This window comes from Mchenga conophoros, linkage group LG7 (assembly GCF_057382185.1).
Source record: "Mchenga conophoros isolate Kocher_MC1m ecotype Shallow Benthic linkage group LG7, M_conophoros_male_GT1.1, whole genome shotgun sequence".
In the NCBI taxonomy this organism is placed as follows: Eukaryota; Metazoa; Chordata; class Actinopteri; order Cichliformes; family Cichlidae; genus Mchenga; species Mchenga conophoros.
The window spans coordinates 37,584,533-37,706,428 of record NC_140532.1 but is presented as its reverse complement, the minus strand read 5'-3'; the positions used below and the strand labels follow the sequence as shown (position 1 = coordinate 37,706,428).

Genomic DNA, 121,896 nt, shown 5'->3' with positions numbered 1-121,896 from the left:
TCTAGCTAAAATTCAGTTCTGTTCATTTATTCATCCCTGCTTATAGACTGTGTAAGCGTGATTGGCATCCTGAGGGAAACTTTTATCTAATTATGTCTTAGCTTTGATCTGCAACCTTAATGCTACAAAAATAGATAAAGCACAACTCATTTCACTATCAAATGGTACTACTTAGCAGTTCTCATAATGCAAAACAAGACATGAATGATTATTAGACCTCTGATGCATTTTTCGTCTGTCTGCTTCAGTTGTTTAAAGGAAGCTAATACTTGCTCTGCCCTTGAATCTAATTGCTGTTTTTGGAAAATGAAGTTAATTTCATTGCAAATGCTCAGACAAAATTCTGTCTACAGTTTATTTCTGCCTGAGCAACTTAGTTTTGGCTTAGTTGGATTTGGATTCTGATTGTTTTAAAACACAAATATTAGATTTATGTATTTGCTAAACAATATTTTTAACATTTAGACATTTGAAGATTAGTGTGTTGTTACTTGGATTTCAAAATTCAATTCAATTTCAATTCAATTCAATTCAATTTTATTTATATAGCGCCAAATCACAACAAAAGTCGCCTCAAGGCGTTTCATAGATACAGAGAAAAACCCAACAATCATATGACCCCCTATGAACAAGCACTTTGGCGACAGTGGGAAGGAAAAACTCCCTTTTAACAGGAAGAAACCTCCAGCAGAACCAGGCTCAGGGAGGGGCGGCCATCTGCTGCGACCGGTTGGGGTGAGAGAAAGAAGACAGGATAAAGACATGCTGTGGAAGAGAGACAGAGGTTTAATAACAGATATGATTCAATGCAGAGAGGTCTGTTAATACATAGTGAGTGAGAAAGGTGACTGGAAAGGAAAAACTCAATGCATCATGGGAATCCCCCGGCAGCCTACGTCTATTGCAGCATAACTAAGGGAGGATTCAGGGTCACCTGGTCCAGCCCTAACTATATGATTTAGCAATTCAAAAGCCAGCAGTCATCCCACATCTTCTTCATCTTCTCACCAATCATCTACTTTGCAAGTCTAGAATCTTGGTAAAGCTAAATCTTCAAATGCTTGCACAAAAATATGCAGCTCTCTCATCACAGTTTGAGACAAATGAGGTAAATTCTCTTGCTGTGTTTGCAGGAGTTTCATACTGTCCTGTTTCTCCATTCAGGCCATAAATAGGCAGAAACCTGTGACACATTTAATTAAATTCAAAAGCTCAAGCTGTCAGATGTTGTGTTAGGCTCTTCCTTATTTCAGTCTTAATGGATCTTTGAGGTCCATAATGCTTCTGTGCCAAATCCACTATGTCAGCTCTGGGGAGTGATGCTAAATAATGGGGCAATGTCAAATCTGCAATAAATCTACATTGCCAGATGAAGACGTCGAATTGTCTGAGGAAAAAGAATGCATGTCCAAGTCATTAGTCAACCTCAAAAATTGAGGAAATGGCCATGTGCATCCACATTTTAAATTCAATTTAGAAAAAGCTGAGATTGTGTAACACATGATGGGTAATTTGCTAAACCACAAAGTAAACAATGCTCCGTCTGTCAGAGCAAATCTTCTGATGCAGTTTGACGGGGAGGAGAAAGCACAGTGGTTTTGTTAAATCCTTCATTTACTGGGAAGGTTAGAGGAGCATCAGTTGGCAGGTAGCATCTGTATAAAATAATACCAACTGTGCTCAGTCAGAATGCAAGCTGTGCACAAGTACAAGAGCTCCACGATGTGACAAAAAGCAGATGTGCTCCAGAAGTAGCGCAGCTACCAGATTAGTCTGCATTCTTCATCTTTGCTTTATCATACTGTTCTGCAATGATGGACAGGTAGATAAGAGATTAGCATTTGACAACACTATCGGATTTCAGTGTGAGGACGGAAATCCAATTACCACTTCTATCATATCACGCAGGGGTGTGTGAGTGCAGGAAAAGCTACTCCAGAAAAGAGCAGTCCTGAAGGGAACAAACACTCAATTTACAGCAATGATATGCATTCATTATTCACAGTTAAATATCAATAAAAAACATTATAGAGGATCTTCAGCTTTGAGTGAAACAAGTGCACTAGCAGGAAGCTCAGGAAAGCCTTGATCCAATTGTTTGGACATTTAATTTGATCACTCAAATGTGGATCATGTAGCAAGGAAGGAATCCGTGGATGTGCACAGTGATTCTTAGTTGCATACCTCAGTTTCCTCCACTGAACAATCCCAAACACTGTTGCCTTGTTTGTTGCCATTATTTTAGTCATTATGTTTGAGCCCACTGGACAAACATTAGATTTTTACTTTTCTATATGATTCAGCCACTTAATGACATTACAAAAATAATTTACTAGTTTGTATCATATATAGTGGTAAGATTGTACTTTACATACAGCTGGTTTAACAAAATGACTAACAGTGATTGATTGTTACAAAAAAACATTAATTACCTCCTTTGGAACTAGACGCCACTTGTAGGAAGACATGGAAACTAAACTAATAATGTCACCACTGCTTCAATTAATTCCTTCTGTGCTAGGGCTCCAAATTTCAAATGTACATTATTTGCCATCATTTGAGGCCCGTTTAATATCCAAAGATCCCAGCTGGAGAACGTTAATCACATCCTCAGTGCAAACACAGGAATGCCCAGCAGAAATGGATATATGTGTAGCTGTTACCCCATTCTTCTTCGAAATATACATGCAAGCCTTAGGGAATGCATAAACAACTGAAATAAAACATCTGTGCTCATGTACAGATGTACGGTGGCACGGTGGTTAGCACTGTTGCCGCACAGCAAGAAGGTCCTGAGTTCAATTCCACCATCAGGCCGGGGTCTTTCTGTGTGGAGTTTGCATGTTCTCCCCGTGTTTGCGTGGGTTCTCTCCGGGTACTTCGGCTTCCTCCCACCGTCCAAAGACATGCAGCTTGTGGGGATAGGTTAATTGGATAATCCAAATTGTCACTAGGTATGAATGTGAGTGCAAATGGTTGTTTGGCCCTGCGACAGACTGGCCACCTGTCCAGGGTGTACCCTGCCTCTCGCCCCATGACAGCTGGGATAGGCTCCAGCGACCCTGAAAAGGATAAGCGAATGGATGGATGGATGCTCATGTACAGTGAATGGTAGGCACATGTTTGTTTTTGTTATCTGAAAGTGATCTATTTTTTTTTCTGAACTACAAAAACATGCATCTTACTGATCTAATATCTGGATCTGGAGCTGGCTATGTTTTCTTTAACTAAATGTCAGACTGTTCCAGACGATTCCTGAAAAGAAATCTATTCAAGTACTACATAACACCAAAGCTGACATTTGCTCCAAAACAGTCAAACAGCCAAACCCAAAAACTGTGTCCTTGATCTTTTAACTGTACGGTAGCAGGAAAATCCAATCATTGTGTCTGCTTACTGGACCTCTGTATCCACAGCATGAATTAGCACTGTATCTTTTGAACCCTTCGGAAAATATCGTTATGCCAGTTTATGAAAAGTTGAGCGCAAATCATTTAGACAGCGTCTTGGTCTAATCTGAAATTTCCACCCTAAAAGATGTTAAAAATATGCCATTGTTTCTGCTTGCAAATGATCAGTGAAATTTTTGCTAAGCGAGAAACTCATAAATAGTTAAATGGGAACAAGTGGATGTTTTTACCCTCTTAAAATAAATTTTCTGGGACATTTTGAAAGCAGAGTCATGAACTACTGCTCAGAGTAACTATTGAGACAAAAATCACATCAGACACGATTGTGTTATGTAAAATCTTAACTCAACAATAAACACTGGAAAAAATTAAATGGTCTGAAATGGATTGATGAGTTGTCACACTGATCAGTTACCTAGCAACAGTGTTGGTACTGGCATTAACAGGTTTTACCAAACTACATCTCGTTTCAGCTAAACGTGACAGCGGTAGGTATACAACACTGGTTTCTGACTGGAAAAGAAAGTTATCATATATAACTTATAAACTTAAAAAAGCCAATAAAACTGGCTAAACATTGTAATGCACGAAAAGGAAACAAAACAATGGATTCTATAAAGAAATAAATATATTTTTAAGGCCGTTTTATAACATTTTTCCATCTCTCTTCTAATCCACTTTGTGTTCAGATGTGAGGCTGAGTTATCTCCCAGTTAATCTGATCAGGCATCAAAATGATGCATGATCATGCATACATCGAGGAAAGCTAAATCTCATCCAAAACCTTCCCTCGAACTGATCCCAAACCCCTTCAGTCATAATCTGTCTATAAATGTTTAGACAATGTGACTCAGAGATTTTCTTAAACATTTCCCAAAATAATGCAGATTCACTATTTAACATTATGAGCTTTTAAGTGTTTTCAGGCAATGAGCAAGACTGACCTTCGTATCTCTTGTGCTCTGTGTTCTGCTTTTTATTCAGAGATGTGGTTGCATTAAAAAAGGACAAGGAGATCAAGACTCAGGCATGAATAAACATCATGGTCTGAAAGTATATAATGGTCAAAACAACAGAGGAGAAGACAGCGGTAAAGCAAAGTGATTAATGATTTCACTAACCATTTGCTCAACCTGTCTAGATTTCCAATTTCCTTCAGTAGCCTAGATACAGTAGAGAGCAAGTTCCACTGAAGGCAGCTGTTACGTGCCAAGAGATGTGGCTTTGCTTTTGTGTTCTATTTATCTTTCTTCCCCACAACACTAAAAAGGGTTGTGATCTGTGAATACTTGAACTGAACTCTGACCTGACTCTATATAGACTTCAAAATGTTGCAAGGCCCACAACAAAGCAAGGGTCTCCTTTTCAATGGTAGAATACCTGAAAAGGTATTCTACCATTCTCTCTGTATTCTACCATTCTCTCCTGCAGGCAAGCTTCCCAGGGAGCTCACTTGTCTTTGCCTTGGTGGCATCAGGCATTTTGGCCTGTTTCAAACCATTCATTCTAGAGGGAGTGGTTTCACTGACTGGGAATCCACAAGATCATCAACCAGTAAAAATACTGAGAGATACAGGGGCCTCATAGTCCATCATTAGAGAAAATGTCTTACCCTTTTCAGAGGAGTCATTTTGCCAGTCTAGTGTCATTGTCCAGGGAGTAGAACTCGGATTTGTGTCTGCCCCTTTGCACACTATTCACATTCAGTCTTCCTTAGTCAGTGGGATTGTTAAAGTGGCCATTCGTTCTGCATTGCCTATCCCAGGTATTGACCTCATCCTAGGTAATGAGCTTGCTGGAGGCAAGGTCATGCCCGTTCCTGAAGTGTTAGACCGACCCAAGCTGAGCCTGGACTCTGACTCAGCTCAAGACCAGCCTGCCATTTTTCCAGCTTGTGTAGTTACGAGGGCCCAGACAAAAAAGTATGGTCCTGACTTGGCCGATTCCTTTATGAGGTCAGATCCCTTTGGTGACAATGAGCTCGTGATCACATTTACCTCTGGATCTAAGGTTCAGGCCAAAGTTCCACCTGCTAACAAAACACAACCAATCCTGGATTTTGCCAGTCTCCCGAGAGGAGTTCATTACTGCACAGAAAAATGATGTAACCCTATCCAAGTGTCATTCTTCTGTCTTCAGTCAACAGGATGCCAAGAAGAAAAAGCTGGCTTACTTCTCAGATGAAGGTCTTCTGATGCGCAGATGGACAAGTGAGGTCTCAGAAGACACAGACTGGTCTGCAGTTTATCAGGTGGTTGTACCTACTGCCTAACGTACCCAGGTATTGTCCTTAGCACATGACCATCCATGGTCAGGACATTTGGGGGTTAACAAGACATACAGCAGAATTCTGAAACATTTCTTCTGGCCAAGACTGAAATCTGATGTTGTTCAATACTGCCGTACTTGCCACGTATGCCAAATGACTGGCAAGCCAAACCAAATAATCCCACCAGCTCCTCTCTGTCCTATCCCAGTAGTAGAGGAGCCATTTCAGAAAGTGATTGTTGACTGTGTGGGGCCTTTACCTAAATCTAAAACTGGAAACCAGTTTCTGTTGACGGTCATGTATGTTTCAACTAGGTTTCCTGAGGCAATCCCACTACAGAGGATTACAGCTCAGATTGTTGTCAAAGCACAGAGGCTTCTGATTTCCATATCATTCAGTTATCTTTATTTGGTTCATTTAAATAACAAACCAAAAAGGTGTAGGTTGAAGCTAAAGCTTACATAAACATCTACCCCTGATACAACAATCAACATATAAGGGATATTAAATCAAGTACATCTTTAAACCTCGGAAATTATGACAAGAAAGAAATAATACACCATCCATGTTAAATCTCACTACAGACAAAACATCTTCACGCTAATCATTAGTGACAATACTGAATAGTTTTGTTGTGTTTCAGTGCGCTATACATTTTAATTATGTCACAACAATAGTTTTAAAGTTTAACCTGCATAACAGATACCATAAAATAATAATACAGACATTTTCTTCCACTTGTACAATTCCGGGTCAAAGAGAGTTGGATCCTACCCCAACTGCCAAGGGGTGAGAGTTTTTTTGCTGGGTTATCACAGAGAGACACATCCATAGCCAATTTAGAATGACCGATTAACTAAACCCCACCAGCTTTAGGCTGTGGGAGGAAGCCAGAGTACTTGGACAAAACCCATGCAGACACAAGGAGAGCGTGCAAACAGAAAGGCTCCAACTGGTGGAATAGAACCCGGGACCTTGTTGCTGTGAGACAACAGTGCTAACCACTGCACTACTGTGTCGTCACCAGGAAACACCCCCACAAAAAAACAAAAAAATAAACATACAGAATTTTAAAATATTTTTGTGGATATTTGAGCAATATTTAATTGTTCAAATATTACATTCTGACAATATAATTAGGTTGGTGAAAAAACTCTGGGCCTATGAGCCTACAGTGTTACCTTGCAAGACTCTAATTGAATCGGTTTCTATGCTTAACAATCTTGGGATGTTAATATAAATGCACTGTAATCAGTGGCATTGTGTCAAGAACTAAATGAAAGGATTGCAGCAGCCCACTTAGCCTTATTCCCTTTCATTGTCTGACCTGTCCTTCAGTGTTCAGTAATACTGTATATTCAGCCTCTTTCATGTCAATGCATATTGTCAAAGAGGACATGTAAGGGCTGAACAGCATGCTTTGCATTAAATATCATACAGTGCAGTTTTTAAGGGATAAGTACCATCCTGAAATAAGGGCTTTCCATGAAATACAAAGACGCTGCATGGCTACCTGATGCAGTCAGTTCCTGCAGTGGAAGAATACATGCTCTAGGCTATGTAGCCATATTAATTCATGATTAATTTATGAGAAAGCAGAAATGAAATGAGGGTGTTTGGAATGAAATATGACAACAACGTAAGATTACCAGACCTGAACTGAATGGAGACCCTAGCGTCCAGAAACAAGTAAGGACAGTTATAACTAGGTCAGTGGTTGAGACAAAAAACATGTTAAACGAGTGGTAAAGCAGAGGGGAAAATGCTATTGCATAAACCTGACAGCATCACCTGCAGTTTAAGTGTCACAATATTTATATATACACACTAATATCCACTAGGTTGCAAAGCTTTGATATTATATGTATCTTATTTAATCAACAGAAATTTTGAGTTTTGCATTTGATTACTTTTTGGCTGGGAAGTGCGACTTTCTGAAGTCTCAACTGGAAGAGATTTGATATGATTTGTGAACTTTAAAGGAGGTGATAGGTGAGTACCGCCTTTAGCTATTGTCATCTTAGTATCCTCACATATTTCTGAAAAAGGCCAAACAGGAAACACCAGTTTGCTGCAGAGCCGCAGCCTCAAAAATATCCCATGGTGTTAGCAGTCTTTCAGTACTCCTTAAGCCAGAACATATGAACTGAATATTTTCAGTGAGCTCCAATGCACAAAACTACTGATTCTGAAAGTGACACTGATACTCTGAAATACTCACTTGGCTTGCAGCTTTGTTGCTTAATAGTCTTTATTTTTTTTGCATGCTTAAAAATAAGGAAAGCATCTCTTGAGGCCTTGAGAATAAGTCTATAATATTTTCTAAACCAATGACAACAGTTAACCTATCAAACCCCTGACTTTTACTGCTAAAACATAGCATGCAGTATTATTTTCAGAAACAAGTGATGATTTCTGTGTTTTTGTCCACATTCTGTGGACATTCAAGATCAAAGGTTTAATTAGTGGGATGATTTGTGGCACAATGTAACTGGTACATTTAATTCTGTTCAAATCAAAAACAGAGCAAGTGAAAGTATAAGAAGAGGAAGTAGGGATCACTGCACACTTAAACGGACCAATCAGGTGCCATCGGGCCAATTGTTCTCATTCGGAGGAGAAAGTAATTCAGTGCTGAAAAGACACTGATTGCAGTGCTCCAAAAGTCCAACTCTAAATCCATGGGAATGCTGTTAAGAATGCACTGTGTATATAAGAATATAAGAATGGACTGTGAATGGACTGCTAATACTGGCAGATTGCTCCACAGAGACCATTATCTATTCTGAAAAAGGAACAGAGGCCATTACTATTTGTTTTCCCAGCCTAATTCTTCTTTTTAAAAGGCCCCAGGCTTGGCATTGCCTCTGCAGTTTGTCTTCATTTAGAGGGGCACTTATGGAAAAGTATAAGTTAACTAAAAGTTTTAACAATGAGCTCTAAATGTCAAGCTTGAAATGCACAAGGTGTTCGATTTTTACATAAATGCATACAAAATTTTAGACAACAGGATTGGCTGCTTGTGTAAAAATCCATAAAACACTCCTTCTGGATGTAAGATAATGCAAACTGAAAATAATTTTTTTAAAGTTATTTTAAAAAAAAAAATTATGCTGAAGCAACCACAGTGAAATGGTTCTCTGAGAGGTAGGTGAGGGGTCAGATTACCTCGGTAAAATGCTACCATTTTCTTCTCCTCCCTCCCACTGAGAAAAGACGCTAAGACACGTGAGTCACTGTGCACTCACATATTCATTAATATTGCATACCCTTCCATTTGAACCAGCAGGCTGTAGAACAACACAGTCAGGCATGGCATATATAGTTGTTCATACATAAACCATATATACTGCGGTGGAAAAGCATTGGAGAACCTCCCTTTGAAAACCGCTGTAATGATACTGACTCAGCTTTTACATTTGTTTGCTGTCACTCGACACATGCATGTGTTTTATCAGTGTGTGCGCTTGGCTATTCCATGGTTTGCTGTGGGGCAAGGAAAAGCACATTCATGCGGTATTCTGCATCGATTGATTTTTTCTTATTGCAATGGATTTCCAAATTAAGTACTTGCCTTGTAAATACGTAATGATTTGGGAAGTACTGGTATTGTATTATTTGAGTTTGAAAAGCATTACAGTCCATACATTTATTCTATATAATGGCAATAAATTCAGGCATAATGTGTATCTGAAACAGTCTCCTAAAGTTTTAATCAATATAAAAATATACACTGGAAAATGCCAAGCAATTCAGTACCAGTATCCCAATATTATAAACATAAATTCAGAGAAATTCTGATATCCAGCTATTACACCGAATGGATTAGTAAGTGTCAAACTAACAATACATTATTGCCTTTATTATGTGTGGACATTCTGGCAAATTCAAAGCTATGGGCTTTTAAGAATAAAATAGTGGCCATTGTCATCCATATTGATTGCAGATCCTGAACTAGAATTACTGATACTTTTCTTATTTATATAACAAAGAAACTGAGAAACTGATGCTAAATATCTTCTAATGGATCTTTCCTGCTAGTGAAGAAGAGGTTATAAGCTCTGTTGCCGTTTCCAAATAAAAGAATGGCGAGGAAAACATAAAAACAAAAACATTTCCTGGACATGATCATTATAACAGTGAGGATTGCTAACCAGATTTTTTTTAAAAGTGGTAAAATCTCACAGTCTATGGTTTTAATCTACATTATGCATTTTACAAACCTGCTTGCATCAGCTGTCTTCATGTCACGCATCATGCTAAATGTGTCTCAGATGGGACTGACACCTCCAAGCTGCACTCTGATTCTTAAAATAAGCATCCATTACGTTTTAAATTTCTGTTGGAAATAATTGGCTGCTGAGGAAGCCTCTTTCCCAACGTCATTTTTTGGAGGGGGGAACTGCAGTGTCCTGACGGTTCTGGCCAATCAACACTATCCAGGTTCAAGACTGGGTATCCTACAAGTTATTAATCTGAATGATCAGGACTAAGTCGTCGGGGCACCCGGGAAGGGGAGGGGGGCTTCGAGATGGTCATAAATTTCTGATTTAACTCCACTGGCCGTCTGTGAGTCTGCACCGACGTCTCATCCTGCCTAAACTGAACTGCCAGCAGGCTGTGTGTCTCCTCAGATGCCGAGGGAGTAGCTCAGGAAGGAGGGTGGGTGAAAAAAAGAAAAGACAAAAAAAAGGAAACAAGATTTCAGCACCGGAGCTGTCCGCGGCTGTCTTGGGGAAGACTCTATTCCTGCTAAAAGGGGGAAGAAGCTGTAAATTTTCTCTGTGTGACTGTGAGGGCAAGGGATAATAAACTGCTGTGCCATTCGTCTCCCTGCGGGGGTACCGACGAACGAGTAAAGGCTCACATACTTCATTCGGGCCAAGTCTTGCCATGCCCGACGGCCACGCTTGAGTCAGGAAGGATAAAGTCGCCAGAAAGTCGCGGTGAACAGCAGCCTTTACCCTTTACGGTGAGTCAACGTATATAAGAGCCGTTGCTTTTCTGTACCACTTTGTAAAATGTTGCATGGGGGGAAAAAATGCCAGTCTTGATTCAGATTTAGCCGTGACTGAACTCGCTTAAGGTGGATTTGCGGGGAACCCTGAACACAGATGCGTGCATGGGAAGCATATTTAGGTCAGCATTCATATGGGTGTGGATGCGCGCCGCGGTTGGCATCAAACTAGAGAGTTCTCATTGCAAAGCCTGGTAGCTCCGTCTGCTCATTTCATAACAGTGCACCAAAATCAGCAGGAAACGAGGGTGAAAGCAGGGAAGTTCTTGGACTACAGCTGGTGCACGTAAAATATGTTTTTTTTTATGATGGGAGATCTGCAACTAATGGCACAATTAAGTCATCTGGAACTCATGCCCCTCTCTGTAGCAGACACTCTTTAACTGTAGTTTGCCGTCTTCAATTGTTTTTCCCAGCACTGCCCCACTCAGGGGAGCATTGCTGTCCATCAGTCCGAAAACAAACAAGCCAGTTTCGGTGTTAACCCAGGAGGCAGTGCTGCACCTCGTTCTGTGGCAGATCTCTGCAGCCTGACCTGCTTCACTGCCGCCTGTTCTGTGCTTATTCAGAGCCTTTGAGAGCATCGCTGGCTCAGGCTCTCTGGCTGGCAGAGCCTGAATGCCAACATGATGTCTCCCGTGTAAGGATGCATTGAGATTTAAATTCCACCTCCATTCAGACACCTCTCTGTTTCCTTTTTTTTTTTTTTTTTTTTTTGGCCGTTCACAAACTGAATTTCAAACCCCTATATGCATTTGCAGAGCCATAAGATGGAGAATGTTTTAGATGGAAGAGAGAACAGACAATGAAAAGCCAGAGGGAGAACTGTTTGGGGTTTTTTTTTTGGGGGGGGGGGGGTAAACACAGAGGGGCAGATTTCTGGTTGAAGAACTGGATCAGGATAGGCCAAGAAAAAGCAACAGAAACAACTTTAAGCTCTTTGACTTGATTTAGGTTCCTTTCTATGTCCTGGTGCACGTACATCTGCGTATTTTAGATGAGTGTTAATGATTTCACTCACTAGCTCTTACAGGGATCTGGGTGAACTCGTTAGTGTAATTAGTTCCAGATCTTTGCTTCCCTGGTCTGTGGGTGAGGTCTTCAGCTAAAAGCGGATTCATTCCCACGAAAAGGCATGCTTTGTGGTGCCTCCATTGAAAAACTCTAAGCCCCCCCCTCAACTGAAACAAGGAATGAAAAGGAGGGCTGGTTGGGATTCTAATCAGCACATACCAGTGACATCCAACAGCTTTGGGAAGAGAATCCTAGCACAAGAGAAATGGCACATACAGTGTAGCATCCTTGTAATGCTTTTATGATGGAGAATGCACACACACGTAATAAGGAGACATACAAATGTGGCTTGAAATTGTGTCTATTTGTATGATTTTGAGCTTTTAGAAGATGGTTAAATGCATAATGGAGAAAGAACATCAACATTTTTCTTTCTCTTCAGTTTTGCTATTTTCTTTAAAAGAACTGGATACACTAAATGTTCTAAGTTTGCACCATGCCTCAAATGAAACAGTCAAGAAAAAACAACAACTCTTTGGTTGCTCACAAGCTAACAAGATATGTTCACATTGGAGCCGTAATCTCTCTCTGCTTCCAAAGGATCCATCCAAAACAGCTGAAAGCTTTGATATAAATTATCGGATGTGATATTGTCTTAAAAAAAATGCTTTTATATATTAAACTGGGCAAATATAATTTGGTGAGTGCACCCATTATTATGAGTGGATTATATCCTAGCAAGTACCGCCCACCCCCCGTCTATAAAAATCATCCTGTATTTGTAGCCTTCTTAAGCGATTAGATGTCCTGCCAATGCGAATCAGTGCCCGTAAAAGATTACTCTTTAAAGATGAAGTTGCTTCAACTAAATTGCTGAACATCCCATACTGCCACATAGTACACCGATCTAACCTGAGCTTTCAGCATCTTCTTGGGATTCTTAGAAAATAAAATTAATCAAACCTCCTTGGAAGATATGAATATAACGGTCCAGCTTACTTCACCAGTATTAACTTAATGAATAATGAATAAAAAAAGACCAGTTGTGCTTTATCACAACTATTTTTCATCTTTATCTGTAGACTGTTTTTCCTCAGTCTAATAAATGGCTGCTCAGTGAGCTCAATAACCTACACATGGTGTCACTTGTATAGCAGAAGACTTAATTCCATTACAGACTTTAATGTTGGCCTGTGCCTACAACAGAAAATTGATTCTGCTTTAAATAAACATTTCACAAATTCTATAAACACAGTACCATCACGGATAAATGGTGTGGTGTTACTGCTGTCAGTGGATACTCTAGAAGAAGTTAGGATGTTTTGCCTGATGTGGCGTGGGAGTGTTAAATAAATGAATGAAGTGTGGACACTTACAAAAAAAAAAAAACCACTCAGAGGAGTAGAATAAAATCACAAGGATTTCAAGAGCACTTTGGCGCCACCTCCCACTGAAATTATCAATTTTTAATTAAATCAAGATGCTCCTGAGAGAATCATCATTTCAGGACTAGTCATAGTCATTTGCCAACATGAATCGGGAGCTGAAATGCACAGTTGATTTTTCTAGGACTCAAATATACATAAAATAAACAAAACAGGGAAATAAAATTAACATATAGGTAAACTCCCCTAAACCTGGCTTTTGTATGGACAAAGGCAGGATATATCACATAAGACCTAAAAAAGACCAAACTGCTGATGTACTTCACTATCTTCAGAATATTCTCACACAGTACAAGATTTCCTCAGACATATATGTCAAGTTCTGCTCTAAGGAATGGCCCTGTTTTACGTCCCTTTGGTCCAGATCTTTTTTTATTCAGGGGCATTTAAATCATTCAGAAAGGTCCAGGAAGGAGAGCAGAGTAGCCGAGGCAGTGGCTCCTGCAGGAGTCTAGTGATCGTCAAGCCTGAGGGAGTTTTATCCTGCTCGCTTCTGCTTGTATTGGCCATCAGATGTAATATAGAGGGTGAATGTGGGTGACTGCTGAGCCTTAGTGGAATCACTTTTTAATACAGTTGGCACCTGAAGGGGGGTTAAAAAAAGTCAATAGGTAAAGTAATATAAGCAGTTGAGTGAGTAAAAAGGTTGTAAACAAGTTGGTGGAGCTCATCAACATTTTCTAAGCAGTTTTCTGTTTTCGGGTAACGACAAATGACAGCAAAGCAAATGTGTAGTCAAGTCAATTTGTGGTTAATTTACCTTCATTTTGTCTATTTTCAGCAGTGTCACTACAAAATTATAACTTTCCTTGTAGCCTGAAAAAAACCCCAGTCTGACTCGCATGGATCCTTTCAAAGATGATTTGATGTAGATATTTATAGGCAAGGTGTCAAAGATGAACCCCCCCCCCCCCCCCCCCCCCCCCCCCCCACACACACACACACCAAAAAAAAGAGATCATCTCTCTCGTGAGTATGACGCAGATGCAGGTGTTGAGCTTCACAAATGTAACCGACAGCCGGGCAGGAAGAGGGCTGATTGGTTTGACAGGCTTGTGGTCCAACGCTTTGTTTTTTTTTTAGACTTGCAAGGTGAGCGAGTGACAGGTTAGTCAGCTCTATCTAATGCACTATGGTATCAAAGCCAAGCGCTGACCCATTTCTGTCAGAATCAACTTGCACATGGAGAAAAAAAAAGTATTTTTAAAATTCATAAGCTAACCTGAAAATGACAAGGTCTTCTGTCTGCACATGCGTTTGCTCATCAGGAGTGGCGTCAGCTCCAGCATTGTTTGGAGAATACAAATGCTGAAAACAAAGAACCTGACCTCTTCTTTCCTTCGGCAATATATAATTTGCATACAAGTGTAGAAAGCTATCATTACTTTCCTAAACCCTGGACTGGGTTGTGGAGTTTATTGATGAAGCTGGTAATGTTGTGATCCCTGTGTTTCTTTCTCTTTTGTTTCAAAGTACAGGTAGACCGTCACTTTGGCCGTTGTAGCATATTGAAATTATGCACGCTTTTCATAGATGGCATTGATTCGATAGAGTGCACAAAAACCTTGGGTCTCATATAAGCATTTAGCTTATTGTTATTATTACATCCCCCCCCCCCTTCCCCCCCGCGCCACTTCTGTTTATGAAGCTTATTCACTTTGCTGGCCATTACACAACAATTTGTTTTCTGTTGATTATGCCATTAAAAGTGGCATGGCCTGTTATCTGCACTGCACAGTAGTTGAGGATCCAGCTGAGGATCCAGCTGTGCTAGCAGCATTTAACCAATGTATCAGTCATGGTATGGTTATTTTAAGCCTTGTCCTCAAGCATGCAAAAGCTATTAAACTTTTTTTTTCTTCCAGCAGCATAAGCATGGTCTTTGCAGGCATCTCTAGCATCTAAAAGCTGTCACTGCCTTATGCTGATGCCAGAACCGCTCTGAGCCTGAGTGGAAAGGTCACTTCAGTGGATAATTAAGTCCTCATAATAGTCACGGTGCCTTCCTCTGTTATGATCACCACTTCTCCTCTAATTATATGTGTTCTTTATGAGCAAGTGTCTTCTTCAAAGGCTTTGATGCAGCCAGGCTGTTCATATATCTAAGCTATTGTATTATAGCGTTCTTGTTTGAATATTTCTCTGATATTTCTTTTTTCAATTTTGAGGTAAACTGTAACAATTTAAGGACTGTGAGGGTTATGGTTAGGGTTAACAAAAAACAAAAAAAAAAACCCACAACTATGATAGAAATATTAAAAGGGTTTTCTAAGGTGGAAAAGTAGGTGTATTCAAAAAAGCAAAACTGAAACAGACGTTATGAATAAATCATGACATGCATTATAAATCAAACAGGGCATATTTTCTTCCCACTATCTTAATTATTTTCTGACTTTTGAAGTTTGACTGATACTGCACTGTTCAAGTGCATCATGCTGTTGCATCCGCTCAGTCATGCCAAATGGAGAATGAATATTCAACATCTGCACAGTGCTAGCACACGGACTAAATATAACGGACTAATATATGCTCATATGTATTTTGTTCAAATAACAGATATAAATGTAAGATCGAACTGGTGTTTGATGTGATTGTTAAAATAGTAAGTTTTAAATCCTTTACCACACCCACCATACATCCTGTACCAATCAATCAGTTGGACACACCCAGGAGTCTATATAACTCCACCCTTTGGGCCTGCTAGGCCTTTTACTGCATGTCTACCAGAATGCGAACATAGGACCTCGTAAGTTAAGTAGACTCTGCTTAAACCTTTAATTGCCTGATTGCCATGCAATGTAAATGGATAGTTCATCAGTTGAATGTTTATTTATTATATTATACTAAGTCCTTGTATTGTTGCCTTCCATAATGGAAAGACAAACTCCAAAATGGTGGATGCATTAGTCATGTGGTATTGTAATTTGGTTTGATCTTTATTTGTAATTGTCATTATTTTTATGTATAGAAAAAACTCCCAAATCATCCATCCATCCACCTAATCATCCCTTCATTGAGTCTTCCAATTCATCATCAATTGTTTAAATGTGCCACCACATCAGATGTTCTGTCAGCAACAACCACCACCTTTATTCTTGTTTCTTCAGTGATATTTTTCAGTATGTTGACAACTGTATTTATTATAAGTTATTTCACTTTGATGTAATTGTTTCCCTAATCCTTGACAGCAAGCATGGAGTCTAGCACAAGTGCCATATTGGAGAGATAAGCAGTTAAGAAAAATGTCAACTACAACCATTTAAAAAAGAAACTGAACGCAGAACCTTTTTAGTCTAACCCCATCTGTAGTAAAAGACAACCCACTGAGCTTATTGTTATCCCTGCAGTTATGGTGCTGGCTATTCAGTATTCTGTATGCCAGCAGAGTATTTTAATGATTGTGTATTCTCAGCATGCTTCGGTCATTTATTGGGCTTGAGGAGGGCACTGTACCTAGAAAGACGGCTCTTCTAAATGAAGTGCTTGTCCTTGAGGAAGACAATGTGTCCCAAAATCTCCCACTGAACTTGGGAGTCAGTAGACATAAAACTCACATGTCTAATAAAATGAGGTTTTCCAAGCAGCAGAGAACAGTCTCCTGATTGCCTGCAATTTTTTTTACTTTTAGTACTCCTGAGCACCAACTCCATTTATTTTAGATTTTCATAAGCATGCTGAGATTCAAAATTATACATGATTTTTGGCATTATCCCAGTGGGAAATATTTCAGGTTATGCATGATTTTTGGCATTTTCCCAGTAAGCTTATATAGCATATGCTAAATAAACACTACTGTTCTGATGGGCTGCAGTTAATTAATCTCTGCAGGGATGCTATGCCTCAGATGAATTGACCTTTCACCACTACTTGGTGCATGCCATCCAAAACAAAATGGTGTGCTTCTGTTTGTTTGTTTTTCTTTGTGCATTTGAAAACTTGATTTAAATGTATTCTAAATTGGTTTTCTATTTTGCTAAATGCATGGAACCATAAAGAGTGAAGCTATGCTGAAATGGGCACAAGCAAAATGAGTGTAGTTTCTGGAGTCTATGAAGCATGGGTCCCATAGCAGTCTGACGACATAAGGCCTGACAGGCTATTAGTTGTAAGCTAGGAAGGGAGAGAGGGGAATGACTCCTATTTCACTTTCGATAAATGTGATTAAATTTCACACAAGCACTTAGTGTATGTGGAGCATGGTTGGATGGGATTGTATTTCAGAGCAAAAAACACATGTCCCAGAAGTACCTTGTAATCAACTTGAATCCACAATGCCGCCCCCCACCCCCCTCCCACAATAATGCAATTCAAGGTTGCTTCTCTTAAGTGTAAATGAGATCTCGGTCTGATTTTGCTGAACACTCTACCACATCTTACGGTTCATGATTTCACTAAATGTGTTTAGGGATTGAAAGTATTCAGTATTAAGTTTCCTGGAAATGGTGGAGTTGTAACTTGGTTCAGACTTGATCAAACTTCAGGATGTTGAGGTCAGTCCGAATGGAAATTGAGCTTTGAAGCCTTATTGCTACTACTGAAAAAGCTGAGAACAAAAGCTACTGCAGAGAACTAGAAGGGATGCTCACTTAAAAATGCAACAAAAAAGAAAGTAAAACTGGAGAAGAAATGACAAAGTCTGAAGACAGGCTGAAGAACAGGTTGGTAACAGGTGGTGGATTAACCAAGATTGTGAGAGAGGCACCAAAGCAAAGAAAAATCAACAGACTCCAAATTAATGAACACGAATAACAGAACAGACAAAAACAAACTATACATGGGCAAAGACAGAAATGCAAACCCTCACAAACACGAGTCAAGTGAAGTCTGTTAAAAAAAAAGCTGTCTTTCTCATTCTACTGCAGGAAAAAAAACACTGCTCTCTTGCAGTTTTCAGAAAAGTCAAAGCTGTTGCACTTTATTTAGGGTTGATCATAGCCTCTGTGTCATGAACTGGGAGACCTTTTTTGTATATTGGGTTTCAGGAAAAAAACTATAGTCTGAATGGGCAAAATCTCATTTAAAACCTGCCAAAGGGGTGAAGTAATTCCCCCCCCCCCCCCCCCCCCCCCGCTTTAGGAGCAATAAAGTTGATCTTATCTTATTTTGAGTAATTTTATTTGGTGAAGAGGAGTGCTGTGCGATATCTACAGCTGGCTGAAGGCAGCAAGTTTTGGTTATTTCCTTATATATAAGAAAATTACAAATGAGTGAAGCAATTTATTGATTTATGTGCAAACAAACATGGAAATGAAGTATATGAGGTAAAATTATATGCAATTCTAATAAGCTTGAAAGTCAAAATATGGTTGGAGCAGCTTTATTCTTCAACACAGCCTGAACTCGCAACCTTAATGTTCAGGAATAGTTTTTCAAGCTTCTTAAAAGGCATTCAAAGCATTGAATGTTGGTTGGCCCAACATGTTTACAGATGCTTGTAGATATGTTTTTTTTTTTTCTTTCGACCTCTTCTATACATGTTGATGATGATTTGACAAACTTTTAGATTCCTCAATCCATAATACCCATTACCACTGATTATCCACTTGTGTAATTCGGTATACCTCTGCCTTTTAACAGCCACCTTTCCTATGATACCAACCTGCCTGTGCCCAAATGATACTCTGTTTTGTCTCCACTCGTCTGATTTTCTCAAATTTAGGATCAACGCCATATCATGCTGAGGTGCCAAGTTTTTAGCTAATAGCTCTCAGAATTTACCTTTTAGCAAAAACATTATTTTTATATCTGTACATTACAGTTCCTTAATATCAAAGATATGTTCATTTCAAAAGTGTCAACTTGTATCATTTTTGACTCTTTTTTTTTTTTTTTAATGAACATAGCTTGGATATGAGGAACTGTAATGTATAGATCTCTTCAGTGATATGAACTAGGTGGCTTGTGAGTAAAAGCAGTGTAGATACATTTCGTTATGCATTGTCAAACATGTACCATCATTTCAAGGTGCAGAAGGACCGATTTGGATCCTTAAACTTTATGAAATATGAGGTTAAGGCTTTTATTTTTTATTTTCCAGTGAATTGTGGGATCTGCTTTCTTCAGCTTTCTGTTTATCTGAATCATGTAAATAACACTGCACAAGGACTGAACTTTTTCTTACCGAATGATATAGAAATGTGGGAGCCGGAGCAGATGGTCAGGGTTTATTAGTAATAAGGAGAGGAGTTCAGGGAAATTGCTGCTGATTGAATTAGATTGGCACTAACAGGAAAAACTAAAGACATTCAGTAACGGCAAGATCTGATGTGCAGAGATATTTCCATGGGTTGATTTTTAACAAAATATGAAGTGAAATTTGGTGCCATCTGTGGGCTTGTAGCTGGTGCTATCAATCACTTGTCACTTACAAGTCAGTTTTGGGGGGGGAATAATTATTTTGTAACAGTTCCTCATTTTATTCCTTCTACTTTCATCTTTCTACAGCAATGGGAGTGCTCATGTCAAAGAAGCAGCAGGTGGAGAAGGTGCAGAAATGCACCGCTGTGGTCTCTGCCTTCCAGGCGGGCCTTAAAGATCGTGCTGTCACAGTGAAACAGGCAGAAGGGCAAGTGGAGGAAGGTGAAGGGCATGCCAAGACCAATCCTGATGAGAAAAATACAGAGGACGCAGTGCAAGAGGAGAATGACAATAGCGCAAGTCCATCAACTTCCCAGCAGGCCTCAGCGCCAACGAGAGACGAGTGTAACGTCAACCAGGAGGCTTGGTCGAGGTTACGGGATGGGAAGGGAGTAGAGCCGGAAGATCTTGACAAGACTCATCAGCTCACACCGCCTGCTTTTGTGCGACCCAAAAGGGAACCTGATGATGACCAGCCTATAGAAGTGGACCTGTATAAGAAAGAGGAGGTATTAAATAACAAAAGTCAGTAGTAGTAGTAGCAGCTAGTCTTTGTCATATATTAAAAAGTAAATAAATAAATGCATAAAAAATCAAATAAGATGGTTCACAGTTGTGGGATTAAACGGATGACTACAAGATGTTAAATAATCTCTATGGCAACAGCAGGTTATTATATCTGGTGACCTGTTTTCTTCCCTCACATTAGGCATCATGATTGAACAGCACAGGCAATCCATAAAGAGATTCCTTAGCTTTATCTAAACATCCTTGTTGAAGGTGAGAAAGTATGAGTTTGAAGTTGTTTGCTGTTGGGCCTTTAATAGCTACTCAGGCTGTGATGTATTGTGTGTGAGGGCTCTTCACAGTGAGCATCCTGTAGGCGGGCTGCTTTGGCTGGCTCTGAGAGGTGGCCATATTCAGGGTGACGCTGACTAACAGAGCATGTAGTTCACAAGAGCAATGGTCCCATCAGGTTTTCTGTTTAGAATAAATAAACATGGCTTCAACTTACTGTACTTACAATCCCGCACTAAACATTTATCTTGCAATAGTAATAGATGTGTCTATTGGAATGTTAGAAGACTGATACATGAGGGTCATAAATACTCGGACACTGACTCATTATGTAACACTCTTTTTAACTTTATTTTAAGAGTAGAACATCTATTTAGTAAGGAAAACTTTGCATATACATATACTGAAATCTAAAGGGACAATTCAGTGTCAAGCAGCCGCATGGCCAGGTGAGGCCAGTTCTTGTTGTTCCATGGAAAATTAAGCAGATGAAAATTTAGGAATTTATTCCAAGTGTTGAACTTGCATTTGGTTTTTATTTTTTTTCAGTATACCAGTAAAAATAAAAACCTTACCTAATTCAGCTGGCACGCTCTTAAATAGGAGTGCACTGACAAGCTCTGCAATATCAAAAGGCTTAGAGAACCATAGATGTTGACTCGAGTGGGGAAAATCTCAAATTCTTTCTCAGGTTAAGAGAGACTTCACAACATTTAGCAGTTTCAAGCACTTAGTCAGTCTACTCTTTCATGAATGTAGGTACAGGGCTTACAAGATTAGACAAATAAAACGAAGGTTAATTTGTACAAGAATGACGGGTAGAGAAGTATGGAAAAGAAAAGGAAAAGCTCCAAACATGGCTTAGGCAAAGCCATGGCAGAGAGCAGGGGTGCCCAACTCCAGGGTCTGTGTCCTACAGGTTTTAGATGTGTCCTTGATCCAACACAGCTGATTTAAGTTTTTAAGGTCTTTTTAGGTCTATAAATACTTGAAGAATTACATTTTGTAATGTTGCCATTTTATACTACTACAGTGGATTTTAAAATCGGACAGTCAAATTTTTATGGTGGCCCTGAGAGGCCAAACGGACTGCAACTTAAAAAAACACCAGAAATAAGAAAAATGCTGCAAAAGCACACAAAACACAACGAAAATAGGAAAAACGACAATGGAAAAAAGAAAACAGAAAAAGGAAAAAACAGATTTCCAAAAGCAAAAGTGAAGTGTTTCTGGGGAGACAATAACCCGACGGACCAGTTGCAGGAACCCAAAACACGGTAGGTGTGTTTTATCATGATTCATACTGATGACGGATTTTAGGCTAATAGTTAGGCTAACACACTTCTTATCTTTCCTCACAAAACCGATAAATCCTCCACTTCTTTTAAGTGTCTCCCAGCGCAATTCTTATATTTTGGGTCCTGCAACTGGTCCGTCGGGTTATTGTCTCCCAAGAAACACTTCACTTGTGCTTTTGGAAATCTTTTTTTTTTTTTTTTTTTTCCTATTTCTGTTGTTTTGTGTGCTTTTGCAGCCTTTTTCTTATTGCTGGTGTTTTCTTACGTGACAGTCCGTTTGGCCTCTCAGGGCCACCATAAAAATTTGATTCTCTGATTTTAAAATCCACTGTAGTAGTATAAAATGGCAACATTACAAAATGTAATTCTTCAAGTATTTATAGACCTAAAAAGACCTTAAAAACTCATGTTAGACAAAGTCAGTTGTGTGCCAATTTTTGCCAGGCTACTGCTTCTACTAGATGAGGGTCTTTTTAATTGGTGCCAACTGCAAATGTGTTTATCTCCCAGACAAGTGGTAAGTTTTCTTTTTGGTTGAAGTACCATATTGTGCATGTTTGCAGTGTTACTTCATTCTTAGAAGTTATTATTTTATAGAGAGGCTTGCTGAACAGTCATCAGGTCAGATAAGGTTCACCATATAAGAGGGAAACTCTTACTGAGGAATATGACAAGAGGGATTTGTCTATGGCCCTGGCAGCATTTTTATAGATGTGTAAAAGTACCAAGAAAACTTGCAATGTCTTTGTGTTTAAAGCAGCCAAGCATTCAGCAGTCATTTTCCCTGGCTTGACAGCAGAGTGCAGCCTGGCTGACTTTACAAGGAGGTTGGCTAAAAACCGACACTGAACACATTAGACAGCATCATAGGTAGTGATGTCCTTATTTGAGCCTGAGATGGACAGTTAAGTGCTGTACGTGACACAAACTACATTATATAATACCACTTCCACCACACTCCTACCACTGATGGACTGATGCTTAATTTCTTCTCGGTAACCTGTTACATAGAGGTTTGGTTAATGGGAGATGAAGAAAGGACGTCAGGAAGTTTAGAAACTACATGTTAACACAATTGCAGTTATCAGTTTTTTTTTTTCTAAATGAGGGGGGACACTACATTTCTGTGAAGCATGCAGAACTAGAAAAAAAAAAAAGCTCTGTCACTGATGCAATCTTTCTCCTGCAGCCACGAAGCGATGAGATGTGTGACGTGTGCGAGGTGTGGACTGCTGACGACCTGTACCCTTGCAGGATCTGCACTCGGGTATTTCACGATGGCTGCCTGAGAGAGCTGGGCTACCTGCGTGCTGAAGCTTTGCAGGAGATGAGAGATACAGCCCACACGGTTACTGGCTGGAGCTGCTACTATTGTGTAAGTCGGGGCTCGTTGCTAAAAACAGTCAGTGCTTACAAATGCAGCTATTTTTGTCATGTTTGCAACATAATCACAAACTTAACTAGTTTAGTATTAAATATATATATTTATATATATATATGTAATAAACACTAAAGGCCAACCAGTTCTTATTTGCCAGTCATTCAGAAAAATCTGAACTGCTATCCATTCATCTACTTAGCTGCTTGTCTAGTTTGGGATTGAGGAGGACCTGAAGCCTATCGCAGTTGTCATGGGATGAGAAGGTAGAGCCTGAACAAGCTGCCTATTGGAGAGTCATTCATGCTCACATTCACACTTGAAACCAATTTAGAATCACCAAGTAACCCAACATCTCTGATGCCCTTGCACAGTCCAAGCTCCAAAACGGAGATTGGACATATATTGGTAAAGTAGAACATTAATTTGTTAAATTTGATAATGGCATAATTTAGTAACATAATGAGCAAGTTATAGAAATATTTGCAAACTCAATCATTGAAATGTCACACTACTGGTGTGAGAACACATCGACTGGTTTTCACTGTAGCTGCTTGAGGTATCATTCTGACAGCAAATATGACTTGTCACGTCTGGAAAAGCTCAGGTGGAACTAATACAGTTAATGATGCCTCTGTTTCCTTTTAGTGTCACAGACTGTGACTTAGTGTATTAATTAAGTACAGCTGAGTAAATTTGCCAGTTGTCATTAAAGCTGTTGACAACAACTGTTGCTGCCTTCAGCTTTCAATTCCTGCTTGTTAATTCATGTCAGATATAGAAGTTATGGTTGAAATGGTGGCTTTTGCCATGTTAAAATCAGTCTTGTGGTAGGTTGTGGTTTTCTACATGTGGTTAGATTGCATATGGAATAGTCCACAATACGCCTTTTGTGTAAAGGCATGTGGAGAGCATAGGCTAAAATCGGCAATATCATTTAGATCATTACACAGAAGATGATGGAGATGGATTTGATCCCACTTTGTGGCGGGCAATAGTTAGAAGCACTTATCATATTCACAAATTGCAAGTCTCCATAATTTTATGTCTAGATTATTACAGTTAGATTTCATATAGACTGAGGCAATGTTTTGGCAGATTTTTCTGTAATTCAAACAATAAAACAAACGGCAGTTTCTCATCAGAAATTCAGTGCCAGTGCCAAAACCCACGACTCCCCGATGACCCCGTGAGAGGCATAATGCAATCTGTTTTAATTCAAGCGTAAACAACTAAAGAGCGCTTTTGCCAGGGGACCTTTCATAGCAGAGTAAGGGCGCCATAGCCCCGAGAAGCAAAATCACATGCCAAAGTTGTGCAAGAGGGATGTTTTCACACAATCTGCGAGAGGACGCTGAAAGGTTCGTTCTTTGGCTAGCTTCTTCAGTGTGTGAGGAATGAGGGCGGAAGGAGACAATTCAGTGAGGGGGCGGGAGCAATGTTTTATTTAAATTGTAAATTCTAGTCCTCCTAGCCAAAGAAACCAGTTATTTTGTTAGTGTATCAGTCAGATGTTTCAAATCCCCCTCCCCACACAGACCCTTCTATCATATCTGACATTTAATTTCACACAGGCACTACAGGCTGCTGCTGGCAGATGGACTGAGTTCCCTTGAAAGTGGATTTACAGTCTTCAAAGTAGGCGATTGCAATAGTGGCTTAGTTTCAGTCGCGCAGAAGGATTGGTCTGTGGATATAACTGACCCGTCTTTATAGCACTTTGATGCTTGCAACTAGGCCTGTATGGTCCATAACTTCCACATGGGGTCACCTACAGGAGTTGTGTTCATTTATGCATGTGGAACAAAAGCAGTAACTTTATTCATAATTTATTATGAATTCACCCTTTTGCAAGTTACATGTAATAGGGAAAGGCTCTATAGAGCAATTCTGATTCTAGAGCAATGTCTTTTGACTCCTGTTCTTGATGAGATGCCAGTATAAGGGATCATTTATCCAAGACATGGCAAACTGCAGTTTGTTTATTGTATTTGCCGTATTGTATTTTCCCACCTCTTCTCTCCTGGCACCTCTTGATTTCTTCAAGTAGCTAGGTATGTGGTAATGATTCTCGTACTCTTACTACCTCATAAAGTGACTGCATTACAAGTAAACCTTTCAGATCACACGGTGATCGGAGTCATTAGTAACAGGAATACTGTTTATGAACAGTATTCCTGTTCATATTTATAACTTCTTGGGTAAAGGGCTTGCTGATTATTTAAAGTTGTCTGAATAACACATCACCAGCGCATCATTGTATTTTTTGAACAGGACAGTCTCAGATAGCTATTTATGCAATCTGCCAGCATAAGATTAGAAAGTGTTATTTTTATACCTTGTTCCCTGCAGGCCTTTTGTCTCCTAGAGAGCTTTTTTTTTTTTTTTTTTCTCAGATGCTGCCAGTAGATGTTGCATGAACCCTTAAATCTATTTTAAATTTCCTCTGCACATTATATTGGATGACAAATAAGACATCTGTAGCTGATGGGCAGTTTTATTGCTCAGCGGACAGCTGGTGTTACTAAAGGTAATGCTTGATGCACATAATGGCTTACAGATGCACAAAAATGTCTTGAAGACAAAGGACACAGTTTTAATGATTAAAGCACAATTTGTTTTGCCTCCCACGTTGATTTTTAATTGACTCCTTGAATGACAGACACATGCAAATAAATAGATATGAACATGTATGAAGTTAATTGCAAGCTTATTAAGGTGCAGCAACCCCAGAGCACATATATCAATAAGCTATATCAATACAATAAGTGAAGCATCTCTTTGGCTTTTTCTTATATGCAGAAGTTGGTGAATGAAATTAAATTTGGAGAAACTGACACCAACCTCAAAATTATGATTGTTTCTGATACCTAACATCAGGCAAAATCTTACAGCAGGAGCTTGCCTAGAACAGTACACACATTAATATCTTCCTTTCCCCACAAAGTTTAATAAAATTTGGATTAGCAGTTTTTGCTAAACTCCAAAAACAAACATGGCATTTAACTTCACACAGTCTTTGTGCTGGATTGAAGTGGAGGCATTTGGTGGAGACGATTTGCACAGAGTGCAATTTGCATTTCAGACCCAATATCTGATTTTCTGTGCTTTAGAGGAGACGGATGACTAATGAAACTGATTTTTATACAATATTGATTCAGAATTGGCTGTCATTTGTTGAAATATATCTGCACAGACAACTGAATAGCACATACCATAGGACACAAATCCACACTGGAAGAAAAGTACAAAGCATTGTGAAGGAACACAAAGGTTTTTTACAATGTGACACCAGCGGAGCTTTACTGCACTGTCTGGCTGTAGCTCACTCAGGTTAGACACTTTGTAGTAATAAGCCTGTTAAAATTGTATAGCCAGTGCCACAAGTTTAAGCAGGACGGAGTGTCCCAGACTGGAATGACCAACAAGACCAGATGTGCATAGTTTGAATGAATCGGTCCAATGAATGGAGGATCTTTTTTAAATTAGTGACTCATTTTGTCAGTGGGATTAACTGTTTAAGTGGAACCGCCCACTTTCAGCTCTTAGATATTTATAGAGCCACAATTTCTATAGTAAATATGAAATTACATTTATTACAGTCCATACTTCCCTTCATCCCTGTGCTTAACTGCTTATCCATTTCAAGCTCATGAGGGTGTTTGAGCCTGCTCAAGCACCCCAGTGAGTGGAAAGTATGATACATACATTTGATCTTGAAATACAGACAGTAAGGTGATAAGATGATAGTTACTTTGATCTTGATTATAAATTGAAAAGGAAGAGAAAAATTAAGATGTTGTGCCCATGTTGACCAACCACTAGTGTCCTTTGCCCTTTATTTTTATATTAGAATGCATTGTTCTTACACTAACCATCCAATCTGTTTATATTTGGGGAAATGCAGATACTGGCAGGAGTGTTAGTCAGACTGATACTGAAACACTCAACAGACTTGCTATACAGTAACTCATACTTTAATCACACTTGGCTGACATATGTGCTTTATTCATTTGGCCTTATTACATATACCATTTGCTTCAATTTGCCAAGCTTAAGGGTATTTTTTTCATCTGTTTTTCTAAGTGTGGGCGGTTGTGAATTTCATTTGGATTTCATAATGTGCCTTCTATGAAGCCCTGACAGATTGTAAGGGTGATGAAGGACCATGTAAACACACTAGAATTGGCTTATGTCAATAATCCCAAGGAGACTAAAGTTTGATCACATCACTTATGTGATAAATAATGTAGAAATTTAGATAGCAGCATCTTTTTTGCTGATATTCGAACAAATTGGGGAATAAAATGACTATCTCACATCTTTGGTTACATTTGTCTTTCCAGCTCTGGTTTTCTCTGGCCTGTGTGTATCTGGAAATCTCTTAATTTAAACAAAAAGTGCATAACTGTCTTTTCTCCTATTAAAGCCAAATTGCTTTTTGTTGACACATGGATTTAAGTGCTAACAACGTTATATGTAAATTTATGAAATAAGTCATTGTGAACCTAACATCTGGAAAACCTCCTTTTATTTCTTTTAATTATGATGCCATTATGGAGAGTGACATAAAAGGCACATTACATGAATTACCCAGGAAACACTGAAATGGGTTCATTAGTCAAAGCTACATGCATGTAGCTAATTGCAAGGACTAGTTTAAGCATACTATGTTCATCCATCAAGCAATGTGCCACTTGCGATAAAAGAAATGGTCTGAGCATCATGTTACAAAGCGTAATACTCTGGCCTCATCTCACCTCCTGTAAAGACTTTCCCAGGACCAGTTTAAGTATATTCTCTTATCAAGAGTGCCAGCATGCCAATTGACTGTAAAAGAGACTGCATTAAGAGTAATACTCTGCTCTTCCCACACATCTCTTCCTGCAGGACAATCTCAATCTACTTCTCACAGAAGAAGAGATGTACAGCCTCATGGAGACCTTCAAGCAGTGCAAGATCATCCCTGGTGAGCTACTGAATACAGGTTAAAGATATTTGGTTTTGGTAGATGGTAGTAACGCTGGCCATGCAAGAACTTTAATACTTAACCTTTTATTGATATACTGTACGGGACAGCACTGTTGGTTGGTGCAAAGTTTGCAGATCTGATTATATAAAAAAAAAAAAATTAACGAAACCTATTATATTCTCAAGATGATATGACACAAATCACCATAAGACCCAAATTGGTACTGCCATTGCAGTATTGCTTTGCCACTGGTTGTACATGTCCGGAATGCTTGGTGATTAAAAGCAAAGAGATCCCAGATGAAATCTTGAGCACCTGTCTGGTCTGTGGTCACCTCAGACGTTTACTGCCCACAACATTGTTTCCTTGAGAAAGTGCATTTGCCCTCCACCCAGTCTACTTTGAAATGTGTAGTAGGCTGTGACTTTGCTGGATGGCAGTCAGTGGGAGGATGCTTTTCATTTTGTTGAAAATCACTCACCATAAGATGATGTATCTTGAAGACTGCCAGGTGACTAATTAGGACCTGTGTGATGAATTGTTCCCTGCTGCTATAGAGTCGTGCCTGGTGTCAGACGAGCTGCTTCAGTACCGCCACTTTGTATCCAAGCAGCAGTTTGAAAAGGACCTGACTGATGAGCAGGAAGAGGAAGTCTTGGCCCAGTTTGCTGCGCTGGATCCTGAGAAGAAGGGACACATCGAGTGGTCGGACTTTCTCTATTTTGAGTCTCTGGCAGTGTTAAGGAAGTTTCGCACAGAGGTATAGTTGTGGATTAAGGAAACAAGATAATTGGGATAAATCAGCACCGCATTTTTAAACTCTACCTGAACTGTCTTCTTCCACTACCATGACTCTTGTTTGGGTTTACACTCAGCCATGGCCTGCATAGCCCTGATGAGTTTTGTTGTAGAACACTTTAATTATACCTCCAAAAACCTTCAAAATACTCTATTCCTTGTGATATAGAAAAAATGCATATATAAATGTAATTAAATTTTACAGACTAAGGGAGTGTTTAAACAATAATCGTTGTAGCTGTTGATGAAATGATCTCATTTTTCAGTCTGAATCTAAAAACTAACTGAAAGGCAAAAAATGCCCAAAAATCTGGCTTGCATCCAACAGCTGAACTATTCATTTTGTCCCTTGACAATAAGTTATCTTTTTTTGTTTGTTTTTGGCTTGACTAATTTCTATAAACAGGTATTTGCACGTGAAGTCTGTATGCAATGAACCTTCCTTTTTTTTTTTTTTTTTTTTTTTTTTTAAATCACAACCCTGTTTGTGCTGCAATACTGTGTGGAAAGTGGGTATTTTTCCTAAATGCAATCCTGAAGCTAACAGTTATTGTAACTATTTTGCAAGTTTTTAGCTTTTTGTTTTAATTTATTTTTCATGCATAAACAATGTCTGAGGATGGAGCCATGCATGATGAATAGAAATCTATTATCCCATCTGGATATCCCCCCCAGAGGCTAAGGCTGCAGACTAGCTGATGGTTCCCAGATTGTGGTTTGAGAGGTTAAATTTGAAGTTTGTCTGAGACTTTGGGGTAGTACGGGATGAAGCAATGTTGGCAGAATATGTCAGACAGTCAAAGTGTCACAGGAAATGACCAAGAATGGCTAAGATCAGCCCTAAAGTGTAAATTTTACTGAATTATAGCTGTTTAAATCACTAAAAGGTAAATGCTATTCTTACACTTCTTGGATTTTATTTTTTATAGAACTCACTGGTGCGTCTGTTAACTGCCAAGGAGAGAGACACTGCAAGGTCAGTGTTTCAGGGTCTGGATCTGGATAAAGATGGTGTAATCACACGAGCTGAATGCCGCCAAGCTCAGCAGTCTTGGTTCGAGAAGCTCAAGAAAGACTCGCAGTCCTGCAATGTGAGGTGAGTAGACCACATGCCACTTACAGGGATAATTGGAAGGAATTTAGGGAGTCATTTGTATGCAAACTGCAGATGGCATAAAAGGTCTGGGCACTTAGGGAATAGAAACAAGATAACATGAATGTGACACCCACCTCTAGTAATGCCATAAAGTCAGTCTTAAGAAAAAAAAAAGTCTGTCTTAAGAATGCTGCTGCAATAATCTTTTATCCAAACACACAATATGACAGCATTTTGAATTAAACTACACCCACTGATTAGTTCTCTTTAAATGCCATACTCTTTCCCATCTTATAATATATTTCATTATTTATGTTAATGCATGAGATTAACCTTGAGATGTCTAGCTTCAATTTAAATTGTCCTAATTAGTTTTATGATGTAGAATTTTAAATGCAAAGATCAATCTTACAAAATGGCTTTGAAAAATAATTGAATTATGGATATTTAGTTAAAGCAATGTGCTGGGAGAAGAGCACAATGCTGGCGCTATGCCTTGGATCATGTGAAAATGCAGGGTTAATGGTGGGAGGTTTTAATCAAGCAGGAAGTGAAAGTTTAAGTTATAAAAAGAGCTTGAAATAAAACTAGCCCACAACTGAATACAAAGTCGGTACAATGAAGTATGGAATACAAAGGACTTGCACAGGACACAAGCTTCCCAGCCTGTGACTTATACCACTGTCATTGCCACCCTTCCTACCTCTTCATGTAGACTGTTAGGTCTTGGCATACTGTATTGCCACAGCTGATCCACCAAGGCACAGATGCCAAAGCACAGCTTGTGCGTATCTCTGTGATCCCAGTTGCGTCAGACGGAATGGCAATATTTGACACCCTGGGATGAAAACGTGTTGGTGTAAGGAGTACCTTGTGACGTTGGGCTCACAAAGACTTTAGCTGTCAGCCAACTTAATTTTCTTTTTCCTCACTCTGACAGAACTGCTATAGCCAATAGCATTAAATGCTGTTCCTCAATATAAATGGTTATGTCATGGTTACAACTTTGAATAAATCATCAATATAATATAATCAGGAGCTTCGGAGAAAACTGATAAATCTTTGGGATGCTGAAATTAATATTGGATACCATTGATTAAGCCTCAGATGGCACTACATTAATAAACAGCCTTGATTCTGTCATGGAAATCACTGGGCTCAGGAATGATGTGACTGATTCAGTGTGCCACAAATGCAGGTTAAAGCTCTGTGATGCAACATTTAAACATGATCCAGAGCAGTCGCATCTTCTCTGGGATAAAACTCATTTAAAGTTAAAGTGTTTATTGGTTAGGTGAATTGAAATACGAAATTATTTTTGGAAAAAATGGACGCCACGTCCTCTCAACAAGAGATAAGGGGCCATCTGGCTTGCTGTCAGCACTCAGTTCAAAAGCCTGCATCTCTGATGCATCAGTGCCTCTTAAGATTGACATCTTGCACATCAGAAAAGGACCATCAATCCAGAAAGGTATATACGGTACACGTTTAAGAGCAACATGCTCCCATCTAGATAACAACTTTTGCAGAGAAGGCCTTGGCATATTTCAGTAAGACAAAGTGCACCTCTTAAGAGTGTGGCTAGTAGTCACTTTTAAGATGTCTGTGAGATCGAATTCAAAATGATCTTTTCCTAAAATCCAAAGGTTTCTCAGTTTAAACATTGTAATCTGTTTTTCTATTTTACAGAACATTCCAGCATTTTGGAACTGGGGTTGTATTTACCTGACTGGATATTTATTCATTTATTTATTTATTTTAAATACAAAACTCTGAAGGAGCTAATCCAAACTGCCAAGACATCTACACTATAGGAAAGCTTTTCTCGTTACACAGTAGTGTTCATCATGTACATTTGCATAAAGATAATTAGTTATAACAATGGAACTTCTCCATAATTGACTTGCTGTCAATATTTTTTTATTATATGCAAATCAGCAAAGATTATGATAACATCCGAAATGAAGGAGAAATGTCAGTTAATGCAGACATCCAGTACTCTTCCTACTGCAACATTTGCTGATTACATAATTTGCATCTCATCATTCTTTGTTTCCAAGATAATGAGGAGAATATTGATTATCAAATAAGTCACCAAAATGTACAAATATTATTCTTACAGTAAAAACTGACTCGGGTTTGAACAACTATCCCCGTTAAGCGTTTGGGTTAAGATGAGCACTTCTTTGGCCACTGTAGAAAATCTGCATGGAGTGAAACCCCCAAATTTGTGCAGTGTCAAAATATCCAACTGTGGTTTCTTCTGATAACCATTTCCACAATGAGTTAAGCAAACTAAATGTCATTGTTGCCACTGACAATGCATGACAGCACGTGTGGACTGTAACAGGACTGGGGTGTAATATTTCTTTGTCCTGGTGCAGAGAAGCTCTTCAGTTCAATTTCCCTTTAGCTCAGTGAAGACATAACAGAGGACTTCAAAGAAATTATTTTGGCGCTGCTTGCACCACTGCAACACTGAAAAAATGGCAAGAGTCCTTAGAATTAAAATATTTTTCTACATCTTTTTTTATTAAACATAGTACATTTCAATAATATCAAAAAAATATTTAAACTGAAAAATAACCCCATGTACATCAAAGGCGAGGTAATGTTTCCTTTATGTATACTGTTAAATAGAGTATTTTACTGTCAGTATGAGTCCTAAGTTTCTAACGCTGACATGGGCACATGGATAAACATGGATAAATTGCCTTTTGCAAGGCTTTATGTGAGACTGCATCAAAATTGAGTCACAATATTAGATATGTCTCACAACATAATGCAATCTAGTGTAACACTACAAAGTGCAAACTGACAAAGCTCTCTGACAAACAGTCATAACCTCAAGACAAGCAGTTTGTTGCTTGACTGAACTACACAGCTGATGTTTGTGTCCCCTTAATGCAGCGAGTAGCTTTATTTATGGTTAAAGTTGTGAGGAACCCCAACTAGTTTCCCCAGTAGATGGAATAATGAAAGGAAAATTGACAGTGTAACCACTGACTGACCCATCAGAGTAATAATGGAAAAAAAAAACCAAACTCTGGTGGGGTTACTTCTGTTTGTTTTACAGTGTATGTGCATCAGTCGAATACGTGTTCAGATGATTTTCGCATGTTAAAGATGTAACTGCCACATGCAAAAGTGCTTGACTGCAGGTCAGAAATGTACTGAAATGTCCTCAGATTTGTACTGTAATAAATGCACTTTCCATCACTGTCACTGTGTGCCTGCATGTGCTCGTTTACCACTTGATATCTTGTGCTGTCAAATCTAAGCTGTACCATTCCATCCCTCTCACCTATTCGGCATCCCCCCACAGACTCATGGGATTCTGCTCTCCTATGAATTGTGGGTGAGTGTGACTCAGCACTGCATGGCTTGTCTTTTTTCCCCTCACTTCAACATCCTTGAGCACTACTCAGTCAAGTATTCTCGGAGAATCCCTCAGTTTAGATTTAATGTGCAATTTAACCCTTGCTTCATAAGGAGCCTAAGGGAAGGAGAAACTCCAAAGTGTCTCTTTCTGGATGTAAATCTACCATAGACACGTGAATCTCTCAAGTTTAATGAGACTGAGATGATCAGGTCTCGTTATACAGAGACATGGGTAATATTCAATCTGGCCTTTAATTATAGGGATTAAAAGAAATCCTTTTCTTCTCCTTAGGAGTGCTTCTCCTTAAAATTCTTACTTTTCAGAGCACATGCATGGAAGTTGGGTGAGCACAGTGTCCTTTAGGGCAACCCTATGTAGTACAACCATATGCATTTGTGCTGATTAAAAAGCAAATATACTAAATGAAACAGAAAACTCTGCTCCCTTGGATTGCACAAATTCACATGCAATGGTGTAAAAGGTAAAATGAATTTTAGCTTCTGATGATTAAGCGTCAGAATTTATTAAGAGCTTCTAAAAAAATGACTAATACTTGTGGGAGACAGCCTCATGAAATAGGCAGTTGCAATGTTTTAAGAACCATATTTTATATGGCTTGTATAAAATCTTAGATCATTTTTATTTAGTTTTTTTTTAAATCGCATGCGAACATCCTGATTTTGGATGGAAAAGCTGATGCCGTCAAACAAATCTCACTGCCTGGAAAGGACCGCATTAAATGATTTGCTGACTGGAGGAAAAACATCTCTAAAAAAAAGCTAGTTAAGAAAACATATGGTTTGCATTTCTTCATCATATAAACACATTTCTTACATTTTGGAGACAAAATAAATGGGTAATCATTCATCATCAGCTTGTCAAATTAAGGGATACTGTGTAACCAAGCTCCATACATTCAGACTGCATTATACCTGGTACAGGTCACAAGTCTAACACAGATTGATAATTGGTTAATCATGGAATAAGATCTATATTAATTGTCAATGGAAATTCAGCTTAAAGCCTTAAGACTTAAAGTAGGACGTTCCAATTTCCCAGTAAGACCAACATAAGTGCCGCCACGTTCATCATAACATGATGATTTAACTTCTATTTCCTTTTTTTCCTCATAGGCAATGGCAGCTGTCTTATTGTTCATTGACTGCCACTTCATTTTTGACATTTTTTCTTTGGTACAGTATAAGTCATGTTGGCCCCATATGTGAGAGCAGTCCAGCCAGCTCTGGCAGTGAAAGGAGCAAGAATGACGACAGCAGGTTTGTTGCTTTTTTTTTTTTTTTTTTAAATATTTGTCAGTCTGTGGGTCAAAGTGATCAGTTATTGGAAAGTATATAAACGATTTTAGTAGATGCCAATTTCTGAAGTTCTTACAGGAAACCTTAAAAGCCTGCAGTAATTTTTACCCTAACTCATGCTTCTCACCAGTCTACACATGTCCATTGTGACCTTGGTGTGGTAAAAATCTTTCTTGGGCAGAAACGTAGGAGTAATTTTGAGTGAAACAAGTCAGCCCAGAAGGCTGCATCATGGACAGTGACGTGACCTGCCTACTTCCTGCTGCAAGCTCTGTTTCCAATGCAAATGACTTCAAATTCACTTTCTAAGCTGTCGCCAAGAGGTTAGGGTGAATCCTCTTTGCCATATCATGACTTTTGAGACTTTGAGATTTTTATTTGCAATAATTGCAGCCAATTAGCAAGCTGTTCAGGCAGGCAGTGTTTTAGGATGAATACAAACTAGTGGAAGTTTCTTAGGTAGAGGTCTAACTGGGTTTTATATTAAATACAGCAGTAACTTCATTTGTAAGTTTTTTTTGTTTTGTTTTTTTTTTCCAAAAACCATGATGTGTAAGAATCAGTGTTGGGTAACTTACTTTAAATTAGTAATTTAGTTACATTACTAGTTCTATCAAAAGTAACTCAGTTACTTCAAGTTACTCGTTACTTTCAAAGTAACTAGTAACTAACTAGTAACTAGCTTTTTACATCCAACACGAAAACTGCAGTCGTGGTGCTTTTGATTGTACTCAGAACTTGGAAATTCTGCCTTCTGAATAGGATGATGTAGGTAACACCAGACCGCAGATGAGCTGCATACAGGGCTGGACTGGGACAGAAAAATCGGCCCGGGCATTTTGACCGCCCCTCCCCCCTTCTTCCCAGTGCAAAGCACGAGGTTTGCATGCGGAGTGAAGCGGAAAAAAGTGCGAGAGACAGGGTGAGAGAAAGAGGGGGGGAAAAAACAACAAAAAAAACCCACGGCTCGCGATAAGGAGCCGACTCGCGTCGCGCCGTTTTGTTCACGACAGACACATCACTGCCAGATAGACTGCAGGTCATAACTTCTTACCTGAAGTTCAGTTCACCTGACGCTCGGACCGGCGGCCACCTCGGGTCTCTGCTCCTCCTGCCTCCCCTTTCCTTCATCCACCTGCTGGCCTCCACTACTTGCTAATGTTACTGAATCTGTGGAAGCTCCGTGATAGCCACCACACGAAGTAGGGAATAACGACCCTATCTAAATCCCAGAAACGAGTAACGCGTTCCTGATTTTGGCATAATAACTAGTTACCGTGCTCGTTACCACAATAATAACGTAGTTACTGTAACACGTTACTTAATAACGCGTTAGTCCCAACACTGGTAAGAATGCATTAAATTAAGATTCCCAGACTAACCTGTGATTATTATTTTTTTCCATCATTACATGTATCAAATTGCAATTATTTAAGGACACCTGAGCGTGTGACCATATGCCACAAGGCCCTGAACTGAGGCGGGGGCCTCAGTTCAGTTCCAACCCCGGACCCCTTGGTGTCCCCATGTACTCTTCCAACCTTCCCGTCTGAAAAATCTCCACTGTTCTATCAAATAAAGACAAAAATGTCCCAGGAAAAAATGTCTTAAAAGGACCATTATCAGCTGGGCATATCAGTATTGTGAAAATACTGCTATGCAGTTCATGGTCATACAAAGTAAAGTACATGCAGTAGGACTGATCAAGAACTATAGCTCTTATGGTCACTATAGTGAGGTGCCAGGATGACTCCTATTGTGGTGTGGTGTATTATTTCATGGCATTCATTTGCAGTTACAAAGATGTACAACTGCTGGCTCTTGTATAGAAATAAAAAAAATGCAACACTATCAGCAAACACAATTAATTTTGTTCAACAATCAAATTTTTTTTAACTAAACTTTCTTTCTTTTACACAGGCCAGTGACCTGGGCAGACTTCCTGAGGGAGAGTGGCATCTATATTTTGGCTGCACGGCCTAATAGTTCTGCCATGCACATCAGACTGCCTCTATAGTCCAGGATCCGCTACTGCATTCAGCAGAGGGAGTGAGAGATGGAGGATGTACCCCCTATAGTCTACAGTTGAGTGAGGGAGGATAGACATGCTTATACAGTGACATGAGGATGGAAAGTGAGAGAACTGGATGAAGCAATGAGGTAGCAGATCAAGCCAGTGACAGAATCTCTCCTCCTCTGCATCACCTCAACACCACAACACTGACAATGCACGCTGACTGACACACCACAGACGCAAGTGACAGCAGCTGTCACAGGTCCCCACTCCAAAACCTGACAGCTTCCAACAAATGTGAAAGCTAGAACAAGTAAGACAACCCACTCACAACCTATTCAGCTGGTGATATTTCTTAAACTTTAAATGATCACGCACAGTCAGATGAGCACCTAGGATGATCACATGAGCCAACCTAGACTCTACAGCTCCATAAGACCCCTGGGTGGGCACATTTGGGTGTTGGGCTTCTACTCTTTCACATGTTCTTTCCTTTGGGCCCCAAAATGTCCTAATTATAACACCATGCAACTGAAATGGGATTGTGTTATGCACCATTAAAACTGTTAATCACGCCACACAGAAGCACATGCAAATTAATTTCTGGTAGTGTTTGATTTGTGGGAGGAGATTAACCACGCAGCTACATTAACGGAATATATATATAAACAACATTGAAAGCTATCTGCATACATTATAAGAGAACTGCTATATATACCAGTATAAATTATCATGCATTTAAAAAGATGTATTTATTCCTGTATCCTCTGATGTATCCTGTTTTCTCCATTTCACCCATGAATCTGTGTTCACGAAAATGCTAACTGTGAAAGGGAAAGAAAGCTAACCCTGTAAGTGACATGTATATACTGCCATATAGTGCATTTTGGTATTATTCTCTGAGCTGCACTATAACAAGGTGTAAATGCCACTCCTCGTATTCTAATGTCATTATTTGCACTGTAAGAATGAGATGTAGTTGGAATATTGTGACATAATCACTGTACTGAAAGACTGAGATCTGCTGGAAAAGTTTGTCCTTTGCTAATATGCAGAAGCACTCTTTAAAAACTGCTATGGAAAACGAGATGAAATTATATAATGTAACAGATTACACGATAATTTTAAGGCACGCGATCCTGCCCCTGAATCACTAGAAACCTACTGTAATGAATAGGACATTATGTAGTGTTTATGCCATGTAATGGAGGTTTTATGCTGGGTTCTTTTGAAGTAAATAAAGTATGGTAATTAAATCAAATTGTGGTTTGAGGGATAATGTCCAGTGCTGAAATGCTTGCATAGTATTTGCAATATTGAGACTCTTTGTTTTCAAAGTATCAGCAAATATAATTAAAACTTTACAGATTTAGGGGTTTTTTTTTTCATTTTAAAACTAAATTAAATGGAATGGGCATGAGGCTCAAATCAAAGATCAAATATTAATTGGAAAAATTAATAAAAATAAACCTAAAATAAAACTGTATGACCATGTCTGACAGGAAGGTTACCGTAACCAGTGGTATACCGATGAGCATCAATGAATGCACAACATATCAAACCTTGACACAGACTGGCTACAGCGACAGAAGACCACACTGGTGCCACTCCTGTCAGCTAACAACTGGAAACTGGCTACAATTTGCAGTTTTGCTTAAATTGGACAATAGAAAATTGGAAAAGATGGCACTTTTGAGTCTTGATTTCTGCTGCCACATTTGGATGGTAGAATTTTTGGCATAAAAACGTAAAACCAGGGATTTGTTCTGCCTTTTATCAATTGTTCAGGATGCATCTGGTAGTGTAATGGGGTGGGGTATTCTTTAAGCACAAATTGTGCCCCTTAATACCAACTGAGTATTGTTTAAAGCAGGGGTAGGCAACTCCAGGCCTCAAGTGCCGGTTTTAGATATCACCCTTTGTCAACACACCTGAATCAAATGATTAGTTCATTAACAGGCCTCTGGAGAACTTCAAGACATGTTGGAGGTAATTTAGCCATTTAAATCAGCCGTGTTGGATCAAGGACGCATCTAAAACCTGCAGGACACCGCCACTCGAGACCTGGAGTTGCCTACCCCTGGTTTAAAGAATACTGCCTGCCTGCCTGTCCCTTTATAACAGTCTACCCTTCTTCTGATGGCCATTTCTAGCAGGATAACAAGCCAAGTCTATTCATCTCAGACTTGGTTTCTTGAAGATGACTGAGTTTATTGTACTCAAATGGCCTCCAGTTACCAGATCTCAATCCAATCCTTACCCGGAAGGAACACAGACCTCAACCACACAATGTACAAACTGTTTTGGCTAACCACTACAAAAATGTGAACTTTCTGACCAGAGGCAAAAAATAAAAATCTGGTCCAAATTTACACAAACATTAAAGAAGCATACAAGGCGTTGCCCTCTGTCTGTTGGATCACATTTCACTGGCAGTGACTCCATAATATAGAACTCTAATCTGTAAAATCGGTTCAGCTGTTAACTCTTCAGCTCTGGAGTGAGGAGATCACTTCACTACTACAGAACTGTTTTGAAAGTGCAGCTTGAAACGGCATCAGGAAATGAGTATAAACTCCATGACAAGCCTATTTCTCATTTTGAAATAGCCCTTTACTGGCACAGTTAAACACACTACATGCAAATCAAACTCAAAATTCTGTATTGTTCATAAGCTTCCAAATCATCCAAGGATTATCTAAAAAGGGGAAAAACTACTACCACTACTACTTTACCAATGTTGTATTAATGTTTGATTTGGAACTGGTAGCTTTCTCATTCTTTTAGTATAATGTAATGTGCGATGTGACATCTGGGATTTATCTGAAACCAGACCTATAATGACACAATATTTGATCAACTCTTAGGGCCAGTGTAACTTATGCTAACTAGTTGCATTTGCTGAAAAAACCCCCCAACAATTTGCATGCTTCAGACACGTTTGCATCTGACAGCATCCATTGCTGTTGGTGAGAAATGAGACTGCTTTTGTTTGCTTCTGTGTGAAATTGAATGGCCATTGTTGTGCAATGGTAGAATGAAAAGCTTGACAAGCGTAACATAGCAATAGAGTAGCACTGAATTTACACTTGTTTAAAATTCACTTATCAGACTCTGTTTGATTGCCTCATGCACTCTTTTTCCAAGCAGCTGAAGCAGACAGCATGACGGGATAGAATTGCTGCAACATCAACAAAGCTATGACTGCGAAGATTACACATTTCATGGAGTATAAAGAGGCTTTCCCTGAAAACCTCAACCATAAAATCTCAATATACAGCATGGAGGTCAAGAAGGTAGAACATTCAGAAGTGGCCCTTCATGGAGCAGTTTGAAACTAAGTGTTGCTTTTAAGTGTGTGACCACTGGAACTTTCACCTACACACAATTAAAATTAAAACAACACTCTCTCATACCTACAAGAGGTTATACCATCTTTGTGCTAAGCGACTTTCCATATATTGATTGAAAAGAGTATAATTTGCCTCAGAAAGTAAAGGTGGTAAAAATAGAGAAGGGAAAATATACAGTGAAATAGTTGTCGGACCCTATAGCTCCCCAGTTGCTCTCAGGCTTTTTACTTTTATCTGTTAGTAATAGAACAGAGTTCAGCAGTTACATCTACCAGATGTTAAACTGAAGGTCAGACTGTTCAAACTAACTGTAGGTGACAAACACACAAGCAGTAGAAAGAGAGAAAAGGCAAAACGGAGAGCGAGCGAGCGTGGGAGTGAAATCATTTAGATGAGGATGTTATGTAATTGTTTCATAACAGATTCAATAATGATCTTCTTGACCAGGCTAATTGCTGCATTAAATGCTGAGTCAAATGTGAAACTTGAGCTCTGAATTAATTCAAGGTTATCCCGCCTAAATAGCCTCATAAATTAATGTGCTAATGAGAAAGACTGTTTGAAGCCCCCTTGTGTGGACTTTGCATCATTTGGGATATTCAGCTTATGACTGAGTACTTTTTTTTTCTGCTGAAACAAAGGCTCCGAAAAATTAAGATTGTTGAAAAGTTGTTTGAAAAGAGCTGAAAGCAAAGCAGAAATTCTGACTTCACTAAGCTCTTTTCAAACAACTTTTCAACAATCTTAATTTTTCGGAGCCTTAAGCATGAAACAGCAACTCGAAGCAGTGAGTGGTATAAAAATATCTATTTCTCCTTTAATCAGTGTCATATTGAGTAGAAGCAGAAGAAGTATAAATAAATAAAAGTGCATTGTAGTGGTCTGCCCTGCTGCCTGTTCAGGGACTATCTTGCTTTTCACCCATTGTCAGTCAAGTTAAACTTTTCTTAGACCAAAACAAATGATGACAGGATGCATGGCCAATTTACCAATCAATTAATCCAAGAATGTAAAACATGCAAACTAAGCTATTACATCTTAGAAATCCAAACTGTTCTGTTTTATAGGGAGATGACTGTTTTTTGGGTTTTTTTTTTTTTTCTTTTTTTTTTTTTGTATTTTCCATTTTTGTTATAGTTTCAATCAATAAAAATAACCAGTAATCCAATTCTGTCTACAGTAGATAAACCATGGCCTTTTCCTAAGTGCATTATGAAAAAAGTCAGTGAATTACATGTGAAGGGCTCTGTTGTCATAAGCATGGGAACTATCGTCACTTCCAAATTTTGCTTCCATAAATAAATAAATACATTTTGATGGTGCATTAATTTGTTCCTAACTGTCTCCAGCAACTGCACAGTTGACTTTTGTTTGATTTCAGTGTCCCCAGTAACCTCTATACTATATTTATGATCTTTTTTTTTAAAGTACATCTTCAACAGAAAACAAATAATGTTGTTGGAACAGAGCTTTACCTTTCAGTTAATGATAGTGAGATGATTCTATGCCATCATGTTTGAATGTTAGCGCTTTAATAAAAGTAGTCTTTGCTTACTAGTCTACAAGTGTGCCAAATGTGTTATGCACAGATGTGAGCCTGTAAGAGTATCAAAGAAACAACCGTTTTTGGGGTTTTTTTTTCTTTTGAGTCATCTCTCCCCATGTGTGATCCAGAGGAGCTCTGTACAAAGGTTATCTGGCCTGTCCTACAAGGAGTGTAACAGGGCCAGCTGCTGGCAGAGGTGCTGTGATGCGGACGGCTGCTGTTGTGTGATGGCTTCACTCAGCAGGGATGAGTAATGGTAAACAAGTGTGGCAGTGCGGTCATAGCTCTGGGGAGGCAGAGCCAGAGGAGAGCTGCAGTAAAATGTCAGCGCACAGTTTCTTCATGGAGTTCACAGACTGGTTTGAGTGCCAATGCAGGATTTCTAAATAGGCAGTGAGTTCCAGATTGGCAACTATTAGGTTAAATTTTTCTGGTGATAATGAGTGTCAGTGGCAATGCCTTATCGTAGAGTTTGATTTGAAGGTCATCTGCATACATGGGAATACAGACACAAGCCACTCCAGTCTCACTAAAAAACAAGACAAGACCTCAGTGGGGATACTTGCCATCCAACTCTATTTCTCCAATGCCATTTTTAGATCATCCTCCGCGTGTAAGCAAATAATTCACATCCTACTTCCACCAGCACAGCCAACTTTTTCCTTGGAGCCAACTCGGTCTCTGCAACTGACATGAGCCAATTACAGTCGTCTGGTTCCAGGAAGTACAGCCATTGCTCTTTTTTAATTTTTCTTTTCTTTTTTTTTTCTCTTGAGCTAATTTGATTCAATGTACTCAGTGAAAGTGTTGCATTTGTCCACTGCACAAAAATATGCATTTAAAATTTTGGCTCATGCTTTTTTTTGTTTTGGCATCTCTAAAAAAATAAAGTTGAAGAAAAAACAACAAAAGCTGGCTATAACAAGGCATAAGCTGTGAAGGGAAAAATTAAATCTCTGTAACTGAACACCCCATGTGGATCGACATCTGTGTGATGCAGTCAAGTGTGGCTGGCCATGGATGTAATTTGGGGCTGTGCCTGCTGTAACATGCGCAGATAAGAGGGCCTTGTGAAAATGTAAATTCTTCTCTTTTAAAACGGTCCAGCGAAATCCCACCTCCCCTCAGCTCAAACATCTCTACTGGACATTAAAAAAAAACAGAGCCTTAGCTGCTCATTATGTGCCAAAAGGCTGCACAGCTTTCTCTGCCTCCTGTGTCTCGAGGATGCTGTTGTGCCATTGGGGGTAGACATCGTTAACTCTTTTAAATCTCTGTCAAACTTTGAGAAAAACGAGTTGATAAAGTCAGGGAATGTTGGTGAGGGGACAAACAAACATCAAATGATTTTTTTTAAGCTTTTGCTGCAGTTTTGTGTGACTGCTAACAGGAGATACTGTAACAGAAATGTACCCCATGAGGTGCAATAACAACAGACAGGGAGCGAACACTAATAGCAAAAAGTATTGCATTTGCTGTTAAATGTTCCACTTGTATTGCCGAAGTAACAGAACATAAAAATGTGTAGTTAATAAAAATAATGACAATCTATTTGCTGTGTTACAAGTAGCAACACAGTGTGCTGTTACTGTATGACTTATAATAAATGCACTTTACTAAAGCTAAATCTGAATACTTTTTGATCTTATTAATTGCACCTTCTCTTTCCCTGCTTTTTCTTTTATTACCAGGCACACAGACACCACAGTACTGCTCAGGGTGCTTGCCACCACAGCAACCTAATGAGTTTTCACACTGTCCAACAGTTAGATCGGGCTGCCTTACAAGGACTGGTGATTTGCTGCTTCGTCTCTATCTCTTTATCTCTACAGGGCATTGATACTTTAATCATCACAGAAGCATGGCTTTGAATTCAAACAATTATTTAGGTGACCGTATTAGGCATTCTCACAGCTGGATCTGATTCCTCATATTACATTTGTGAAATGTGTTAAAGGCAATTATACCAAGGAACACATTCATATTAGATATCAGGGATAGGATAAAGCTGCTGTGTTTTTGTTATACCAGCAGTCTAAATTTTCCCAAAGCACTGTCACTGGCTGCAAGACATCATTAGCCTAACTGGTGGTATGAAACACAATGTATAAGCATATCATATTTAGACCTATTAACATATTCTATCAGTATCTGCATCTATATTTATGTTTATGTATGGATTGGAGATTATGACACTGACAAAAAGACAGGAGGCAAAGCTGGACTTGGCAGAGTTGAAGATGATAAGATTTCCATTTGGAGTGACCAGAATGGAAAGGATTAGAAATGAGTACAGTTCAGGCTTAGTCTGTGTTTGGATATGTGCACAGGAGGGATATGAGAATATAATAGGCAAATGATGTTAAATATGTAGCTGCCAAGCCAGAGGAAAAGAGGAAGACCACAGAGAAGATTCATGGATGTAGTGAAGGTGACTATGCAGAGGGTTGTCATATCAAAGGATGCCAGGGATAGGTCAAGTTGGAGGCAGGTAGTCTGCGGATCATCAAAGCTGAAAGAAGTGTTTTTCTATGGATTTGAAGGATTGCTATATGCATTTTAAATATAGCAAATGTTGCACATTTTCATTAAACTGTATTAAAGAAAAAAAGTCTCATGCTTCTATTGGCTCATTAAACACAACTCTATATCCATTGTACTGACCCACATTGCAGGCTACTTGACCCACTCTTCCATCTAGTGTTGAGTACGTGACATTACGTCTGTCATTATAGAGAATTAAATTGTAAAAGGTTATAATAGTCGAACATTAAACCAAAAGATTTATTATGGATAAGAGTAGTTTATGAGACAATAAACGACGGTAGTAGTGACGGATAATATTTTGCTTTTCACGAGGTCAGGGTGCATTAATATTTTGCATTTGGATAAAGTGCGCATGCGCAACAGGGGCCGGATTCTGCTAGAAGGATCAAATGTTTTTGTTTTCGTGCGGGATGGAAGGTAGTTGACAGGTCGACATCGATATCTACGACGGCAAACGTTTCTCAGGTAAACAAAACAACCCTACGTTTCTTGTCGGTGTTTGTATTTATTAGTTGGTGTCACCTTTTAAGTCGAAGCAGATAGCATGTTTGGGCTACATATGCTAGTAGGTTACCCAATGTTAGCTTTAGTAACGCTGTATTTCATAGCTTCTATTTCATGTGTCTTACAACAGCCTCGTGTTTATTTGGTATAATTTAGAGTATGAGGCCACAGGAAGTTGGAATGGAGCTTAGACGTTAAGATGAGCTAACATAACCGCAGGCATGTCACAACCTTTGATGCTAGTATGTAAACAGTGCTGATAAGATCTAAACACGCTGCGCATACATGTACACACCTGTTTGACATCGTCTTCCATAAATATCATCATATAACCAAAAATAGCCAAGTTATTCTAAGGAAACTGAAATGGGAATGTTTTCATGTTGCAGGGTACTAGAATATTCCAGTAACACTCCCATTCAGTGGTATTTCCAAATACAGTTTCATACTTTTTCTAAAGTAAAATAAACTGGCAGATATCATAACAGTAAAACATCATTTGACTTTAAAACCTCCAGTGTCACTTGTGGGAGTGTTTCAGGTAGAGTTTTATTTCATTGTATAACATTATGAGGTCAATAATAAGTAATCCATTACTGTAACTATGGTTTCTGCTGTTCTTTTAAAAAGGTTGTCTTACCTTTACTTGTGTGTACTGACAGAGCAGGCAGTGCAGATTCCGTGATATTGTTCTATAAGTAAAAGAACAACAAAGTGTGGTCAGAGTGTTGGCTAGAAAATTGTTTTTGTTCTGTAATTGTATTTTTATATTGCAGATAACTGAGTGTAAGCTAAAAGTGTAAGGAACAGCGTTATATTTATAGGCCTATAAATGACCTGCAGTAATGTAAATTTATTCCAGAGAGAATGGTATACTCAAACAAATACACCCATCCTTTAGAGGAAATAGGTATCATGCTGAAAGACGTGTTTTATTTGGATCACATTTAAACTAACATAACAAGACAGTTGACACTGAAACATATACAAGATATCTGGTATTAACGTCCCAGGGATTGTTTTGGAGTCAATAAAGGAACTCATAGTTGTTCAGTATGATACTCTTAGAAATGGAAAAGTTGTAGTCTGCCCACATGATTCAGCTTGTTCTACTGCAGAAGTCACTATAAATAGCATTGGTACCTAAAATGTCTCTTTTGAGAGTTGCAGGCCTAAAAAGCAACATTTTAACCAGTAAGCCTTTAGCAGTTATAAATAAATCTGTAAGGTGTTATGTAGTCTCTTCTGACTTTACGGCTTTCTTTACACAGCTGAATCAACTCTACTTGCAGTGACCTTGTAACAGCCTGCAAGAAGACAAAGCCATGGGGAATACAAGCAGTGAGAGGGCTGCAATGGGCCACGGTGAGAAGGCGCAGCGGAGGGACAGCCGAGGTATCAAAGAGGGCGAGAGGCCAAAAATCCTCATGGATAGCCCAGAGGATGCTGATATTTTTCATGGAGAGGACATAAAGGTAAATTGGGCTGCTCTCTTAGAGGTGCATATCAGGTAGAATTTATAGCCTTCTTGGCCCTGTAGATCTCTTCAAACTCTAATCGTTGTTGATAAATAATATTCTTGTGTATGATGTGCATTTAAGGCACCCTTAGAGAAAGAGGAGTTCCTTGCTTGGCAGCAAGACTTAGAATCAGATGACAAAGCACCAACTCTGGAACGGCCGACAGTCTTTCGCTGGAAAGGAGATGGAAAGGAGGTCTACCTCTCTGGATCCTTCAACAACTGGACCAACAAAATTCCCCTTATTAGAAGGTGAGAGCATGTTATAAATCTGAACATGTTTTTCAGGTTGAATTTCTGGCTGTTTATCTTTTGAGATTTAAACTCGAGTTTTAACAGATTTCTTTTATTCCTATTTGCATATGAGAAAGGTTTACTAGAACAAGCCAAGAATGTGAGTTCTTCTTCTTTGTTAATCGCTGGTTTAACTTACCTGTGTGCCAAATGTTTTCTTTTCTTTTGTTTGTGATCTATCAAAGTCAGAACACCTTTGTGGCAATTGTCGATCTACCTGAGGGGGAGCATCAGTACAAATTTTACGTGGATGGTCAGTGGACCCACGACCCAGCTGAGGTAAGCCGTTACTCTCACAGTCATTTATGACCTGTTGTCAAACAAGCATATTTTACTTTACTTACCTAGACCTCAACACAAAATCTGCAGCAGTTTCAGTTTTTAAAGGCACTGCAGCTCTGCCATTCCTGTAAAGTCTGGGTAGACAAAAGCATATATTCACTAATGCATTAATATTATCATTACATTATGAGTAATAACTTGTGAGTGTATTAAGGCCACTAGTGTAGGTTATGATGAGCTGGCTTCATGACTGACTGCAGGCATGTATCTGAGTCACCTTATCTGATGTCATGCTTTAACAATAAACATCTTTTTTTCTCTCTTCAGAAATATAGTAACAAGTGTATAAAATATTAGCACACACATATGGTAATCAGGACAAATGGTGCAGTGGAGGGCCATGACTAGAGGTAGAGTAGTCATGAGTGGACATTAGTTTAAGAGGCTTAAGTGGTTTGCTTCACATCATGATGCTTGTTAAAGCAAACACTGGCCTGCTATTATATAAAGTATGTCTTTTTGGTCTATACTTTTGAGCTTTATTTGTGAGTTTTATTGTCTCCTGTTTCCTAACAGCCTGTTGTAACCAGTCAGCTAGGCACAGTCAACAATATCATTCAGGTAAAGAAGACTGACTTTGAGGTTTTTGATGCGCTAATGGTGGATTCGCAGAAATGCTCTGACATGTCAGGTGAGTGCTGACAGCCACTGTTTATCTGTGCTTTTTTTTAAACATTTACTGATCCAGACTACATGTCTGGAAAGCAGGGGTATAAAAGTGTTCAAAAAGAATCTTCATTCATTTTAAAGACCAACATTTTTTGTTCCTGCCTTTTTTAATGGATTTCAACATTGCTGTTAAAATCTATAGGTTTGAAAATAATTTAATGTTCTTGTCATACTGTTTCCCCCCCCCCCCCCAGACCTTTCTAGCTCTCCTCCTGGGCCATATCATCAGGATGCTTATGTCCCTAAACAGGAAGAGAAGTTAAAATCTCCACCCATTCTTCCACCTCACCTTCTACAGGTCATCCTTAACAAAGACACTGGGATTTCTGTAAGTAGCTGTAATCTGAGATGAATTTGGCTTATTCCCACTTTCCCCTGCCTGCATTTCATAAAAATAGAATAGCCCTTTATTGTCATTGTACACGTACAACAAAATTGTGAAAAAAAAAAAAAGCATCCACAAGAATAAATAATACAGATCATTTATTTTAAATGTTGTTGTTTTGTTTGTCATTGTTTCAGTGTGACCCTGCACTGCTCCCAGAACCCAACCATGTCATGCTCAACCACCTCTATGCACTTTCCATTAAGGTAAGGTTTCAGGGTGACTTTTAAGATTTTTGTGTTTGATGTTTTTCGGTAGCGTGTGAGAAAACTTGATCGGCTTTGTAAGCATTTTAACAGAAAGTGTGCGCTGCTGATGCTTTTGCTTTTAGCAAGCTTGCACGTTGTTGGCACAGCAGATTGAATCTATGCATTGCCAAAAAGGCTGATAAATGGGACAGAAGAACAGATGAAGGACAGATAATTCTCCTTCTTTCAACTCTCTGACAGGAAAAACAAACTTTACTTGCATTTCAAGATAGCCACAGCAAATGTCTGCATGTCAACAAAAAAAAGGAGTGGAAAACAACTATGTGTATTTTCCATTTCAGGTAGTGGGTGGTCAGATATTCACTTTTTTCCATTTGGTTTCTCTTGTAATGTAGTTAAGTAGTTGTACATGAAGCAGATAAAATGTTGCTGTATTTAGCTTAAACACATTTTTTAATGACTTTATGTTCACTAGTGTGACCTGTGAGAAAAACTTGCATTTTGGGGACAATCTAAGTGGCTCTGTTGAAACTTTACTAATTGTAATTTCTCATCTTCTTAATGACTGTTGATATATTAGTAATGCTGCAAAGTTACAATCTTGAATATGCATCACATTATTTCATTATGTCTTATGTTTGGTTGAGTAATCTGATTTAAAAAATACTTCTGTCCTTTAATAGGTTCTTTAAAACAAACTGTTCAGACAGTTCAATTCTAGAAATTGCAGTGCTTTTAATAGCTTAAAACTTAACTAACAAATAAACCCTTTCATTGTATTCATGAGATGTTGAAATCAAATGCAACAATAAATAGTACAGCAATGTCAAACAAAAATCAGGCATAATATAAAATAGCCTTTACTTGGTCTTCTTGGAAGTCTTTGTTACGTTAGGAGGCAAAAAAAAAAAGTTCTGACAGTATTGCTTCTCCTGGATGAGGTAGTGTGTTTATGTGTGTGTTTTGTGCACCTCCATGTGTGTCTGTGTGTTTAAATGTGCTAGTGAATGAGTTATCGTGTGTGTCCGTAACCTTTAAAGGAGCATGTGGTGGCTGCAATGAAGAAAAGTGAGCATATCACCATTCTCAGAACTGAGGTTTGAGGCCACGTTTCCTGCTGCACAAACAGACACTCTGATAGTGTAGATGTTAGTAATTAATGTTAATAGTTAATGTTTAGGATAATTCAGTCTGCAGCCTAACAATCCCAGGTCAGTGACTCAGTGTTACTGGCCTGTGGAAAGAAAAAAGGAAAAAAAGCAAGCTTTTATTTTTATACATTTCTTTTAAATATATAAAAAAATATATATATTTACTATATATATCTGACACATTTCAATAGTAATACAATTTAATTGATATATTTTATTTATAATGTATATTATTAATCTAATGCTTCAAAATAATGTCACTTTATGTCAGAGCTTATTGAAGAGGTGATTTGATGAAGGACTCCCTTTCATTCATGTGACGCATCACCTTCAAATTGATGCCAAAAGTGTATTTACTAAAAGTTTTCTGAACAGGACTTTCAGAAAACATGACCTCAACTTAAAGGTCAGAGGTCATGTTTTCTGAAAGTCCTGTTTGTAAGGGTGATATTTTCTATATTGTCATTTCTGCTTAGAAACATATAATCATTTATGCTTAGAAATATATAATCATCTGTGTGCTGATAAAAATCATATCCTTATTAGTAGAGCAGGGTGATATGACCGAAAATATTTATCACGATATACATTTGAAAATTTGCGATAACGATATAACTGACGATATAATTGACACTAGACAAAATACTTTACAACTCCACAACTTTATTAGTGCAAAGAACCCCATCAATGTATTTTCACTTAAACAAGCAGCTGTTTTTTATGTGCATTAAAGTTATATAAAAATGTAACAGTGTAAATTCCCTGCTAAGAGTTTAACCAAAAGGCATTTCCAGTGGAAATTGGCCGACATATCCTCAGCATAACCATGTATGATATCCACAAAACTTAAAAAGAGGTTATACACATAATACGGTAATATTATGTTGAAGCGCAGTACGTATCACTCCGTGAGGCTCCTGCCTACGATAGCCGTAATGCTCCGACAATCCATCAAGCGGTGCGGGTTCGTAGCTTAGCAAAGTCGTACTGAAACATTTGACAGATTTTTGAGCGCCGTGTACCACATAAAATCGTTTCAAGGTCAGTAAACACAACCAGAATTCATACATAAGGCACACGGGATTATAAGGGGCTCTGTTGATTTTCAGAAAAATCAAAGGATTGATTTTAACCCTTAAGGACCCACAGTGACACTGGTGTCACTGCTCCTTTACACTTAAAGAAAAACTATTTATAATGGTTTAACTTTGACTTTTAACTAATAAAGTCCCTAAGTGACGTCTAAGGCACAAACTAATTCAGTCATGTGACAAGTGAGGCACTCTGGGTGTTCAAGACACCATTTTCAAAGTCTTGGTCCACCTGGTTAGCTAATGAGACCGCTGTGCTAATTTTAAAAACTTTCTTTTCTTTTTGCAAAGGTAAGCTTTTACTCATTCAGCAATTCTAAACTTTAGATAAGATGTCATAGGTCCCTTGTAACCTAGTTTGGTAATATTTCTGAACCAATTTGATCTAGAATCAGTTTGTTAAACATCGCTGTGACAAATATGTCACATCGGGCATTAAACTCCAAATTTTCTTAAAAAAACTGATGTGACATATTTGTCACAAAAAGACAAAAACTGATCATTTGCTTAGTCAGTTTACTTAAAATAACTGAATGAGCTAAATTTATTCTTTGTTGTTAATTCTCAGTCATATTTAACTAAATTCAAGCATAACTAATTTTTTAAATTACCTAAATTTGTGATGGAACTTTACTTTAGCTTTGTCGAGGCGTTTTTCAGTTACCCCCCATTTTTTATCATTTTCACTCTTTTGTAGAATGGATAAAAAGAAAAAATATAGTGTTCAAGATGCGCTGGAGTTTATCACTGCAGAGGACAGTGAGTATGAGGGAAAGTAGCTCAGATGAAGATTCTGAAGACCCTAATTACATCCCCCACAAAGACGTGGAGAGTGATGAATCAAGTGAATCCAGTGATTCAGACAGTTGTGATTCAAGTGATTTAGAGACAGAGCCACATTCAAGCCATATGGACACTGGGCAGCCCAAGGCAGCTATCAAAGGACAAAAATTCTCCTGGAGAAAGAAATGTTCGAAACCCATGAGACCACATTCAAGGGACCCTGTGCCAAACCTCCAGATGAGATCCACACTCCACTAGAGTACTTCAAAAACTTCATCACAGATGATATGCTGCTGTTGTTAATGGAACAAACAAATTTATACAGTGTACAAAACTCCAACCATCTGAGAAATGTAAATACCACTGTTAAAGAACTAGAAATACTCATTGGTCTCTATCTGAGGATGGGTCTATGCCAAATGCCTGGAAATCGAGCATACTGGGAAAATGACACCAGGTGTCCTATGGTAGCAGATAACATGTCCCGCAACCGATTTCAAACCCTGTTGGGATCTCTACATTTCACTGACAATACAGATTTATTACACAGAGATGCAGAAGACAAGTGCTGGAAGATCCGTCCATGGCTTGAAATGTTTCGCAAACAATGCCTGGATATCGTCCCAGAGGAGTACAACTCTGTTGATGAGCAAATGGTACCCTTCAAGGGGACACACAGCCCAATAAGGCAGTATGTGAAGGGAAAGCCCCACCCCTGGGGATTGAAAATCTGGGCCCGGTGCTCATCCTCTGGTATGCTCCATGATTTTGTTGTTTATCAAGGTGGTACTGGGAAGAAGACTTTACTTGGGATTGGAGGAGATGTTGTGGTGAAGTTGTGTGAAACTCTGCCAGCTGAGCAAAACTACAAAGTTTTTGCTGATAACTTCTTCTCCTCAGCCCCACTTGTGCTCACACTTCTTCAGCGACAGATCTACTTTGTAGGAACACTTCGTGGAAATCGCTTAGCAAGTTGTCAGCTTGAAGATGAAAAAAAGTCTTGCCCAGAGAGGCAGGGGATCTGTTGATGCCAGGGTGAATAAGGAGGAGAGCATGGTTATTGTGAAGTGGTATGACAACAAATCTGTTACCCTCATCTCATCCTATTGTGCAACTGAGCCTCAAGATACAATCCATCGCTGGAGCAAATCGGGCAAGGCATTTGTTGAGGTCAAAAGGCCACACATTGTGAAGGAGTACAACACATTCATGGGGGGTATTGACCTGCTTGACGCCTGCATTGCAAGGTACAAGTACCACATGAAGTCACGGAGGTGGTATCTCTACCTGTTCTGGCAAACCATCATGCTCGGTGTTGTCAACGCATGGTTGATTTACCGTTGTGACTGCAAGCTACTTGGTGTCCAAAAGCCACTGAAACAAAGAAGCTTCCAGGCAGAAGTTGCCACAAGCCTGATCCTTTGGAAATCACACAGGGGGCGCCCATCACAGAACATCTCATCACCACCTCCACCACCCAAGAGAGTTCGTGTTGGAGTTCCAGAGGATGTCCGGACTGATGAGGTTGCACATTGGCCTGTAAAATGTGAAAAGTGAGGTCGGTGCAAAAATTGCAAGGTGAATGCAACTACCACCCTCTGTGAAAAATGTGATGCACGTCTTTGTTTCACAGAGGAAAGAAATTGCTTCAAAAGTTATCATTACCAAAGGTAAACTTCTAACAACTGGAAAGAAAAAAGCCATTTGAGCAAGTTATTGACTTTATGTAACATTCTTTTCTATTTTGGCACAATGTTTTTATATGCTCATGTTTTTAGTTCATTACACCTCTCTAACGTTAATGTTTTTTCAGTGACATTTTCAATTGTACCTCCAACATTGGGCTGATTTATATGATTTTTTTTCCAAGAAGCTTGTTGAAGTAAACCAAGAAATGTTACCATCATTATCCATGTTAAGAATTTGAAAATAAAAAGGAAATTCTGTTTTTAAAAGCAAGAAAGTGTTTACAGAATTACTTTCTAAATATGGAACAAATGTACAATGTAAAATGTAAAAGACAGAGAAAGAGCCAGGGACAACAACCTCACATTAGAAAGGTATAGTAATCATCCTATTTTCAGTTGCAGATGATAAAGGATTCAGAAAGTTTATTCATGCAGGTAATTAGTAATTCCTTTTGTGCATAATTTTATATTATTGTTAATAATAAATTAATTAAAGCAACAAATCAACCTGAAGAGCCAGTTCGGAGCCAAAAGAGCCGGCTCTTTTCAGTGAGCCGAACGGAAAGAGCTGGTTCTCTAAAAAGAGCCGGAAATCCCATCACTAGTTGTTCAGATATGCCTGCTTAAGAATGTCACGTGTATTTGTAATTGCATATTCATGAATGATTGCTTGCTGACAATAAAAAGGGCTCTAGCGAAGGAATCAGTTGAAGTTGGTTGAGTTCAGGTGAAGGAATCTTTTCCTCAACTTTGGCTGGCATCCCTTGCAAGCCACAAACACGGACAGTACCTTCTTGCCTTGTTTGTCGTGCAGTTGTTGGTCTCGCGTTCCAGCGGGGTTTGTGCCAAGATAAACCCAACACTGTTAATACGAGAAACTTCAGAACAAGGTGACGTAGGATTTTGAAATCAATACCATAGATGTGTCTACCAGGAGGCTGGCGGTTGCCAGTATTTTCTTCTTTCATTTTTTTTTCTTTATCTACATTTATATGCGAGTCTGAACAGACTTGGGTGTGAACTGCTACTTGACTGGTAGGAGGAGGCCTGCAACCATGATGCTGCAATTCTGGTTTCATGTGTGTCTTAAAAAAGCCATAGCCCTACCAATTACAGTTTAACCATACTGGCTTATAGCATGGTGGAACTGTACATGGTAAGACTGATGCTACTGTTTCCATCCTAGTTGAAAGCATGCATTGCGTGAGGTTTTAAATTGACTTTTCCTGTGTGTTGTGTCTTTCTGTCACAGGACGGAGTGATGGTACTCAGTGCAACACATCGCTATAAGAAGAAATATGTCACCACCTTGCTTTATAAGCCCATCTGATGAAGCATTCTTTTCTATATTTGGAGCTGTTGTTAACTGTACACCGAGTGTACAAAATGCTAGCCACACTTTTTTCAAAAAAAAAAATCTAGTGTATATTCCTTCCAGGTTTCACCAGTTAGATCCATTCTGACCAAAAGAAGCAGCCTTGAATAAGCACGAGGGAACAAATTAAGTTTGTAAAATGTTGACTTGATTCCCAGAAAAAAATTTGGACTGAGGGTTATAGTAATTGCTTTACAGTAATACACTAAAAGCCATACATACAAATAACAAATGATTCAGTTAGACAGCCACTTACTGAAAAACAGACAGAAAAGAGTTATTTTAAAGGAAGCCTGCTGTAAAAGGCAGTTTAAGTGATGATCCTGCTTTTCCCATGCAGTACATCACATCTGATTTTTGTGTCATATATCAGCGCAACTAACTAATAGCTGGATTGGATTGGTGGGTAAATGGGGTCACTGTGTTCACTTCAGTTCTGTGTTACTCTGTTTACTATAGGAATATTTAATACGTAACATAGACTATAGTAAAATGGCCTGCCTGCATTTGTATAGCGCTTTTCTAGTCCTTAAGGACCCCAAAGCGCTTTACACTACATTCAGTCATTCACACATTCACACAATTATATAGAACATCGTGGTTTTTGGGCACCTGTTTTGAAGCCTGATGTTGGGTACTTCAAGTATTATTTCTTTCTTTTCTTTTTTTTAAACTGGCAAACGAGTGGTGGTTGTGACACTTAGTCATTACATACACAACAGTGCTCTTACAGTAACCTGCTTTTTCCCTAGTTTTACCCTGAATGCGACTGCAGTTTCCAAAGTGAACATAATTTAGTATTACATAAGATGACTGAAAGCATAAACTCATTAGTAAAGTGTTTACGGTGGTCATAAGTCAGTAGAAAAGTAGGGTTATTTTACTTCCATAAAATCTGATTTCTCTGGCCCTCTGACCACCACCAGTAGGCAACGGGTGAAGTGTCTTGCCCAAGGACACAATGACCGAGACTGTCCGAGCCGGGGCTCGAACCTTCCGATTACAAGGCGAGCTCCCAACTCTTGAGCCACGATCGCCCTTTTAATATACAATCTTTGGCCACCAACACCCACTATAGCTTCATTTTAATAGCAAGAACTAACAAAGCATGCAGGGAGCCAACAGTAAAGGGTAAGTGGAGGCATTTCATGATTCCTACACCAGTAGGTTTGCTTGGTTGGTTTGTTTGCAGTGCTCTGTGTATTAGTTTTGATTTGGCAGTCAGCTGATGACAGAAAAGTGCAGTTGACGGTGCTGTCTGTGCCAGCTTGTCTTTTGGCATTTTGTTTGTTAACGTCACATGCTGCAAAGCTTTTAGTGCATTTTAATAAAATGAAAAGTTGTGCTCTAATTAATTAAAAACAATTTCACAGTAAAGCAGCAAAGAGAAAAGCACAGCTTCTCTCACACTTTGCTAAAATGAAGGAAATGTGGTAAATTATTTTTCATTAATTTCTTAATGTTGTATTTATTAGTTTATTAAATATTGTTAAGTACCAAAATGACTACTAATTTATATATACTATATCCGGTTGTTCAGTGATGACGCGACGAATCCTACTTCCGGGTCTAAAGTAGTCTGCGTTTAATATGGCTTTTGTGTTGTTAACATGTTTAATGTTACGTATTTTCTTCTATTTGATCTCAAAAAGCTCCTAAAACAGTCAGTGATCACTGTTGACCTCCCTCGGCTTTTATTACCGCTAATCATTTATTTAAGCTCAGTTTTTAAAACCTTAGGATGTAACTACAGCCCAGCCCATGCAGCAGTATATGAATGACTAACCTCGTATTGTGGATGGATTATCTCAGTTGTTCTCCTGGCTGAAGTTTGGTCCTTTTACAGCATCCTGCCATGCGATTACATTTGTTCCTGACCACCGACAACACTCACGTTAACTTTTATCGAGTGGGAAAAAAGATAGCTTGTTTATATTATGCTAACATAGCTGTGTCGCTAGCTGTCACGTAGCACATCATTATATACCAGCTAGCCCAACTTCAGTAACCCTACAAACGTCACTGCTGTTTAGTTTTCTGTCTTCATTTATGCTGGAAGTGATAGCAGAGCTGTACGTTTTAATTTGTTTCCAAAACCCCGCAGTCAGGACATGCTATATTGTATTTAGATAGAAGCTAGCGAGCTAACTCCCTGCTAACTTCTAACTCCGCTAAATGTCATAAATTCCGTTTTCATGGATGCCTGGATGTTAAACTTAATTGTTACACCTGGTAGAGCAGAACGCCGATCATTTTATTAAAGATGAAAGACTTTAGACAGTTTTTCAACTCTCAGTAATGCCATAGTGATCGTTTGATATATGGACCTGCAGCGGAGTTTAGACCCAGACACGGCTAGTGACGTCAGACTGAACAACCGGATAGTGCTAAGACAATTAAGGGAACACTTGAATGATTGTAACTATGATCTTTGCTGTGATTTTTGAATCCAGCCCCCAGAGGGTTAATGAGTTTGGTTTTTACTGATTGTTGTTAGGTTGTTTTGTTCTGAAAAAACTACACAATGTATGTCAGTAAAGATTGTTTTACTTGAATACTTAATTCGTCAAGATCTAATGTGTAATGTAATTTCCCCCTTTTTATTTGGTACATTTTGGTTTTTCAAAGGTTGTAAGGGAATGATTAAGGCAAGTGCATATACAGTGGCATTGAGTGATGCCCAAAGTGATGGCACCCATGTCTATATTGTGACTGAAAATACTGGCTCAGTAAATTCTTGTAACCTGCATGACAGTTATAGATTAACCTAAACATTATAAGAGGTTAGCAACTCTGAGATTATGCACACAATTTGTATTACCAGTTACAGTGCATCTCTTTAGTATGGTAATGTCACTCCATTCCCACTTAATCTGCCTCTATTTGTTCCAGTGACTGCCCTTTGCAGTGCTCAACTTTATCTTTTCTTAGCAGAATGTGGTAGAACATGAACACGTTTGTAATTAAAACAGACAAAAATGTAAGGACTCAAAATGATTACTAATGCTGAGAAAACCTCATTGAAAGACCTCAGATAAGTACGCGCTGCTTTTGTCTTTCTCGTGGCTGAGAAAACCACAGCGGCACAATCAAGAATGTAAATGTTGAGGTCAAAGAAAGACAAAATGCACTGTGGTAGCTTAACTGTTTTTGTGTTATGTTGTTGTCTATTTATTTAGCGATGATCATACTGAGCACATTAAATAAGTTTTGTCAACTATTCACCAATATATCTTTTTTTTTCCTACATTGTTTTGTTGTGAAAACTAGTCTTAGCTGTGGTTATGACCATTCCAGTCAAAAGTTAGACAAGAGTTAAAAAAAAAAAGAGAGCGAATAAGCCTTTAATTTAGGGCATGTACTCCAAATAAACTAATGTATGCATCTGTGTAGATTTATATAGGTGCCATCACACACATCCTTCCTTCTTTTACTGATGTACTTTATCAAGAGTGACACCAGGTAGTTGCTCCCTACTGGTTTAGCTGATGTGGCATAGATCATTGTGAGCACCAGTTTCCTTCAAATAATGTTTCAGATCCATTATTTTGTTGATTTTAAACAACTGCTCCTGAAATTTGTGGTTATAATGTGTGAGCTTTTCTGCTCTGTGTGTTGTGTTGATTTGATAGGGCATCAAGGACTGAATTTTTTTTTTTAAAGCTGTGTGAATTGAACCAACATCATTTTATTTTATAATTTTTGTGTCTGTGCATGATATCACCATAAAAATATGACTCTGATTATTTTGATTTTGACGAAGTCACATTTGTTCATGTTAATTTTGCTGTCAGGACTGACATAAAGGTGATTGTGGGATGTTACCATGCTAGACATATAAATCCATTTCACGTAGTCATTTTAATCATTGCAATTTGCAAACCTTTTAAGCACTTTTTTTCATTCTAAGAAAGGTATTTATTAAAGAATATGTTTTTAAAATTTATATATTGCGTCATGTTTTAATTTATAACATGACTGCAGCCATTTTGATCATTAGAGCTGAACCTTCAGTAACTGACTGACCTTTGTGCAGTCATTACACAGTCATTATTTATAAAGTGCATATTGCATTCCAGTCTTATTAGGGCCCCTGCAGAATTGGGAAAGTATTTTATTTGTCATTTTCAGAGGACACCTTAAAGTCATACACCTGCATGGAGAATGATACTGAAAGCTGTTTTATACCTGTGTAAAATATTGGCAAAAACCTGTGTTCCAACCATATGGTACATTTTTAAAGTTTTAACATGAAATATTATATTCATCAACAGCTACCCTTTAAATATATCCTAAAAATCCTATATGGCCCCTCTTCAAAAAATAAATACTGCTGTTATGAATTCTGAAACATGCTGTTTCCTGCTTTCTCCACTACAGATTGTTCTGTTAATGCACTTTGCATTGAAACTCAGTGGTCTGTACATCATTTGTTATCTACTGTATGTCATGTTTTATTTTTTTTTGTTTTTTATTTTTTACTTTATAATTGTTATGTAATTATTTTTAAAAAGTGTCTAATAAATAAGTATTTTACATTGGCTAGCTGTGACATTATCTTTCATACTATATGGGTAATAACTAGGGCTGGATATCGTCACTGATTTCTAGAATCTTTTCGATTCAGATTCACAAGGTCCCGAATCGATTCGATCCATGATTCGATCGATTCGATTTGAATCGGGGAAATTTTTGACTCAGACAGTCAGAAATATTATAATTCTGATCACTTATCAGTACATATCTATATTTTTGTATCTATTAAAAGAAAGCTGACACTTGCGAGGCTTTATCAAAGGTGTAAGCATCACAGCAGATTCCTTTGTGTCGAAGTAACTGAGGGTAAAACACAGAAAAACATGAAGGAGGTTTTCCTGGTCTGGGTTTTTATAGTAGATGACCTTAAAAATATTGTGGCGAGCTCAGACAAGGAGGAGACAGAGGTAACGTCTAGTCTTGCTTCCTGCAGTGTTAGCCATCGAGCACAGCCGTTTATTATCATTTAACAGATGAACACACAACGCTAACACAACTGCTCGGCGCAGCTCTAGCGTAACAACCAAAAAAGGCGCTCTCTCCATCCAGAAACACACAGTTGCAGAGAGAAAGCATCACCTGTAACCATGGCAACATAACGCTGCCGCCTGGAACAACAGAACATAGCTGTCAAAACAAAACCCCAAACAGCCCTGACCCGCTACAATAACAAAGTGAAGCAGAGCAAAGTTACAGAGGTTTGATTAGAGACACACGTAAGCATTTTGCATAAAAAGTTTAAATTTGTTCAGTATTGAACAGCAGAAATGAGGCTTTCTTGTTGGAAGTAAGTAAAAAAACAAAAAAAAACAAAAAAAAAAAACAGCGGCCGACACCGTAGACTGATGGGTAAGAAGTAGGGGTGGGTTTTGATTATCGATTTAGAGAGAGCTCTACATGAAGTGTGATTTTATCGTGGTGGAAGCAAAACAGCAAAAGTAAGAGGAAATACGTGACAATGTTTATGTAAAGCAAAACGTGCAGCGTAATTTGGATGGTCTTTGGCTGCTGGTTCAGTCAATATTGTTTGGAGAGAGAGAAAACCTGCAGCTTCAGAATCTAGCGCAAAAAAGACGAAAACACAAAGCACCTGCCGACGCTTCAAAAGCTGTCGGCTTTCAGCCCTGACGGCGTTTCCGTGTCCGTGCCGTCAGGTGAGAAAGGCGACATCTCACTGATTCGGATGCGTTGGGTCCGCGTTTTGTGTTTACGTCTTTGTGCAGAATCTGTGTTCCTGCTCGCCAAATCGACTGCAACTTCAGAAAACACCAGCAATAAGAAAAACGCTGCAAACGACACAAAACACAACGGAAATAAGGAAAACGACAATGGAAATAGGAAAAAATACAACGGATATAGCAAAAAAGAACAACAAATAGGAAAAAACACAACGGAAGTGTTTCTGGGGAGACAAAAACCCGATGGACCAGTTTCAGGAACCCAAAACATGGTAGGCGTGTTTTATCATGATTCGTATAATACTGATGATGGCTTTTAGGCTAATAGTTAGGGCTAACACACTTACCCCTCACAAAACCGATAGATCCTCCACTTCTTTTAAGTGTCTCCCAGAGCTCCGGGGGATGACGTCACACAGGTCCTCCCCCATTTCGGAAGCAATCGGCTGACTGCCACGGTGAAGGAGGCTAACCATGGTCAATAACTGTTGCGCTCCATGTTGTACAAATAGATGAAGAAAAAAGAAAGGTCCGTCGTTTTAGCGCATTCCCAAAGATGCGGAAAGGCGAGCTAAATTGATTAGCGCTATTAAAAGAGCCAGGAGTAAGCAAAACAAGACTGAAAGATGGGACTCCAGCCGTCGGATTCCGCTTGTGCAGCAATCATTTCATATCGGGTAAGTTACCAAATACAAGCTTTCTAACATAAGAATTTTCATTTTTTACTAGACTATCATTGTGGTTTCTGATGAGTGCAAAACCACATAGTTGCATGCATCGTGGCCTTTCTGTCGTGCTTTCTAAGTTAGCAAGCTCTAAAGTAGAAATACTGAAATGTTTATGTTTATTTTTTAGGCAGAAAGAGCGATAATCCATTGAGTCCGGACTTTATTCCAGCTTTTTTCAACTACGTTCTATCTCCAGAGAAGAGGAGAAGAAAAATAAGACTGGATGTGTTCAACAGAAGACAGAAAGCAAAGCTACAATGGATAGAGCAAACAGAGATTGACAGACCACATGACTTTCGCGCATTGCATTGTGGGCATGAGTGGCAGCAAAATCAAAACACTGCATCAAGCGCTAGCATTTCCAGCACCGGTAATCATTAATTCTGCAGTTTTAATCCCTACTTGCATTTTATTTGCCCCAAAAACAGTTTTGTACAAAATGACGGAGAACACGGCAGGTCTGTACAAAGACAGACTAGACAAAAAGAAAAAAAAAAAAAGTACGAGGAAAAAAATCAAAGGAGTGAAACGGTTAGACCTATACTAGCATACAGAGTGGACTAAGGACGTTAGCGTGCTGAACAACTTTCATCACGGACATATTTATTATTATTATATGGTCCTAAGTGTGAGTGCATACACTCACAAGATGTTTATTAAGTTCAGCTCCCTGCAACAAGCCCAGGTCCAGTTTACTTTGGTGATTTGGACTATTCCATTTCACAGCTGTTGTTAAATTTTTTTTCTTTATCTCCTGTACAGGCCAACGCAATCTATTTGTCATTTCAGGTTGTAGTATTACACAATATTTTCAGCTGTAATAGAAATAAGTGTTTCGTAATTCATTCAATTTATTGTCTTTATTTATAACTGGCATTACTGTTTCATTCTATTATAGAATCTCACAAGAAAGAGGCAAAATTGTATTTCATTATGCTTTATTAGCTGCTTTGGTGAATCTGTGGTGCCCTTCCAGTGATGTAAATGAAAATGATGTGACTGATGTGCTCAACCAACAAATACACATTATAGCTCTCACTTTGTTTCCTTATTGTGACTTGACTTTTGAAGGGAAAGCTTTCTTACTTACAGATATCAGAATAAGAGAATAGCAGACGTCACCTGGGCTCACTATTTTTTGTTCTTCACATCCATCTAAATGATTTCTACTAACCACGTTTCATATTCTTGATTAACAGATACAGATCAGAACCAAAATCAGAAAAAAGTTTTATTGCCTGTGTCAGTGAACAAAAATCTACAAACTAGCCACTTGCTTCAGTGGTAAGGTGCAATATAAAATGCTGAATTATATAAATAACAAAAATAGCATTAATTTAGAATTTTAATTTAGGGTTTGATGATCTTCCCCTCTTGTGTGCGACATTGGGAGAGGTTGTGATACAGTTGGTCTTGCTCAGCAGCAGTCAGAGGTAGGAGAGGTGGGAAAGCTCAGAGGCCAGGATGATCTTTTGCAGATTTCTCTTTTTTATTTTGTTTAGAGTTGTTAAAAATTATGTAATTGCATTGCTGATACTCCACTTTCTTTAAAGACTCCTCACTTAGGATGACCCACTTGCACTTCTTAGATGTAACAGCTATCTCTTCTTTTTTTTCCACTGGTATGCTGCCATGTGCTGAACAACACAGCTGACACATGTGAGCAGCTCTCACCAAGGCCAGCTGTGCAGTTACAGTGTGCTCCCAAGACAACCCCGTCTTTTCTCACTACTACCCATGGCTTCAACTGTGGGTCATTTAGCCTTTGGGAATGTTGAACCTATAAATACAATTACAAATGTTAAAAATCTTGGTTAAGTACACCAAAAACACAAAATGGCTACTGACAACCAGAGGCGTTTGAGCAAAGCTAATGTAAACAAAGGACAACGCTAACAATGCTAACGTTACACTGCCTGGGATAATATGACACTTACCTTTCCAGTGATGATGAAGAATTTTTTTTGCTTGAAGATTCCACAGCCGAATGTTTGTCACAAAGCCAGATTGGGTCCATTTGTAACCCTCCAGGCTTTTGTAGGCTTTTAAAGAGTCCCCCGAGTAGTGCGATGGGAAGTTTATAAGGTATGTATGTCCGGATGGCATAGATCTGGGATGCTGAAATACTTTTGAAAAGCATGCCAGGAGCATTATACGGGTCGGTAATATTTAACCTATTTATTTTTTTTGATATACAACTTGATGTCATGTGAATTAAAGTGGGATGAATACTCCGATGGCTGAAAAGTTTCTGCAGTGCCGCTTACAGTGGCGCTGTTCATGTTGCTGCCAAAATGGTCACAGAGGGAGTACCGGCAATGTAGCATCATGATGCTAACGGAGTCGTGGCTAACATCGCTAACTCCGGACACAAGCGTGACACTACCGGGATTCCAGCTGCTGCGAGCGGACAGGACCAGAGACAGCGGTAAGAGGAAAGGAGGGGGACTGGCAGTTTTTGTGAACGACAGATGGTGTAACCCTGGGCACATCACTGTAAAAGAGCAACTCTGCAGCAGAGACATTGAGCTGTTAGCCGTTAGCATGCGTCCGTACTACCTGCCCCGGGAGTTCTCGCATGTTATCGCGATAACAGCGTATGTCCCCCCCTCGGCCAACGCGGATGCAGCCTGTGACTCTCTCCACTCTGTGGTCAGCAGACTGCAAACACAATCACCGAGAGCCCTTCTCATAATATCAGGGGACTTCAATCATGCCTCACTGGACTCCACACTGCCCACCTTCACCCAGTATGTGACCTGCCCAACCAGAGTCAATAAAACACTGGACTTACTGTATGCCAATGCAGAAGAGGCATACAGTTCATCACCTCTCCCTCCCCTGGGCAGATCTGATCACAACCTGGTGCACCTTGTCCCTGTGTATGAGCCCTTAGTGCGCAGGGAGCCACCAGCCACCCGCACAGTACAGAGATGGTCAGAGGAGAGCGAGGAGGCTCTTAAGGATTGTTTTGAGTCGACTGTGTGGGAGGTGATTTGTGATGACCACGGAGAGGACATCGACAGCCTTACTACATGCATTACTGACTATATAAACTTCTGTGTGGATAACACTGTACCTACCAGGACTGTACGGTGTTTCTCCAACAACAAACCTTGGATTACCCCAGAAATTAAAACCGTCCTCAAGCAGAAGAGGAGGGCCTTCAAATCCAGAGACAAAGAGGAGTTGAAAAGGGTGCAGAGAGAGCTGAGGGGACTGATAAGGAATGGGAAGGAGAGCTACAGGCAGAAGATGGAGAACCAGCTTCAACCGGGCAGGGATAGCTCAGTAGGTAGAGTGGTGGCCCCATGATCGGAAGGTGAGGTGGGCAAATGAACTGAATCATTTCTTCAACAGATTTGATTCAGCCATGAGGCAGTCTGCAACATCGGCTGCAGACTCACCCACCCCCACTGCTGCTGTTCCACCTCAGACACTTCACACCTCCTCTATTCACCCTGCTCACTCCCCCCCACCCCCAACTGCAGCATCCAATACACACTCAACACAAGGCTCCAGCCTGTCTCTCTCAACCACCCAGGTTAGGAGGGAACTGAGGAGGATTAATGGCAAGAAGGCAGCGGGTCCAGATGGCATCAGCTCGAGGGTCGTCAGGTCCTGCGCGGACCAACTGTGTGGGGTGATGGAGCACCTCTTCAACCTGAGCCTGAGGTTGGGAAGAGTCCCACAGCTCTGGAAAACCTCCTGTGTTGTACCAGTGCCAAAGACTTCACGCCCCAAGGACCTCAACAGCTACAGGCCGGTGGCTCTGACATCCCACCTGATGAAGACCCTGGAGCGGTTGGTCCTGGCTCAGCTTCGGCGCCTAATAAGCTCATCACTGGACCCACTTCAGTTTGCCTACCAGCCTGGCATTGGAGTGGATGATGCTGTCATTCACCTCCTACATCGTTCCCTCGCTCACCTGGAGACCGCTGGAAGCACTGTGAGAATCATGTTCTTTGATTTCTCCAGTGCCTTCAACACTATTCTTCCCTCGGTTCTAAAGGACAAGCTGGTGAACTCTGGAGTGGACCATCACCTCACTACCTGGATCCTGGACTACCTCACCGACCGACCACAGTATGTGAGGACTCAGGGCTGTGTGTCGGACAGGGTCGTCTGCAGTATGGGGGCCCCACAGGGAACGGTTCTGGCTCCGTTCCTCTTCACCATCTACACTGCAGACTTCTCCCACAATTCCACCCAGTGCTTCCTGCAGAAGTTCTCTGATGACTCTGCAATAGTCGGCCTCATCACTGATGGGGACGGCAAGGAGTACAGAGGTCTGACCCAAGACTTTGTGGACTGGTGCCAGCTGAACTACCTCCAGATCAACGCCAGTAAAACCAAGGAACTGGTGGTAGACTTCCGCAGGCACAAGCATTCTCCACTGCAACCACTGAACATCCAAGGTATGGACATTGAGGCTGTGGACAGCTACAGGTACCTTGGTGTTCATCTGAACAATAGACTGGACTGGACTCATAACTCAGACGCCCTCTACAGGAAAGGGCAGAGCAGGCTGTACCTGCTGCGGAGACTCAGGTCGTTTGGGGTGGAGGGCCCACTCCTGAAGACCTTCTATGACTCTGTTGTGGCTTCTGCTATCTTTTATGGTGTGGTCTGCTGGGGCGGCAGCATCTCTGCTGGGGACAGGAAGAGACTGAACAGGGTGATCCGAAGGGCCAGCTCTGTTCTAGGATGCCCTCTGGACCCAGTGGAGGTGGTGAGTGACAGGAGAACGGCGGCTAAGCTGTCATCCCTGATGGACAACATCTCCCACCCCATGCAGCAGACTGTGACAGCACTGAGCAGCTCCTTCAGTGGGAGACTGCGGCACCCACGGTGTGGGACGGAGAGATTTCGCAGGTCTTTCCTCCCCACTGCTGTCAGACTCCATAATAAAGACTTTAACTGATCAAGCACACACATCCATACATATGCAATAATACTAAGTGCAATAATCCTTTCTGTCATCGTTGTATTTTTACTCAGTTGTATATAGTATTTGTATTTGTATTCTATTTTTATCTTATTGTATATTTATTTTATTTTATTCTACTGTATATAGTATTTTATTTTATTCTATTCTGTACAGTTGTGTACTGTATTTATTCTTATTGTATTCTAATTTTTGCCTCATAACTTTTGCACTGTCCACTCCTGCTGTGACAAAACAAATTTCCCACGTGTGGGACTAATAAAGGTTATCTTATCTTATCTTATCTTATCTTAAAATGGTCACCTGACAGCTGGTAGTCACGTGGGGTCCGGAGCTTATTTTGCTTCCTGCAACTGGTCTGTCGGATCTTTTTTCCTATATCCGTTGTGTTTTTTCCTATTTCTGTTGTTGTTTTTCTTATTTCCGTTGTGTTTTGTGTGCTTTTGCAGCGTTTTTCTTATTGCTGGTGTTTTCTGAAGTTGCAGTCCATTTGGCCTCTCAGGGCCACCATAGTTTTAGCTGTTTTGTGGTTGTAGAGATTTTGTGAGGTTTAACCTGAGATTCTGGCGTTTCGGGCAAAATAAATGTATATTTAAAAATCGATTCTGGATTTTAATGAATCGATATCACGTTATCCAAGCCAGAATCTATTTTACTCAATACATTGATAATCAAAACCCACCCCTAGTACCGGTAATACCTATCTGAAAGATGGGTGGAAACAAGCTTTGCTGATTATGAAATTATGCATTTTCTAAACTGCAATCTTGTGTGCATCAAATGAACCTTGGTTATACAGTACTGTGCAAGTCTTGAGGCTTTATAGTTTTCTTAGAAAAAGGGAAATAGGTGGAATAGATTATTAAAATCTGCAAACACAAATGCAAATATAATAGATATAGCAAAAGCAGAGTTTGTACTGTTCTAGCAAGCTTGAAAGTCAGTCTTTGATCTGACCACTTTTATTCTTCAATACACCGCCTGAACTCTCTTCGGGAAACTTTCTCTTAATTACCTTTTGTTTTGTTTTCTGTCAAGATGAACCCACACTGCTCGAAGAATTTTCCTGAAGGAAAATGCAGCGTTTTCAAGACGCTCTGGAAAATGCATACATTCGAAGACGGTGCTTATGCGTCACAGTGTGGACAGCGAAAACAGAGACTTTTGAAAACAATGATGCATGTTAGTCATGATGCAGTCATGTGACCAATTTAACAAAGATAGCAGAGGGCATTATACAGCAGTTGTTTTGTTTGCTCTCAATTTTGACAGCCCTATTAAAGATCAGTATCAGTTTGTACATGCTTCAGATAGCTTTTCTTCAAATTCTTTAATTCTCACTCACTTTTGCAACTTTGTACTTTTGTGTTACTCGCAGCAACAACTCCACCTCATTGTTAGCCCATTTAAAAAACTTGGTGCATTTACCAGAAAGTAAATAAACGGCAGACAGAAATGAGGCAGGCCGAATCTTCTTGCGTTTCACTCATGCGCAGTACTGGAACGTAAGCGTTTTCGGCCGTTTCAATGTGGATGCACAACTCTGCGAAAATGACTGAAAACGCTAGTGTGGACGCAGAGCGTTTTCAGACAAAAATGCCGTTTTCACATCTATCAGGGCTAGTGTGGACGTAGCCTTAAGGGATGATTTTGACTGAGTCATAGGTCAGTGTTAAGTAGCTTAACAACCAATAAAAACATTCCTCTCAAAATGATCAGGTACAAGGACTAGACTGAAAATGAGTGACAATGCAACCATTCTCCAAAGAAAATCTTGGAAAGACCTTCAGAAAGTCAAGAGAGTGCTCAAGACCACTTTAAAAAATCTCCTTGGAAAAAAATATGAAAATTTGGGGCATGGCTCAAGACTTTTTTCACAGTACTGTATTTCATTTCCTTCTTTGGTAATAGTAATATGAACAATTAACTGGCTCATAGAGTCATAGTTATGTACATCAATGTACTTCTTTCGTTAAAAATGTCCCTTTAATTTGGCATACCCAAGCCTTTTGACCCATGAGCCCTGCAAACGTTTATCTGCGTGAAAAAAGCTCAAAAAGCTTATTTTCAATAACAAAAAATCATATTTTGGAAAACATTTATCCTGCACAAATAGTACAACATACCAATCCAGGGGTAAATATACCAGATGTTATCAATTATCAGTACTTGTAGAAGAATGTTATGGTAAAAGTATGACAACCTACATACAACCCACAAGTATTTGCTGATATTATAGTGCCTGAGCATTATAACAGACTGGGTCGTTTCTGCTGACTAATATTTTAAACAATCAATGGACTTGAACAAAGATCCAGTAATTACCCAGTAAACAAAACCAAACGTTTCACTAATATTCTAATCCTAACTCAGATATTTACAAAAAAACAAAAACATGATTACTTAACAGAAGCAACCATTAACACATCTACAGAAATCTGAACACAAGGTCCCCGAGTGTGAGAACAATTATCCTTTTTTGCATATGTTGGTTCTTTGTTCTAAGAGTCTACGTGACCCTGTGTAGTATGAACAGCTGACAGACAAGGTTCCATACCTGATATATAAACAGGCCTGAACATAAGTGGGAGCTACTCTGGGATTAAACTTCAAGATGAATGCCCTCCAGACTGCATTTTTCTTTGCTCTAGGCCTCTGTATTGGTGAGTACAGCATGTCTGTTGCTGTTAAACTATACATATCATGAATAGAAACACATCCTATTAGGGTATAAATCATAGTTCTATCCTGTGCTTGTGCTTCAGCCCAGTCCTTAGACTACAAGGCACTCAACCAGTTCAGAAATATGATCCTGTGTGTAATGCCTGATAGCTGGCCTGCTCTTGGCTATGCTGATTATGGCTGTTATTGTGGAATGGGGGGGCTCTGGCACACCTGTGGATGATCTGGATAGGTAATGGGTTAGCCATTCTACTTAACACATACCCCAAAAGAGTTTTTTTTTTTCTCAGTAATCACCATTATTCATGTTTTGACTTGTACAGTGGGGCAAAAAAGTATTTAGTCAGCTAGTTCCCCACTTAAAATGATGACAGAGGTCAGTAATTTGCACCAGAGGTACACTTCAACTGTGAGAGACAGAATGTGAAAAAAAAATCCATGAATTCACATGGTAGGATTTGTAAAGAATTTATTCGTAAATTAGGGTGGAAAATAAGTATTTGGTCACCTCAAACAAGGAAAATCTCTGGCTCTCACAGACCTGTAACGTCGTCTGTAAAAAGCTTTTCTGTCCCCCACTCGTTACCTGTATGAATGGCACCTGTTTGAACTCATCATCTGTATAAAAGACACCTGTCCACAGCCTCAAACAGTCAGACTCCAAACTCCGCCATGGCCAAGACCAAAGAGCTTTCGAAGGACACCAGGAAAAGTATTGTAGACCTGCACCAGACTGGGAAGAGTGAATCTACAATAGGCAAGCAGCTTGGTGTGAACAAATCAACTGTGGGAGCAATCATCAGAAAATGGAAGACATACAAGACCACTGATAATCTCCCTCGATCTGGGGCTCCACGCAAGATCTCATCCCGTGGGGTCAAAATGATCATGAGAACGGTGAGCAAAGATCCCAGAACCACACGGGGGGACCTGGTGAATGACCTGCAGAGAGCTGGGACCAAAGTAACAAAGGTCACCATCAGTAACACACTACAACGGCAGGGAATCAAATCCCGCAGTGCCAGACGTGTTCCGCTGCTGAAGCCAGTGCATGTCCAGGCCCGTCTGAAGTTTGCCAGAGAGCACATGGATGATACAGCAGAGGATTGGGAGAATGTCATGTGGTCAGATGAGACCAAAGTAGAACTTTTTGGTATAAACTCAACTTGTCGTGTTTGGAGGAAGAAGAATACTGAGTTGCATCCCAAGAACACCATACCTACTGTGAAGCATGGGGGTGGAAACATCATGCTATGGGGCTGTTTTTCTGCCAGGGGGACAGGACGACTGATCCGTGTTAAGGACAGAATGAATGGGGCCATGTATCGTGAGATTTTGAGCCAAAACCTCCTTCCATCAGTGAGAACTTTGAAGATGAAACGAGGCTGGGTCTTCCAACATGACAATGATCCAAAACACACCGCCCGGGCAACAAAGGAGTGGCTCCGTAAGAAGCATTTGAAAGTCCTGGAGTGGCCTAGCCAGTCTCCAGACCTCAACCCCATAGAAAATCTGTGGCGGGAGTTGAAAGTCCGTGTTGCTCGGCGACAGCCCCAAAACATCACTGCTCTCGAGAAGATCTGCATGGAGGAATGGGCCAAAATACCAGCTACTGTGTGTGCAAACCTGGTAAAGACCTATAGTAAACGTTTGACCTCTGTTATTGCCAACAAAGGTTATGTTACAAAGTATTGAGTTGTATTTTTGTTATTGACCAAATACTTATTTTCCACCCTAATTTACGAATAAATTCTTTACAAATCCTACCATGTGGATTCATGGATTTTTTTTTCACATTCTGTCTCTCACAGTTGAAGTGTACCTCTGGTGCAAATTACTGACCTCTGTCATCATTTTAAGTGGGGGAACTTGCACAATCGGTGGCTGACTAAATACTTTTTTGCCCCACTGTAGGTGCTGCCAGGTGCATGACCAGTGTTACACTGATGCTATGCAGCACCCTGAATGCTGGCCCATCCTGGACAATCCTTACACTGAGTTCTATGACTATAATTGTGATGACCAAAATAAAAAGATCACCTGTGGCAGTGAGTACTCAAAAAAGCCGATTGGCATTTAACTTTATAGTAGCACTTGTTGGCCTTCTGGTTATTGCAAAGTGAATTTTGAGCTCTTTATTTTCTCTTCTTCAGACAATAACAATGAATGTGAGATGTTCATCTGTGAGTGTGACAGAAAGGCTGCTGAATGTTTTGCAAGGTCTTCTTGGAATCCTGAGCATGAGCACCTTCCCAGTGACCAGTGTCAATAAAACCTCTCCAAACAACTATATTGAACCAAGAATTCAATCTTTCAGATATGTTTATCCTTTTAAAAGTGATGTAACGCTCTTTCAGTGTAGAAATATTGTGATGGTTAACATGGGTAATGTGATTTTGTATGGAGCAGCCTATAACCATCCATAGCTTCCTACATTCACTAAATTGCTTATCTTGGATTGTAGTTGTGATCCTGCATTGTTTCCTCTGTTATATGACATTTGCCAAAGTACAATCTTAAAAGATTATTGCCAGTAGAGGGCACTCTGCTCTACTTGTTTCCTTTTGTGGCCAACAAGAAAACATTGAAAGGATATTATTGACATGGATTAATTTGATGTTTGGTCTGTGTTGGCTGGATTCAGTATAATATCTGTAACAGTCTCATTTTGTAACACCAAACTTAAACTAATAAAAACTGAACAGTGAAGTGAAGTAGATCTCAAAAACCAACACCTCTCAACAAATATAAAGATCATTTGGAGAATGGTTGATGTCAATTGTTTCACATAAAAATTCATTGACATCTATCATTCTTGAAAGGCTTACAAAACCATTTCTAAGGCTTTGAGACTCCAGTGAACCACGATGAGAGGTTCTAATAGAAAAATTGGTTTAATGACCTGTAACATGTAAGTCAGCCAAATTTGCATTAAAACAAATCACACAAATTGGCAAAGGAAGCTTTTTCATAGCACTGCTTTCACAGCGTTTTTATTTATTTAAAAATAACATACTTTGCATCAAGCACTATAATGTAGCATTTGCAACATATACAAATACACATGATATACAAAATATACAAATAATTCTACTAAGACTTGCATCTAGTCGTTTTGTGTACTATTATGTCTGTGAAGGTTCTCTGGATGACTATCCAGGTCATCGTAGTCAAAGGAGCTTGCAAAGAAAAGCGTCTGGACTTCTTTAAGTTGTTTAAAGACGTTTCACCTCTCATCCGAGAAGCTTCTTCAGTTTTAAGGTCAAATGGTGGAGAGACCCAGATTTAAACCTAGTGGGAGTATCCCTCCACAGAGGGACAAAAGGACCCCCTGATGATCCTCTAATCGCCTGAGCCAAGGTGGGAAACTGGGTGTGGGTCCCAATCAGCCAGGGTTTCGGGTTTTATTCCCTCTAAGCCTGAAGGGAAAAAGAAGGAACACATGCATGTAAAAGAAGCACTCAAAACGTGCGGCTATCCTAAATGGGCGTTCTTAAAGTCAGCAAAGAGGCACAGAAAAGAAGATCAGACACCAGCGAGGGAGGATAAGAAGGACAGACGCAACAACATTGTCATCCCCTATGTAGTCGGTGTATCAGAAAAACTCAGGAGAGTTTTCTCCAAGCACGACATCCCAGTGTATTTCAGACCCAGCAACACGCTCAGACAAAAACTGGTTCACCCGAAAGACAAAACTCCAAAACACAGACTTATCAATGTGGTGTATGCTGTACAGTGCAGCGAGGAATGCCCAGACCTCTACATTGGAGAGACCAAACAGCCACTTCACAAGCGCATCGCACAACACAGAAGAGCCACCTCCACAGGACAAGACTCAGCAGTCCATCTGCATCTAAAGGACAAAGGTCACTCTTTCGAGGATGCCAATGTTCACATTTTGGACAGAGAGGACAGATGGTTTGAAAGAGGAGTGAAAGAAGCCATCTATGTCCACTGTGAGCGACCATCTTTGAACAGAGGCGGTGGTTTACAACACCAACTGTCTGCCATCTATAATCCAGTTTTGAGTTCCCTCCCCAGATGCCTTAACGCCCACACCCTGGGCCATCTGATCTCAGGAATTCGCATGATAAGGTGGGGCCAGGTTTCACAATGAGCTCACCCAAAACCCTGGCTGATTGGGACCCACACCCAGTTTCACACCTTGGCTCAGGCGATTAGAGGATCATCAGGGGGTCTTTTGTCCCTCTGCAGATGGATATTCCCACTGGGTTTAAATCTGGGACTCTCCACCATTTGACCTTAGAACTGAAGAAGCTTCTCGGATGAGAGGTGAAATGTCTTCAAGCAACTTAAAGAAGTCCAGACGCTTTTCTTTGCAAGCTCCTTTGACTGTGTACTATTATCATCAACTATATCAACTATAATCATTTAATCTTGAAAGAAAAAAAAAAGTTTGCCTTTCATTGTTGCAACTCTTTGGGTGACCCATTTTTCTGGATTGACTGAATGTGACTGTTATAGACCAATGACTGTAGAAAACATGGACAACGCAACCGCACCTCCTCCCACAATGGTAGGACCCCAGTCTGACCACAGTTCCATCCGATAACATGTAGGAGGCGGGGTTTATGACCTGTACTGCAGCCAGACACCAGGGGGCAATAGAGACGTTTTGGCTTAATTTTTGGGGAGCTGTCGCGTCGTCCATGTTTTCTACAGTCATTGGAGACGTGCACATAACTTGAACTAATCACAGACACTATTTCCTATGTTTTATGTGCTGAGTATGTGTTTAATGTTTTTATTAACACCATTGATCCAAGTACTCACGTTGTTTTTTTTCCATCCTGGAAGATAAAGAAAGAAGGTAGTTTGATATAAACATTAAATACATTTAAATTATTCCAAATAGATCATTCACTTGTTGTTGTTCCTATCGTAGACAGTTTTAGTTAATTGTAAGTTTATAGAAAAAGCATAAATCATGTCACTACAGTCTACTTGCTTTTAGCAAGCCACTTCTGTTAGCTACCTAAAGCTCACTCTTTGTGATCACAGCTGTGGCTGCAGCCCACTGGATCAGTCTGCAGGCTATTGTTCAGACAACATGAGCTTTAGCACTGTAATCACCAGCAGCTGGTAGCTGGCTTCTGGCCACCACCCAGCTGTGCCTGCTGCTCTCTAAAAGATAAAATGAGAGAGGAAAAAAAGATATCGACCAGTGAAAAGTCTTTCTCAGACGTAATGCCTTGTGTGGATGTCTGCATACTGTCTTTTAATATTTATGTAGTAGTTGCCATTATCATGGTTCCTAAACAAATGACTATAGTGTTGATGGCTATGCCTTACTTTGACTTGTCTGAATTGATGAACGGGAAACCTTAACGTCCACACTGTTTCAATTTGGGGCTTCAGTATCTTGCCCAAGGACTGTACCCCAGGTCTCCAGAGATTAGATTGTGAATACTGTGCACTATAGAATGCAATGGGTCCTCAAAACAAAATGACAAATGAGGGTGTTTATCAGCAGCTTGCAAAATGACCAACATCCCAGTCCCACTGGCAGGAGGTTGTCATTTGTCACTGCGGTTTTCATGTGGCAAAAAATACAAAATATAACATGCATCATCAATGTGGGTAATTAATTGACAGTTCCAAAAAGGTTTGTTGTTTTTTCTGGGAGCTGTCCTGTGTGAAATGAAAGAGTAGGACAAAGAAACCAGCCCAAAGATTAGAATAAATAGAACAAAAGCAACAATAGCATCCTCCGTGTGGTTTTAATATCTAATAATGACTCCACCTTTGTATGTACTGTAAACACAAACTCATGCATTATCCAAAGTACATGCTGTCCCTTATGCTGCCATGGTTACATGGTGTTTGCCACTCCAGTCATGTGCATGACAAGATGTAACAGTTCCCAGGGTGTTACTCAACCATTTAGAGCAGGGTGTGTTTGAACACAACGTCCCATTCAAAGCTTGTCTGTCACCTCGCCCAGAAGATCTGTTTTGTTTTGTTAATTTATTCTTTCTGGTATGTATGACGCACAAGAGGGAAACACACACCAGAGCCAGAACTGAGGCCAGAGAAATAATGTCTGTGTGAATATATAAGTCCATTCATTGTGTTAGCTCATCAAAAAAGATTTTTGGAATAATTACCTTTATTTGCTGATATATGTTTTTTCTCTTAAGCAAATATAAGTCTCATGTTTTTTGCTTTTTCCCCAGTGATGTTATGTCACACTACAACATGCGGCTATGCAATATTGCACAGTTTACCTTGCCAAGGAGATGGACAAAAAGACAAATTATATTTTAAGACAGTTTTAATCAGAATATCAAGTCAAACAAGTTTTCACATTTCAAAAGGGAAGTTAAGCTTAGGAGGTGGAGGTGCATTACGTTTGAATTGTTTCAAGGGTATATTACAGATCAACCAGCACTGTCCACTGAAAACCTCCACAAGGTTTAAGTATCCGTGACTCTCCATCATTTAGTTTCAGAATTGAAAAAGTCTCTTGATGAAAATGTCTTCACGAAACTTAAAGAAGTCCAGTCGCTTTCTTTGCAAGCTTCTTAGACTACCATGTCCTGGATGACTGAGAATCCTCGCAGACATATACAGCACGCTAGATTTCATAAGCATGTACCCCTCCCCAAAGCCACTGTTTCTTAAATATTTTAAGTTAAAATAATATTTCTTAAGTCTGTGAAGAGGGTATTGGGTGATTTCAATTTGGACGTGCTTTCCAATCTTCCCTGAGTCTTTTGAATATACTGTAGATCAGTGCAGTTCTGCACACTGATGGACTTGTGTAAAGGCCACGACAGTGACCTATGCTTTGAAAGTGTGGGGTAAGAACGATTAGTGTTGTCTTGGTTCACATTTGATCTTTCTTTTTCCATCCACACTCTGTAATTTTGTCCCCCGTTGTTGTCCCAGTGTGGTGTAGCACAAGGCCCTGGTCTGAATGACACACAAAACTCAGTTCGCTCCCTTGGATCCCTGTTGTGAGTTAAGCTTAAGTTGAAGCCAAAAACATCCACATCAGACCCCCCACAGCGATGTTGCCACAAGAATGTGCAAGGAATGTCACGATGGCTGCGCCAGGAGTCAAAGGTCACCCTTATGCACACATCCTTTTCAGTAGCGGCATGGGCAACAAACACTTTACCACTTAAGACGTACTCAGAAATGTTGCAGCTTTCCAGCTGTATTTTCATATCTTGCAAACGTGCAAGAAAGGCTTTCTGGTCCTGGGCTGGCTGAGGGAAACCCAGCCGGAACTTGTAGGGATTCAGTTTATCAGAGGTTGACTGCTGGCCTTCCAGTTTGGCTGGAGAGGGTCTCATCGCCAGGGTAGAAGTGGGAGACAAAGGTTCAGGAATAAACATACGCACAGCAGTAAGTGCAAATCCTTTGGCATCTGCAAACACAACTTGCTTCTTGATTTCTCTGCTGATGTGCTTGCGTAAACAGCTCCGAGTATTTTCTGGTGCTGAGTGAGGGGAGCGCAACAATTGTGATGGTAAAGATGAAGTGGAAGGCAAGGATGGATGTGATAATGGATAAGGGGTCTTCACTGGATAGTGTGTATGCTTACAAGGAGGCTTTGTGGATTTCAGGTGCGACATGGAAAACAGTTCATAAAGTTGTTGCTCCTGCCTGAGGCTCAGACACTTAGCCATTTCAACTGGATTCACAGTGTACTGGGGATGACTAAAGGCATGAAGAACTCTAAGAAAAAAAAGATCATCGGTTTAAAATCAGATCTATTTTTATATAGATAAATGAAATTATAGATATAATTTATCCTATATTTCAACATAAAAAATATTTTGTGAATTCTGATGTTAATACAGTTACCACATGGTTAAATATATAACAGTAACTTACCTTGTACAGCTCATTTTCAGTCTGTAAATGTGACAATGGAAGTCTTTTGTCTTTTCTTGAAAGCTGCAGTAAACTCAGGCAATCTATAAATGCAAAAGAGGAAATATAAGAAATAAAACATCTTAGTAAACCCAACAGTCAATGAATTAACTATAAACATGACGTGACAAATAAATGAATAGAATGCAAGGTGATTCAAATTTTTAAGTGCAAAATGTACTTACAGGTTATAACAGTAACCATATGCTTAATCAAATCCGCCACTGAGAAAGAGCAAAAGAGCACCTCAGTTGCAGTCTGTTAGTGCTGTCTCTGGAGCTTCCCTGACAAGTTTGAGAATAAGGCAGCACTGTCTATGACACCATGCCTACATGTGGGTATAGTTTAGCCAATGAAATCAAGCTGCTTTCTTTATATCCTGCCCCTTAAGAACTGATATGTGAAAGGCGGTCTCAAAGTTTTCCTTTTATGGAGTTCTGGCCAAACTAAGTGTGTTTAATGGTGAAGGTGAACCAGAGTATGATTTCAGCTCCATCAATACAAATGTAACCTTTTAAATGATCTCTCCTTTTACAGTTCAGATTTAAAAATTATAGCAGACACACGAAAGGCACTCATTTCTGAGATTATGGACAAGATGTATTGCTAACAGAAACCGTAATGTAAAGATAAAAAAGAAGTGGCCCAATATTCCAACATGCTTTCTTTCTTGGTGAGAAGATCAACGATACTGGTAGAGAAGCTGCTGTGCTTAGCTTAGCACCCTCAGTAAATGGTAAAGCAGCTACTCTGCTCTTTTGGTACAGACTGTAACATGGTCAAATGCTAATGTCAAAGCTTTGAAAAACAAGTTTAGACTGAAACAAGTTTGGGAGTAACTGCAGTGCTGCCTTAGACAACTATTATGGAACATTTCACTAGTTAATTAACTTCAAGTTCAGACAAATCAAATACCATGAAGTGAAAGTTTTGGTTCCGATAATTAGAGTACACCGAGTTCTGGGATTGGCATTTGCGAGCAATTGTCTTTTCATTTGTTTTTTTTTTTAACAGACTTGGCTAGCTATGTATAATTTTCCTTTTATGACCTCACTGTAAATTGGCAAGCTACAACCAAAAAAAACCCCCAAAACCTGTCTTGATGTACAAGGTAGGTTACATGACACAATGTTCTCTATGTAGCATGTTTTGACTTGCAGAAAGAGACAGCCAAGAGACAGCCAGTCTCTGCAGAGTGAACAATTGAGTCATGGGGAAAGAATGTTCCCAAAGAGCTGCCATACTCCTCGTGCAGACTTTCACAAGTGACGTGAGGTCATGCAAAAGCAAAAGGCAACAGAATCTGTGTTTAGTGGCAGTTTGTTGGTTGATCTATCTTCTGGCATAAAAGCTATTTCACATCTGCACTGAATCCCTGAATTTTTACCGGATATTGTTGGAGGTAACAGAGCAAATAAGTGTCTACAACAAAATGCTTTATTTAGAATGCATAAATACACTATCTGATATTAATAAATGTGTTATTAATCCTTAATTAATATTTCAGAGTGCAAGAGTGTATCTTTTTTTTAGGTTTTATAATACTCACTTTTGTATCAGATAAAATCATGCCCTATTTCACCCAAGATATTAACATGACAGCTATAATGACTTAAATATATTTTTATTATGATGTACATGCAAGAATATTGTAGAAGTCCTCATTTCTGTATCATAACCCCCCCTCAAAACTCATGTAAATAGAGCACATTTGACTGCATGTCATACTTTAATGATACTTTCACTTTAACAATACCTTTATACAGCACTTTATTTTATACATTTCAAGCACTTTGTCTATCTCACATCCATAGTCAGTTTGGAACCGCCAAATAAAAATTAAACATGTTCAAAATCCACAGCGGGCGGGTTTCATACAGATACAACCAAACTGTTCATTTCTGGGAGATAGAATACTTGAGGGGTGTGTGCTGCAGGTATTTTCAGACAATATCTCAACACACTCCTGAGTCAGTGAGTGACACATGCTACACAAAAAATGACCCCAATTATCTAACTAAATATCTAACCAACTCTCAGTTAGTAATAGATTGTCTGGAATGATAGCATATAAAAGGTCTGTTCTAACTTGCCAGATCAAAAATGGCAGTACTCCAAATAATCTTTTTTTTTGTTTGTGTTTCTTTTTGGGGGCATATTCTAAAAAAATGTGTTCCAGCGCAGTTCCAGGCATAGCTAGAGTTTATAAAAATGTAAAAGCCTTCTTAAAAAGCATAAAAGACGCTAGATGTTGGTGGAAGGGAAAAACCGACTATTATGAGGTTTATGCTAAGTAACCTCATATTATAAAGCCTGCTGTGGATTATCACACAACCAAAAGAGTCCTAACATTTAGAACATTCATATGAGTTCATTGAATGTTTTGTGATTATGATTTAAGACGTAAATAATAATAACAATAATAAAGATTGTATATGTGCTGAGTTGTAAACACTGTGGTGTTTACAACTAAGAATATTCTAGAAGAGTATTATAAAACCTAAAAAAAGATACACTCTTGCACTCTGTGGTGTTTACAACTATTTGCATTTTTTTTAAATAAGGCCCCTATATATCCACATACCTATTCTTACTAGGTTCTAGGTTCTAGGTTCTTTATTATTTGTCACATGCATAGTTATACAAGTATAACACACAGTGAAATGTAGCCTGACACGCTCCTCGACATGTGCAAAAATTGGGGGGGGTGTAGAGGAAGAACATTATATTTATATTTATATATATATATATATATATATATATACACATATAGTATATACACTGGGTGAATGTGCAGTAGTAGCAGCAAGCAGGTGAATTCTGTACATTAATATGAATAGACATCTGACTATTTTACAGGATAGACAATATAAACATATTTAAAATTAAAGGAATTGAAATGTACATTGTTCCTTGGTTTAGTGTCTGGAAGAGTCCTGTCTCAGTCAATTATAGATGATGTGAGAGGGCGGGTGTGTGTGTTTAGGGCACGGATGGCTTGGGGATAGAAGCTCCTCTTGAGTCTCTCTGTCCTTGCCCGGAAGATGCGGAACCTTCTACCAGATTGCAGAAGTTGGAACAGTTTGTTGCCAGGATGGGACGGGTCCTTCAGTATCTGCGCTGCTCTAGTCCGGCATCTCCTGGTGTAGGTGTCCTGAAGCGGGGGGAGAACAATCCTGCAGCAGCGTTCTGCTGTACGGATCACTCTCTGGAGAGCTTTTTGGTCCTTCACACAGCTGTTCCCGAACCACGATGTCATGTTCTGTGTGAGGATGCTCTCCACAGCGCCTGTATAGAGAATCCTGAGGATCTTTGGAGAGACCCTGAACTTCCTCAGTTGTCGTAGGTGATACAGGCGCTGCCTAGCCTTTTTGGTCTGGACCTGAATGTGGGCAGCCCATGTCAGGTCTGAGGAGATGTGGACACCAAGATACTTGAAGGACTGCACCCTCTCCACTGGAGCTCCATTGATGATAATGGGCTTGTAGTCTCTGTGCTGACCCCTTCTGAAGTACTATCTAAATGTGCTGTACTCATTTATTTATTTTATATTAGAACATGGTTTAATCAAATCATACAGTGCCAATGAGCAAAAAGCAGTGTATTCATATGTTGCAATACCTATTTAAACTTTTCTTCTCCAGCAAACAGAAGTTAAACCCATCCAGGTAAGTTTTCAGTTCCTTCCCACCAACTTTTCGCAGCACTTGGCCCCCTGAGTACAAAAAGCAATGGAATCAAAGAACCCCTATGTGCTCTACGTAATGAATAGCCAAGGTGAGAAAAGAAGAGCTTGAGAAAATTCATGAAATGCTTACTTTTAAAAATTCACTGAACCAAATCAATTTCAGAATCAATCAGCATTTAATTTTTTTTCCTGTGAACTGTGCCTCTTTCCTATATGTTTAAATAATATATATTCACACTGTTGGCTCATATTATGCAAATGCATACAATCCTTCAGACATGTTTTTACTTATTATGCAGCATGAACAAATCACAGACCCTTCATTGTTGTTAAATGGCCATACATGTTTTCCCTGTCTTGTACAAAACATTCTGGCCACTTGTCTTGACAACTCATATAAATTAAATTCTTTTTTTTTTATCTAGTAGAATCCCTGTGCTTTTAAATTCCCACCATTTCAAGCATATGGGTCACTATTCATAATTCAGAAAGTGTTGTCATAATGTGAGTAGTAATTTTCTCATTTATATTAATGTTGTTTTCCCTTGTATTTTTAACTGTGGCCATTTATTTTGCATTACAGTAGCTCATCAGCCCAGCTGCACTCTCTCACCACACATGGATATCTGATAACATTATGAAATGCAAATGAAAGTAAAGCACAATCCCCCCTCATTCCCCCTCCACACGCACGCACGCACGCACACATGCATGCACAGCCGCAAAGCACTGCTAAAAGTAATGATAAAGTTATGATACATACCAACTGACTTCTGTCAACTGCATGCAGATGTTCAGTGAGCTCATAAATGAAGTCACAAAGAGTCATACACAGTGCCTCATTAATCCCAGTTTTATTGGCTTGACTACCTGTCTAGACTTCTGTTCGCATTTTGGTCTCATGTGGAGATGAGCAATGTGGTTTTCATTTTAATACTTATTTAAGATTTAGGAGTTCAGCAATTTTCTAATTTCACTCCAGCACTCACTTTCCCTCATAAACATCCATCATCTGTTAATAACAGAGTATGGTAAATGTGAGCTGAACTTTGTTTGTTCCAGTACAAAACCTGGCTGCTTCAGATGAGCTCTTTAACCCTTAATTTCTTTTAAAGTTATTCCTTGCTGGATTTACTGGTGTGTTTGGGAATATTATTGTGTTTATAGTAAATACTCTTTTAAATGGTGCAGAATTTATTGTTGAATGAATTAGTGATGGCAAGTTTCCCTCCCTCTAAGGAAATAATGACAATTTTATACTTAGCTGTTGGTTTGAACTCATTCTTAGTCCGTGCCAAAGAGTCACAAAACATATCCACTGCATATCCTTACAATGTTTTTTTTTCTTAACATTTTCTCTCACATATTGATTGTCAAAGTGTTTTTTATTTTGTTGTTTTTGACCATTAAAAAACTTTCAGTGTCTTTAAACTATTGTCCTTACTGTAAAATACTAACTAATTTGAAGTTCTTTTTAAAATTCCTATCTAGACTCAGGCATATATATAAATACCAGACGCTATATTGCAGAGGTTTCAATAACACGGGTTCTAGATTTCAGTACTAATCGCTGTTACTTAATCTGAAATCTCAGTGCATAAACATATAGCAGTGTTCTCAAAATTTAAAAATGGTTCCAAAATTCCAATTTTACGTGTTTGTGTTTGAGAAATTTATTATCCAGCGACTTGTATTTAAAGAGGTGGACATGTATTGGTTTTGTATTATTGCACTAGCAGTTGTTTGGGATTCTGTTGGATAACAATGCAGCACTCAGTTGGTATAGTTTCTCTGCATTGAAAATAATGATTAAATCACCTGCATTTTTTTAAAACAACTATTCTCGCTCACCATAACTAAAGAAAGCTACCCTAAACGAACATGGCAGCATGCCTTTGGTTTTCAAAGTTGCATGTGAACAAACCACAAGACATCTGGAACAAAGTCCTCTTGACAAACGAGACCAAAATGAAAATGTCTGTCCATAATGCACAGCACCACGTTTGGAGGAAACCAAACACAGCATGTCATCACAAACACTCCCTACCAACTGTCAATCATGTGAGCAATTAACAGTTGGAGGGGTGATCATTTTGAGCTTGTTTTACAGCCAGAGACCTGAGCACCTTGCAGTCATTGAATCAAGCATGAAGTCATCTGGTATTCTAGAGTCAAATGTGAGACCATCTGTCCAACAGCTAAAGCTTGGCAAAATCCAGTCATGCGCACCATGATCCTAAGCAGACCAGCAAATCTGCAACATAATGTCAGAATAAGAAACGAATCAAGGTGGTGCTGTTGCCCAAATGCCTGGAAACTTCAGTGAACTGAAGCACAGGCCATACATAAAGAAGAAGGGGCCAAATTCCAACACAATTACCTGAGAGACTGATGAAGTCATGCAGAAAACAACAGTTATTGTTCCACAAGCTACTGAATCATAGGTTATTACTACAAAAGTATTTCTTGTACTCTTGTTCAAAAACAACATATTACAAACTAAAGATATATAAATCTCCTTATCTATGAACTGTTTCTTAAAATACCTTGTGGGTTTGTTTGATTTGTAAAGCTCTCTTGGGAACACCCATACCAATGTGGATGTTTTGACAACTAAGTTGTAGAATTAAGTTGTTGCATAAGCAACCTTGCACATTCATGTCAAGGCTTGAAAGACATTATTGGGATTTTCTGTTGTCCTTGGGCATTAGTTCATCACGCACAATTTAATACAAACAGGACAAGTAACGAATGAGGCAAGATGATAGCTTCTATTGTGTAGCTGTGAGTTGTTCCATGCAGTGAACTCATGAGTAAAAGTATATTTAGTCAACACTCAGTTCATTTACTGATAAACTGTGCTTGATGACAGGTTTGATATGTGCTTAAAATTCTCATTAACTGCCCATAATATTAATAATGATAATTAATGTGGTATTAATATTTTTATTGTTATGTTTTTTATTCATATGTAGAATGTAATTGAAAGTTAGTGTAATATGTATGTTTACATGCTTTCCTAATTTATACTATATTTTAGTTGTGAAAATAATATTTTATTCTTAATAGAGTTAATAGTGTTTCAAATATATAGTCCCTAAATACAAAAGCAGTTTGTCAGTTATGCTGCTTAAACACTTTTGAAGTTTTAATTTTAAATCTAAAATGCCTCAGACACTTTTAAAGGCTCAAGTCCATCCTGGGTAAATAAATAAATAAATTTATCTGTAATAATAGCATCTTCAAAGTCAAAACTTTATTTCTTTGGAAAAAAATACCATCTTCAAAGCCAAAACTATATTTCTGCTGGCAGAACGATTAGGAATCCGCTTTTAAGACGAACGATGAGACGGGCTGATGTAAGCTTGCAGGGGTAGAGTAGCAAATTGCACACTGTAACCCCATTACCACCCTTGGCTGACTGAAGATAGAACCCCGCAGGACCTCTATCATCATTTGTGCTAACTTCCTGTACAGTCAGTGGGGCGGGGGGCGGGAGTCCTTCCTCCAGTGTCCTTCCTGGAATCCTTCCTCCAGTGAAGGAAGGATTCCGTTCACTGTGAAAAGCAAATGAACTTTAGTCTTTATGTAACATGGCTCATTTAAGTGTCATCTTCAGATGTTGCTGGGACAAAAAAATAAAATCCAGGCTATTAGCAGCGAAGATGCCTGAGAGAAATTGTTATACTTTCCTGAACATATAATTATTTCTTTGTGTCTTTCTTTCTCTGTGATGAGGAGCAATGTTAAATTAAAAATTGCAATCTTAAATAAAAGTGAGAGAATAAATAAACTAGTAGTGTTGATGCATCTAGTAAGATGTGATTACAATACAGCTAGACAGTAAAAAAATAAACACAGTTTAATGACAGAAATAGATTGCATGTGGGATTTTAACTATTTAGCTGGAATACAGATAAAACTGATAAGCATAATGTCATCTGCAAAAAAGCAAACAAAAATCAAAACAACTATATCTGTCAGGATTGGGACTGGGACAAAAAATCTGCTCGGGTATTTTGACTAGAGACCGGCGCACCAGGTATTATAGGAAAAACTATAAAGCCTTTGAATGAAAACAAACGCTGTTGTGACAGTGATGTACACTGTCTTGTTGGTATTTATGTATGATTTCTATACAGTTTACATCAGATGACCACTTAAGGACATCTCTTGGTTTTATCTTCACGTTTCCCTCTCACCACATATCCAAACCGATATCATGACCAGCAGCTTTACAGCTGTGGCTCCAGCAAACAGCTGATACTAGAAAGTAATATCAAATAAATTCTAACAACAGCTTGAACGTGCTGCTGTTGTTTAGCTCGACATCTGCTGGTTTCTTCTTTCTGACGCAAAGTGGGCGATAAACAAACAAGAGAGACGGGACTTGCGACAGAAAAGCCGATCCCACTGATCATTGATCAGTTTCATGATTGAAGTGGCAACAGAAGAGGGAGGGGAGAGAATGAGAGAAGAAGAGGCAGCTGTGCAGCCTAAAGACACAGAATAACTCCAGCTTTGTGTCTTTTTTTCATTCTAGCTGAAAAAAAGACACAAAACTGGAGTTTTTTTCATTCTAGCTGAAGTATGGGACAAATCGCTTCCTCTTCACCTCAATACAGATGTATTGTAATTGGTCCAGCCCAGAGTCAATGATGACGAATTGGCCAATCCACCACCTTTCATTGTTTATACCGTTATAAAAACAAACATAAAAACAAAAAATCACCATATTCACCATTAAAGGTGAATATGTTACAGAAAGATGGATTAACCCATACAAAAAAAGAAAAAACAAAACAAACAACAACAAAAAAAAAAGTCAACAATAAAGTGCTAGTGCTTATCCTTATAGATTAATATTAACATTAATAAACATTAGTTAATATTAATATTAATGACTACTTGCTCCTCGGTCAAAGCAAATTAATAATGCTGGAATATCTTAAATGAAGTAGTCTTATGAGGTGGAACAGCCACTGCCGGCAATAACAGTTTTTAGCAATCATTTCATTTATTAAGGGAAAAAAGCTATCCAATTTTTTTTGGCCATATGTGAAACAGTAATTACCCTCTCTTGTTAAATCATGAATTAACTGTTATTATGGTATTAACCACTTGTTTTGAAAAGCTGATTTCAACATGACTAGCAACACCCAGGCCTAATTACTGCCAGCAACATTAACAGACCTGCAGGCCTTACTTGCCCCAGTTAAGGTAAGAGTTCATGATTCAGCCATAAGAAAGATTTTGGACAAATATGTCATCTATGGGAAAGTTCTATGGTGAAAACCACTGCTGACCGAAAAGAGCACAAAGGTTTGTCTCACATTTGCCAAAAAATAGAATTCCCTGAAGCTCAAACACACTTTGGGTATGCAGCAAGACAATGACACAAACGAGCCCACTTTTGAATGGCTCAAAGAAAACAAAATGAAGGTTTTGGAGTGGCTTAATCAAAGTCTAGGCTTAAATCTAATTGAGATTATCACAAGTGCTTGATTGCAGTTTTAGCTACCAAAGGCTGTATAAGCAGTTATTACTTTTAGGTGGAAATTACTTTTTCACCCAGGATGGGTTATCCAAACCCACTTTTTCCCTGCATTATATGTCTGACCCTTAAATGACCCCTTGACTTGAACTGTTCCTCAAACTCACACTCATGATGTTCACTGTCCTCACTGAGGGAATGACCCTAACTGACCCTTATATTTCATCATGTTAATCCATACTTTCCCTACATATATATTCTGCCCCTCAGTGCTTTCAAAATGTTAACACAGAGGTTCGCCTGTGACCCCAATCCCTGGACCCACACACCTAATTCAAATGATCCTGCAGCTGCCTCATAACAAGATAATGATTTGAATACAGTGTGTTGAAGCAGCCGAAAACAAGCAGTCCCACGGAGCTTAATAGCACTGTTTCAGAATTATTGCCCTAACAAAATGGTCTAATTGCACAATGCACAACAAACTATACTGCAATTGACAGTGTCTTGTGTCATTAAATAAATAAATAAAAATGTTAAGGCACACCGTAATAGCAAAAAAGATGTAGTTTATTGCCTGAAGGGAACACCATGCCATGGAGTGTTAGATACATTGCACTGTCTTACTGCATCAGATGATTGGCTAGTTTTTTATTGTTAGAGAAATCAAGATAAGAAAAAAACAAAACTTGATTATGATTATGTGTACCAAAAGATCTTTGCTTTCTGCCATGTTTGCTTTTGCCAGCTGCACTTCGATGCTAAAAGGAACAAAATTGAATTGAACGCAGCTGTGGGTATACCCTGTAGCCTTTGCCAGTAGTCCTCAGCACGGGTCAAGGCAGCAGCTGGGACACTCAAGACTAACTCTGGTGTTATAGAAGCAGAGTCTAAAAGCAGGACTGGGGAGTTGTACAGCTCAGCTTCCATAATCAGATACAGCAGTTTCCCATCTATGTCTTGTAACAGTGTTATGCTCTGTGCAGGGAGAAGGCTAGTAGTGAAGACAGCACTATTGACCTGTATGTTCCCAGGTTAATGACACTGCACATATACAGATCAGGCATCATTCAGTCTATCAACAGCAGCAAGGTAAAGGTGGCAGGTTTGCAGACAATGTTAACCAAAAGAGCTGATATGTACTTTTAAAAATAATAATACTGCTCACTTTCAGGAACCTTTTTACATCATTGTCTTATATTTCACTGTAGCTCACTATTTGCACAGAACACGGCCAAGAATCCAGTGATGAAATATTGTGAAAAATTGGCTTGGATGAGACAAAAAATTATGTATCAGTCATGAGGAAGTATTGCTAAATGGAACATAGTTGGCACAGATCAAAATGTTATTAATGGCAGAAGACCCATAACAGCTAGAATATAATGTGCATATAAACATAAAGGCAATGAGGCACCCAGGGAAGATGACGTTTCGATTGTCTGACTGCTACAACCTCCATAAACCTCCACAATGCGTACAACTGAAATGAATTTAAAAAGATTAAAGGCAAACTGAAAAAAGACTGATACTAACCCCATGAGGACATAAAGCAGAGTTAACTATACAGGAATGATTGTAACATATGAAATAAAAGAAGTGCAATATATACCAAAAACTCATTAAATGTAATGGTACCCAAGAAATAAACTTTCATATGTTAATGACTGTCTATAGTGGAACCTTTGATGGAATATAAAAAAGTATGCATTCTTTTGTCCATTTGCATCATCTGCTCATATTTCACATGCCATGTGGCTCCACACTGCACAAGTAGAACAGTGAAAATGTAAATGATGTAGATGTATGCACTTTGAAATCAATCTGCCACAAAATAACCATTTGCAAGTCATCAGTTTATTTATCAAATGTTTCATAGGCTGCATAAGTAATGATAAGGAACATTTTTGGTGCTGAAGTATTCTGTCATGCAGACACGTTGACATACATCTTTTTTTTTTTTGAAATGTTTGAGCTGAAAAGGTCTTCACGATTTTCCCAGCTGAAAAGTATTCTCAATAAATGGGTACAGTTTGACTCATATGAAAGGACAAGACAGGATAAGAATAATTGTTTTTAAAGACTTGCCTTTAAAACAAGCTTTGCAAGCTCTTCCAGACATGTCACACCATTAGTCTAGATTTCCATGTCACCTTGTTTCAAAAGTTTCACTTTTCGCAAATTTTGATAATTGATAAGAAGTTGAGACAAGGGTGCATTTTCCTACTGGATCCTTCTTATCATTTCAAACAGTGTCTGGTTTATTGTTGCATCTAATTGAAGTGCCGATTTGTCATTTTCAAGGAGAAAGAAGAAAATAATCTTTGACATAAGGATGAAATGAAGTATGGATTTATTTTATTGATGTCACATCCAAACCCTTAGGCACATCTTCAGAAAAGGTACTAAGATTTCCTACAATACATGGCATTCTCATGCCACAGATAAAAATGTTTCTTTACTGGTATGTGTCATTTATTGTACCTGAATAACCTTGCTGAATTGCAAGATTTGAGTTATACTGACGTAAATTTGCCTTTCTTGGTGAAAGTGTGGGGAAAAAAACCAAAACCAAAAACATATCTTTTTAAGAAAAATAATTTTAGTAGCACTTCTAGTGACAAACTCCATACATCCAGGGTCACTCGGATATTGTCTATTCAACTCTAATGGTGAAAGAATCAGCAGAATTATGTGTTAGGAAACCTCAGTGCATTTGGAGACCCAAGACAGACTGTATTCCAAAACCAGATGTGTCTTAACAGACTGCAGGACCATTTTATTCAACATCTGTGAGAAGCAAAGCATTTTCTACTGGGTGCATTTTACCAGCTGGGGAGGACATGGACCAGTCAGGTGAATCCAGGTGAAAATCACTAACCTTCATGGCTTTCAGCTGTTATATTTAATTTGAATCATGATGAAAAATATGTGACATATAGGTAAGTTCAGATCAGACTATAACCTACTCAGTTAACATTAAACAAAGTAAATTATATGAAATATACCTTCAGAGCAGGGTGTATTGTTTTTGAGTTTTGAAGAAGGCAATTTTTCTTGCTTTCAATCTAATAGCAAATAATAAAGAAACTACATACATGAACAACAGTATAAATTTCCCCATGGACGTTTTATCTTCACATTATCTACTTCACTGTTAATGGCCTTCAGTTGCAGACTCTTGCCTCTCCACTTGATGGCAGTGGAGCATCAATCATAATAATTACAAAGCGTTCCTTTTTATTCTGCATCATTAAGTGCCTACACAAAACTTAAGCACAATAAAAACTGTACTGTAGCCTTTTTATTATGACTACCACAGCCACACTGGCCTGTAGCCCACAGGTATGTTAGTGGCTTTGGCTCAATCAGTCTGATAAAGCCTTGTGAAACATTTTCCACAAACGCAAGCACTTCTGTAACCTTGGAGAGAATATCAGCAAATGATGTATGTTGTTTAGAACTTAAACAACTGGAATAGCTCCTCTGCCAAACATGTACTGCCCTTTGGGCTGCTTTCTGACACACAGGGTGTGCAAGAACACTGTTATATTCAAAGAGTACCTAAAAACATTGTTCTATTTTGTCTTCTTCTTTCTTTCTCTCTTTTTGTTTTTGTTAATGATCTATGAATGTCCTTCGCCTAAATGTGCTGTATTAGAAAATGTTAATTTAAAAGCTGAAAAGTGAAAACATTAATACAATATGGAAATATAGTAAATTATGCACAACAGAGAATGTCTCGTGAGGTAGTATGAGACATGGTGCCAAAGCACAATAGAGTCTAAAGTGCATTTATATTTGTACTCCACTGCTGTAAATGTCACTATATGGTATATTAGAAAAACAATGAGAATGCACATGCAGTATTTATTGTAAGTAAGAAAGAAAGTTCCCATGTGGTACAAATGATTGTAAGTAAATAATGAATTCTTGTTTAGTGGAGCATTGGGACGAACGCAATGTCTCAAGTGTGACTGCTCATTTCGACCCATTTTCCAATTGCATGATACACTACATTGACCTTGCAGGAGACGTCTCGGGATAGCTTATTTCCTTTAATGCATGTCATGATCCCATAGGAGGCTGAGTAGTGTGGTGATCAAGTGCATTTCTGCATTATTAAAAGGCCGTACATCACAAGAGTTTCAACTGTGTTAACTGTAAGGAGGTCAGCTGCAATGCTTTTATCCTATTTTTGTATATATCTGCATGCACAAAGAGCTGTAGCATCACGTTACATTTACATAAAATAATCTGGATCTGAGCTCAAATAAATATTAATGCCAATCTGTAAATTCCTAATCCAGTATTACCTGCAGTGTTGGTCTATAATCAGCTGCTTTCCACAAAATGACCTTAAAGACAGAAAAACACAAAAATATTTGTGTATCCTATATATTTTTTTGTCATTTCAAGACTGTAAATATAACATAACCCCAGGAAGGATACTGCAGAGAGATGGAAGCAGCTGGGCACAAGTATGTTCTGAGCAGTAATGCAATCTGTTGAGCTAATATATCAGATATTACTGTTCTTCATGTCAGTGTGAGTAACTCACCCTTTGCCTTGATAAGATACAGTCAGATCTGAGCTGCTTTCAGCTGAAAGAGATGGTGAATGAATTAGCCACGCATTCAGACAGGCAGGCAGAACCGTATTATAAAATTCCTCCTTACTTCCTCATTCCCTGTGATGCTGTTTGATCTTGTGCTTTTATTCTTTGTACCACCATTCACCACCCCATCACTCATTTTCTTTTTATATCTGTAAAAAGAAATACATGGGCTTATTGTACAGTCCCAAGGTTCACAAATTGATTCTAATCATCCAAAGATCACACCTTAGGGGTGAATTCCAGACACACTGTATCTAGAATCCATTTCAGTGGTAATGTCCAGGTATAGGTCATTATTCAAATAGATACAGAGAAATGAAATTACAGTCTTACCTGTTCTTGGAATAAAAAGTTTACTGATACTGATTTTACTCAGTAGTACTGATTCAGTTTTATAATAATGTACAGTTACAGCAGTAGTATATTTTATTATATTTTTTAAACATTAACAAAATTGCATCTAGTCAGATAGGTTATCTCATATTTGTAGCTGAAAACCATTATACCATTTTACCATTACCATTATACCATTTTACCATTACCATTATACCATTTTACCATTACCATTATTAACCCCATTACTGCTCATTATTTTATTACAATATGAAACCTTAATACTGGCTTTAACATTTGGAAAGGAAGAGCAGCATTTATGGTCTGTTTTTATTTATGTGAAATTATAAACTTTGGTATAAAAGTGAGAAAGAACATCTTTGCAAAGTGAACTCCTCAGTGAAATGACTTTCTAAAGATGGTATTATATGAGGAACTGCAGAAAGTGTTCGTGACCTGAAGGTGCAGTGTTTTCTGTCAGATAACACTGTTATTTTCAAAGAAACCTTTACTGTTCCCGCCCTTATATCCACTCGATCCAAACAAATTAACTGTGAATATCTGCACTTACTGCCATCAAAGGATGAGTCATTTTGAAGCCACCTCTGTGTTAGGCTTTGGACAACACTCATACGCACTGATAAGAAAGTGAAATTTGAAGTAGGAAACTACAAACATACTTCAGTAAATTAAATATAAAAATAAGCAGTGTTGCTCAGCTACTGTTTTGAAGCTTTAACCCATGAAGTTTAGGAATAACTTGAATACAAAATTTATACTTATGATGTAATCAGAATAATCTACAAATAAAAGTGTGAAATGTCATTCTTGGCATTGTTAACGAAAAAAAAAAGCCTTCATATAAAACGATTAAATCACTTTTACTTAAAATAATTGCTGGTATTTAAATCTTGTTATTTTAAACAACAACAAGAACAACAACAACAACAAAAATAAAAACACTCAAAAATCTGTTTCTGCTATTTATCAGGCCTGAGACACTTTTTCGAGTATCTTATATATGCCCAGACATGTATGCATAATTTATCTTGCAATTCTTAATATATTCCTTATACCACTCTATATAGTCAGATGAAAAAAAAACAACCCACATTTGTTTATAAAGACAGAATGATATAAACATGTGCACACACACACTGAATAAATTCCCCACTCACCCTACAAGATGTTCTTTATCCTTCAAGCACAAATCGTCTACGAGAGGCCAGAGAGCTTGAGGATCCTGCACTATTCTGGGTAGAGATCTCAGATGCCGTTCCTGGGATCTGCTGGAGCCACTTGCCCAGTTTGTGGGTCACTGCCCCGAGTGCTCCGATTACCAAAGGAACCATTGTTGCCTTCACCTTCCACACCTTCCTGGTTCCCATTTGCCAGTGGGATTCCCAGGTACTTGTACAGTCAGGAAAGAAATTACTGGAAATCAAGGCTTGATGTACATCAAGTACTTAAGCACATTTTTACAAAGGGATTAAATACTTATTTCTTTCATGAAATTGCACAGATTGGTCAGTCTGGAGTGCAGTTAGCTTCTTTAGCCAGTAGGTGGGAATTATGTGGTCTGCTCTTAGCTCCAGCTTTGGTGCGGCTATTTTCAAATTGTACCCCTCCCACTGAGAGTATACCTTTGATGGTTCAGAGGAGAAAGGTTGGTTTATTTTCCTGGCTTCTATCTGGTATACAAATGTCCTCATGAAACGTCTTCAAGAAACTTAAAGAAGTCCAGTCACTTTTCTTTCCAAGCTCCTTGGATTAACATGACCAGGATTTAAATCTTGGTACCATTAATTACATATACACATCCAGAATTATTATTATTTTTTTGCATATACTATTATATATTGTACATATATTTATTAGTTTCAGATTTAGCCATTCGTATATTTTGCCTGTTTATGTTATTGTATTTTGCACAACTCTGTTGCTTGTGAAGCTCGCACACAAGAATTTCACTTGCATGTGCTGTACCAATGTACCTGCACATGTGATGTGACAATAAAAGTGATTTGATTTGATTTGATTTTGATTTAATTGAAGTAGTTTCTGATACAGTAAAGTTGTATTAAATCTTACTTAATTAAAAAAAATCTTTTGATGTAAAATGTACCTTATGTGTAAGTGAATGACAGCTGAATAAGGTTGATTAAATGTAATTAACACTTCAATTTTCATGGGTACACAAATAATGATAAACAACACACACTGACTGGAAATATAGCACACATTTTGCTCATGCTTTGACTGACAGAGTGCATCCCTCCTGACAGTGTGTGAAACCTTAAATTAGGACCCATGACATACACTGAACTCAGTAAACAGTTCCAGTTGTATTAATAGTGTATAGGCAGAACTGGAAGCCTTTAATGGAATAACCCCAATACATTAATATTTTTAACCAACACTCATTATAACAGGAAACAAGAAAAAAAAGGCATTAAGAAGTCATTTGGGCTTATTTGCACCTCATTCTGCTCAAATGAAGTGTTCTATACCTTATACAATGGTCACTTTAATGTGTTACGCTGTGAAATATGAAGACATAACTAAAATATGACTTCCTGTTTAAAGATAAAACTTTGAACAGAACGTTGTTACACTTCTCAGGTCCAACTAATTCCCAAAAGAAATAATTAAAAATGCATTCTTTACATGAGCTAGGGTCTCAGCAATATAACATAACCCAAATATTCCCCTTGTTCTTCCCACTGGAAACTAGGAAAATCAGCGAGCCTTACTAAAGGTAAAAAAAAAAAGTACTTGCAATTTCATTGTACACGTATAATGACATTAAAAGGCTATTCTATTCTAAGCACCACATCTTCTTTAATGTATTGCTGCTAGCATACTATAGGACTTATAGAAAGTTATAAAGCATTCTAGCAGGAATATTATAATTTATTTCATGCTTTTAAAGACCCTATCACCAAATTTAACATGTTGAAATTCATGAGACAAAGCATTTTCTGGTTATTCAAATTTTTTTAAACCTTGGTGTTGATATCAGACCAATTACAAAACAGAGTCAACTTAATATGTCATTTAATCTTGCACTTGGGGTTATCCTGAGGCTGGTGCAGATAAGGGACCCAAAAAATATTCAAGTTATGACTTGCTTAATATCTTGTTCTTCACTTATTGCATTATCATAAACACTGTAATACAATTACACCTAACATTGTGAGTAAAGGACTTCTTATGAATAATGTTAAATACAGGTTTGGTACACACATCTAATCTTAAAGTTACTCTATTTTGCAAATTGGCTTGATATAAAAGAAAATGGCAAGCCTCATATATAAGGGCTTTTGCTAGATCGTCTGAAAATCTTATCTCACTTTCAATTTTTCCGTGGCATATTGGAGTAAGTTAATTCCATGCCTCCTTCTTTTCTCCATCTGAATTTCATTGTGTCTGCCTAATCAGCCAGAAGCAGAAATGATCTGCTAACATTTCATTTCTCCATGAATATTTGATTGTCAAAAATTGTCCTAAGGGAACGAACTGGGCTCAAGGTTCGGTTTTGATTTGCGATTAAACTATCAAGAAATCAATTTCATCTGCTTTGAATAATTCAGGGTTTAATGGAATGAGAAATGGCAAAAGGGGCATGGGTTATGAGATGGTCTGAAGGAGGTGTATGTGTATATGTGTGTGCTGGATGGGGTGGAGGGCTGGGGTGGGTGATGCAGGGTGGGGTAGTTTTCCTCAAAATGAAATAAGAGCCCTGCAATGTGGTGCAGAGAGTCTGGGGAGCTACTGTCATTTCACCTGTACTGCTGTGTAGCATGCCAATAAGGTGTCTTTGTGAGTAATTTGATGATCACAGCAAGTCCAGAGCCAATATTTTGGATTACTCACTTGGACAGATGTGTTAATAGACTACTGATTTGTGGCCTTCTCCTTTAGGAATTAAAATGGGAATGTGCAAAGAAGATGGAACATTTTCTGTTAATTTTATGCTTTAATTGGTCTCATAAAAGCTTTCATGTTCTGCAGTCCACTAGCCACTGATCATTTTTTCACTTCTCTTCATGATTCCTAACTGGTGTTAGCACCAAGTTAAGATTCTAGTAAGAAATATGGCCAAAGAAGAAAATAAATGGGTTAAGCTGCTTCAAGGACTCTAAGAAGTCCTTTATAGAGCATATTTAGTTTGTCTCCCTAATGAACATGGAATGACAAAGATTCCAGAACACACTTTGATGTCTCCCGACTGCTTAGAACGATTCACTGTGACGTGCGCAAACATGTCATCTGTTCTTGTCAGTTTAAACAGAATGGTAGTGCTGATGTTTCTTGACGAGACACAAATAAATGGAGCTGCACTGACTACATGCAGCCTGACCTGACAGGTGAATTAAAAAGGTGGCTGTGTTGTCAAAAGGCTAAGGTATCTCATACCAGAGTGGAGCCAAACGCCTTACCTCCTGTGGAGCTTGTCAAAATGTTCTGTTTTATTTGAAAAAAGTTAGTAAGCTAACTCTAGGAGGCCAACTTTAGCTACTCTTTGTTACTCTTCATACATTCAACTGATCTTGTGCTTATTTCTATATAAGGTTTTCCTGAATTTAGTTTGATAGGGCTGGCAAATTATGATAATGTGAGGAGAACGAGGATTCTTTGAACGAAAGTTCCCAAGGTGTCCCATTTCAGTACTAATCACTTGCTAGATACATAGCATCTCAGCAGAAGATGACAAAGACAGAGAAATATTTTGGAAACACCATCATTAGTGGGATTAACTCATAAGAATCCAAAGAGTCTAAAAACTATATTTGGTTGTTGACAGAAAGCAGGTCACAGCTACATACCTTATATGAAGTGGGAGGTGGTGATCCTACAATTAGGATAGCCTTATGGAAAGCTTGATGACATCAGATTGCTTTCATTTATACTTTATTTCATGCTTTATTTTAGTTAAAGTAAAAAAAAAAACATGTCAAGAGGAAAACGTGTCTCAGTAAGTTTTTCTTTTTTCTTGCCTTGGATCTCTAGGGATCGTTTAACTGGAGGCAGCCATTACTGTTAGGACTCAATAGGAGTCAATGCCGATATAGATCAACCATCAGCCTTATGAAAACCCCTTCATTTGCATAATGGAGTTGAAAAGCAAAGTGAAAGTAATACATAAAAAACCCATACATTTGAAAATTAATCAATTCTAAAATGAGATGGGAAATTGAAGAGGAAAAAACAAACAGGGATTAAAACGCAGGTTACAGAAGGTTTTTCCTTTTTTTCTTTTTTCTTTTTGTACATATAATGCCACAAGAATAAAATTCAGCTTTACTGAGAAAAGTTTTCTTTAATTTTGTTCAAGGGAATTCTGATCCTTGAATAAGATACTAAATTCATATCTGCTGACCTCCCAGCAAAGGGCAAATACCATATATGAATAATGTATCCAAAAAAGCTTGGAACCCACATGTTATTACTTTCTTAATATGCTTCTGTAAACCTTTAAAATACTTTAAAAAATCTTCAAAGCCTTATCTTGATTAATGTGAATTTGTTGATATGTAAATTAAAGTGACATAACATATCAAAAGGTTAAATACTTAATGACAGTAAGCAATACAGTTAAAGACACAGAGAAAGCAAAAGAGGGACACACACAACAGAAAGCGAGAGAGAAGGAAATAACAATTAGTTGCTCTGCTCTGTGTGCTAAGTACGTACTTTCTCTTCTATTTGACTTTTTCCATTTTGCCAATTGCATACTCAAAACTGTTTTTCTGTTTGACAGGTACATTACTGTACATCACCTGTAGTTTATTTCCTTCTTCCTCATATTTCCATCTCAAAAATTTCTACCATGCTTTTAAATTGCTCTGCCTCCACACCCGTCGTGATAAGGCAGCAATATGCATTTAAGTAGTCCATTTTGGGCATTTACTGTGGGAGGATAACTAGCAGAGTGGCTCATTAAAATTCACACTTTTGTAATATTTCATAACTCGACTTCTGACCTCTTGTCAACAGTTTCTTCGCTCTTGATTGCCGAGACTACAATGATTAAAATTGAGGAGAGAGTGCAAGCTTTTATGGATGCTGAGTATGAATACAAAATTAGTGATGCAGCTCAAGAACAGTTTGGGAAATAGGACTGACACGAAATGTTGACACATCATCAAACTGAGACTGATTGCTTGAATAATTGGTTTGTACCTAATTATATTAGAGTGCCCTCTTGGGTGTGTGTATGGTTATGTATGTGGAGCTTTCTGTGTTCTTTCACCGCTTGTGTATAGTGAAACAGGGGCTTGCTGCAGGAGCTTTGCTCTGAGGAAAGCTTTCTAGTGGAGGCTTCGATCAAATTCACAAAGCAATTCTCCAGAACCTCAATTAAATTTTAAAAGTTTACAATCATGTTAGGGAGCTGTAGAGAAAGAGGGAAGTGCTGGAAGGGCAACCTAGTGTTTTTGTTTTGAGCCTGTGATAAGAAGGCAGCTTCTAAGTGAGTTAAATGAGAAATAGCATCGGCACAGCTGTTGTTCTATTAAAGGCCCCCCTAGGAGGCTTTAGAGGGGGTCTGAGAGGATCCGATACGGGCAGTGAGCCAGCAGGCCTCACTGATTCTGTTACCAATTCTTATTGTAGCAACAGAATCTTGTATTCGGCGTGTGACTATGACCTATTTACTTACCAATTGTTGAACATTTTATGGTCATTTACATTCATTACATATGACACATTAGACAATATGATTTCCCTGTCATTGCTTTATTCATTTGTTTGAACATTTTTCTTCTTCAGCAACCCCTCAAAAATAAACAAGAAGAAGAAAGACAAATTTCTATCTAACATTTGTTGCATTAGATTAGAGATGGACACTGTTTCTTTGCCTATATGGTGCTGTTGATCCTATATAAGTGCAAGCTCCCGCAGGAAAATGGGAAGCTTTGCACTGCTGAGATGAGAGCTACATTGAAAAATGTGACCTGAATGGGAATGTTTCTCTTATTTTACTTTTTCCATGGAGAGCTGCTTCAGAATTACTGATAATACCTAAGTAATAAATAATGTAAACAAAAAAAAAGAAGAACAGTTTTTATTGTATAATTCAATGCACCGCATTTTAAATTATATCATCTAACTTGAAAGTCTGTATCAATTGTTGCAAGACCCGTCTGTGGATGGCCTTGTACTTCTAGTAAGCAGTTATCAAGCAGTAGACGTTACACCCTACTGAACAAAAGTTTTTTTTTTGCATGCAATTGCTATTCACTTTCCATTGTTAGCAAGAGTTTAGCCAAAAACAGGTCAGATTTTTCTCCGAGGAGTTAGCAGGAAAACATAAAGACCCCGGAGGAAAGTGAAAAGTTTCATTTATTAAGTAGATAATGTTGCTCTTTAAGAGCTGGAGATACAAAAGGCTAAATGTGAACATGTTCTCCATATTATATCAGTCCTACAGATTTCAAAACACTGTTTTTCTTATATTTCTTACTTTTGTTGTCTTTTTCCAACTACTACTAAATTGTATTATTGATATTGGTGTAATAATAAAATAAAAAAAAATAACAATAAGGAAACAAAAAAGAAGAAGAAACACTTCCTTATGAATACTGGGGGATCTCTGTGATAAAGGAAAGTGAATGTTGTGGGAAGTTAGTAGTTCTACTTTAACATTGTGTTCATGCACAAAATTCTCCTCAGGGGTCAACTGCACAGAGAGAACCTGAAATCCAGCTCTTAGTCAGACTGCTAAAGATATCTATGTCAGAACCATACTTATTTTTCCCGCATACACATTCATATCTTGAACCCCTGTGACCATAAAACTATTCCAGCATGTAACAGAAATCTCTCCTTATGAGTAATTTCTTTGTGGGCTACTTATCTTGATTTCATGTCTGAATAAAATACTCTGCCTAGTGTAGAACATATCCCAATTGTAGAAATTATATCGGACTTGTCTGCCTAAACTTAACTACTCCCGTATCTTTAAGCTTATGTCTTAAAGTGATAAAAAAAGAATCCCCCCACCCTCACCCCAATTTCTGCATGGTTTCCTTTCATTATTCCAATTCTACCTTATTAAATCTAAAAGCTGTGCTATGTTTTGTGTAGAAATGCGTAAGGAGCACTTATAATTTGTTTTCCAGCTTCGGCATCGTTTTTGACAACGTGGTATCAACATGGTTCTTTTATCTGCAGACTCGGTTTTATTCCCAACAAATGCATCCTGATGGTCACTTTCTTGTCATGCATACTGAATTTGTCTTTTTCCATCAGACCTATTTGCATGAAAGCAAGATTCATTTAGATATATCTGGCAGGAATGAGTCGGACCACCGCCCCAAGGCTCTGCTGTAACCATTTTTATCTTTTTTTTTCAGTTCTCTTGTCATTTAAAAAAAATACTTGCACTTCCTCAGGAATTCTGTATTCTGACAATAATTTTCTTCTGCTTGCTCTTTGTATTTTTAATAGCATACTCTCACATGTAGCATCCCACTGTCCCAACAAGTCCAGCAAACAAACAATCTAACAGTGTCTGTAATGAGATATATAATTCATGGCAAATTATATATCTCTCTATATATCTTATATATACGTGCAAAATCAAATCTGGAGAATAAGAAAAAAAGCCCAAAAATGATAAAAGGAGTATTTGGTTATTGGTTCAGCAAAAATGAAATTACTCAGTCTAACCATAATGCCTCCCAGAGTGAGGAGTATAGAGCACACACTGCTGGGGATTAACGTCTGTAATGGGGTTTTGAGGATAGTCAGGATTTCAGATCTGGGGCGATATGGTGCCAGGGGTAAACACCATGCAAGGGACTAGAGGATTTAGCTAGCAAAGGCTTCCCTCTCCACGTGGACCAAGTATCACTGTGTTCTAAAGTACATTCATTTCCCACGGTCATTTACACAAGTATCTCCAGTGGGGATTCAGTTATCCTCTCTGAAAGGGCACTGCAGTCTTATGATGCTGCCCCCGTACGAAACGGGGTGAGGGGAGGGGGAAAAGATAATGATTCATTGGGAGCAAAAGTTGAACTGAAATGGCAGAGAACAGGAAAAAGAAAGAAAAACACACTACTAAAGTACTTTTGCTTAAAAACCTTCAGCTTTGATAGACTTGAACTGTACATTAATATTTTCATTCTAACTGAAAACAAGCGTTAGGAGACAGATATTTTTCAAAATTTTCAGATTAGTTAAAGTTTGTAAAATCATGGTCAGTTATTACCCTCTAGTGTCAAAATATTATTTACATATAAATAACTGGACAAAATCTACTTCATATACTATTTTTATATTGTGTAATGTATATAATTGATACATTATAACAGCATCACGTTACTATGGAGATGTTATACTTAAGGAACTTTTTGTCAACATTTTTTTTAATAATCATAATAATTGAATCATTTTTCGAAGTGACAGCGAAGAAAAAACAAACACAAAAAAAACAAAATACAGAGCTCAGGCCTTCTCTGCACGGCCCTGGTTTACTGCTACCACACATTAGCCTTCCCACACTACTTTTAACTTCTAACTTTTAACTTATTGCACTGCTTCTTCTACCAGTGCAATAAACTGCAGTGTCAAAGACTGACCACTTTAGTTTACTCAACACCTCACCCTTGAGGTGTTGATGCTGTGAAATATCCTGTTTGGGTCAAGATAACTAAAACCACAGTTCCCTCTTACAGAACTACAACAAACCACCGGCTCTCTAAGCAGCCATGCTTGGAGACAGATGGAGTCAGAGAGTGTGTCGAGGCTGTTTATGATGAGCTTCACATCTGCCACTCACAAGAAATCGGGCCACAGACGGTGCAGGATTACAAAGTGGAAAAGATGGAGTCAGTAAGAATCTAAGTTCAACTTTGACCTCCCTGACCCAGAGGCAGAAAAGATTCGAGCAGCAGGGTGGAAAAGCCAGCGAGACAAGTCAGGTTGTGAAATAAATGAATGCAACCATGCAAGAAAGGTGAGATGATGTTCGTGCAGGCTGACCTAGATGCAGATAGATGCTGCATTTGTTGCAGATGGTATTTAGTTAATGGAATTAATAAAACACACACTAAACCACTGTAAATTACACATTTTTTTCAAACTCATCCCCTGTAACTAAATTTAATTAACACACTGTACTTAAGCAATTGGGAAGTGTCGGGTACTGCAAAGCAGATGAGCAAATAGAATTGTGCTCAGTGTGTGTTCATAAGGGACGATGAGGGCAAAGGTTGGTTTTTTGTGTGTTTTTTTTAATATCTTGTAATTTAATGAAGTGAGAAAATGTCACCCACACAGGCGAATGATAATGTGAGATGAAATCAGCAGTAAGGAGGAAATACTTTAATCAGGCAAAACATTAAGATACAGGTAAATTCACAGGCAGAAATACTTTGATGTGCATGCATAAGTCTAACGTGTGTCTTTAACCCTTTAAGACCTACCATAGAACCAAGTCCGCCAGAGCTTATATTATATTTTTACATGCTGTGGAGCCATTTTTGGGAGCATTTCAAGTTGCTATACATCAATACAACCATTATAGCCCAGATTTTAATAATATGTATTCATTAAGTGCATAGTAATTACATAAATTGCAAAAAAGTGCAATAAACTACAAAAAAATTGAAAATCGTTTTTGATTTTTTTAACATATATTTGTAGTTAGAGAAATTTAAGAGTCTTATCCCTCAAAACTGTAAATACAAAAAAGTTGCACAAAATAGTTTCCTACCACAGGAAATTTATTTTGAGTGTCTTCATAGTTTTATTTTTGAAATACACCAATTTTTATACACTGCAGGAAAAACGAAAATAAATATTATACTGCAAATTTGCAAAAAAGCAGCATATGCATCAAAATAAACTATTTCCAGCAGTGCAATATGAGTCCTAAGCATCCCAGAAACGACACAGAAAGTCATAAAGTCAAAGATAACTTTTAAAAAGAGCAGTATAGGCCCTGAGGCCCTGATCGCAAAAAAGACTACATTTCCGCGAAAATGACGTCACTTCCGGTTTCGGGCAGGTAATGGCGGAAATGCAAAAGTTCGCGCTGACGTCTATTCCAACGTAGGAAGTGTTTTGAACAGCTGATCAGATCGGTAAAGCGTGTTTCTGGAATATTATGTTTTTGTTCCTGCAAGCGCTTTTTATGCAGTTTTTGCAAAGCTTTATGTGGAAGGAAACCGTGACCTAGGACAAGCTGATGGCATCAGATGTAAGTACAACTCCTCCGGTTTCACATGCAAAAAAAATTTTTGCGCTAGCTTACGTGGTTGCAGTGCTACTGGGATTTAAAAATAGTTACGCATAACAGAGCGTTCCCGCTCCGATCGGCTCTAAAGGGTTAACAGAGCATAAAAAAGAAGAAAAAGTCATACATCCTCAAAATGATATTTCTATGATCATTATATGGTGACAAACATTCACCTCTAAATGTTGCTTCTTCTTATTGTCTAATGTAGTGCACAATGATTTATGTAAACCAGCAGCACATTCAGATTTTAAGGAATCTCTTTTTTTCTTGCTTTTTACACAAAGACAAGCAATCTATGTAAAAAAAAAATGCAAGAAATAAAATACACTATAAAAACACTATATTGCCAAAGGTATTCACTTACTCATCCAAATCATTGAATTCTGGTATTCCAATCACTCCCATGGCCACAGGTGTATAAAATCAAGCAGGTGAGTGGATACTTTCTGCAGAGTCAATTAATTAATTTCATATGGCCTTCAGATTAGCTCAAGGAGATAGCTTCATGGAAATGGTTTCTATGGCTGAACAGCTGCATCCAAGCCTTACATCACCAAGTCCAATGCAGTGGTGCAAAGCACGGCACCTCTGGACTATAGAGCAGTTGGGACATGTTCTCTGGATTGACAAATCACACTTCTCCATCAGGTAATCCAATGGACGGATCTGGGTTTGGCAGTTGTCAGGGTGCCGATACTTGCCTGACTATAGTTTGATGGTGACAGGACTATAGCGTGGGGTTGTTTTTCAGGAGTTGGGCTTAGTTCCAGTGAAATAAATTCTTAATGTTTCAGCGTAAAAAGATATACTGGACCATTTCTTGCTCCCAATTTTGTGGGCACAGCTTTTGGATGGCCCCTTCCTGTTCCAACATGACTGCACACCAGTGCACAAAGCAAGGTCCCTAAAGACATGATTGAGCGAGTTTGGTGTGGAAAAAACTTGACTGGCCTGCACAGAGTCCTGACTTGAACAGAATAACTTTGCAAAAATATTAAAGCGGATACCGCGAGCCAGGCCTTCTAATCCTGGAAGTGCCCAGAAGCACTCACAAATGCACTTCTGGATGAATGGTCAAAAATTCCCATAAACACACTCTTAAACTTAGTGGAAAGCCTTCTCAGAAGAACAGAAGTTGTTATATCTGCAAAGGGTGGGCTGACATCACATTAAACCTTATGGAGTAAGAATGGGATGTCACTCAAGTTCATATGCATGTGACGGCAGATAAGAAACTACTTTTGGCAATGTAGTGTACATAAAATTAATCAAGAAAGCACAATAATGATAAATTTGATTGACATTAGCATTTATTACATGCAGTATGTCATTGAAATAAAAACCTAGTTAATATGTTTCATATCAACTAGGAGGTAAAAATATTTTGGAAAAATATTTCCTTGTGCAACATCTGACAGAAGAATGTAATGTCTGAGTTTATATTGGGGGCACCTGTGATCAAAAATGAATGGAAGTGAATCATTTTCCTGTGCCTTTGTGAAAAAGAAAGCTTTCCTGGTGCTCAGCAGAATACAACTCATTTTACTTTGAATTTAAAATTGCCCCACATGCAGAGCTATTTCCTCAAAGCTATTTATGGTAAGCAACGGAAGCAGTCAATGTTGTGCCAGGACTATTTGTTTGAAGAATAAACAGAATGCCACTATGCAGATTTCCTCACCTAAACATATCTGACCGATCAGTACTGAGAGCAGGTGAAAACTCAGGTGAATTAACAAAGGAACATGGGACGCACCCCAAGACACCTGAAAGCTGATAAGCTGGTGGACAAATGGTCAGACTTGTGATTTTAACTGCTCACAGTGTCATTTAGCTGTGGGTGGTGACTGTTGCATTGCAGGAGAAAATAATGGGAACAAATGCACACACACACACACACACACACACACACACACACACACACACACACACACACACACACACACACACACACACACACCTGGACAGGTTGCAAGTCTATCACAGGGTTAAGGGTTAGACAAACAACTATCCATGCTGACATTAATTCACACCTATGGAGTAGGTTAATTACAATGATCAATTAACCTAACATTTTAATTTTGGACTGTGAGGGGGAGTCAGAGTACTTGGAGAGAACCCACACAAGCAATGGGAGAATGCTGCCTAAAAGAGTTAGCCAGAGAAGTCAAACTCAGAACAGGCAACGTTGCTAACCACTTCACCACTGTGTCACCACCAGGTGGCTTGTAGTACATAAAACCAAACCAAGCCCTCTTAGTGCCTAGAGATTACCAGCAATGAAAGCATTGTCAGACTTATGACCAACCAACCCTCCAAACACCTAATGTCACCTCTATTCCTCTTTACAAAAAGAACCTTATCTCATGGCTTCCAATATCTTGATGGCCAGGGCATCAAGGAACAGCTGCCAAAGGACACAGTATATATATTTCTGTGATGCAAGCAGGATATGATAGAAGTACTGTAATTTATGTGAAGCTTTATATTGTAATAAAAAGCAGTAATATTACAAAAGAATAAAAAAGAGAAGTTAGATTAATTTAGATACCAAAAAGCTAATGAAATAACTAGATATAAAAAACACTATAATGTATCAGCTAAAATTTTTATTATTAGTTTGAAGGTAACAGCATACAGTTTTTCAGTCATGTATTTTTCCTAAGAGTCTTAACTGTTGTTCTAAAATGACCTAATTACTAGGGGTGCAACGATACACAAAATTCACGGTTCGGTTCGATACTTTGGTGTCATGATTCGATATTTTTTCAATACAAAAAATGTTTATGCTTTTTTAATTTGTCATTTATTAAAATTATAAATATATATTTTATCTGAAAAGTACAGTTTTTAAATTTAATGTTGCTGAAACAACAAAGTAATAAAAAAATAAATCTATCTGATCGAGAAATCACTCATGTTTGGAAAAGAGAGTTTATTACAGAGAAATGGCTCTTTCCAAAATAAAAGCTATACTATACGCTTCTTCTGGGCTATATTCTCAGCAGCATATTAAACATATCAGGTCCCCATAAGGAGAATTATGTGCTGTCTAAATGACTCGGGTAAAGTTTGTAGCATGCGTGCTTGTTGTTTTTGTCTGCTTCCACTTGTCTTTGCACTAGGATGATGTCGGTGTAAATGTGCAGTCATATTCATTGTGTTCCCACTAGTGCTGTCAGCGTTAATCTGAAATGACGTTAACGCCACAACACGGCAAATCTCCGTTAACGAGCTACCGCGGAGTGCCCCGTGCGTGGGGCTGGACGGCAACATGTTAACGAGCAAACTGCGCTAACGCCGTAGTTCCCACCCATGTAATTGAGCATTGCGTGGCACATCCGACATACTGTTTTACTTTTGTCCATGACGCGCTTACCTTCAGGGCAGAGGTGGAGCCAGACATTTGAAACACCCGGGGCTTAGCCCTAAATGGTAGTAAGCATGTGGGATTTTTTTGTGTGTGTGTGTGTGTGTGGGGTGTGGGGTGGTGGGGGGTAGAATTGACTGAAAGATTAATAGGCTCTGTTTTGAGTTTTGTTCAAAAAAGAATGACTTCATATGGGAAAAAATATATATCACATATGCAGGACACCTTAAACTAGGTTTTTAATTAAGCAGCAAGGCTGTATCAAGACACGAGGACTAAACCCCAATTCAACCAGACCAAGAACTGATCCGGAATTAAAACAGGACTACAACAGTTCAAAATCAGGACTACTGAGGACTTAACCAAGACAGAACCAGAATCAGAACTAGATGATAGTAGTACTAAAAATCATCATAGACCTGCACTACAATTATTTTTTAATTCTACCAAAGTCCACTATTTAGATTGAGAAAAGTTTATATAATTATTTAGCCTTGTTGTGCAAAGCATAACTTAATAAATGTAGAATTTGAAAAATAACAAACCTAAAAAGAAACACTAGGTACGAGTAGGGCTGGGCGATATGACCCAAAATTCATATCTCGATATTTTTTAGCTGGATGGCGATATAATATATATATCTCGATTTTTTTTATAAAGCCATAAGTTAAGAACAAAAAGAGAGTTCTTAGTCACATTGTGTCCCAGATGTCACACGGGCACTTTTATTTACATACAGCGTAGATGTACATGAAGAAATTACTCATAAATAAATTATCAGCATTTATTAAATAATCATGGTCCATAAATAAAAGAAAATGTTGTTTTTGTGCATAACAAAAAGCTCACAATTGTGCAGTCAAAATGTAAACTAATAGACGCTGAGCATAATAACAAAGAGACAGATTTCACGGCTGCACCGCGTCTCTGAACAGGTGCCATTTGTGGTCCTTATACACACACAGTACATATCACTCCGCGAGGCTCCTCCTCGGTAGCTGTAATCCTCCGACAATCCATCATGCGGTGCAGCTCCGTAGCTTAGCAAAGTCATATTAAAACATTTTTTGACAGATTGCTGAGCGCTGTGTACCACATAAAATCGGTTCGCGGTCAGTAAGCACAAACAGAATTCATACATAAGGCGCACTGTCGATTTTTGAGAAAATGAAAGGATTTTAGGCTGGGCAGCCCCTCCGGGCTGCATGTCGTTAGCGCGGTTAGCTCGCTAACACGTTGACGCCATCCAGCCCCACACACGGTAACTCGCTAACGGAGATTTTCCGCTTTCATCTTGTCATTGCCTGCAGGTGAAGCTATGGGGGAGGGGGAGTTGTGTTCAGTGAAGGAGGGGCGAGGCCGAGTAACGTTGCGTAGAGACAAAAGTGGACGAAAGAGAGGCAAACCTGCGGCTCCACAAGTATAATTATAACTTAACATAGACTATATCGATATAAACGATATTGTCACATCTTATATCTCGTATGAAAATATATCGATATTTTTAAAAAACTCGATATACCAGCCCTAGGTACGAGACACATGAGTACCTGTGATACGGTGATACTTTTGGTAAACGACCATTTGACTAACATGTGTGTCTCACCTGCTCTTGTTCCATCTCTGTTCTGTCCTCATACTCCTCTCTCCCTCTTTGTGCTGACAATCATCAAATATACAGTTGAAACCAGATATTTACTCTTCAGAAAACACAAACACTTTTTTAATTGTAACATCAAATCAAACTAAATGTTTATTTTTTTAGATTGCTAAATCTAAAAAACATATTTGTTAACTTTAAGAGTAAAGAGAGAAATTGTCTGTATTTCTTAATTGCAAATGGCACCAAATTGTATTCAAACTGAGCCACACTTATGGAGCTCCACAATTCTTTTCCTGGTGTTTTGGTTGATGTCTCTTGATTTTCCCATGTTAAAGAAACAGACTTAGTGTTTCACCTTTTATGCATCCACAGGTGTGCCACCAATTTACTCACATGGACTCTACTAACCTATCAGAAGCTTCTTCAGCTCAGAATGGAATCGTCTGGAGTTTCTTATTAATTAACAAACTTAGTGTATATGTACTCCTAAATTTGATGAAAGTGATAAAAAATAGACAGCTCTGTCTCTCTTTATTCTGACATTTAACTAATTCAAAAGATATTTCAATATTTATTTAACCAAAACAAAACAAGTTTACTCTAAATTGATGTTGTACAGTAAAAAAAATGTTCTTGTGTTTTCCATAAAGTGTATGTAAATATCTGGTTTCAACTGTGAATATACTGCTGTGTATTGAAATTCCTCTTGTTTTGCATAGAAATATACTGAACAACATAGAAAGCATAATATATAAAATAACATCTACCAGAGTTTTTTCTTTGAAAGAAGTACCTTATGTCCATTCTTGTATATCAGTGCATTACTGAAACCGATTTATTTAGCCGTGGAGGGTAACAACTGAAAATATGAAATAAACACACATGTAAGCTAAGACTCTCTAAAGAAACAGCATTGTTGTTGTTCGGCTTTTCATTTCGCCATTTGTTGATTCACTTAAAGACCAAGTAACGTAATATGGGTCAAGTGATCAGTTTGATATCAATCTTTCGTGATACACCGTCATATTTACATTATTTGTACAGTACGAATGATTTGCTTTGGTACCTGGTCGAACTTCAGTTCTCCTCTGTCTGCCTGGCTCCGTTTCTCTAACAGCGCACTGGCAGGCAGCAGCTGCCCCGCCCCGCTTAGTGTCTGAGCTCGGATCATACCAATATTAGGGGGGATTTACGCACAGTCGTAAATTCCCACAGTGTGCACTATGTGCTTCGAATATTGTGTGTAGTCTTTGTTTTATACAGTTGTCAGCCAGGCACCTAACTATGAAAAAATTACAGTCCAAAAGACCCCGGGCTTCTGACAAAACAACCCGGGCTTAAGCCCAGTAAGCCACCCCCCCGCTCCGCCACTGCTTCAGGGTCATACTTCACATGAAGACCAAAATAGTTCCAAAGGCCAGATCTGAATGAGGGTGGGGGAGGTGTCGCTACCCGATCCGTACCGGAAACCCGATCCGTACCCCGCATGCGCAAATTTTACATCACTTCCTCTCTTTGCCAACATTGCAACATTCAATATATTTGAATGATACGGTTAGCGCCCAGTTAGCTCCTAGCATTTCTCAGCAGCTCTGCCTCCTTTTCGACTACCGGGACATTTAAACAATGGATAATCAGTTTACAAACAAATTCATGCTTTTCTCCTCAACAGAGAGCGTCCCCCGATTGAACAACAGCGCCGTAAAATAAGAAGAATGGCGCCTAATTACAGAGTTAATAATACAGACTTTGTAATATCTCACGTGTAGATTCATCAGCCAGATTAAGTGTTTACTGACAATTGACAGTGTAAGCGGACATCATCATCACTATCCCAATCCCAATCAATCTTCTCCGCACAGACAAGCATAAACACGCTCGACTATCACTAAATCAAATTTAACACACGTTTGTAATGACGCTAATTCAGTTTACAATAGGGTTCATTCGCTCAGTCAGCAGGTGGCGGTATCCTCTTATACTGGGGAGTAAACTGCCATTAAACGAACAGAAGAAGAAGAAAACCCCTGCACATGCGCGGTACGGATTGGGTAGACCCGATTTGTACGGTCCGACTTTGCACATGCGCAGTTAGGATCGGGAGTTCTGATCTGTCACTATCTTTTTATTTTTTTTTTGTTTTTCTCTACATTATATTAAATGTTTCATTATCGGAAACATTTTAAGAGATACTTGTTATTCTTAACATCTTAACAGATACTCTGACCTGTAACTATCGTAAAATGCTTCGACCGGAAGTAGACACCTTTCGCGCATGCGGGGTAGGGGAGACCGGGGATAGTTGTAACATTTTTGACATTTCTGTCTGTAAATTGGAGCTCTTTTAAGGTAGTGGATTCAAAATGTAATGCAAAGTATTTACATGTCTCTGCTATTAAATAGTGCAGCTATTTTCTCTGCAGCACAATTACTCATTGCATGGTATGGTCTCAAACACAAAGAGTGAAATGTTACAATTAACCCCATAGTCTGGGTTAGTTTTAACATATCCTGGGGTAAAATGTAACACAATGAAATAAGGGTACTAACAAAACATTAACATGTAATCTTTGTTTATTCAACACATGAATGCACTTACATCCATTTATGTAGCTGTGTGTGTGTGTGTGTGTGTGTGTGTGTGTGTGTGTGTGTGTGTGTGACAGAGTGCAGAAATCTAGCTTTTGAACATATTCCAACCCCCAAAAAAGACAACTTATGGAATTTTCTGCAACTGAATATTTCATTAATTTTGGCTGGTCTTCCTTAAGTTTGGCCTCATTGGATCAGTGGGCATTATAACCTACCACTCTTGCACCAATTTTGAACATAACAATGAAGCTGAAAAAATGTAGTTGTTCACCAGCATCGCAATTCCATTACTTTTTATCATGGCTTACCTTGGTGTGGTTTGCAAAGTGCTTCAGAAAGATGAGGAAATCTGTTTCTTGCACCCATCCTGATTTATTTCCACTACCAGTACTTCCTACTGGTCCATCTCTGACACAGTGGTCTGCATAATGTATGTGTGGGGAACACAAACAGTGGAGGAATTGTGTTGCCAATGGCATTAACCGCATATACAAAAGCGACCAGTGAACCTCTCTCTGCTGATGTCATTGCCCCAACTTGTTTAATATAAGTTAAAGTAATAGTGTGGTAAGTTGTAACATCTGCATTATTGTTAAAACTAACCCAGACTGTTGCTGTTACAACTGACCCAGACTCCTATAGCCATGAACTAGCTAACATTACAGCCAACGGCTAAAACATTAGCACTAAAGACCTACACAGAATATATCCCCATAGACATACAAATAACATAATTTAAGTTTGATGAGTTTAACTGCAAAGCAGATAATGCTATTAGAAATTGAAATAAAGTAGAAAAACTTACTTTTTGGCATACAAATTACTTTTTTTCATGTTAAATTGTCTGTGTTTGACAAAATGTGCTGATTTTTCACATGTGATAGCAGAACTGAGTTGGGCATGCACAGGATGAGTCACATCATTTGAAACTTAGCCCTGATTGGAGAAATTGGAAGTGTTACAACTGACCCACGTTACAACTATCCCCGGTCTCCCCTACCGATCGGGTTTCCGGTACGGATCGGGTAGTGACAGGAGGTTCAATTTGCCATGTTGCAACGAGCTTAGCTTCTGTCTTGCTAGCTTGTGCTGTGCTCAGTGGATCTGCGCTCGACAGTGCAGCCTAGGCGGAGTAGTCGAACGCAGATCCACTGAGCTCTCAACACAGGCAGCATCGTCAGAAGAAAAGTTGATAAAATAAATTAAAAATTTTGTATTGTTCGATACATATGTGTACCGAACCGAAAGCACTGTATCGAGCGGTTCAATATCTATACGAGTATCGTTGCACCCCTACCAATTACATATCTTTTTTTGTCTTTTCCCTTTGCCTTAGCTTGTCATTTTTATCTAACACCTGTGGAAAATATATTCTTGTCTGTTTTAATGTGGATCCCTAACAAAAATTATTTATATTATTTTAAAAGTTAGCTAACATGGTCCCAGAATTTATGCCAAATAGCTAATTTCATAATTAGCTGACAAACATATTTCAGCCGCTATTTATTTTTTTCTAACATTCATCTTAAAGTAAAAAAGGAGACAAATGCAAGTAACAAAAATGACAAATGTTAAAGTAGCTACAAGTTCTTCATATTTATATTCTGTATGCACTAACTTAAAAAAAAAACCTCTAGACTGTGCATCCTTTTAGACTCAGCTCCATTAAGCTTCTAAACAGATCCTGGTCTCAAGGGAGTTCTCCCTCAAGACTAATACATAGCAAGCAGAGTGAAGGTCACCTCTGTATATCACACCAGTAGCAGAAATGAGAATAATAAGAAATGAGCCTGGGCACTGAATGGGTAGTTCAGAGCCACAAACACCTTCAAGCTCCCTATCCATATATCTTAACCCTTAGACAAACACCCTCATTAATGGATTTGAAAGATCTTACTGGTTCATTAACAGCGGCATTAATAAGTAGTTTATAGGTCAAGTGTTTGATGCACTTCATCTAAGAATGGACCTTTGATTCACTGAGCCACAGGCACAAAGTCCCAGACTTTAATGCTCTAAGCAGCTAATATGGATTGGCACACTGCCAGAAGAGTAAGCTCAGGATGGTGAGCTTCAGTCTGACCCCTGACCCCACAGCTTCCTGACCAGTCCCCTAATTGGCTGCTTTTCTCCCTCAGACTGCATTACCCTTTCCAATTACACCCACTGTTTGCATGCTGGTGAGCACACTGCAGACAGATCAGGCTGAAAGACAGATAATAGACTTTGTGGCAAATATACAGAAAGAAATGTAAATAGATATTGAATAACAAAGGTCAAATTGTACTCTACTTAAGTATCAATTTAAAGGTACTGGCAATGTTCCCATTTGTTTTTTTAAATACCATAAATTTTCCCATTAACCTTTTATTTTCTTTTGCCCATAATTTATGATTTATGAACTGTACAGCGCGATCAGCAGCGAGGAAACCGCACACCCAGAGGCGGCGTTTATCACAGCCGGAGACTTTAATAAGGGTAACCTGAAGAAAGTCTCACCCAAACTCCACCAACACATCCACTTTAACACTCGTGGAGATCGGCTACTCGACCACTGCTTCACCTCTTTCCGGGATGCGTACAAAGCCCTCCCCCGCGCCCCATTCGGCCAATCAGATCACCGCTCCATCCTGCTCCTGCCCGCCTACAGGCAGAAGCTGAAACAGGAAGCTCCAACCCGGAGGGCGGTGCACTGTAGGACGGACCAATCAGAGTCTGCGCTGCGGGACTGTTTTGATCACGCGGACTGGGAAATGTTTCATGTGGCTGCTAGGGACATTGATGAATACACAGACTCAGTCTGTGGATTTATCAGGAAATGCGTGGAAGATGTCGTCCCATCCAGAACAGTTAAATCCTTCCCAAATCAAAAACCCTGGATTAACGGAGATGTTCGCGCGGCACTGGCGGCACGGAGCACCGCCTTTGCCTCCGCGAACACATCGGACTACAAACACGCACATTACCAACTCCGGAAGACGATCAAAGCAGCCAAACGTGAGTACAGGGACAGGGTGGAGCAACAGTTTGACAAACCTCGGAGTATGTGGCAGGGACTAAACACGATCACAGACTTTAGAGGGAAAACCAGCACACCGCAGACCACGGCCTCTCTGTGTGAGGATCTAAACGTATTCTACGCTAGATTCGACACAGCGAACACCATGAGACCGGACAGTGTGCGCACCACGGATGACATCAGTGCGCACACTGTGTCTGAGGAGGATGTGCGGAGGTGCTTCAGGAAGGTGAACGCACGCAAAGCTACTGGTCCGGACGGGATTCCCGGCCGCGTCCTCAAGTCATGCGCGGCTCAGCTGGCTGGAGTGTTCACGCACATCTTCAACCTTTCCCTCTCTCTGTCTGTAGTCCCAGCCTGCTTCAAAATGGCCACCATCGTCCCTGTACCCAAATCCTCCACCATCTCCTCACTGAACGACTGGCGACCTGTAGCCCTGACCCCCATCGTAAGCAAATGCTTCGAGAAGCTGGTCAGGGACTTCATCTGCTCTGCACTACCCGACTCACTGGACCCTCTACAGTTCGCATACCGCCACAACAGGTCCACTGATGATGCCATAGCCCTGACACTACATACTGCCCTGTCACACCTGGAGAAGAGAGAGACGTATGTGAGAATGCTGTTTGTAGATTACAGCTCAGCATTCAATACCATCGTTCCCTCGAAGCTGGATAGGAAACTGCAGGATCTAGGACTGAGCAGCTCCCTCTGCAGCTGGATCCTTAGCTTCCTGTCTGACAGACGCCAAGTGGTCAGACTGGGCAGCATCACCTCATCCCCCATCACACTGAACACTGGTGCTCCACAGGGGTGTGTACTGAGCCCTCTCCTGTACTCACTCTACACCTACGACTGCACAGCCACTAACAACTCCAACATCATTGTGAAGTTTGCGGACGACACTACAGTGGTGGGTCTTATCACCAACGGTGATGAGACGGCTTACAGGGAGGAGGTCAGCGCCCTGACCCACTGGTGTCAAGACAACCATCTCACCCTCAACGTCGCAAAGACAAAGGAGTTGATAGTGGACTTCCGGAGGTGCAGAGAAGTACACACCCCCATCACCATCAGCGGCGCTGCTGTGGAGAGAGTGAGCAGCTTCCGGTTCCTTGGTGTACAGCTGGCTGAGGATCTTACGTGGTCAGTACACACAAACAAAACAGTGAAGAAGGCGCAGCAGCGCCTCTTCTTTCTCAGGAGACTGAAAAGATTCGGCATGAGCCCCCGCATCCTCAGGACCTTCTATCACTGTGCCATTGAGAGCATCCTCACTGGATGCATCACCACCTGGTATGGCAACAGCACCGCCTACAACTGCAAAGCTCTCCAGCGAGTAGTGCGGTGCTCTGAACGGATAATTGGAGGTGAGCTTCCCTCCCTCCAAGACATCTACAGGAAGCGGTGCCTGAGGAAAGCGGGGAGGATCATCAAGGACTCCAGTCACCCCAGCCATAAACTGTTCAGACTACTTCCATCAGGAAGGAGGTTCTGCAGCATCCGGTCCCGTACCAGCAGACTGAGAGACAGCTTCTTCCATCAGGCCATCAGACTGCTGAACACATCATAGACACCTCACCTTCACTACTGGAACTTCAACATTATGCACTCCATACTGTACAGTAATGCCACTGTTTTGCACATGTCTCACTCTGTATATTTTATTTTATTTATTTTATATATTTTATTTATTGTTTACTCTATTTAATTTGTAAAATATGTGTACACACACACACACACACACGTAGAAAAATATTTAGTATACACATCCAGAAATGCATATACTATTATATATTGTACATATATTTATTAGTTTCAGATGTAGCCATTCTTGTATTTTGCTTGTTTACATTATTGTATTTTGCACAACTCTGTTGCTTGTGAAGCTCGCACACAAGAATTTCACTCACATGTGCTGTACCAATGTACCTGCACATGTGATGTGACAATAAAAGTGATTTGATTTGATTTGATTTGATTTCCTTCACTGTCCACTCTATGTTTGATTTGCGGTTACTGACCTCACCAACTTGGATTTATTGTTTATTGCTTTTTGTTGTTGTTGTTTCGTAGCAAGTTCTATTACATTATTACTTGGTTAAAAATGGTAGTGGCATTATATGATTAAAAAAAAAACAAGGATAATGATAAGTTTTTACCACTTAATTAACAAGACATAGCTGAATAGTGTCATGTTGAAACGTGGGTAACTGGGTAATAATCCGTCAGAAAACTGGGTGTAATAATGTGGAATTAAACAAATGCCTTTGACGCAAATGTAGTTAGTAATAATATAGTAATACACTAATAACATTCTGCTAACCGACAAGCAATAAAATATTAATATTAGTGTATTACAATTTTTATGCACTGACTTGTTTTTGTAACCTTATAATAATTAGATAAGATTGCTTGATGTGTTAACATCAACGTAAAGTATTCTTCCATTTAGTAACCAGGCATCAGGGCTGCAAACTGCAAACTACGCATTTCTAGTAAGTTGCATTGCAATATTTCTTACAACTAACATCAGCACCAGAAAAGTCTGCCTGTATTTGCTAAATTTCAATGTTATGATCATTATTTTTATTGAACCACTGGGAAGTAAACAACAGATATATATCTGTACAGGTTGAATGAAGGTCTAACTTTAAATCATAGATCACAGAAGATGATCTTTAACAGGAAGACACCTATGACAAAACCAGGCTTAGGGAGGGGTAGCCACCATTTATGCATGCTTAATGTTCCATATGCATTTCCACACTTCAACAATATTGCCTTTTTTCTAGCCCACAAGATTTACTCAACCACACAATGCTAACCGCATGTTAGGCTAGACAGATGTGTTTTGCTATTTTACGCAATCTGTCTAAAAAAACGAGTAAAGTCTACGAAAAATTTGGGCCCATGTGACCTATTTGTTAGTAGGACCAATTAGTAATCATATTGTTTACTAGTAAAAACATGATTACCTAATTTTTAGTTACTGTCTTGTGGTAGTAGCCTCATGGCGATATTGGTTGATCCTTTAACATATCAGGATACTATTCCCTTATATAATCCTGGAATAATCCTACATTATGTATCCAGCATTCTTCTTTGTTTGAAGGTAACAACAGATTACGTGATATTATTAATTGATATAACTTTTTAATATTACTAATATTTCTCTGCTATTAATTATTATCTTGTTAATATTAATTTATAATTTGGATATTACTCTAGCATTACTTTGGTAATTAAGAGCCAATAACTTGCTTTTATTATCTTCTTCTTTCTATTTTATTACACCACTATTACCAAATTATACCTGGGTTGTGAGAAAAAAATGTTTTTTTTGTTTTATTTTGTTGTTTTCAAGTCTCTTCAACTGCACTCTCTCAAACTGGTCCAGACATACACCCGCCCACATAAGTTCAGTTCTATCTGAGGTTTTGTCTTGGTAAAAACTGAATTTTTTTTCTGCATAACTGCTTAGAAATTCAGGCTTAAAGGTTAAGACCAGGCTCATAGCAAAATATGCTATGAGCTATATCACTTTGGTCTACAGTGCAAATATATTATTTTTAAACCAAACTATAGTTGTTTGTGGGTGAGGGTGGAGGTGAAGGTGTATTATAGGGGTGTGACACCAGAATGGTGCCGAAAGCTTGCTAAAAGTTAAACAGTATGAGGGAAGTCTTATGACTCACCCTACCCCTAAAGCCCTCTAAAGCAGACTTGGTAAGCCTTTTAGACTGGTGCAATTTTTTCTCTGTCTCTCTTTGACAAAAACATCTGTGAACTGAACCACAGCTGGCAAAGGGCCTTGTTTTTGCAGAGAAGGCAGTGGCATGCATGTCTTGTCTCATGTGTTACCTGTTATTTTATCTTTATTTTAGAGACGGAGCAAAGATACACACAGTTTGTTTTAAGGGAAGGGCTGATGGCTTGGCTTCTTCATCAGCATGTGCTACATGCACAAAAATATCTATATCAGTCTACATCAAAATGCAAAGACGATGTCAAGGCTAACTTCATGACAATTTTGTGCTATAGTCATGACCTTTAATCTACTGACTCGTGTTGCTGGACACAAATTTCTCAACATTTTTTCTTTCCCCGATACACTGCTCTCATATGTGCTGTTTAAAATGCAAAACAGTCCACATTTGGATGTTGAAAGAGTGGTGAAGGAGTAAATTGTCTTAACATTAGTGCAAGACGTTTAAACTTGAAACATATACATTCACACATCATTTATATGCTTTTTAAATCCAGAACTAATTATGAATATGTTGCTTGGTTTGGTGAATGCATTAAAAACTACTTGGTAGGGTTAGAAAAATGTCATGGCATCGGTTATATTGCAATGGTTGTCACATCTTTAAAGACTTTATTTTCCTGGTTGCCATGGAACTTGGTTGCTCCTGACACAAATATATTGCTTTATTGAACTGCATTACTTACAAATTTGTGTTCACTGATGCAAAAAAACTTGTCCATGAACATGAAAAAAAAAGATTAATTTTCTGTGACTATTTCAAAAACTGCCAAGAAACCAAGCTGTGGTAAGTGGTTTCCAAAGAAACAAATGGCAGTATAATCCTAACTGTATAGAAATATTGGCCAAGTAGGACCCTAGAAATAATTACATGGCATCTGATGTCAAAAACAGGAGATGAAGGCAAATCTTCGTTTTCCTTGACCACATGCAAATGCATAAGCTGAGTTTCTGACAATCTTCACACTGGAAGGAGTCTTTTAAAAGCTTTATTTTCAGTGACCAGAGTCCAAAATGCATAGAAAAAGTTATCCTTTCACGTACTGTTATACACGTGGACAAGACTGCACACCCTAGAGAGATAGTTGGTGACCTATGAAAAGAGTAAAAAAGCAAAAAGGAATCCTGGGGCTTAGAATCTATTTACAGCTTGGAAGCATCTGCCCTCCTTAAAAAAATCTGAGGTAAGAGAGAAGTGAAGGACATGGTAGTTGGGAGAGGAAATGGAGAGCGCCACAGAAAGACAGAGAAAGGAAGGAGGGGTGCAAATAAGAAATCTTAACATAGAAATGGGAAGATGGAAGTAGAAATGAATAAGTGAGGGCAGTCAGTGAGTGTCCTGATCAGGAGGATGGGCTTCTATCACACACATGCTGTCAGTGAAGGAAAGAGATGGGTCTGATGGATTTGTATGATAGATGTGTGGACGCATGAAGCCATGGCCCCAGCTGCTGGGCTTAATGAAATGTGTCTCACTACAAGATAGAGCGCCCTGATTTAAACACATCCTGCCATGCTATTCCTCTTCTCCCTAATGCAGGCAGAAAGAGCCGACGCCACCATCAGTCCCCGCTGTCTGTTTGTCTTCCTATTTGAAAGTCAGCTTTTTCATTTGGAACCAATCCGCTGTCTCTCGTCTCACCCTGCAATGAATCATGGCTCTGTTCTGTGCACCTGTAGATCATTGATAAGTCAAACTTGATCAAAATTGTGCTTTGTTGTTTTTGTTTGAAGCGTGAGTTTCATCTTCTGCTCCTTTGCACCTTGAGCATCTTTGAGGGCTAAAGTGGTTTAATCTAAATCAATATTTTAATGAACTGAGAGCACAAAATGAAATACCAGTCTGTGGGCTTTTTTTTTTTTAGATATAAAAACAGAAAGTAGTTCCCTCTGGTTTTTCTTGTCTCCCATTTTATCTCCCTCGTGGCATCTATCTTTTCCCTGTTGCCTCCTCGTGTCCCTCTCTGCCACTTTGTCCTCTTCTCCTGCCTCTCTTTCTCCATGTGTAGTGTGTCCCTCAGGGTTCACTAGTCCTGTTTTTCTGCAGGAGTTCAGGGCATGAGGCCAAGGAGACTCCTCGTCAGCCAAGTGTTTACAAAGCTGTCTGCCATGTCAACAAGGACAAGCACTTTTTCTCTCTTACTTCCCAGATCCCAAATTCCAGCTTCATTGTCCACCTTTTTACTTCAAGGCCACTCTGCAATCTCTATAATCAGTGTCCTCCGCCACCTCATGTGTGCGTCTGTGTGTGAGATATGTATGCTTGTGTGGATGGGCTCGCCGAAAGCCTTGCTTCTTCCCCGGAATAATTGATTTAACAAATTGCCGGCCATGTTTCATTCTGAGGAAGTGACAGGAGCAAAGCGAGGAGACGGAGCCAGGAGATTAATTAGGAAACAAAGTCATCTTTATGGAAATTAAATGCATCCTCTGATGATAGCCTTCCTTTCCCATCAGTCTGCCGGGTTTTGTCCCTTGTGCATTATAAAGTACTGGGAGGCCTCCAAAACATCACAGAGATGACTGTCGGCGCCAGAGCCCAGCGCCTACACAGCACCCTTTAGCAATGCCAGCTCTAGCTCCCAGTTTCATGGGTGATGTGTTTTGGGCTACATCATTGAAAAGCACTGAACCTAAAAAAACAGCTGCTCCTGAAAACAATGCCGGATCCTCTTCTGGGGAAAAAAATACAGGGAAAAGAGACCTGCTTAAAAATCAACCTCATATCTCAAACAGCCAGTCCCTGCATATGTGCACAACTCTCTTTTAAGCTTTTGGTATAACAACCTCCCAAGAGACAGTGTGTGAGTGCGCATGGTAACTCTAGTATCCATTAGGTTTAGTACATACTTTCATATGACATTGTGCCCTTATGATTGCAACGTGTGGGATTAACTCTGCTTAGCCGGCAGCTCTCCGACAACCAGTCCTCCTGCTGGCTTGCAGCTGCACTGACTTAGTCCTTGAGAGAATTCTGAATATGCATAACCTACCTGAGTGCACCACAATTTAATTAGACAGGAAGGGGGGCTCAAAAAACATCACCAACAGAAAGCCCATGGATGAATAGATGTCTGTTTGGCGTTACTTGCAATGTTTGAGGGTTTTGTTTTTTTTAATTGTTTAACAAATATAGTTGTTCATCTCTTTCCAGATTTCAGAATAGGTGACTTGAGCAAGACAGTTGATTTTGCCGGAGACAAAATCAATGGGCAATTGAGTAGCTTTAGGCTCAGAAGAATATCAACATGCTATGTTTGATGGGAAGGCTAAATGGAGTCCAACAGATAGGATAACAAAAGCAATATATTCAGCACAAGATTAAAAAAACAGTAATACTTTTGAATGCATATCAATTTACGTCACAAAGAAAATCTGGATTTTAAATTCACAGTGTTCACCAGAAAAAGACTGAAATCATCAACAAAAATGCCTTGGGCCTCATGTGCTTTAGATCAGTCAGATGGCAATTGTAGATAGTGTTTTTTACCCAGGTAAATGGAAAGAAAATCACCAAAATGATTGCTCTGATCGCGTGAAAGTGTTCATAGGGAAAAGTAACTACACAACACTTTGCCAGAGCTTCTCTAAAACTATTTCTTGCTTTTAGAAAGCTGAAAAAGGTTACACCGTGTCTTCATTTGAATGGCTTACACAGTGAATCACTAGCTTTAGCTAGTTATAAATTTTATAAAAATAATCTTGAAGATAAAAATCAGATATTGCTCTTTAGCGCAACCAAATTCCTCTAAGAATAAATGTTTCTTAACACAAAACTATGGGTGACATTTTGACCTCAAGGGTGTTAGAGCCAGAGTAATGTTTGTATGACAATTATGTATGCACAGCTGCATTTTATGTGATCGTGTGAAAGTGGAGAAATGAAAGGCCAATTAAAATAACCATCATTAGACCCCCAATCATTTGGGGTTGCACACCGAGAAATGAAAATTAGGATTGTGCTGAATTTGCCCATCCCCAGGGGTCCTAAAGCATCTCTGGTGCAATGCCTTCCAAGCTGTTTTTTGTCTTACTGTGCCATTTCAGCTCGGTTTCTCCTACCCACTGCCTCTCTGTCTGTATCTGTTTCATTTTTTCTTCCTTTTTTATTATCCCTGGCCACCCGCAAGCTGTTCTATGGTTTCGGTTTGGAAGATCTTTCAGGTGCAATTTCTCCCCTGGTAAATAAGTGTTGTGACAGGAGACAGGTTGAAGAAAAGCTTGAACCCGATGAGAGGAGAGAAGTCCCTTCCTCCTGGAGCCATGTCCCAAGGCTTATTTTCTGTGTGACTGTGGCTGCCTTTTTGTGTGCATACTTTGTGTGTATGCCTCACTGGCTGTGCAACATTACAGATAGTGGAAATTCATTTTATTGGAATAATCACTTAAGAATGAGTAAATGTTTCTATCTGACAAACTGCTTCTATGACTCTGCCATTATAAGACAGTGCAAACAGAGAACACAGGTCAGATGAAAATTTTACCCCCGTGAAACAGTGAAAATATAAGTAAATCTATGCACTGTAGGTGTTCTGCAACATAATAACAAAACAGAATAAACAAACCAAAAAGCTCCTCACCTGAGTCAAAGTTTATTATTACTTATATCACATTTTTGTCAAACAGAGAAATATAGGATGTTCAAATCTTAAATTCATGTTGGCCATTAACAGGTGTAAACCATTGCTTTCTGTTTCTCCGGTAAAATTACCTGCAATTAAGGATTCTCATCACACTTCTATGGTTGGATGCTGAAACTTTAATGGCATCACATACTTGGCATTCAACCAGAAAGAAGTAGAATGGGACTATCTGGCTACCTTCACCTTAAACATCAGCAACACCAAGTGAATTGCTTTGATATTGCTCTGGCTGCACCAGAGTTGTGGAACAACCTTCCGATTGGCATCCGGGCGTCTGACTCTATTCATTCTTTTAAATCACTGCTTAAAGCGTATTTGTTTAATCTTGCTTTTTCTACCGGTTAAATGCTGGCCTTGTTTGCAGTGATTTATTCTATTAATTTTCCTATCATGCTTTTATTTGCGCTGTGCATGTCATATCGCCATTGTGTTTTGATGGCATAGTTATATTGTGCTATAGTTATGTGCTATAGTTATACTTTTTTCTATTGGTGGCTTTTTCCTGTGAACATAATTTTACACTTTTATTTTTTGTTTTTATGACTTTGATTATACTTGTCTTAATTTGTTTTATGTTAAGCACTTTGGCATGCCGTTGGTTTTTAAATGTGCTCTATAAATAAAAATTGTTGTTGTTGTTGTTGTTGATAATTAGTTTCAGTGATTGAAGAGCCTAAATATGCTAACTGGTGCTTAATGTAAGAATACCCTACTTTATATAGCACTGGGTACACTCATGATTAATGTACTTAGGTTCTGCTGATACTCTTGACATTCTAACCAGTCTAACAATTCTAACAATGTACTTAATACATGGATAATATGTAGTTATTGCAAATTAAAATGTGAAAATACTAATTGTCTTGACCTTTTTAAGAAATACATAGTGTTTAATCTATTTATCTAGATAGATTATTAAATAACTATTTATGCAGCTATAGAGATAGATATAGAAGCCTACAGTTTAAAATATAATTCCCCACCATATTTTCTGTTTATGCCAGGGTCATAAAGCCACCAGTCTAATTAGAGATGCCAAAATCTCCTTGGCCATCCCCTCATCTCTTCTACCGTAGATTCAAAGGTTCTCCCAAGCTAATGGAGAGATACGGTCTCTCCAGCATATCCTCGTTCTGACCCAGGGTCTCTTCCCATTAGGACATGCCCAAAATACCTCACCTAGGAGGCATCCAGATGGTCCATCTGAACCTCAACTGGCAACTCGCTCCTGCATGACTGGGCTTCTCACCCTATTTCTAATGACACCCTTAGGATAAAGCTCATTATGCCACAGTTCCACAATCTTATGCAACCCAAAGTTTGAGGCCATAAGTGAGGGTAGGACTGTAGATGATTCCTTTAGCTTTGTTTACAGTACATTCGGCTTTAATTTTGTCTTCATGCTCACCTCTCACTATAGAACAACAAAACATTACAGCACCCATATCACTACAGAAACTGCACTAGTTTGTGTGTCAGTTTCCCCCTCCACTCTACCCTCACTTGTGAACAGGAGCCT

General features: G+C 38.9%; 5 protein-coding genes across 9 annotated transcripts; 4 read left to right on the top strand and 1 right to left on the bottom strand.

The window, feature by feature from the left end:
- Nucleotides 1-10,083: 10,083 nt before the first annotated feature.
- Nucleotides 10,084-37,825, top strand: phf24 (PHD finger protein 24). Of its 3 annotated transcripts, none has more exons than XM_085279123.1 (9): nucleotides 10,084-10,651; nucleotides 19,600-20,021; nucleotides 22,798-22,983; nucleotides 27,877-27,955; nucleotides 28,516-28,718; nucleotides 29,686-29,852; nucleotides 33,178-33,210; nucleotides 34,434-34,511; nucleotides 36,471-37,825. In XM_085279123.1, exons 2-9 carry the CDS (start codon nucleotides 19,602-19,604, stop codon nucleotides 36,565-36,567), a joined length of 1,263 nt encoding a protein of 420 aa, XP_085135249.1. In that variant the 5' UTR covers nucleotides 10,084-10,651; nucleotides 19,600-19,601; the 3' UTR covers nucleotides 36,568-37,825. The 3 variants fall into 3 exon arrangements, with proteins under 3 accessions (XP_085135249.1, XP_085135251.1, XP_085135250.1); XM_085279124.1 differs by lacking the exon at nucleotides 10,084-10,651 and adding an exon at nucleotides 15,864-15,901; XM_085279125.1 differs by lacking the exon at nucleotides 33,178-33,210.
- A 6,525-nt stretch (nucleotides 37,826-44,350) lies between these two features.
- On the top strand, nucleotides 44,351-58,561 carry prkab1a (protein kinase, AMP-activated, beta 1 non-catalytic subunit, a). 2 transcript variants are annotated; one of them, XM_085279121.1, is made up of 8 exons: nucleotides 44,351-44,475; nucleotides 45,786-45,989; nucleotides 46,116-46,285; nucleotides 46,513-46,606; nucleotides 47,186-47,300; nucleotides 47,533-47,666; nucleotides 47,861-47,929; nucleotides 53,898-58,561. In XM_085279121.1, the coding sequence occupies exons 2-8, from the start codon at nucleotides 45,840-45,842 to the stop codon at nucleotides 53,973-53,975; spliced, it is 810 nt and encodes a 269-aa protein (XP_085135247.1). In that variant the 5' UTR covers nucleotides 44,351-44,475; nucleotides 45,786-45,839; the 3' UTR covers nucleotides 53,976-58,561. The 2 variants fall into 2 exon arrangements, with proteins under 2 accessions (XP_085135247.1, XP_085135248.1); XM_085279122.1 differs by having other exon boundaries at nucleotides 44,371-44,475; nucleotides 45,807-45,989.
- A 128-nt stretch (nucleotides 58,562-58,689) lies between these two features.
- On the top strand, nucleotides 58,690-63,809 carry LOC146570594 (uncharacterized). 2 transcript variants are annotated; one of them, XM_085279120.1, is made up of 3 exons: nucleotides 58,690-60,006; nucleotides 60,119-60,411; nucleotides 60,590-63,809. In XM_085279120.1, exon 3 carries the CDS (start codon nucleotides 62,743-62,745, stop codon nucleotides 63,775-63,777), a length of 1,035 nt encoding a protein of 344 aa, XP_085135246.1. In that variant the 5' UTR covers nucleotides 58,690-60,006; nucleotides 60,119-60,411; nucleotides 60,590-62,742; the 3' UTR covers nucleotides 63,778-63,809. The 2 variants fall into 2 exon arrangements, with proteins under 2 accessions (XP_085135246.1, XP_085135245.1); XM_085279119.1 differs by having other exon boundaries at nucleotides 58,690-60,411.
- Nucleotides 63,810-70,006: 6,197 nt separating this feature from the next.
- LOC146570593 (phospholipase A2-like) lies at nucleotides 70,007-70,364 on the top strand. Its single transcript, XM_085281202.1, has 2 exons — nucleotides 70,007-70,140; nucleotides 70,246-70,364. The coding sequence occupies exons 1-2, from the start codon at nucleotides 70,044-70,046 to the stop codon at nucleotides 70,362-70,364; spliced, it is 216 nt and encodes a 71-aa protein (XP_085137328.1). The 5' UTR covers nucleotides 70,007-70,043.
- Nucleotides 70,365-74,369: 4,005 nt separating this feature from the next.
- On the bottom strand, nucleotides 74,370-76,337 carry ppp1r3c2a (protein phosphatase 1 regulatory subunit 3C2, duplicate a). Its single transcript, XM_085279118.1, has 3 exons — nucleotides 76,183-76,337; nucleotides 75,959-76,041; nucleotides 74,370-75,799 (listed from the first exon to the last, which is right to left on the bottom strand). The coding sequence occupies exons 2-3, from the start codon at nucleotides 75,970-75,972 to the stop codon at nucleotides 74,743-74,745; spliced, it is 1,071 nt and encodes a 356-aa protein (XP_085135244.1). The 5' UTR covers nucleotides 75,973-76,041; nucleotides 76,183-76,337; the 3' UTR covers nucleotides 74,370-74,742.
- Between the last annotated feature and the right edge of the window lie 45,559 nt (nucleotides 76,338-121,896).

What these genes read in the sequence shown, in the direction of transcription:
- LOC146570593 (XM_085281202.1), top strand. Translation starts at nt 70,044, where the DNA reads ATGCAGCACCCTGAATGCTGGCCCATCCTGGACAATCCTTACACTGAG. An exon ending in TAAAAAGATCACCTGTGGCA is followed by an intron (nt 70,141 to 70,245) that starts GTGAGTACTCAA and finishes TCTCTTCTTCAG; the next exon opens with ACAATAACAATGAATGTGAG.
- phf24 (XM_085279123.1), top strand. Translation starts at nt 19,602, where the DNA reads ATGGGAGTGCTCATGTCAAAGAAGCAGCAGGTGGAGAAGGTGCAGAAA. An exon ending in ACCTGTATAAGAAAGAGGAG is followed by an intron (nt 20,022 to 22,797) that starts GTATTAAATAAC and finishes TTTCTCCTGCAG; the next exon opens with CCACGAAGCGATGAGATGTG. An exon ending in TAAGGAAGTTTCGCACAGAG is followed by an intron (nt 28,719 to 29,685) that starts GTATAGTTGTGG and finishes TATTTTTTATAG; the next exon opens with AACTCACTGGTGCGTCTGTT.
- prkab1a (XM_085279121.1), top strand. Translation starts at nt 45,840, where the DNA reads ATGGGGAATACAAGCAGTGAGAGGGCTGCAATGGGCCACGGTGAGAAG. An exon ending in GAAATGCTCTGACATGTCAG is followed by an intron (nt 47,301 to 47,532) that starts GTGAGTGCTGAC and finishes CCCCCCCCCCAG; the next exon opens with ACCTTTCTAGCTCTCCTCCT. An exon ending in TCTATGCACTTTCCATTAAG is followed by an intron (nt 47,930 to 53,897) that starts GTAAGGTTTCAG and finishes TTTCTGTCACAG; the next exon opens with GACGGAGTGATGGTACTCAG.
- LOC146570594 (XM_085279120.1), top strand. Translation starts at nt 62,743, where the DNA reads ATGTTGCTGCCAAAATGGTCACAGAGGGAGTACCGGCAATGTAGCATC.